This window comes from Pleurodeles waltl, chromosome 1_2 (assembly GCF_031143425.1).
Source record: "Pleurodeles waltl isolate 20211129_DDA chromosome 1_2, aPleWal1.hap1.20221129, whole genome shotgun sequence".
NCBI lineage: Eukaryota > Metazoa > Chordata > Amphibia > Caudata > Salamandridae > Pleurodeles > Pleurodeles waltl.
Window position 1 is genome coordinate 1,027,315,095 of NC_090437.1, and position 144,179 is coordinate 1,027,459,273.

Genomic DNA, 144,179 nt, shown 5'->3' on the forward strand with positions numbered 1-144,179 from the left:
GTTAAAAATCTTGGATTTCCCATCAGCAGTTACACATAGAGCACTGCATAGTCAAGTTTTAGTGCCTGCAGTTTTCGCTTACCTGGTAGAAACTGTCTTCTCGCCTCCTTTGTTCTGCTTTCCCACTTATCTCCTATCGGAGCTTACAGAACCCCTCTGGAATGCACTTCTGAGTTCAAAGAAGACATTTATTGTTATTAATTCCCCACCCACAAGTTCCTGAGAGGCGAAATTAGTAGATTGGAAGCACACATTCAAAAGTAGTCGCAGCAATGAAAGCAAAATATATCACAGTACTTCTCAGTTGCAATGTACACAGCAAATATATATCATAACTGCAAAGCAAAGCATAAAAGTCAAATTCATCACCTTATGGGCAAGGCAGTAGGGCCTAAAGCTTCATCTTTCTGGGGTCTGCAAGTTGATGACTCTGGTCAACTGCGAGAAAGAGATTTTCTACCCAAACGGGAGACTGGCAATTGACGTCTAGCTCCAGCCTGAAGTCAAGCAGATTCAAATCTAACTCACTGTAGCCCAGAGTCATACTTAAAAGCAAACTCAGTGTGAGAGCCGAATAACCTTGGAGAGGGGCCAGTTCTCCTGAGCAAATTCGCTCTCAGACTGGATTGCGAGGTAAACAGAAAATCTACGTGCTCTTATCAGCTAAGGTCTGGTGTGAAGAAAACAGCTTGGTCCATCTTGTGGAAAAACACAGCTTGGAAAAACACAGCTCGTCTGTGATGTCTCAACTGCAATGTCTAACCCCACGTTAAAGCCAATAGGCAGCTAACCTAAATATCAAATGTAATGTCTAATGTCATGTCAAAGCCAATAGGCAGCTGAACTGAATACAGAATGTAATGTCTAATGCCATGTCAAAGCCAATAGGCAGCTAAACTGAATATCAAAAGTAATGTCTAATGTGATGTCAAAGCCAATAGGCAGCTAAACTGAATACAGAATGTAATGGCTAATGCCATGTCAAAGCCAATAGGCAGCTAAACTGAATATCAAAAGTAATGTCTAATGTCATGTCAAAGCCAATAGGCAGCTAAACTGAATACAGAATGTAATGGCTAATGCCATGTCAAAGCCAATAGGCAGCTGAACTGAATACAAAATGTAATGGCTAATGCCATGTAAAGCTAATAGGCGGCAAAACTGAATACAGAATGTAATGGCTAACTCCATGTTAAAGCCAATAGGCAGCTAAGCTGAATACAGAATGTAATGGCTAACTCCATGTTAATGCCAATAGGCAGCTAAACTGAACAAAGCATACAATGTGCTACTGGTGAACATTGAGCAACTAATATGTGCAGGGGTGAAACACAAAGTCATTGGTCAAACACAATTAATAGCATCACATTCCACCCTATGACCAATGAATTTTTGTTTCACATACCTCTTATTTCAAACAAAAAACAAAAACATCAACACAAAAAAAAACATTATCAGCAAATCAGATTTGAATGATAAATGCAATCACTGTAAAGCAATGGAAGTGAATTAACATATTGATCTCATAACCTTTCACATCAGAAAAGACTGAAACTTATATACTCTGACGGAACAGTGTCTCTAAAATAGCAATTTGATGTAGCATGAGTTCTACTCATGTAAAGGTGCACGGTCCACCTGAAAGGTTTGCTGGAAGGTAAGTGAAAGTCAGAGTTCCACACAAAAAAACACAGACAGTTAACTGTTAAGGTTGCTTAGTTCCAGTGGAAGAATGTAACTTGAACTGAAGGCACCAGTTGCGCAAAATGGATCCATGGTGCTTGTACTTTACTCAGTCAGGTTCAGGTTGGGGGTTCGGTCCCTCCCCCGACCCCACACGCACACACCCCAAGGGAGACCACACAGCACACTCAGGGTCAGTGGCGAAACGTGGTAGGATCTGCAATAGAAAAAAGTATGACTATTCTTGCAAATAACATTTGTCATTTGAAATTTACCCTTCCTCTTCCTTTCCCTGTTTTAGAATCAGCAGGACGTTCTCAGGGCCCTTTGTTATAATTTCTGCAGGTTCTGGAGGGTGACTTGGGCATTCAACCCACACCTCAGCACTGAGGTTTTTATCTGCTGCACCACAGCTTCCCTTTTCTTGCACTGTCAGAAGGGCTGGGGCAGACTCCTTCTTTACCAAACCTCCATTCACTGCATTTTTGACAAGTTGGGCCATTCTGTCTCCAATTTGTATGAATGAATCAGATTCTCTTCTAGTTATCAGCATAATTTTAATTTCTCCTTGGTAATCTGTAGCAATCACTCCCCCTAAAACCTGATCAATTTGCCATATCTGTCCTGGTAACTTTCCTCTCTCCAACTGCTCTTTGACTGTTTGTGGGACAGATTGAGCTTGTGGGTGCTGCACAGTTTTTTATCAAATCTAGGGGAATGTGCATCTCTCTCATCTCTGCCCACCTGTAAATGGCTTTTTCTCCCAGCTGTCCACATTTCTGGTGCACCCATTTAGCCATCCCCAGTAAATCAGAATTCTGGGTGGACACTTCAGACTCTGAATTTTTCTCTTTAACATCTGCAAGGGAATTGAACCAGTTATGTACAAGCCATGTGAAAAACCAAACGGTTAAACCATTGGCAGTGAACCAAGAATCAGTGTAAAAATGATACATCTCAAGCAACTCTTGCTTTAAAGTCTGACTCACATTGTACAATGCTGTTCCTTCTCCTGTGCTAGAAAACAAAAGTTCAGTCAATAAATCATTAGTCAAACAAACATGCTTTTTATCCTCAGGGGACACGAATTCAAATGGTGCACTCAATTTCACTGGTGACTCTTTTACCTGTGGTACTCCCTGCACCCTCTCCACATCCTGAAAAGGGGATTGTGGCACCTGTTCATGTAGGGCTGCAGTGACTCTAGCCCTGTCTTGCAGAGGCACTCTTTTCTTCCCCTGTACCTGATTTACATGTAAATCAGTGTTTCCCTCTTGCACTGCGCAGAAACCTAAAGTCTGAATTATTTAATTTGCCAAATCACAAGCGCGCAGCTGCTTATATTTTTTCCTAGTGACTTTATACCAAAGTGTTAAGATTTCACTCAAATGAGGGCTATATTTTTTCCAAAAATTAAACAAGCTAATGAAACTCGGTGTCTCTTGCTTAGTGCAAACAGTAAGAAACTCTAAAATCATTTGTTTTACTTGTGCATTTGCCATGTAATTAATTTTTCTTTGCAGAAGCGGTCCGTAAATAACATTCTGAGCTCTGTTCTCCGTGTTATCAGTTAAGGAATGCACTTCAACTGCCAAAAACTGAGGGGTATCTTGTTCCATGCCCGGTACACATGGAGGCTCAGACTGGCTCACAGCTGTTTTAACCCCCTCATTACTGGAATGGGAAAAGCCAGATTCTTCTAAAACAGAAGTTTTATATATTTCAGCATTATGTTGCATTAATGTGTTCTGGCTAATTTGCTCACGTAAATTCTTATTTTCATGTTCTAACTGCCTACATCTCTCCTGCATTTTTCTGTAAGCAGATAAAAGTATCCAAAAACTTCTGTCAAGAACAAAAGGAACATCATTGCTTTTAAAAGGCACATTTTCTAAATATGCTTTATTACAGCAAGAAAACATGTTTCTCACAGCACCATCAGGCAGTTTAAGTTCACATGCATTTTCAGACATGGTCTGCCGTGCTTCTGTAATTCTCTAAACAACAAAAAACAATTACACTTTGAAATTGTGCACTTAGAAATCTACCAATTTGACTCCCAAAACTGCTGACTAAGCCATAATGTTCTGCTTTCCCACTTATCTCCTATCGGAGCTTACAGAACCTCTCTGGAATGCACTTCTGAGTTCAAAGAAGACATTTATTGTTATTAATTCCCCACCCACAAGTTCCTGAGAGACAAAATTAGTAGATTGGAAGCACACATTCAAATGTAGTCGCAGCAATGAAAGCAAAATATATCACAATACTTCTCAGTTGCAATGTACACAGCAAATATATATCATAACTGCAAAGCAAAGCATAAAAGTCAAATTCATCACCGTATGGGCAAGGCGGTAGGGCCTAAAGCTTCATCTTTCTGGGGTCTGCAAGTTGATGACTCCGGTCAACTGCGAGAAAGAGTCTACCCAAACGGGAGACTGGCAACTGACGTCTAGCTCCAGCCTGAAGTCAAGCAGATTCAAATCTAACTCACTGTAGCCCAGAGTCATCCTTAAAAGCAAACTCAGCGTGAGAGCCGAATAACCTTGGAGAGGGGCCAGTTCTCCTGAGTAAATTCGCTCTCAGACTGGATTGCGAGGTAAACACAAAATCTATGTGCTCTTATCAGCTAAGGTCTGGTGTGAAGAAAACAGCTTTGTCCATCTTGTGGAAAAATACAGCTTGGAAAAACACAGCTCGTCTGCGATGTCTCAACTGCAATGTCTAACCCCACGTTAAAGCCAATAGGCAGCTAACCTAAATATCAAATGTAATGTCTAATGTCATGTCAAAGCCAATAGGCAGCTGAACTGAATACAGAATGTAATGTCTAATGCCATGTCAAAGCTAATAGGCAGCTAAACTGAATATCAAAAGTAATGTCTAATGTGATGTCAAAGCCAATAGGCAGCTAAACTGAATACAGAATGTAATGGCTAATGCCATGTCAAAGCCAATAGGCAGCTAAACTGAATATCAAAAATAATGTCTAATGTCATGTCAAAGCCAATAGGCAGCTAAACTGAATACAGAATGTAATGGCTAATGCCATGTCAAAGCCAATAGGCAGCTGAACTGAATATCAAAAGTAATGTCTAATGTGATGTCAAAGCCAATAGGCAGCTAAACTGAATACAGAATGTAATGGCTAATGCCATGTCAAAGCCAATAGGCAGCTAAACTGAATATCAAAAATAATGTCTAATGTCATGTCAAAGCCAATAGGCAGCTAAACTGAATACAGAATGTAATGGCTAATGCCATGTCAAAGCCAATAGGCAGCTGAACTGAATACAAAATGTAATGGCTAATGCCATGTCAAAGCTAATAGGCGGCTAAACTGAATACAGAATGTAATGGCTAACTCCATGTTAAAGCCAATAGGCGGTTAAGCTGAATACAGAATCTAATGGCTAACTCCATGTTAATGCCAATAGGCAGCTAAACTGAACAAAACATACAATGTGCTACTGGTGAACATTGAGCAACTAATATGCACAGTGGTGAAACACAAAGTCATTGCTCAAACACAATTAATAGCATCACACTCCTGCACATGTGGTGTGAAATCTGGAAAAATAGAGAGTTCAGTACCTTTATATCGAAATGACCATATTTTCCTGGATTGGCGTAACGCTGTATCACGGTCTCTATAGTTTAGCAGTCTTGCAATAATGGGGCAAGGATGGGCTCCTGGCACAAGACGCGGTGCCAAAGAGCGGTGAGCCCACTTTACCACAAATATATCAAAGAAGGTCTCACGTCCTACCAATTCTAGAAGGAGGTGTTCCACAAAAGAATCCATATTGCCAACATCTGTAGACTCCATCAGGCCAACAATTTGTAGAATATTTTGCCAGGAGCGGCTCTTCAAATCCTCATCCTTTGCTTGTAGCACCGACATTGTGTTCTCCAGCTGTTTCTGGGTACCTACTGAGGTGGCTTGCTCATCCTCGACATCCGATACATGCCTCTCCACCATATCAAGATGTTCTGCATGCTTGTCTATGTGTTCCGACAGCTTGCCCATTCTATAGGCGAGAGCATCAATCTTTCCATCGATTTTGGTGAGGTTGGGTTGCGTCGTTGTTAGGATTTGATGCAGTTCACTTTCCATTTCAGATCCCAAAGTGTCTGGGTCAGCTTCAGAAGCCGTCACACCATCCTCACGTGATTTAGATGCTGTATGTTGTTCAAATTGCAGTTTGGATTGATTATTGTCATTGTACTGCTATTGCAGCTAATGCAACACAGTCTGCAACTATAGTCAAAATTGTGAAATGAGCAAAAGGTGGGATCAAGTCAACAGATTAGATGGACAAGGTTTCTGTGGGATGCTCCTGTCACAGATGCCACTCAGGGGATGGAGGAGGGTGCTGCGTAAATCTGAAAGCATCATCCACATGCAGTAACTTGAACGCTTCTGTCCATATGAGGCACCCAGCATAGGCCCACCACAGCCACAATGCACCGCTCTGGCAAGTGCCATCACTGTGTCTGATCCAGGGTGTTATTTATATAAGAAATGCCAACAGGGAGTCCCAACAGTCCCCGTCCCCAATCACAGGTAGCCAAACACTGTAATTTGAGACTCTTATACACAGACAATCCAATCCAATTCTTTGTCTCCTCAAGCTCTATGCTGCAGGCTTCATAGAAAGGGAGCAAAAGAAAAAACACAGTCTCTGTGGTACATGAGATCGAGGAGGAACAGTAAGGAAATCACACCAACAGGACGCCGCTCAGGCCAGTTCATGCCCCAAACACAGTCATGGAGCAGCCCCTTACAGTGAAACAATAATTAAATTCACTATCCTTTATGGGTGTTAATGCCGGCTCCTCTGCAGCAAATGTAACAGTAGACCTGCTGCATGCATCCAGCCCAGCACAGAGCACCATCCCACAGCGGCTGCCTATAACATGGCGAAGGATAAGCAGCCAATCAGGCTCGCCCTCAGCCGCTTAGCTCTCCAGCGCCAGTGGAGTTGATGGGCCCAAAACAGACCACGGCCCACCAGTCAAGCCCTAGTACTGTACCCCAAGCCACAGGCCCTGGCTCATCTCACTCTATGGCTTGGCCCTGGGCTCACGCAAGTGTTCCAACCGCAACAGCCTAATGATGACAGTTGCGATCGCCGGGCCCCCAGTCCTCGGCCTCAGGGCATCATCAGCAACTTGGGGCAGCACGCCTGCACACAGCTCACCACAGGGCAACGTGGGCTCCCCCAACAGCAGCAGATGGCCACAGGAAAAGCCACAACTGGAATAGGCTTCATTAACTCCCCACCACAGAGACAGGGAAGGCTGCACTGGGCCACAGCAATCCCCCGGATGGCGTCTTTTCTCTGGGATCTCAGGCCTAACAGATGCCCTTATGAATAGGGAAGATAGGGTGCAGTGCTGTGATGCTTTTGTAATGCGATGGAGCAGGATAATGAACGATAGTTGAAACGGCTGAAGGAGCTCGCCTAACAGGCGGACAACTTTAGGTCAGGCATGTTCCGCCACCCTGCTTTTAGGGTGGTTGTACACTCATGGCTAAACCATGAGTGACAAGGTCTTTCTCTAAAAGGTTTATTTTAAACTATCCTGCTTGATATGCCACTTCAAATCACCCTAAAATTGCCCAAAATGTTAGTGGGATGATCTATATAGGAGCGGCAACCCAAAAGCTCTTTGCAGTGTGTAGTGACCAGATGATTAAAAAACATATTTGGGTCTAAAGCCCCCCACTTTAAGCACCCCCCCTTGTTTGCCATGTAGGTAACAGAGCACGTACTCTTAGTAGATTTAGATACTGGCCACATCCGTTGAAATTGTAAACATAAGGGATTATGGTCACTGAAGAGAAGTTAAAGTACATCATAATCCATGAGGATTTGGACCAGGTCCCTTGTTAACAATACAAAATCATTTGTAGTGCCCCTGCCTTCACCGGGTGAATGCAGGCAGATTATCTTTGCTGCTCCCTTGAATGTCAGAAGAAAAGTTTAAAATCAATGTTAGGATCAATTTATTAAGTGCATCACCATATGGTGAGTGTATAAAGTGGCCTGTGTTAACATCTTGTACTTATTTCAAGGAAGAGAAATTTTAAGTGCAGAAAAATGTTCCATAGTATGAACATTTTGCAGAACATTTTTCTGCTCTTTCAATTTCTGCCATTTAAGAAAACGGTTGTATGTTTGTGGTATATACATGTATATATAACTGTGACACATATGGTGAAAGGTATGTCCCATGCCTCAAGTACATATGACACAGACTCTCAGTCACTCAAACACATATCTCCCACTCATATGCACAAATGTTCATATTTTCCAATGCTCTCACTGACAGACATGCCAGCCCTTTCCAAGTGCCCTTAGTCAAAGTATTTTGTTCAAACCATAGTATCTGGCTCTATGAACATTAGGCTTATAGTCAATGAAGCTGGGCTTTGGTGTGTCTGGTAACAATGCGCGAGTTGCTAAGCCTTCAGTAGCTCACGACGATTTTCACTGATCAGAAGTAGCTCTTGCTACAGAAAGGGCTGGAGACCCCTCTCCTGAACAAACAAAGAAAACACATTAGCAAAGGGAAAGCAAGTAAACCCAACGGAATGCGAGATGGGGTTGAAAGGGGTAAGGCCAAACAACATCAACAGAATGCTGGAGGGGTGATGGCAGCTGAAAGCAACAATATGGGATGGGAGGTAAGGGAGCGATGGCCTGCATTCGCATGCAACCTTTTGGAATACTACAACAACAATAATGAAAGTATCTCTGCAAGCATGCGGGCTACTAAGGACAGTAATAAAAAAAAATCACTACTTGGGCGGTGCTTCATCAAAAGGATAAATACTCAAAGAGGCAGTGAAGCTGTCACCTGCTGACCAGTGAGAAGCATGGGAATGGGAGTGATGATGAAGCCAACCAATGGTAAGCAATGGGCAGGTGGTAAGCCCCTTTACGTAAACAAAATGTATGGGAAGCAACAACGAATTCGCTGTCTCAGACAAGACCTAGAAAGTGAATCAAAAGGGTGAGGGAATGTGGAAATTAAAGGGGCAACAAGATGAGATAAGCAGTGAAGCAGGGTTGGGACTAAAGGGAGGGGTAAGGAGTACTCAAGGAGAGCTGAGTTAATGTTAGGAGGAATGATAAAGAGGGATAAAGGGAGGTTAGATATGTAAGTATGAAAAAGAGTTGTATAGGGGCAGGGATAGAGGGGAAGGCTGCCGGAAGAGGAAGAAAGTCCTAAGAAAAGGAGAAATGAGCCAGGAGAGAAGCAAGAGGGGGAAGAGGGGACCATAGAGGCTCATGAGATCAAAGATGAGATAAGAGGGACAGAAGAAAAGACATAGGTTGGCTGAGGATGGGTGACTGATCCTCATAGAGTTCAAATAGGTAAATCCCTAGTCTGTTTTAAAGTTTTAGCCAGTCTGTCAAGCATCTTAGGTCATCTGGTGTTCCAAATGGCAGAAGCTGCTTCTGACAAAGAGAGTGTTGCAGATTTGCATGATCCATATTTTTTTATTTCCAGTCTGAGGACTTAAGTGGTTCTTAGATTCTTGTGGGAGCTGTAGATTTTGAGAGACACTGAGATATTGAGGGAACTGGTTGTGTGGGGCCTTAAAAGTGATACATATTAGTTTGAATTTTATTCTTGCTTCTTAAGGAAGCCAATGGAGAGCAGTTTAGAGCATGTGATAAAAGGTCATATTTAACGGATCTAGATATCACCCTGGCCACTGAATGAATAATGACTTTAATGAGTGCTAAAGAGGAACTAGGAATGCCTAAGAAATTGGAGTTACCAAAGTCAATCCGAGATAGGACAACATCTGTCGTCAATACGAGATAGGACAACACATGTACAGCAGCATGGAAGGCTTTTGAATGTATGAGGGGTTTGAGTTTTTTTTTAGCGATTGCAGCAAGGCTCTTGCAACTTTGCATTGTGTGTGATGTGTGCGCAACACCAGACTGGCCGTTTGCTCCATCAGGCATTTCTCTGGGGATGTGCAATTTGAGTTGGGGATAACTTTAGATAGGTGGATACAAATGACTGGTCTAGGTTAAGTCAAATTTTGAGTTGAGAAGGTCACAGTTGCCAATCTTATTTGTTTAAGCAGTGGGCTACTGCTTTTCTGCCTGTGCTACTATCTACTGCAGTGGCTCTTAACCTGTGGTCCAGAGACCCATGGGGCCAGCGACACCTACTCAGAAGATCTGCCACTTAAATAATATCAACAAAAGATTTATGTGGATTATGGGAATGCCATACTCATAGGACTACCTAAAGCCAGCATATCCCCAATGAATGCATCAATAAATGCAGCAGCTAGACTTTTAACAGGCACATGCCAATATGATCTCATTTCCCCATCACTCCAGGCCCTCAACCGGCTCCGAATTGAAGCTAGCATCAAACTGAAGGTGGCTTGCATAATACAGAAAGCTCTCAACAATTCTGGTCCTAAATACTTGGTGAGTAGAATCAAGCTATCAGAAGGCGGCCGGCACTAGAGGAGTTCTAAATCTCTCACACCAGAACCAACCAGATTTACAAAAGTAAAACATGCAGCTGCACTTTTGCAGCATCGGCTCCAAAAACTTGGAAATCCTTGACACCCTCAATGAGATCAATTACTTCTCTCAAGATCTTCAAGAAAGAAGTTAAAGCCTTACTACAAGAAAAAACATGCGTTTTAGGAGAACTCTTTGGAAACTGTAACTCACTCTATTGTATATTTTGTCCTGTTGCATTAGAATCTGCTCTACGAATACTATGTGCAGCATACCGTGAGTCAATGGTGTTTTTTACTGTACCGCAATTATTGTCAGCTCTCTCTTTGTACAGTGCTCTGATACTGCAATGATCATGTTTGCGCTTTACAAAACATTATAAATAAAATAAATAAATAAGGTGTATAAATAAAGAAGCAAATGTAAAACTGTAAATTTAAAAACTTTCTGTAAATGTGAAGGAATTTGAAAACAGCGGCTAAAAATAAAGTTGGTATCCTCAGATTAATTTGTGGAAGCAGTCCTACAGAATGTAGTATGGACGATGGTGGCCTCAATTGAATTTGAAAAAGCTCCAGGCTTTCCATTAAAGTCAAATTTTTCATTTTGTAATATGTCTGTGTATTAAATAAAATATTTCACAATTTGTGTATTTGTCTGATGAATGCTTGTTTCTGTAGTTTTGCGTAATGTTTTGTGGTACAAAGCATCAAAATTGCTTAGGCTCGGGGTCTCTGGATTCCAATATTGACTGATTAGGGATCCGCAGATTGCTGTAACCTTTCATTGGAGGCGAGTAGTGATTAAGTTGGGCGTCCACAGAAGTCAAAAGGTTAAAAACCACTGACCTACTGAATTAATGGGATCATACTATGGCTTTTATGGAGCAGAAGGACAAGCTGTAGCACTTCTTCTTTCCATTCCAGTCTGTCCCTAGATCACCCATTGCCATCATGATGCAGGGTAGCTCTTGTTTGATGTTTTAAAACAAAAAACAAACTTTTCAGAGAAATGTCAAGGCTGACTGGTTTGAGATGGACATTACATCCATTGCCTTATGTCCGTCACTAAAAGGACAGCAGGGATAGTTTTTTTTTAATTTTGAAATTTATAAGGAGCAAACATTTCCCCATTGGGAGTCCAGGGCCTAATGAACAATAATATAAAAAAAAAAAAAAACAGGTGACAGCACAAAATAAACAGTCAGGTGTTCAAGTTTTTTTCTAAAAGTCAAATGATTTGAGTCGAGGTGCAGAGAAAGAAGCAAAGAGTCCTCCTCCCAGATGAATGTGTTTAATTCGCAGAACTTTCATCAAGGGGGACACTGATGATATAAGAGTTAGGCCAGGAATGTATCTCTCTAATTTTGCTTCAGGCAAAGCAGTGGTGGCCCCGCTTGTGAAATAGTTTATATACAATACGCAACGCTTTAAATTTGATGTGGGCTGCAATCGGGAGGCAATGAAGCAGTGGTGAATTGGAGGGGCTCACACACACATACACACAAAACTACACACATAAATACACACAAAACATACACAGACAACATGCAAACATAACATACACACCAATCAAAATATGAACAAAAAAACGTACTCGACCTTCTGCAGCATGTTCCCGTTCTTCTGCAGTATGTCCTCTGAAGGCGAAGCACACAGCCAACTCCCTCATCCAGTTAAGGCGCTGTTTTCATGCTGTTAAGCAGCATGAAAAAAGCGGGAATTAAACTGATTGGCTGGAGCGGGCTGTCTCCACTCTTAAAAAGGCACTGTATTCCTGTGCCTCCTCTTAATCCCAGCTGTCAAACACAGATTGGAGAGGTTTGAATTGCACATGTCGGTTTGGCCGTAGCAAGGTAGCAGGCCAAACCGACATGCACACTTCAAACTGAAGTGGCCACTCCTCAATGCTTCCAGCCATTGGCAGCAGTGATGCACTGGCTCCACCCTGCCCTGACACTCTGTTTACTGGCAGAAAGAGTAAAAAATAAAATGGTAATAAAATCATTTTATAAGCATTTTGTTTTTGATGTGTTCTGTACAGCAGTGCAGGGTAAGAGCGTCACTCCTCCGCTCCCACGGAGGAACCGCTGCTGCAATGAACAGCCAGAGCTTTTAAGGAATGGGCAAAGTGGGCTCTGGCCCAGGGCCCCAACATTTCAGCCCCCCCCCGAGATGGCAGAGAGTCTTGCCCTGATGACCTTGAATATTTCTTAAAAAGATTTTTTCAAATATAATTTTCCTTTAATTTATTTTGAATGGGGGTGATGTGTGAGAGTCTTTAACAGACATTTTGCAGAGAAGTCTTGTGTTTATGCTTCATGTAACATCCATAAAAACCTTTCTTTTCGATCAAAACAGGACCTAACATATGAGAAATGAGAGGGTGTCACAGAGATTATTTACAGTAATATTAGTGAGATGCTGCTTCTTACAGTATTATGAATGCCTGTCCCTATCCCTGAATATTCAATGCAGGGGTGGCTCCTCTGTAATGGCGGAGGGGTGTCGCCCCCCTGGCTAAGAGACTGCAGATGAAAAATAAAACAATAGCTTACTATTGTTTGATTTTTCATCTGCTGGCTCAGCCAGCAGTGCAAGGAGGGGCGGGCTGGGCCATGGGTGGAGGTGGAAGGGAGGAGGAGGAGAGAGTACACCTTAGTGCACATGTGTGTTTGGCTGGCCGTCTTAAGCACACATGCACACTTATGTTTCTCCAATCCGGCTGTCTACACAGCCGGGCTGAAGAAACTGCACAGACCTTACAGTTGTGTCTGAGCGTCAGTCCAAGCTAGCTTTCGCAGGAAAGCAGCACCAGGATTGCTGGGGAGCCTGTGCTGCTGTCCCACTGAATGCTGGGACACCAGACGAGGAGTGAGGTGGCAGCGGCAGGGACGATGAGAATGGTAAGTGTTTTTTTTTTCTTTCTCCAGTCCCCATCGTCGCCTCCGCCGCTGATTCAATATGAACACTTTTAGAATTTAAATGAGTGCGTTGGTGCACTGTCAGTGACCTGGCCAAAGACGGCATCGAAGAGAGAGCATGAACCACCAGAACTTCATTCCTTGAAGAAGATGCATGTTACGGCACATCTGCTGTAGTGGAAGCAGGACGACGAAAGAGCACTGTATTGTTTATCCAAAGTCGGTTTCCTGTCTATGAGGAAACTAAGACTGTTTTCCGAAGGTGCCGGATTCGGTGGACGGCCCATTTCAGAGGCATCTGAGCAGTGGAAACGGGTCAAAATGTGTGAATTTCTGCCTCATCCCAATTAAGCTTACAGGAATTAGACTGCATTCAGTTGGCCAGCTCATAGATTCTCTGCGGCTATTGATTTATCTGTCAATGTCACCACTAATTGCGTGCCATCACCATAGGATACCAAGGTTAGACCAAGATGGCAAATGAGGCTAGCAACTTGTGAAAAATATACACTAAAAAAAGTAAGACTTGGTTAACACCGCAGGGGCCCTCACAGGTGGAATAAACAAATGGTGAGTGTGAGAGTTTGAATACAAACAGTGAGAAAAGAACGTAACCACTTTACAACTGCCTGGCCAGTTCCAATGTCCAGAGCCTTCGTTTCCGCACCGAGTGAGAGATAGCGTTGAAGGCTGCGCTATGATCGAGTAGTACCGGTGCTACACTATGTCCACTCTCAAGTATGGAGCCCATTTCTTCCAAATCAGCCAACAGTGCTGTCTTCATGCTGTGATTGGGCAGAGACCCTATCTGGATAGTGTTTAAGACCTTATTAGCCCTGATAATGGTAGTGAACAGTTCATTCACCTCTCTTCAGAGCACTTTGGCGTAAATGGGAACTGTGAGATTGCTCCACTGTTGTGAGTTGGAGAAAGACTTTTTCTGCAATGGGATGACATATGCTTCCTTCCAAGTTAGCGGGACAGTGGCAAATTTCAGAGAGCCATTGCACAGCCTGTTCACAACTGTCACAAGCTAGCATGCAGCAGTGTAGAAACAAAAGGCACAGTAAGAGTCCAATGGAGAGCCAGACGTTGTTAAGGGGATCAAATTGACTATCATAACTTAAAGAGGTTGTAAATTGGTTAATGTAGCCTCTGCCACATCACTGGAAACGGGTAAAAAAAACCTCCTCCATTGTAATTAGAATCAGAGCAGAAAATTCGAAATGGACTATTAGAACATTAGAATGTTGGGGGCTCCATTGCAGACAATGGAGTGTTCTGGGCTTTTACTAGCAGGTAAAAGCCTGGAGCGTCAACATTCCAATGTTCTTTGTTCACAGCACAGGTTGTGAACAAAGCCTCAAGGAGCCCAAGGGGATTTTAATCCCCTCAGGTTTCGTGAGGAATTTGTTTTATTTGATGGCACATTCTGCCCTCTAGTGGCAGAATGTTCTAATAGCCTTATAACGTGCAGTAGCGGGCTCTAGCGGCCATTAAAGGCACTTTCCCTTGTTAAAGGCCCTTGCCTCGGGTCTTTAGCGCAGGAGTGGGCCTTTAATGGCCGCTAGAGCCTGCCACGGCGGGTTCTAAGGCTATAATATAAAACTGGGGATCCTGATTAGGTCTCGCCTCAGACAGTGTATGTCCTGTCTGTAGCAAGACAGCTGTTAACTTACAGTGGGCTTAGGACCAGCCTATTACTTACTATTAGTTGTCTTCATTCTCATTCTCATTTGTTTGCTTCTAATTCGTTAATGCATCTAGGCTTTACTTCCTGTTCTTAGGTTTGTCCCTCATTACTTGTGTCCTTCCACGTCTCTGTTTTCAGATGCTACTTTTTGTTTAAGCACCATGCATGAAGGCCATGCATGAACGTTGTTGAAGGGACGTGGCCAAGGATGTATCAAGCACTGTAAAATCTCCCATGCATGAAGTGATGCACCTACTTCTGTACTCTCCCAGGCCTCCGTTCTCAGGCTATAGAAAAGATCTGGTTCTTGACTGGCAAAGAAAAAGACATAATGAACACAGAGTGCAAATATATGGCCTACTTGCAGTATGCATTCTGTATTCCAATGATCATACAAGACATGCTCTGTTATGCATAATTTAACGTGTTGTAGATATTAAATCCCATGTAGGTGCATCCAGAGAACTGGGCTTTCCAGTATTCTCCCCATAACCAATGGGAATTAATGCATGCATGGCTGGGCCTCTATTTACATGCTGGCCCAGTTTCCAATTACTGCATGTGAGTTTCCAGTCATTCAGCTGGAAACAAATTCCATATCTCATAAATACATGCATATCGGCATTCTACAAAACCAAACATTAACATTACGGTATCCTTGCACAGAGCAGTGAGCAAACTAATCTTTGTAAATGTCTGAGCCATCTTTCTTAAATCTATAACCTTTTTGCTTCAGGAAGGGAACATGGACAGATATTTAAGAGTGCTGACAACAAGGAGAATTGTTGTGAACATGCCTGCAGGTTGAAATGAGTTGGAAATGAAGATACTGAACCATTAATGAGAGAAGTGCCCCACTGTGGCACTTTTTAAGACTTTACTCCATTTATATTACATACTTAAAATGCCAAAGAAGGCTCTTACTATGGTGCTAGGCATTGGGGTTGCCTGCTCCAAGACTATGTAGATTTGGCTAGCATGTGCTTGCATGTGCTTGCTGTCTAGTCAGTTCAGCTTAGCTTTAGTGCTATTCCAAGCAGATGTGTTCGACCTAATGACGGTCTCATTGCTGATTGGCATGCATTTCTGGACAAACACCAGACCATCTCTAAAAGACTGGTGGACCTGCAATGACCTTGTGAGACAAACCGTCCTCCCCAAACATGATTCTGACAGAGATAAGCAGCCCTAACGAAAACAAGCACAGATGGCCTTCCAATCTTCTAAGAATCAATTGTTGTGTGCTTGGGGAAATATCAATGAACCAAACTATTCTTTATTGAACTTGTAATCTTGATTGCAAATATGCGCTGTGGTGAGCAGAACAATTAATTGTCAATGTTTGTATGTTACTACTCCACTGGAACTACATTGATGAATACATATATGCCACTACATCAACAGCCACAACATCCTAAAGGTAAGATTTCAATACATTTTACCACTACCTTGATTACTACCAAACCCTACAACTACGTTTTTTCAAATAATTTTTAATTGCAATCAATTTATATTTAAATATATTATTGAATGTACCTAGTAATGACATGGAATGTAACATTCCTTTTTAAAAAAAAGTAATGTAATTATATTTAAACAAATGCTATTAGAACATTTACTGTAACCCTTATGCCACACCAATGCTACCCCTAAATTAATTAAGATTCAATCGTAATAGATTACTTAATTAATCCTAACATAATCACATGCTAGAATTATTTTAACTGTCATTATACTAAAATAAACATGTTCCTCAGCCTAACCCTGAAACTTATCTTAACCCTTAAATAATTTACAATAGATTGAATAATTGTATTACATTAAATGATGATAAGCATCAACCAACTGCTTAAATTGAATAACATAATTATCCTTAACGGAAGTCTAATATTCAGCCTAACTAAATAAATTACATTTAATTAAAGTAAATTATTTTCCTTAAACAAACTCTAATACGACTAACAGCCCTAACCTTGAAATGATTTTAATTAATTTTTCTTAAACTAATCCCAATAACAATCTTGACCATTAAATAATTTACATTAAAATTAAATAAATAATGAAATTAAATAAGTATCTTTAAAGTATCCTTAATAGTAGCCCTAACACTCAATTAAAATAATTGCAATGTTAGATTTTAAAAAATAATCGCAAAATAACCTCTACAATCAATCACATGAGTAACCCAGCACTAAATATTGTTGTACTTAGCTACATTCATGCAGTGGGAATTTCTGTGGTATCGATCTAATTTCTGCAGATGCTACATTGATAGTGGCATTGAGGTAGTGGACAAATAACAATACCTTACAGCTTGCCTAATTTGGTCATTAATCTCCGAATGGAGCCAGCTATGCCATCTCCTGCAGAATCGTAATCTAAACATGGATATTTTTGATCTGCAATCCCATGCTTTGGATATTGCACTTAAAGTGTTGGCCATGGCCTTCGTGCCTGTAATAATGGGAAAAAACCCTCAGGGTTGGCACTAACATTACTTCGTAAAAAAGATAACAAGTCTTGATAATTAATTTGAACTCCCCATCAACTAAGTTATCAACATCCCATAATAAGTCCACAACTATCTCACACTGAAAATTCAGGATTGAAGAATTAGATTCCTTCAGCACACCAAGATTTGCTTACTCATTCTCAGAGAGTGAATTGTGGAAAGTAAGGTAGGAAGCCTATATTCTCTAATCATCAGTTGAGGAGAGGAGGATAACACCTGAGAATAATGCTGTATTTGCCACCAGAAATTTATCAGTTAGTTAAAAGTGAATGGTGTCACAATAGATCTTTAAACCACAGATAACATCATCAAACAATAGGAACATTCTAGAAATTCCATTGTTGCTCATTGTTAGAGGTGTGAAACGGGGCAAAGAGAACTATTTTTTCTCTGCACTAAATGGCTCCTTTAAAGCACCTAGGTCCCACAGAAATTTGTGAGGTCATCCCAAATTATAAGCTGTTTAACACAACCAGTGTGACTACTATTCCTGTAGTCTTTAAATTTAGACCGTTTACAATAAACTCTTCAACAATGTTATCTGCCTCTCTACATTTTGTGTAATGTTTTTAACATAGTTGGTGCTCACGAAAGAAGCAGCCTCAGCATAGGTAATAGCTGCAACTTGTTACTTGTCTTAATTGAAATTATTAAATCTCTAATTTGCACCTTCACCTTCTTTCCTTTATGCCACACAGTAAAAGCAAATACAACATAAATAAAGGCAGCATACTCAAAGACAGCAAATCAAAAGCAACAATAGGTTAATAATCTAGAAAAATATTAAACAGTCAGATATTGTGACAGACGTAAAGAAAACAGTAAAATAAAGAGGTCTTTTGGATCTGTTTCTTTTTATAAAGTCCCTTGTAATGCAAAAACATAAAGTGCCAATATGTTTCACAGAGCAGTCTATCAAAACAATACAAAACAAAACATTGGCAAATGCTGCCAAACTTTGTAACTACTGCCTTTAAAAATGTATAACTTCAATGCAGATTAATATTAATGTAATCCACCATGAACGTTTAAAACATTTATTGTTCTTCCATGTGCAAACAACAATAATGGAATTGCCATTCTTATTTTTAGTATTCTGTGCTATAGTTCTTCAGTTCTTAAAAGTATTCCCATAACAGTTATGTAAAATGCTGAATTTGACTCAGTGAAATCCACAGACTAAAAGTTCATCAAGGGTCGTGATTCGGGTGGCACATATTTTCTTTCTTTTTTACCCCTATTTAGGTCTGGGCTTTGACAGCATAGCTTTTAAATGGACCTATTGCTTACAGTATACATAGAGTAGTCTTTGGGTCCAGCGTTTTCGACCATTCGCGTTGTTCAAACAGCCTCCTTCAGCCATTTGCTTCACACTTTATCAATCATACCTTGGCTCAGCTCAGTGGAGTATTCCTCTCAAATGTAATGCGCTTTTTGGGTGTTTCCTTCTGCTTCCGCTCAAGGGCTTTTATTGAACTGCATGGGGGACTACTTTACAACTATAGCCCTCTTTATTTGAACTAGAAATAAAAACTGGGCTGGATTGGGGGCAATGGAGCCTTCAACACAGTCCTCCTTTTGTTTCTTGTCTAATTTTAATGCACTGTCAGGTCTCTTCTCTTGCATCTGCAAAATCTGGGTGTAGGAACACTGGGCTACCAATGAGTAAATGGAGCAGTAACCCACTCCTTTCAGCTTGTAATTAGGGCCCAAATAATGTACGTTTTTGATAACATCATAATACTTCCGGTTTCTTGGCGTTGGTCAGTAAGTACATTACCTTATCCAGTCTATTGACTATTGACCAATATATGTTGCAGCCTGTTGGGTCTTTACCAGTGTTGGACCTAGCCCTTTCTGCAGGGTCATCCCCAAACATTTTGCCTTTTCCCTCCACTTTTTGCTGAATTCATTTTGTTGGATTTTGGACTCTGGGCACTTAACCACTGCTATCCAGTGCTAAAGTGCATGTGCTCTCTGCTTGAAATATGGTAACGTTGGCTTATCTACATTTGGCATATTTAATTTACTCTACCTGTGCCCAGGCCCTGTAAATTAAATGATACTAGTGGACTTGCAGAACTGATGGTGCCAACCACTGCAGTAGCCCTGGCAGTGGCACTTTCAGAAAGCGATGACACATCACCTCCATCGCTAAGAGTTCACTGACTATGCAACCCTGACTGTGCTGATCAGAAGCCTCCTCTGCTCCTCACAGCAGGACTTCAAGTTGACACACACTCCACCCTCCAGGTATTGGCAGACTCATTAAATAATCTTTGCTAAAGCCCCTCATCTTTGGTCATTTTTTTTAGCTATACTGCTAACTGGTATAGAAAGCAAACAATTTTCCAATTTTCTCTGTTAGTATTTTGACCCTCAATGCCTTCCTGGTTGCTGTAAAGGCCTTACTCTCATTGCTCATGGCTAACACCTTGTCTGCTTTGTTCTTTTTTCATCAATAAATAGCTTCTGTTTCAAAAAGTAGACTTATGTAATAGTTACACTTAAAAGGTTAAGATAGCTTCCAGTTTTAGTAATTTGCCTTAGTCTTTGACCTGTAGGTTGTTTTTAATTATTTTATAGATTTTTTTTTATTTCATCTAATTCTTTGACTAATTGGCTGTCTTCTAGAGTCCTCTCTCTTTTAACCCTTGCAAGTAGTGCAACTAATCTCCTTTGCCAGGAACACTGTACTCCATCCTTCAATCGGACCTGCAGCTGCTTACCTGGTTCATCTTTTTTTTTGAGAGGGACCAATGTTATGATCCAGAGGGCACTCGTATGGCACTTGTGGGGTCCTTGCTTGCTAAGCTTATCCACTTTCCTCCTCCAGGCATTGTAGTTCAAACAGTGGACCACTCCCCACACACCAGGCATGTCCCTATGACTGTTTCTTCCCTAAGTGGTCACCAGTCTGGCAGGAAGCCCGCATTATTTTTTTTAATGCCTCATGGCAGCTGACGTGGTGATACTCAAGGTTGGCTGTCCTGCTTCTTTGTAAGTTGACTGGCTATGTTTTTTTATAGTGAAGTTCATCTTAGGCCTGATCGTTTAGCTGACCAGAGTTTCATATACTTCTTTTATCAGCCTTGGAAGCTACCCTAGATGTCCAACCTGGCAGACCTCCTCCTCAGAAGAAAAGCAGTCAGTAGAACTCTCAGGACCCATTCATAGTGGGACCATCATATGTCACGCATCTACCTGGTTCCAACCGTGGAGACAGTGCTGGACCTCTTATCCTCCCTGGGGCTTCGAATAAAACAAGTAACCAAAACCTTAATCCACACACCGCCCCTGAGGAGAAGGGGGGGTTGGGATAAAATAAGAAAAGATAGACTTGTGGCACTGAGTCTACTCTACTGCATTGCAACACTGCGTAAGAGGGTCTGCACTCCCTGGACCTTCTGGTATTGGTACGTGTGCGGTACACTAGAAAACAACAAGAAGAATAGTTTACTGACAATTCTCAGTTTATAGTGATTAAGTAGTTATTTACATAGTATACACTTACAGGCTTCATCACAAATTCTGCATGAAAGGAGGTACAATTCAAAAGTAAAGCTGGAGTTTCTGGCACTCCCAAGAATCGCTCAGCATACAGTTTTTAGTTCAAGCTTGGATACATGTATTGTGCACTCCAAAGTCCTCTCTTGTTCTTATTACAACACTGGTCAAGAAATGCTGACATGAGGATCTTCAGTTCTGATGCAATGAAAGTTCTAAGCGCCTACTTTGTAAATGTGGCCAAAGTACTAGGTCTATCTAAACACTGAGAACAAAATAATGTCTGATTTCCAAAAAATACGTTTTCACTTTCAAAGAACTCGGTCTTGTCTTTAGTCTTAAGCTCAATTTACAGATCAGTGCACACTAACCTGATGATCAAGTACTTAGCCTTGCCTTTAATCCTTCGACTGGAATCTGGTGGAAGACCTGTTGCTATTGTGCGCGGAGCCAAAGAAGAAGAGGAATCGTACCAGAAGATACGAATACCATGAAGACGTTAGACATTGATGGCATCAGGATGATGGGAGCAGCAGGAAGGCTTCAGCTAAGGAAGACTAGAGTGCTGGAGGATTCCGGGTGACTCAGAAAGTGAGTGCGGGGAAGATGCTTGCGCAGGACAGGAATAAGGCCAAGCCCCGATTCAGGTTTTCACGTGGTTTTTGTAATTGATGGGAGTGGCTGATTCCTGAAAGACACGAGGCTCACAAAGGAGACAGGAAAGTTACAAACGAACCTTGGGAGAGAGAACACATTCTAGAATACAATTTTTTACCTTTACTGAAGGCAGATGTAAATGACGGTTGGAGCCAAATGACCATGCCAGGCAGAACCAATTAGTAGTTGGAGTCTATAGGACATGGCAGTTGGAGCCAATAAACCATCGCAATAAGCATTAACAGTTGGAGTCAATAGGTCATGGCGGTGGGAACCAATAAACCTGGAAACACGTGGTTCTCTTTCACAGGTGTGCAAACTGAACAAACTGAGTGAACAACGGTAAGTGAGATTCAGTGGGTCCATGAGCTCTGGGAGGGGACCTGCAAAGGGGTTCAGTAGAGAGAGACCATGGGCCCTGGGGAATATATGTCCTTGGGTTGCAGAAGGCCATGAGGTGCCACAGGGGAAATGCAACTTGGGCCCTGTGCGCCAAACCCACAGTACAGAGGGCACAAGAGGGGGCAGTGACATCATACAGATTAAAAACCAGAAAGATGATAAAGGAAGAGATTGCAAGTGCCAGAGTTTCAGACAGGATCAGATTAGGACCGTTAATAGGCCCAGACTCCAAAATAAAAGTGGCCCATGGTAGTAAATTAGCTGACAAACAAGCATTCCCAAAGCCAATATGTTTGCCTACATGAAAGCTATTGGCTTTTCCAGTGTCTTTTAGTCATGTTGTACAGTAGCATGGCTGCTATTCAGCATGGCTAAAAGTTAGTGGTGTGGTGTACAGTAGAGAGGAATAGAAAAGAATGGCATAAAGGAGAGTGGAGTTGAGTGGAGTAGCGTAGAGTGGGATACACTGAAATAGCGTACAGTAGCTGAGAGTGGAGTGGCTTAGAGTGGAGTGGCTTAGAGTAGAGTGGCGTAGAGTAGAATGGTGTGGAGTGGCATAGGGTGGACTGATCTAGGGTAGAGCGGCATAGAGTAGAGTGGAGTAACTTACAATAGAGTGTCATATAGTAGAGTGGCATAGAGTAGAATGGAGTAGAGTAGGCTGGCATAGACAGGAGTGGCGTAAAGTACACTGGATTGGAGTAGAGTAGCATATGGTGGAGTGGTGTAGAGAAGAGTGGTGTAGTGTGATCTTGAGTAGAGTGCGACTGTATGGAGTGGACTGACAGAGCGGTGTGGAGTAGAGTGGAATGGAGTAGAGTGGTGTGGTGTGGAGTGGGAAGGAGAGGTGTAGAATGGCATAGAGTGGAGTGGTATGGCTAGGCCTGGTGCACATGGGAGTGGGGTAGAGTAGAGCAGCATAGAGTAGTGTAGAGTTGAGTGGCAAAAAGTGGAGTGCTGTGGAGTGACATAAGGTGGAGTGTAGAGTGGGGAGGTGTAGAGTAGAGTGGAATGTAGTGGCATAGAGTAGAGTGGAGTGTCATAGAATGGAGTAGTGTAGAGTAGAGTAGGGTGGAGTAGAGTAGTGTTGTATAGAGTGGCATGGAGTGGTGTAGAGTAGAGTGGAGTAGGGTAGAGTACAGTGGCATAGAGTGGAGTGGCGTGGCAGAGAATGGTTTAGAGTAGAGTGGCATAGAGTAGAGTAGTGTGGAGTGTAGTAGAGTGGCATTGTGTGGAGTGGCATAGAGTGACATAGAGTAGAGAGGTGTACAGTAGCATGGAGAGGCTTAGAGTAGAGTTGCATAGATTGGAGTGGACTGGCATAGAGGGATGTGGGGTAAAGTGCCATGGAGAGGCGTAGAGTAGAGTTGAGAAGTGTAAAGCAGACTGGTGTAGAGTGGAGTGGCATAGAGAAGAGTGGCATAGAGTAGAGTGGTGTAGAGTGAAGCGGCATAGAGTACCATTGAGGGGTGGAGTGGCATAGAGTAAAATAGAATAGAGTGGCATAGATTTGAATAACATAGATTGGAGTGGCACAGAGTAGAGTGGAGAAGCTTGGTGTAGAATGGGGTAGAGTAGAGTGGTGTAAAGTAGAGTGGCATAGAACACTGTGGAGTGGAGTAGAGTCATTTGGAGTAGAGTGGTGTAGAGTAGAGTGGCATGGAGTCACATAGAGTAGAGTGGAGTGGAGTATAGTAATGACGTGGAGTGGAGTGGAGTGACGTAGAGGGGTTTAGAGTAGAATGGCATGGAGTTGGGTAGAGTCCCTCAAAGTGGCATTGTATGGAGAGGTGTGGAGTAGAGTGGTGTGGAGTAGAGTGGTGTAGAGTAGAGTCGAGTAGTGTACAGTGGAGTAAAGTGGAATGAAGTGGCATAGTTTGGAGTGGCATGGAGTAAGTGGTGTAGAGTGGAGTGGCATAAAGAGGTGTGAAGTAAAGTAGCATGGAGTGGTGTAGAGTAGAGTGGCATGGAGTGGCATAGAGTAGGGTGGTGTATAGTACAGTGGAGGTGAGTGGAGTGGGGTAGAGTGGAGCGGAGTGGAGTATAGTGGTGTGAAGTACAGTGGCATGGAGTGGTATAGAATAGAGTGGCATATAGTAGAGTGGAGGTGAGTGGAGTGGGGTAGAGTGGCATTGAGTGGCATAAAGTGGCACAGAGTGAAGTGGGGTAGAGTGGCATAAAGTGGAGTTGGGTAGGGTGGCATGGAGTGGCATACATTAGAGTGGAGTGGCACAGAGTGGAGTGGCATAGAGTAGAGTGGAGTAGAGCTTAGGGACATAGAGAAAAGTGGCATGGAATAGAGTGGCGTAGAATGGATTGGCATAAAGTGCCATTGTGTGGAGTGGCGTAGAGTGAAGTGAAACAGAGTGACATAGAGTGGTGTAGAGTGGAGTACAGTTGAAAGGGGTAGCGTAGACTGGCACAGAATAGAGTGGAGTGGCATAGAGTGGAGTGGCACAGAGTATAGTGAAGTAGAGAGGCATAGAGTAGAGTGGCATAGAGTATAATGGTGTGGAGTGATGTAGAGTAAAGTGGCACAGAGTAGAATGGTATGAAGTAGAGTAGGGTGGAGTAGAGTGGTGTAGAGTGAAGTGAGATAGAGTGGCATAGAGTGAAGTGGAGTAGAGTGGCATAGAGTGAAGTGGAGTAGAGTGGCATGGAGTGGTGCAGAGAAGAGTGGAGTGGCATACAGTGGACTGGTGTAGAGTAATGTGGCATAGCACAGAGTGGTGTAGAGTATAGTGGAGTGGCGTCAAGCAGAGTGGCATAGAGGAGAGAATCATAAAGTTGAATGGAGTAGAGTGGAGTGGTGTAAAGCACCATTGTGTGGAGTGGAGTGGCAGAGAGTAGAGTGGAATAGTGTGGTGTAGAGTGAAGCAGTGAAGAGTAGAGTGGAGTGGTGTAGAGTAGAGTGGCATAGAGTAGAGTGGAGTGGAGTAGAGTGGTATAGAGTAGAGTGGCTTGGAGTTGTGTGGAGTGGCATAGAGTAAAATGGCATAGAGTGGAGTGAAGTGGAGTGGTTTAGAGTAGGGTGGCATGGTACAGTGTAGGGTCCCCTAGAGTGGCATTGTGTGGAGTGGAATAGATTAGAGAGGAGTGGCATACAGTAGAGTGGCATGGAGCAGAGTAGCGTAGAGTAAACTTGAGTGGCATTGAGCACAGTGGCATAGAGAAAAGTGGCATAGAGTGGATTGGTGCAAACCATACTCTGAAACTGATAAAGTAATATATAAAAAAGCTTTAAAGGTCATTCACAAAAATTGTTGTATTTCAAGAACAGCCTTCTTCTCACAAAAAATCACTTAGGATCAAAACTGCCCCAAACCCCTTCATCAAGTGGTTAAAAACGTATCAGATCCCACCAATATATATATATCAGTCATTCTGCCTTACTCACAATGGATGAACTAGCCTGCTTTTTTGTGGGAAAAGTGGCTGACATTTAGGCCCCCTTTACTTCAGTAACCACTGCAGACTGTTTTCTGGATGCTACAAGAGCAGTTACTGCCCTGAATATTTCTGGTTACCATTGGATGCAGAATAGAGAAATAGAGGAGACTCCCCTATTTGCCCTACCCTTCCCTTTTTCCTGACTTTGCATCTTTGGACCTCGCTGCGTTCACAGAATTCCTCAATTCTATTAAATTGGGCTCTCCTTTAGACCTGCTTCCTCCCTCATTTCTGGGTAAGCTGGGCCCACAGGTTTTAGAATGTCTACTGCTGGATCTGAATGTTTCTCTATTGGAATGATATGTTCTGAAGGTGTGGAAACATGCTATGGTCAGGCCGCTGCTAAAAAATCCAAACTTAGACACCTCAACTAGTCGAATTACAGATCTATTTCTCTTCTCCCAATATTGACTATGATCCTGGAAAAACATGTAAATAAACAGCTCACAACATTTATTGACTCAACTGACCTCTTACAACCGCCCCAATCAGGCTTTAGAGCTAGCCAAAGTACAGAGGCAGCCTTACGTGACATCACAGAAAATCTTACATCTTAGTTAAACAAAGGTGGCACCTATGCCCTTATTTTATTGGACCTAAGTGCTGTGCTTGATACGGTTAATCACAACCTCCAGTTGCAAAGTCTAGAAGAAATAAGTGTGTGTGGCATTGCTTTGTGATGGTTTGTCTTTTCTGCAAGATTGCTCCTTTCAAGTACATACAAAACAGATCTATCCATTATCATATGGTGTACCACATGGGTCCACCCTCACCCCAACTCTGTTTAATACCTATGTACATCTACTGGCTGATAGAGCTTTGGTCTCAGTCTTTTCTCATACATCAACAATACCCAGATTGTCGTCTCTTTGTCAGCTTAGGAAAACCAGAATGCTGGTGCCTCAAACATCTGCATGTCAAAAATGTCGGCCTGGATGAACATTAGGCACCTCAAATTGAACGGTAATACGATCGAGTTTTTGTTGGTGGGTAACCAGACCCATCTCTCGGGCCTCATTTGTGTCCTAAGATTCTTGGGACATGTCCTACTCCAGTGCTGGCTGTTAGGAATCTAGGTGTCTGGCTAGATATGCTTTCAATGAACACCTAGATCACTAAGGTAGCGGCTACCTGCTTTAGAATGCTCAGATGGTTAAGAAAGATTCTTGGTTACCTTCCAGCTTCAGCGCAAAGGACAGTGATACAGACAATGATCATCTCATAATTGGATTATCACAGCATTCTCTATCAAGGTGTTTTTTAAGCGACTGCAGTTAGACAAAAATACTGCCTCCTGGCTTCTTCTACAGCTGCCCAGACTTACCTCCACATCCAAGCTCTTGCAAAAGCTCCACTGGCTACCTGTCGAGAAATTAATTAATTTTAACGCATTATGCTATATGCACAAACTATTGTCAAATATGAGTCCTCTGTATCTCAGATTCTTGGTATCACCTTATAAAGCATGTCGTACCTTATGTTCTAGCAGTTCCAACATTTCCTCAGTTCCCAGAGTAGGAAGAGCCTGATACAGAGGCCGTGCATTCTCCTTCCCAAACTGTGGACCTCAATTCCACTGTCGCTGAGATCTTATCAGCTCTCTCTACTTTTCGTAACCGGCTACAAACCTAGCTGTTCTGAACAAGCGTCTCATTACTGCTCTGAGGAGGTAACATGAGGGACGTAGCACTGGGAAGCCCATTGTGAGTAGATACGCGCTCTATAAAACGCTAAAAGAATAATAATAGTGTGGAGCAGAGTGCCGTAGATTAAAGTGGTGTGGAGTACATTGGTGTGCGTACAGTACAATGCTGTAGAGCAGAATGGAGTAGTTTAGAGTAGATTAGCATAGAGTGGCATGGAGTAGTGTAGCATACCATAGAGTGGTACTGTGTGAAGTGGAGTAGAATAGAGTGGAGTGGAATGAAGTGAAATAGATTAGAGTGACGTGAAATAGAGTGGCATAGAGTGGAGTTGCATACAGTGAAGTGGAGTACAGGGTCATGGAGTGGCTTAGACTACAGTGGCGTACAGTGGGGTGGAGTGGAGTAGGGACGAGTGGAGTAGAGTGGAGTTGGTAGAGTGACATGGAGTGGCATAGAGTAGAGTGGAGTGTCATACAGCAGACTGGCACAGAGAAGAATGCCATAGAGTGTTGTAAAGTGGAGTGGAGTAATGTGCCATTATCTGAGGTGGATTGGCAGAGTGTAGAGTTGAATAGAGTGGCATGGAGTGGTGTATAGTGGAGTGGCATAGAGTAGAGTGGTGTAGAGTACAGTGTAGAAGCGTAGAGTGGCATAATGTAGAGTGAAGTAGAGTGCAGTGGCATAGAGAGGAGTAGCGTAGAGTGGCATAGAATAGAACAGTTGTCGGTGTAATAATTAGAGTGGAATGGTGTAGACCAGAGTGGAACAGAGAAAAATTGCATAGAGTGGATTGGCGTAGAGGGCCATTGTGTGGGTTGGAGTGGCCTAGAGTAGAGTGGGGTAGACTGGTATAGAGTGGAGTGGCGTAGAGTGAAGTAGAGTAAACGGGTAGGGTACAGTGGTGTGCAGTGGAGTGGTGAAGATTGGTTTGGAGTAAAGGTACATAGAACATAGTGGCTTGGAACAGCATAGAGTGCATTGTGTGGAGTGGCGTAGACTAGCGTGACATAGAGTAGAGTGGTGTAGAGTAGAGTGGCAAAGTGTGAAGTAGAGTGAGATAATTGGGATGAAGGGGTGTAGGGGTGTAGAGTAGAGTGGCATGGAGTAGAGTGGCATACATTAAAGTAGAGTGACATAATTGGAATGAAGTGGTGTAGAGTAAAGTAGCATGGAGTCGAGTGGTATATAGTAGAGTAGAGTGGTGTGGAGTAGAGCGGTGTAGAGTCCAATGGTATATAGTGCCATTGTGTGGAATGGCATAGAGTAGACTGCAACAGAGTAACATAGAGTGGAGAAGCAAATAGTGGAGTACATTAAAATGGCGTACTGTAAAATGGCATTGAATGGATTGGAGTGGTTTAGAGAAGAGTAGCATAGTGTGGCAGGGAGTAAGGTAGAGTTCCATAGAAAAGGATTAAGGGAAGTGAAGTAAAGTAGAGAGAAGTGGCATAGAGTAGAATGGCGTCGAGCAGAGTGGTGCAGTGTAGAGTGGAGTGGCATAGGGCAGAGGGGCATAGAGAAAAGTGGCATAGAGTAGAGTGGCATATAGTGGATTGGCGTAGAGTGCCATTGTGTGGAGTGGAGTGGCATAGAGCAAAGTGTAATAGAGTGACGTGGAGTGGCATACAATGAAGTAGAGTGGGAAAACATTGAGTAGAAAGGCATAGAGTAGAGTGGAATGGAGTAGTGTGAGGTAGAGTGGCATAGAGTGGAATGGCATAGAATAAAGAGAGTCCAATCAAAAAAACAGATGGTTGCTAAGATTAGGGGGGATCAGCTATCTTTAGGTTGAGGAGTCATGCACATACACAACGTTTGCGAGTTGCCTCTCATGTTGGAGTTTTTAGCTGTTCAGGAATTCAGTCCCTTTATTAAGGATCAAGCAGTGAAATTCCGCACAGACAACCATTTGGCCAGAGCTTATGTTAACAGCAAGGGGGGTTGAGAGTTCCACGTTTGGCTGGGTTAGCTCAGGGGATGAGAGCCTGGGTAGAGTTCAATATCTTTCACTGAAAGCGATTCATCTTCGGGGTAAAGCGAATTCGCAAATGAACCGACTGTACACAATATTCTTGCCTAAAATGGTTTCATCTTTTCATTTATGTAAATAGATTATATTCCCACTTTTGTACTTCACTCACTCCAGAGGAAGAAAAAAGAATGCATCTTTAAGGCTTGTGTAGGGCTCTGTCGATATTTGTGATTAGAACGCAGACTACAGAAAGGCCCAGTTTTTGTTTGTGATATTTGGTACTCCAGGAAAGGGTTTAAGACAGTCAATCTTGACAATGAATAGACGGGGAAGCAGACGTCTACTTGGCATATGAGCTGAGTGACTCCTCTATTTTTGGAGTAGTTTGTGGGAATTCCCCTAGAGGAATGTCAGTGTGTTCCGCAGAATTTGAAGGAATTTGTTTAGTAGTCATTTGCAGTGCATCAATTTGAACATCTCTAATAACTTTGCTACTCATTTCAGGCTGCAAGTAGGAGGACCAGATACAATATCTTGTGGTACCAGGGTACTTTCTGCTATAAATGCTTACGTTTGTTTTTGTCTTGAAATTATAACAAGCACTGATTGTTGCATTATGATTGTTGCATTATGATCATATGTAAAGTAATAAAGATCACTTGTTAGTAATCCGAGCATTCAGCAGTGTCGGAGGAGGGCTCCTAAGAAAGATTTTGGGCCCCTTTAACAAGTTAGGCACTGGCCCCATGACTTAAGGTGGCCTGGTTCACGATCAGCAGGTTCCAGTCCGAGACTTTTATCTTCGACTTTACCTTTGTAAATGTGGACTATGAATGAGAAAAAGGTGACGTAAGAACGGAAAGCCCCTACACGGCGCAGCCAAAACCACGGCCCCGGTACTTTCACTCTGAGTGCGACACACAGAAGGCTTCTTGTGTTCAGTGGAGCGGCGTGGAACCTGGCAGACTGGTTTGCCGCACAAATTTAGCACTTCCTGTTGGCTGTGCCTCAAACCGGAAACCGGGCTCTGAAAATCCCACAAACGCTGCCTTAAATGTGAAACCTCGGTTTTATAGCCTCAGACTGTTCTTTTTAAATCTACGATTCTCAGTGCAGTTCACGTCCGTCCTGTGAGTGTTCAAACGTCCTGCTTCAGAAAAAGTGAGTCGGTCGCCTGCAGCACGGAGCTTGCTTGTCTTACTGTGATGCTGTTTTGCGGGTGTAGTTGGCAGTATCTTCTATTTATTTGTTGCTTCTCTGTTTTACTTGCAGCTATTTTATTGGTTAGCGCTGTCTAAGTCACCTTTAAATTCGCCATGACGAGATGTGATCGCAACATTCTGCTTAAGAAGATTGCTCTAGACTGTTATTTTGCAACTTTCTAAAACATTTAAAAAACAAGACCGATGTTTAGCATCAGATCGGTTAACGAAGGGCCGCGCGCGTTGTGTATTTTTACACCGCTCTTTGATCCCGTTTAATCACTTCCAGGGGCGCGGGGCTCGTTAGCATTGCACGGCTACACCTGCATCTGCGAAGGAGATTGTACGGGCAAGTCCGTGTTTACCTTTAGATACCGGAAGAGGCACAGTATTTATATGGATTGGGAACGAGTAAGCAGCGCTGTTGGTACTCGAATTCGGAAAATGGGGTGGTCGTGGTGGGGGGCAGAGGTGAGTCAGCCTATAGGAAATCCAGAACTTTTGCATCAGTTTCGCAAAATCTTTCCCAAAGAAACTGACAACAAGGATAAATTCTCGAGCAACGCTGTCCTTCCTTACTTAACACATTTTGAGATACCTACCAGTGTTAAAGCACCTGCTGCAGAGATGTATTTGTAACCAGCAAGTCGTGGGCTACAACAGGTGCGCTAGCTTAGCTGGTAGGGTGCTTGCTGTAGAGATCAGTGCGTAATCTGCTGGGCTCGGGTGTGTTTCCACTGCCAGTAACCTGCAGGTCTCCTTATCCTTATGTAGTAGGATGGATCCTTGTATAACTTGAAAGGTTTTTGTTCCTACCCTGGTAAAATAAATCAGTTGTTTACACACCCATTACAAACAGCTGTATGTAGCCTGCAAGGCAAAGTTTGGCTTTCTTACAAGCCTTTTCTCAATCTTTCACTCTTCTAAGGTTGATAAACGTGTGTCATTGAATTGGATAGTAATAAATATCTATTAGGTGCTAAAACAATTAAATTAGTATTTTGTGCTACCTTAATGTTGGATATCAAGGTGATTACCCACATATATATCATACCTCGCTTACATACATGACAGTGATAGATGCATGTGTTCAAATATGAAGCTTGAAATAGTATATGCTTTTATATCTCAGTTTATCTATTGAATATCATGTGAAGTGCCTGGGTGTAGCACAGGCACCTGCAGCCTCTGCGGTGCAGGGGCCCCTAACCTTCAGGTGGGGAGGTGTGTGTGTGTGGGGGGTGGACATTCAGCCCAAGGCCAGTTAATATGGAAGACTCAAGGGCCCCTCATCTCCTTCTGCTAAGGAGGGGGGGGGGGGGGGGGTCATTTTGCGTTATACCGCTGGTAAAATGACAAGTACGGTGGTGTTTTGTGATCATCGTCATTGATAGACTCAGGGCCCTGGAAGCAAGGCAGAGACCAGCTGTGTTGCCGTTGCTTGCTGACACCTACCCCCGGTCAGAACACAAAAACAAGCGTTGGAAAAGTCAATTGGTCTGGCCTTGGCAGGATGGTGCAATGCTTATTTTTTTAATTAAAATAATATTCCACAAAAATAACGACATGAAGAAAACAAACTATAGTGTCACCTAAACTGGTTGCCTCATGCTTGCAATAAAAAATATCAAGTGCAGCTTTTTAACTAGTGATGTTTTTTACACAGCAAGCGATTTATTATTTGTGAAGGGGATACGAGTAAAATACCCCCTAACCAAGCATGCAAATGTCAGGCAGCTACAACGTGACTTATAATATAAACTTTAAAAAGGAATGCATACAAAATAACTTGATGATATTTAAAGTTCATGTACAAATAAACATAAGAAAGAAATTAAATAAACAAGCGCAATCTGCACCTGCTTGCAACTGCAGAGAAATTAACTCTTTCACAGCGGATGTGAATAATGTGTACATGTGTTGTTCGTACATTAAAAGTGACGGGGGCTAATTGGAAAAGGAGTTGCCTGGGAGAACAGGGACACACAATTAAGGTAAAGTCAGGGTTTAACATTTAGTCATTATGAGTTGGGAAGTATTTCTCGTGCTTTATTTCTGCTCCTTCAGTAATATTTTCTCCCTGTTTCATCTGATTTTTTTGTCATTTATTTTTTGTCCACATCATATTGGCAAAGATGGCAACTTTTTCTAATAAGATTCTCGAGCCAGCTACAAATTGTCCCATGTGATAACCATAGGATCTAGAAGTAATCTTATACCGTTAGTGCTATTATAGTAGTTGTTATTGTAGATTACATATTTATCACACATTAACCAGGTGTATCCAGAATATCTCTACCATGTTCCCTTTTCGTTACTTTTTTCCCAACTTTATTTATAAAGTCTTAATTTTCGGCACAATTTTACAGTCACAAGGTAAATGAAGTCCTATATTTGTCATATTGCGTGCTTTCATTGTCAGAACATGGAAGCATTTGATTGGCCCATCCCCCCAGGAAAGCACGATTTTAAAGTAACCTCCAGTATACATTCTTAGTTATCATTAGACTTAAAGAACCATATCCTCACATGACCCATCTTGCTCTCTGTCCTCTGGTGTTGGGGACATGTTTCGCAAATTGGTTCACTTCTCATACTATTGGCATATATAGTGTTAAGTTTCCATCTAAATCCTGTCTGTTCACTTATGTGTGGAACAAAGCCCCCATTCTTTCAAATGTATCCAACCTATCATGAATAATTGCTGCAAGTATCTCTCCTAGCTTATATTGACCATGTTTTAGTACAACAAGGATTTGATGTTGAGGCCTCTAATGATTTCCGAAATTGGGTTCTTAATGACTTGGATGCAAGTAAGAAATGTATAGTAAGTTTTCCCATAATCGTTGTCAGTGGAGAGGAGCCATTACCTCCTCTGTCCTTTCATCAAACGCCTCTGGATTGACACAAGCACCATTTTGGAAGTTCGTCTCTAGATTGAATACAAACTTGTTTTTCTCCTACGAAGATGTAGCTTTCTCCCATGTAGATGTGTGCACAGCCATAAAGCAACCTCCTGTTTTTCAGCCCACCATGTAGCATAGACATCTAAGACTCACCAGACTATAGGCGGTTTACTGTAAATTAGAGTACTTTGGTGAGTACATAATGCTATTATCTACTATATTGAACACGAATATTCAAACGTACTTTACTTCTTCACCAGCATTTTCTTCTAAGGGCTCGGTATGACTTAACCCCAGGGGACGCCAAGAGTGGGATCCCTTCTTATTTGTGACACAAACAGCGCTGAATGGTTTCCTAAAAAGGTGAAGACCCACTTCATATGCTAAGTGTGGATGTGATGCGCTGCTTAGAATCTCAGAAGCTATTCTTATAAGAAAGGAGTGAAGTGATTGGAGAAGTTGCACTTGCTGTGACATCTCAAACAATTGTGTACCTGTAATATGCACAGCTTTTGGAAACTGAGCGATTGTGAAAAAGAGTGTAGTGGTAAATAAAACACATCAATTCCTTAACAGTAGCATGCCACAAGCTAAACTGAACCTCTGCTACTGCAGTGTTGGAGTTGGAACTACTGCAGAAAGTGATATGCACCAAATATGCTAATCTAGTCTTCATAAAATCAGTAAATGTGAGTGTGTTGTACACACACATCAGCCTTTCATTGCCATGACTCTATTTAATGGAGTGATTTAAATATAGGATCTGTGGCAACTTTTTCGGGGGTGGTGGCCCACAGGTTACTGGGCACTGGGGCACTGGTGTTATTGTGGCGGTTGAACTTGTTTGCAACTGGGGTCCTGAGGTCTGTCCTGCCACGGCTTTGCAAACTGGGTCAACTCTTACTCCATTTATCTTTCAAGGCAGTTTTGGCAAACAGCTATGGATTCTCATGGAAGTTGTACAGAGGTGCAAAACCTCAGAACTCACTCAGCAATCAAACAATAGACACAGGGGGTCATTCTGACCCTGGCGGCCGGTGACCGCCAGGGTCACCGACCACGGGAGCACCGCCAACAGGCTGGCGGTGCTCCCTCGAGCATTCTGACCGCGGCGGTTCAGCCGCGGTCAGAAACGGAAAGTCGGCGGTCTCCCGCCGACTTTCCGCTGCTCGGGGGAATCCTCCATGGCGGCGGAGCGCGCTCCGCCGCCATGGGGATTCTGACACCCCCTACCGCCATCCTGTTCCTGGCGGGTCTCCCGCCAGGAACAGGATGGCGGTAGGGGGTGCCGCGGGGCCGTAAGAGGGCCCCGCAAAGTATTTCAGTGTCTGCAAAGCAGACACTGAAATACGCGACGGGTGCAACTGCACCCGTCGCACCTTCCCACTACGCCGGCTCAATTCTGAGCCGGCGTCCTAGTGGGAAGGTTGATTTGCCTTGGGCTGGCGGGCGGCCTTTTGGCGGCCGCCCGCCAGCCCAGGGCAAATCCCAAAATACCCTCAGCGGTCTTGCGACCGGTGAGTGGTATTTTGGAGGGGGAACATTGGCGGGCGGCCTCCGCCGCCCGCCAATGTTAGAATGACCCCCACAATGTTAATTTCCAGCCCCGGGCTTGTCTTTTAAGCAAAGAAAGTAGCTTTGATAACACAACATTACTAAATACTGCACAGTTCAACTTCATTTACAACTCGCGGCCTTGCTAACAAAACCCCGCATGGTAGTTCTAAAGGTTGCACTACCTCCATCTTCCTCACCTCTGTGTCTGGATCTTCACCCTCCAGCAATGCAGCAAAAACGTCCACGGTCTGCGGAAGCTGTATTTATCCTCCATCTTGTGCCCTGCCAAGACAGAGGAATTAAAAATAAATCCCACTGGCTTCAGTACCTCAGGTTCACTGTCACAGAAAGCCATACTTCTTACATATGCTGCACACACTACATGCACACACACATGTAACAACAGAACTTTACACAAAAGGGCCTGGTAGGCCTTGCTCTGATTGATGCATATAAAAAGGCCTCATCATACTATAATCATCCAAAAGAGGGCATGTTTCCACCAGCACTTTATGTGTTGTACTCAGCATAGGAACAGTAGTCCTTTGTACACAATGAAGAAAAATTTGGTGACCACTTTCAAGGCACTAGACAGGTTCAGGACCTCAGATAGTCAGGATTAGGTCTACGCCTCTGAAAAAACATTAGATTTATGTGACAACAGGGCCAAAATAAGAATCAAAATACAAGCTATGCGTACAGTCGGGCACTCACAGCAAGGGCATACACACTTACAGCCAGCGCTTAATTTGTGGTGTTCACAGGCACTCATTTTTGGGGACCAGCACTTACTTAGTCTTACGCATCAGAGGGCAAGAGATGGAATACACACAAACCAGAAAGACTGAGGAAGAGAAAGGTGCAAAAACTGTCACGCTAGGGGAATGCAGGAACCTGCAAGACAGATAAACAGACATGCAGTGTCTGCTAGTGAATTAAAGGGGTACAAGGCGGATGTAGGACAACACAGCCTTGGTGTTTGGTATGCCAACATTCAATTGCAACAGCTGCTGATTTCTGAGCAAAGTCTTGGGCACAAGTTGGGTACAAGTTAAGCACTACATATACCAATCAGGATACCTTCCTGTCCTAATATATACCCCATTCAACTCTGGCAATCCGGATCCTATCCACTGTCAAAGAAATCGGTCAGAGTATCAGCAAATCCAGTCAGAAAATTCATCTACGTGCCCATGATTCATTCTGGCTTTGTACTCCACTGTGAAAGTGAGGCCTTGTACTGAGATATACCACCTCAACTACTTGGGATTCTCACCCTTAATTTACATCAACCACTTGGGTGGTTTGTGCTCTGTCTGGAACACAAACGTCAGCTACTGGATCACAAAACTCCTGCCACAGAAATGTAGACAATGCACTTCCACTGGCTAGGGAGTCTGGCCTCATTCTTCATGGTGTGCCATTCCAAACCACGGGTATCCAAAGTGGCTCCCAGTGGCTTTAGTACTTGGGCTCACTCGCACACTTAACCCGACTACTGTACATGTCCTACACACTATACAAGCTCAATGTACACACTGGATGCCAGTGTAAGGTTCTTGGAATAAAAGAGACACAGATTAAAATACACAGATAAAAATGTCTGGTCACACTATTAATCTTCCAAAGCACAGAATGCTAGTAACATTACTTTATGCGCAGTATCCACAATGGGGACAGTAGCCCTCTCTCCAAAATGAGGGCATACTTGGTGCACTCCGCATGGTCACTGAACAGGTTTTGGAACTCACATCGGCAAAGACAGACCGTGGCATCAGTGCAAAGGCTTAGATTAGCATGATGCCAGGACCAATGTAAAAGGCAAGGTAGCAGATATGCATGCAGCTGGCCTCTTAGGGTAGGGGAGCGTGGCGACATACTATGCAGTGGACATTGCTGTCTCAACAGTCTCTCCACTACAACCGCTCTACAATCACTTCCAGCTCAGATCCAGTGGACCTAGTTGACTTTTCAGTCCAGATTCAGTGGCTACAGTGGTCGATTCTGCCCCTTGGAAGAATTATACTGGGCTGAATGAGGTATTAATGTCCAAAGCGTTTGTAATGTACATCAGTTAGTTGCTTTGACATGGCTTGCCTGCACTGTTTTAGGCAACTGAGGAAAGAGCAGAATCTTCAGTGTCAAAAGTTTGTCGAGGTTTATGGTGGCATTTCCATTGTCCCCAGACAACAAGTACACCTCAGGGACAAACAATCTGATGCAAACTAAAATCTGATGGAGGGACGGTGACCTTCCAAGGTGATGCTGTTTCTGGAACTTTTCAGAGGTTGAGTCCATACGGTATTCAGGAAAAAAAGAAGCACTTTCCCGCTTTCCGAAAGCAGTACCAGTTATATTTGTCCTCCGTACTGGAGTACTTAGTACAGACGTTTTGCAGACAGCATCCTTCCATCAAGAACGGTGAAGGTTTAATTACAGGTTACCAGGCTTCTAAGATGTTTGTTTCTATCCTTTCCTTAAGGGGCAACAGTCCTGTTTATACTTGGAATGACTAAGAATTAACAGCTGGTGGTTAGCTGCTGTTTTTTTAAGTGCCCATGGATAGTATGCACCCCAGATCTATAGACTATGGGCACCATTCACAGCAGATATTTCATCAAGCTGCTGCCCTTCACTTCACAATCAGGAGCTATGGTTACTCTATGGCTGTACCCTCAGGCAAAGACAACAACCATATTTTTGATGACCCACAGTCTTTAGTCCAAGAATAACCATCAGGGCAGCGTTTACCATAATATTTCTAAATCTGCACTTCAGAACAATCCTAAAACTCAAACACCTCTTCCCAGACCATCACCCATTAAAGATGGGGACCCTCCAGAACAGAATGATTCTGTTTATCTCTGTGACCGATTGCATAGTTTCACTGGTTTTGATTGTTGCATACCGCCATATGACCTTCAGTTGTAACTGAGATATGTGTTCAATGGTGAGTATTTCCAGCACTCTCTACCTCCTTGTGGTTTGAAGCTAGCAGTGTTTCCCCAAGGCTGAGAATCCAGTTGTCCCTCTGCTAAAGTAATGGCTGTTCCCTAATGAAAGAAAAAGAGGAAATGCGCAGATGTCTCGTAATGCTTTTCAGCAGCATAGTTGCCTGGTCAAAAAGAGGACATCCTATATGACCACTTCCCAGGAGTTGGTATTTCTCAGGACAAGGCTCTGTACCAATATAGGCTCAGTTTTCCCTACTGAATGATGAGGTATTTCTACTCAGGATGCGTGAAATTTCCTAAGGCAACGGCTCAGGGTTCATTGCCTCACGGTGGCGTGTGCTTTGTAATTCCATGGACACATCTACTTTGATACCCTCACTTAGCCAGTTTGGCACAGGAGATCAGATGTCGAGATTCGAGGGCCCCAAATTCATGTTGACTCTATAGGAAAAGATAAGGTAATACCCTAAATGGTAGTTACCCAGTATTTCATGTGTCAGTAAGGATTATCATACCAGCTGCACTAAATGAGAAGCAACATTTGGGTCATAGGACGTGCAAGGTGAAAACTATAGGAGAGTTTTGCATCAGTCAATTTATGAGCCAGATGAACAGAGATCAAAAGAAAGGGTCTCTGTCCTGGGCACCATCTGAGCTGCCATGTCATTGGGGTTATCAAAAGAAGATAACCTGTTGTTAAGCCTTTTCTATTAGTAGAACGGTAATACACAGTATATTTCCTTCACCCCATGAGATGATTTTCTGTACCAGCCTTTTCAACAAATATGTCAGATGTGTAAAGATCTTCATATTGATCTGTTTGCATCACCTTGCAACGTGTGTCAGCAGCTCCTCATGTGTTTTTTACAAAGTTCCCAGATCCCGAGGCTCTTGGTGTAGGTTCCATGTTGTTGGAATATCCAAGTGGTGCTTTGTGTGTGTTTCTGCATTCTCTGCATTCCTTTGATTGGTGTTCAGATCAGCGAGGAGATCTCGGTCCCAATTCCCTCTGTTCTATTTTGACCCTGCAGATGATGGCGTCTCCTTTTCTTCTAGGCAGTTCCATTCCCAGGCATCCTGGAGGCAGCAAGCTAACCTAAACAAAGAGGGGTGGGTGGCATAGCTTCAGCAGCAGAGTTTTCTTAAGGTGATAGCTTTAACAATGCAACATCATAGAGTGTCTTCTTCTGTAATGGCTTTTGAAAGACACCAGGAAATCCTTTGTTTTCAGGGTGATTTTTCCCTGTGGCAGTCATTAATTTTCAATCTAAGACATTTTCTGCTTTTCCTTGAGTTTGTTTGTCTTTTTTTCTACTTACCCAGTCAGCAAAGGGGTCTCTGTGGCAATTACTGAATATGAGAAGGAAAGTGTTCATCTATTAGAATAGCTCAGCCTCTTTCAAAAAGTCAGAAAGCTTGCGCTTTTCCTTTGTCATGTGACAGTGGCACGAAACATCGGGAACCTTTGTTCATTGTTACCTTCAATTTGAGGACATAAGCAAAGCCTGTATCAGGTTTGGTGATGTTCAGGTAGTTATGAAATTAAGTTTTATTAATTGATGAGTGGCGTAAAGATTTGTGCATTTGCTGGAATATTTAATTCCGTGTGACTACAAATTAGCCTTTGATTTTTAAAATCAACACAACAAACCACAATGCAAATTGAATAATCTAAAGAGTTCTGGCTTGATTTGAGTCAAGTATGCTGTCAACTGATTCTGACGATATCCTTTAATATATATACACCCAGTTATGTGCATAACACTTTACCTATTTATTTATTGTCTGATCACTTGAATAACTGCGTTAGTTTATGAATTTTATGTATTTTCTGATAGATTTTCCACTTTTTTTCAGATAGGAATTATTATTATATAAATATACACAATGCAATGAGTTTTATCACTTTCCTATTGTTAGTTAATAAGTTATGTTATGTTAAGTGGCATTTCTACCATTTGTATGCTCCACACTCTACACCCTCTGTACCTCAACCCCTATCTCTGTATCTAACCTCTCTGTTTCTCTCTCACATTGCTGTATCTCTCTTTCCTTCACGTTGTCTCTCTCTCAACCATGCCACTATGCCTTACCTCTTTCTTTCTCCATCTCTCTATTCCTCACTTCACTCTCTCTCATCCCTCTACCTCACCACTCTCTACTGCACTTCTCTCCTTACCTCATTTCTCTTTCTTCCTCTGCTCTCTCTTACTACTTTATCTCTCTCTCTACACTACTGCTGGTTGTCTCACTACCAAACCTCTCAATTTTCTCCATCATTCATTCAGTGCCTTGTCTCTCTTCCTCCCTTTGCTCTTTTTCTGATGTTCCACGTGCTGCCTCATGTGTCTCACTACCTTACTCCTGGCTATATCTACCTCTTTTTCTATGTCACTACCTCACGCTCTAATCTCTCTGTAAAACCCTAATTAAAACTCACCCCCTCTATCTCACCTCTCTCTCCCTCTCTCTATATATTTAGGCACTTCATCTCTCTGTTACTACCTTAACACTTTCTACACCTCATGACTCCTCTAATACTGTATCAACCTCACTTCTCTATACCTACTTCCCATATGTAGCTCTGTCACCCCTTTACTTTTAACATCACGTTTCTCTTTTTACCCTTCACTGTCTTTACATTTCTCATTGCTTGCTACTCTCTTTACCTGACCTGTTTTTCTATACCTCAGTTCTTCTATTTTTTCCTTCTCATTGCACCTCACTGCCATCTCTCTAAACCATGTATCCCTCTGTATACTTTTCTCATTACCTCACCTCTCAGTCTGCCTCTGCCTCTCTTCAACCCGGTCTTCGATATACCTCATTCCTCTCCCCTTCTCTACATTTCCTTTTCCCTATCTCCAGCTCTGGCTACCACTCTGCCTTACTGTAAAAACTTAGTTACCCCTCTATCTTTTTTTCTCTATTTACCTCTCTGTATCTTGCTTTCTGGATATCTTACCCTTCTCTCTTTACCTTATGTCTTTCCTTATCCTACCTAATTCTCTGCCACATCTCTAGCTCATCCTCCACCTCACTTCAACCTTTATTTTACCTTTCTTCCCTAAACCATTCTTTTACCTCTCTTCCCTTTTCTTTTCTACTGCATTCCCAAGGTTCTCTTATTCGGCAGTGCTAGAGGTTATTGCCTAGTCAGAGACATGTACACATAGACAGGAGTGAGGAGGGTCAAGGTAGAGCAAGATAATTAATGAGACAATTATCAGATTTCACCTAATGAAATTGTACAAATCCTTGGTAAAGTGCGCTGTAAGGGGATTTATTTTTGATTACAGCTATCTGGTAATTAAAACTATAATTTCAAGATCTATGTTCTTGAGGACGATGTGGGGTGTGGTTTGGCCGCCGACCTGAATGGCCACCTGAGCACAGAGCTCCGTGTTCCTGACGGGAGCCTCCCCCACTGTCCTGGGGATTCCTGGAGACGCGCCGGATCCGGGGGGACGAGGTGCCCCGCAACGTACAGCAGCCGCAGTGGCCTCCCGCAGTGTCTGGCCGGGCGCAGCCCAGTGAGGCATGCTGAGCCACGGCCTCGATTTCTGCAGTAGGGGAGAACATCGGCATTGGAGCAGGAGGTAAGGACCGCCTCCCGCGGACCGCGCAAGCCCCCTTCCACCAGCTTATTCTGTGGAGACCAGAATACCTCAGAAGTACAGCATCCATTTTAGGACATCCTCATTCCTCACTCCTCATCCCTACTTCTCATCCCTGCTTCTCATCCATTTTAGGACATCCTCATTCCTCACTCCTCATCCCTACTTCTCATCCCTGCTTCTCACCCATCATCCCTACTTCTCATCCATCATCCCTACTTCTCATCCATCATATATTATCCCTACTTCTCATCCAGCATCCCTACTTCTCTTTCATCATCCCTACTTCTCATCCCTGCTCCTTATCCATCATCCCTACTTCTCATCCATCATCCCTGCTTCTCTTCCATCATCCCTATTTTTTTCCCATCATCCCTACTTCTCATCCATCATATATCATCCCTACTTCTCATCCATCATCCCTACTTCTCATCCATCATACATCATCCCTACTTCTCATCCATCACCCCTACTTCTAATCCATCATCCCTGCTTCTCTTCCATCATCCCTGCTTCTCATCCATCATCCCTACTCCTCATCCTTCATCCCTGCTTCTCATCCATCATCCATCATCCCTACTTCTCATCCATCATCCCTACTTCTCATCCATCATCCCTACTTCTCATCCATCATCCCTGCTTCTCATCCATCATACATCATCCCTACTTCTCATCCATCATCCCTGCTTCCCTTCCATCATCCCTACGCCTCATCCTTGCTTCTCATCCCTACTTCTCTTCCATCATCCCTGCTTCTCATCCCTACTTCTCATCCATCATCCCTACTTCTCATGCCTCAGCCATCATCCCTACTCCTCATCCATCATCCCTACTCCTCATTCCTCAGTCATACAAACACATTTTCAGTTTTGTGAAACACACCTTCACACTGATTGGTTAGGAACAGCCAATCAGAGTTATGAGAGAGAGTTACATTCTTACAGCTCTGCTGGTTTGTGAAATACAAGGAGCCCACAGCTAGGGCCATAAATCAGCTCTTGGAGAAAGGGTTACACAGTTCATCTACAGTTCATCCAAAATCTTTCTGGTTTCAGAAAAGAAAAAAAAAACAGCTCTGAGAGATAAAAGCAGCCTCAGATGTAAACATGTTATTTGTTACAAATAAAAAGCAGGCTCAGATTTAAATGTTTTATTTGTTACAAATAAAAATGAAACCAGAAAAGATTTGGGTGAATTGGATTGCACTGTCACCAGAGTTGATTTTAAACATGTTCTTTCTACATATGAAATTGTAACCAGAAAGGTTTTCAGTTGAACTGCAGATGACCTCTATAACCCTTTCTCCAAGAGCTGATTTATGGCCCAGGCTGTGGGCTCCTTGTATTTCCCAAACCAGCACAGCTTTCTGCAGAGGCCTGTGCAAACAGAAAAACACTTAGTTAAATAAAATGAAATATTGTGCAGCCTTGAATTCACTGTAAACAAGCACACAGTTGCATTTCCTCTCCTCTTTCTTCACCCACCATGTGCAATGAGGAGGCTGTTTTTCATTGAAATGGAATGCATCTCTCTCTCTTAACTCTGATTGGCTGTTCCCCACTAATCTGTGTGAAGTTGTGTTTCACAAAACTGAAAATGTGTTGGTATGACTGAGGGATGAGGAATGAGGAGTAGGGATGATGGATGAGAAGTAGGGATGATGGCTGAGGCATGAGAAGTAGGAATGATGGATGAGAAGTAGGGATGAGAAGCAGGGATGAGGGATGAGAAGTAGGGATGATGGATGAGACGCAGGGATGAGAAGTAGGGACGATGGAAGAGAAGTAGGGATGATGGATAAGAAGTAGGGATGATGGATGAGAAGCAGGGATGAGAAGTAGGGATGAGGAGTGAGGAATGAGGATGTCCTAAAATGGATGCTGTACAGAAGAGCGAGGTGAAGGGTGAATGCCCTTCCCCTTCTGACAAATAAATTAACTTTTGGTGGCCTGGGATGCCGCAGTAGTGCCCCAACACACCAGAGGACCCCCCTGGCAGCCCTGAGTTGCGCTAAACAGGCTCCGACAACCACATCCTGTACAGCAAGACATACTGGGGCTCCCCCACCGACAATTGGCCCTAACAGTCCTATATTAAGGGCCCATCCTGGTGCCTGGAGGGGGTGCAGAACGGGAAGTGTGCGAGAGGGAGCAGCATCACTCTACTCCGCCTAGAGCTTCTTCGGGAGTAGGTGCCAGGTGGGGGAACCCCTGTCCTTGTGGAGTAGCTGGGCCCCTTGGGGAGCATCTCGCAGGGCGGGGACCATTGGCCTGTTTACAATGCTGCAGTGACAGGGACCCCATAAATCAGACCCACCAGGCCTCATCAGCACAGTCATCATTCCTCTGCCCTCTACTCTTGCACCCCGGTACCAGTCTGGTGAGCAGAGTTGGGCCTGGCAGTGACTAGGATCGAATTCAGGGGTTTTGAAGGCAGGGTCCATCACCTCTCAAACTGACTGTCGGAGAGGGGGGGGAACGAAAAAAGGGCACAGCCCAATGCTTTGCACCTTTCATACAATAGTATGATCCTTGCACCGAAATTATCACCTCTCCCGGGCTCGCCCTGTTTGTTTAATACCTCCTACCGACTACAAGCATCAGCCTTCCTACAGGCCACATCACTGACAAGGTTCACTACTCATGTCTCTGCTAAGTACTTCCTCTCCAGAATCTCCGCCACCCTGGGGCAACACTCCCGCCAACTGTTGTTTTCTGAGGCCCTGGCACAACCAAAACTATGACTGTGCCCTCACCTGCTGCTTCCCCCCATTGGAAGCGGCGGACTGCATACTGCAGGAGATTGCTGCGGTTGGGCAGCGGCTAGAAACAATGGACTCGAGGATCTCTGAACTGACTATAGCCTCCTCCTCCATTCGGGCTGACATAGCTAGCTTTCGAGAGACAGTGAATAACTTAGATCAACGCCTCACGATTATGGAAGACCACGTAGTGGCACTACCTGGCCAGGAGGCTGAGTTGCGGTTCCTACGAGCAAAGGTCATCAACTTGGAGGACAGGAGTTGTAGAGACAACGTACGCCTTTTTGGTATCCCGGAACACAAGGAGGGCTCCGATGTAAAAACTTTCTTCAAAAATCTCTTGCCTGAGCTTACGGGCTTGGAGTACTCACCACCATTAGAGTTCCAAAGAGTGCATATGATCGGTCCCCTCCATAAAGCGACCTCCGACAAGCAACGTCCCATCATTGCATGCTTTCTGCGACTTGAACAGGCTCATCAGACCATCTCTGCAGCCAAATTTCAAGGACAATCCTCCATAGAGGGACATGAGATCATGGTGGTGGCAGATTTCTCCAGGCCAACAAATGAAAAGCGGAAGGCATTCCTGGCCCTTCATCCCCAACTCAGTAACTTAGATATCAAATATGGTCTCTTTGAGCCAGCGCGCATGTGGGTCACTTACAATGGCAAATCCAGGGATTTCACTGAACCAGCGGACCTCAGCGCCTTTCTGAGCGGCCTGGCTCAACACCCTATGGACACCACCACCGCGCATTCAGACCTGGACAATTTCACCCCTGAGGATCTACCTGCAGTCTCATCTCCGCTTTCTCAACCCCAACGTCTTGTCCCGCAAAAGAGAGGCAGGATCTACGACCGCTCACCTAAATCTCAGGAGGGTCGCGACCATGCCCTCCGAGCGGTGATTGATCCTACTCAGGACCAGGGCAGAGACAAGTCCTGCTCCCCCTTGAAACCAACTCTTGAAGAGCACCCTTAATGCTGGGCCTAGGGGAGTTCAGAGATCTTCCCACTTCTTACTCAGCAACAAGTTCCTCCTCTTCGGACAGCTGAGTGCCAGATTAGACTATCACTGTCTGTCAAAGCCCAGCTCACCTGAGTTCTTGTTCAGTTCTGATGGAGGTTGAAGACAATCCGACCCCACCCTGAACTGCTTGTTCCAGCACACTAGTTTTTAAAACAGTGCACTAAGAACAGAAGCTCAAGGGAAGGGGGGAAGTGGATAAAATAAAAAAGAGAGACAACACTGTTCTTGCGTTTCCACTGTTGAAGTGCTGCACAAATCTGCGGCCCTTTCTGACTTCTGTAGAAACTGGTGCCTAATGAAACATAAACACAGAACAGATAAGTGCAACCTATTCCTAAATGGGTTTCTGACTATCCCTTTATTTACTAGAAATTCTCTTCTAAAAGTACCTCTTGGATCCTGGTCTCTAGTTTCCATGTTTGGAATGTGTTACTGCTCTGGGATGTGTTTTCTATTACTGTATAGCTTCTAAAACATTAAACAAATACCGTTATCAGAATTACCAATATCAAACATCCATCATAATATAACTAAAGCCTAAATTCCCAATAGCAGACTCACTTTTCCCATATTTCCAGAATCTTTTATAAAACAAATACTGTACTTTTACATCAAAATACAGCATGTAATTTGTGCAAGTCCTTGATTTACTGTTTGCCTTGCTGTTAATGGTTTCCACTGTTCGATTCTTAAAAGTTCCATGAGAAAAAACAATGTTTGCTTCACAAAGTTCTGCAAAATATTCTTGTAACAAAGAGCTTGAATCACAATGTTTGTGGAAGGTATTTCGTTTCAAATTGTCTATACACAAATCCAGAAATTGTTGTCAAAGTTCGTTCAGGTAATAAAGTTTTGCACTTACTTGTTGCTGGCAAGAGATACTGATCAGTCTAACCTTGTCTTCTTTCTCTTTTGCAGGTTACTCATAGGAGAGAGGCTGAAGCAAGGAGGAACCGGAAACCAGAAGAAGGAAGAGCCAGAAGCTGCGCCCATTGAAGTCAATGAAAGTCTGTAAAGAGCAGGAGTGCCAGCGCCGAGGGATCTGTTCTCAGGTAAGCGGGAGGTAGACGAGCACAAGCACTGGGTGAGGCTCGGGGGATGCCTTTTATAGACAGGGCTGGGTGTGGTTTGAAGGGCTGGGTGTGGTCCTCACATGCTGCACATGTTCTTGGAAGGTGTGCAGAGCTGGGTGTGGTTTGAAGAGCTGGGTGTGGTCCTCACATGCTGCACATGTTCTTGAAAGGTGTGCAGAGTTTCAGTTATTATGCAAATGAGTTGGATTAACACATGGCCTAGGGAGGAGTGTTTTAAAGAAGCCTTGGTAAAAGCAAGGCCCAATGTGTAAACAAAACAGCACATTAAACAACATACACAGAAGCCTAGGGGGGGGGGAAGGTGAGATAACAAGAAAGGCTTTCAATAGTAAGTTTAAAAGGGAGCTATTACAGAACCCACTAGTGCAGTGAGAGGGGACATGCTCTTTGCTGTGTACAAACCCTAACAGTTGCCCCCCTCAAAGGCCCTCCTACAGGACGGGGTTTTCCTGGATTTTTTAAATAAAACCGTCTAATCAGCTGTGGGGCATGTACATATGATGCTGGTTCCCATCAATTCTCAGATTCATCATATCCTTTCCATTCTACTAAATAAAACAGACGTCCACTAATTATTTTTGAGTCTTTTATGCTTTTCACTTCATATTCCAGATTTCCCTTAATTGGTATGGGTGGAGGTGGTGGTTCAGGTCGGGTTTTTGAGTTGTACGGCTTAAGCAAGGACACATGGAATGTAGTATGTACTGGATATTCTTTTGGTAAATCTAATTTTACTGTTACCGGGTTTACTATGGCAGTTATACTAAAGGGTCCAATGAAACGTGGTTGCAGCTTTCGGGATCCCTCTATGTTTAGGTTCTTTGTGGAGAGCCATACCTTGTCACCAATTTTATACATTGGGGCCTCAGACCTGTGTTTGTCTGCTTGTCATTTCATGCTTTCCTTGTACTTTAATAAATGTTTCCTGGCTTTGTCTTGTATGTCACCTAACCTCGTTAGTCTATCCGTTACTGTAGGCAACAGGGAATCTTCTAACAAAATGGGTGTTGGCATTGGTATTAACAAGCCGTCAGGAGCCTTATGAGAAGATTTATGTCTTGCACAAATTGGACAGGTAGTGACAAATTGCTTAATGTCCTTTCTTATAGTGTCCCACCAAAAGTGTTTTTGCACATTTTCCAGGGTTTTTACCCAACCAGGATGACCTGCCAATGGTGAGGCGTGATGCCAAATTATCACCTGTGTTTGTAATTCAGAGGTGGGCACTAACAGCATGTTGTCGTGATACAATAAACCTCGTTGTATTGTGTTATGGGAATCCTTTAACCAATCCTGAGGTGCTATTTGCATGTGTGCATTATATAGATCTGTGATGAAATCCTTCTGTTTTACTGGTGCCAACAACTTTTGGGGAGGAATAATGGGTTCTCCTATTTTATCTTGTTTCATGTCTGAGGTATGTCCGTATCTAGATAACACATCAGATTGAATTTGTTGTGCACCTGGTCTATAGGTTATAACAAAGTCAAATGTGCTAAAAAAAATTAACCAGCGCATCTGACGTGGTGTTAGTGCTTTAAATGATCCAAAAAACTGTAGGTTCTTATGGTCAGAAAAGATTGTAACTGGGTACTTGGCTCCCATTAAATGGTGCCTCCATTCTGAAAAGGCTACTTTGATAGCTAGTAGTTCCCTTTCAGCCACAGTGTAATTTTGTTCAGCTGGCAATAACTTTTTGGAATAGAAGGCTATAGGATGTAACTGGCCATCTACTACATCTCGTTGAGAGAGAACTCCTCCTAAAGCTACTTGTGAAGCATCCGCTTCAACAAAAAAGGGCAAGTCAGGATCAGGATGTTTCAGAATTGGGGCTGAAGTGAACTTTTGTTTTAGGAGTTGAAAGGCGTGTGCCGCCTCATCAGTCCAAAGAAATCGTTGCCCTTTCCGCAACAAGGTAGTTATTGGGGCCGCAATGTCTGCAAAATGTGCAATAAACCTCCTATAAAAATTGGCGAAACCCAGAAATTTCTGAATATCTTTTACAGAGGATGGTTCTGGCCAATCAGCAATAGCACTGATTTTCTTTACATCCATAGTTATTCCTTGAGGTGACAGGCAGTATCCTAAAAAGTCCACCTTGTTGACATTAAAAGTACACTTTTCTAACTTAGCAAAAAGATGATTTTCTTTTAACTTTGATAATACTGCACGAACATGTTGGGTATGTTCTTCTGAGTTCTTAGAGTAAATGAGGATGTCGTCTATGTATACTATGACACAAACGTCCAGGAATTCGTGTAGGACCTCATTTATAAAGAACTGAAAGGCCGCAGGGGCATTACATAACCCAAAGGGCATTACTGTGTACTCAAATAAACCAAACTTTGTCTTGAAAGCTGTCTTCCACTCATCCCCCTCTTTTACTCGGACCAGGTGGTAAGCTCCCCGCAGATCTAGTTTAGTGTATACAGTAGAATGTCTTAATTGATCCAACAACACAGGTATTAGAGGAAGAGGATATTTATTCTTTATTGTAGCCTTATTTAGTCCTCTATAATCGATACACGCGCGCAGGGATTTATCCGGCTTCGGGATAAAAAAGAGTGGAGATGACACCGGAGATGTGGAATGACGGATGAACCCAGACTGTAGTAGGTCATCTAGGTAGGTTCTTAAGTGTTTGGTTTCTTCGTCAGTCAAAGCATATACTCTGTTATTAGGTAAAGGGGCCCCTGGGATAAGATCTATACGGCAGTCATAAGACCGATGTGGGGGCAGCACACTAGCCTTTACTGGATCAAAGACGTCTTTAAAGTCCGAATATTCAGGAGGGAGACTTGGTTCATCTTGTGTAACACTAGCACAGTGTAATACTGTGCTCTGTTCTGTACCTGCTTCTTGATAGCAATTGGTTCTACAGAAAGAGGAATCCAAAGTAACAGTTCTATTCACCCAATCAATTTTTGGGTTATGAGTTGTTAACCAGGGTACCCCGAGAATCAAACCAAAATTAGGAGTATCTATCAGATCAAAGCTAATCACCTCTGTGTGCCCGTTCTGACAGACCATAACAAGTGGACTTGTTTGTTTTGTGATTAATCCAGAGGTCAATTCTGACCCATCCACTGCACATACTGCTTCTGGACAAGGCTTTAGGCACATAGGAAGTCCTAAGATTTCAGCTAACTTATTATCCACAAAATTTCCTGTCGCGCCTGAGTCCAGTAGGACAGGGAGAGAATGCCTCACTTGGGTAGTAACAATTAAAACGACCTGAATTATGAAATGTCTAGGTATGTGCGGTACCCTGAAGGCTGCAGCATTAGAGGTTTGATTAAGATGTTTTCTCGAACAAGTAACCTCTCCCCTTGTCGAGCTTAATCGTTTCCCGATTCAGTTGAGGAGGTGGAGGAAACAGCACCCTTTCGGGGAGTTTTAGGTTTTACTGGACATTCTCTGGCAAAGTGACCTGCCCTGCCACAATATAAACATAATTGAAATTTTCTCCTTCTTTCTTTTTCCTCTGATGTGAGTGGACCTCTGAGTGTCCCTATTTGCATAGGCTCTGGTTCAGGGAGTTTATTATCTGTGTCTTTCTTCTTGTGTCTAATAAAAGTTAACCGTGATTCCAGTTTGTATTTATCTCCCTTTCTTTCTCCTAGTCTATGTTCTAATTTCACAACTAAATCTACAAAGTCCGAATAGTCTTTTGGCAAATCAACGATATGAGCCAGCGCGTCTTTTAACTCGTCTCTCAAACCTTTATAAAAAAGGGAGACACGCTTTTCTTCTGGCCACTGTGTCTCGGTGAGTAAACGATGAAAACTAGTGAGATAGGTCAATAAATCCTTGTTACCTTGTTTAAGATTTAAAAGCTCATTATCACTTGCCTGCATGAAAGTGTGTTTTGCAAAAGGCAGGTCATGGTACGTTTAAATTGATTCCAATTATGGAGGATGGGATCATCTCTATCCACGAAAGGAATTGACCAATTGGCTGCTGTGCCACCCAAATAAGACAAGACGAATGCCACTTTCGTATCATCAGTAGGGAACTGTTGTGGCTTACAAATTAAGTGTAATTGACATTGATTGATAAAAACATGGAATTTGTTACTATCTCCATGAAAACGTTCAGGTGCTGCTAAGGGCACAACATTAGGAACATTAACAGTAACCTCAACTGGGGAAGGCAAAGTTGTATGTTTTGATGGCGCCCCTGTCTCTGAGGAGGTTTTAAACAAAGGCGTAGAAGCTGTGTTCCACTGAGATCCCCTAAATTTATACCTGCTTAAATCCTGTTTTAAAGAGGTATTCTCCATCTTTAATTTCTCTATTTCCTCTTGCATATGTTGCAAGATGCCAGACACTGATTCATTATGAGCCAAGTCCTCATTTAGGGCCTGCGCCATATCCGTGACGTCAATGCCCTCTATTTCTTCCCCGGTATTCATCGTCCACCAGAACTGAAATTTTTTAAGGCTTGTGCTTCTGTCAAAGCCCAGCTCACCTGAGTTCTTGTTCAGTTCTGATGGAGGTTGAAGACAATCCGACCCCACCCTGAACTGCTTGTTCCAGCACACTAGTTTTTAAAACAGTGCACTAAGAACAGAAGCTCAAGGGAAGGGGGGAAGTGGATAAAATAAAAAAGAGAGACAACACCGTTCTTGCGTTTCCACTGTTTAAGTGCTGCACAAATCTGCGGCCCTTTCTGACTTCTGTAGAAACTGGTGCCTAATGAAACATAAACAAAGAACAGATAAGTGCAACCTATTCCTAAGTGGGTTCCTGACTATCCCTTTATTTACTAGAAATTCTCTTCTAAAAGTACCTCTTGGATCCTGGTCTCTAGTTTCCAGGTTTGGAATGTGTTACTGCTCTGGGATGTGTTTTCTATTACTGTAAAGCTTCTAAAACATTAAACAAATACCGTTATCAGAATTACCAATATCAAACATTCATCATAATATAACTAAAGCCTAAATTCCCAGTAGCAGACTCACTTTTCCCATATTTCCAGAATCTTTTATAAAACAAATACTGTACTTTTACATCAAAATACAGCATGTAATTTGTGCAAGTCCTTGATTTACTGTTTGCCTTGCTGTTAATGGTTTCCACTGTTCGATTCTTAAAAGTTCCATGAGAAAAAACAATGTTTGCTTCACAAAGTTCTGCAAAATATTCTTGTAACAAAGAGTTTGAATCACAATGTTTGTGGAAGGTATTTCGTTTCAAATTGTCTATACACGAATCCAGAAATTGTTGTCAAAGTTCTTTCAGGTAATAAAAAGTTTTGCACTTACTTGTTGCTGGCAAGAGATACTGATCAGTCTAACCTTGTCTTCTTTCTCTTTTGCAGGTTACTCATAGGAGAGAGGCTGAAGCAAGGAGGACCCGGAAACCGGAAGAAGGAAGAGCCAGAAGCTGCGCCCATTGAAGTTAATGAAAGTCTGTAAAGAGCAGGAGTGCCAGCGCCGAGGGATCTGTTCTCAGGTAAGCGGGAGGTAGACGAGCACAAGCACTGGGTGAGGCTCGGGGGATGCCTTTTATAGACAGGGCTGGGTGTGGTTTGAAGGGCTGGGTGTGGTCCTCACATGCTGCACATGTTCTTGGAAGGTGTGCAGAGCTGGGTGTGGTTTGAAGAGCTGGGTGTGGTCCTCACATGCTGCACATGTTCTTGAAAGGTGTGCAGAGTTTCAGTTATTATGCAAATGAGTTGGATTAACACATGGCCTAGGGAGGAGTGTTTTAAAGAAGCCTTGGTAAAAGCAAGGCCCAATGTGTAAACAAAACAGCACATTAAACAACATACACAGAAGCCTAGGGGGGGGGAAGGTGAGATAACAAGAAAGGCTTTCAATAGTAAGTTTAAAAGGGAGCTATTACAGAACCCACTAGTGCAGTGAGAGGGGACATGCTCTTTGCTGTGTACAAACCCTAACACTGTCATTGTCTTCTTTCCTGGTTGGGAGGGGTCTGGGCTGGCGCTTTGTCCTCACGCACATGCTGTATCTGCTGTGATTTATCCCTGCTCATGGGCCGGCTGTGTGGCCAATCCTCTTTCGAATGTCATACCACCTTGAGGATTGGCTTATAGTCCATATCTTGGAGCAACAACGGATGTACCATTTTGCTCACTCAATATCTCATATGTTTTCTGATGTTGCTAGTTGAAAGTTCGTTATTTTTCGCCTATGCTTTTTGTATGATATTGATTATGCTGCATGTGTCATATGCTGGGCCTCAGGGTATTGATTGGGATCATGCTATTAGACACTGCTGATTCCCTCTTTCCCCTCCCTGTCCCGCTCATTTCCACCCACTACCCTGAGGGAATACCCAGACGGCATAGGTTACGGGACTTTTGCCCCCACGCCGGGCCTTCCGAGGATCATGTTAACGTTTTTGGGCACCCACTGGGCCACGTTGTTTCAAATGCCCCCTTCTCTCACTTCTGGGGCCCATACCCTGCCCTCCCCTCGAAGCCTGTGGAGGAGGCAGCCATGCCTTCCGTGACCCCAGTGAATTATTCCGTTGGCACTACTGATTCTGGTGTGAAGTGGCTTGGACTCCATTTTTCTCTATTACTGTGGTTGGCTACCCCTTTACGACTACCTATCTGGTTGGTCGGCTGGAGTGTATTCCTCTCTTCTCCATTTTATAGAACAGTCTACTCCCATAATTATATGTTGCTCTCTGTCGCCCTTCCACGCTTTGACCTTATTGCACAATCTGCACTACCGCATGGCGCTACCTGTAGGGGAGGCCCTCTGGAAATCATATCAGTTAGCATAACGATTCCCTTGTCCCCCTCCCGATCCCCCCCGATGACCGCCCGGAGTGCTGGTTTTCCAGGTTTCGACCCGCAGTTTAACAGGGCTTTCGGTGACAAGATATTTCTCGATCACTGTAGTTATCCCCCCTCTTCTTCCCCATAGATTTGGTTCTTTTATTCTTTCTTTTTCTTTCTTTCCCTTTTGCTTCTCACACAATCCCTCTCTTTCTTTTGCTCCCCCATCTGTACACACTTTCTTTCTATTTGGGTGAGTATCATTTCTATCTATCCATCTCTCTCTCATTCCCTTCTTCTCTCGCTTCTTTTTCTTGGGGGTTCCCCCCCTTTTTTTCCCCTCTTCTTCTTTCTTTCCCGTGAGCGAGGGGTTTTCTCCACATCCCCCCTTCACCTCATTTAATTGCCCCACTCCAGAACACAAGTGCGCGGAGCTCCGCTGTATCTAGCTCCTTCGTACATCCATTGTATCACCGGTCACAAAGCTCCCAATTCCCCATAGATTGCGCTCCTATTCTACTTCATAATGGGGTCGACGACCCCGCTTACAGTTCTATCTTGGAACGTACATGGTATGACACACTATATCAAGTGTCAGAAGATCCTCTCTGGTCAAAAAATACTGACATTGCTCTTTTACAGGAAACTCACCTCACCCCATCTGAGTCAGAAAAACTCCGTAGAGACTGGGTGGGCAAGGTGCTTTTTAGCGGAGTGCCAGCTGTGCATAGCGAGATACAGGGCTCGGGGAGGAAATGCGGGGTTTGCGATACTTATTCGTCGATCCTTCTAGTTCAGGCTTCTTAGGACATGGAACGATCCGGAAGGGCGTTATGTACTGGCCAAGCTTACCCTCGGCTCTTCTATAGTTTGTATTGGCTCTATTTACGCTCCCATTGGCTCCAAATGTTCTTTTTTCCTCTCTCCTAACAGACTTCTGACAGAGATTGGTGCCTCCCAAATACCTGTTGAGTGGGGACTGGAACTTAGTACAGGATGTCATCTTGGACTGTCCAAGTGGCCTAGATACGGGCAATAATGCGGACTGGGCCCTTTTCCGTGACGTTCTGTCGGACCATGGTCTGTTGGACCATTGGCGCCTCTTTCATCCATCCGACCGAGAATATACTTTCGTTTCCACAGTACATGGGAGTCAATCTCGGCTAGACTACTTTCCAATCAACCACAGGTTATTACAGTTGATTAGAATATCTGAAATTCTTCCTGCTGCACTGTCCGATCACTCTCCGATTTTATTAGCTTTAGAGCTAGGGATGGCCTCACCGGGTCATAAGCCTTGGCGTCTCCCAAACTCTATATATCGATTCCCAAAGGGAAAAGTACAACTCAGGTCTCACATTGCCACATATCTCCAGAATAATAAGGGCTCTGTCTCCTCACCACAGTTATTGTGGGCGGCGGTGAAGGCGACCATCAGAGGACAACTTATGATAGATGCGGCCATCTCCAATGCTCAAAAGAGGGCCCAACAGAGTGAACTGGAAGCTTGTATTGCCCAGAACACCCGGCAATACACCCGAACGCCCACTCCAACCATTCGTCGACGCCTGGAACTAGCCAAAATGGAGCTCAACTCTCTCTATACGTCACAAGTGGAATATGCCTTACAACGGCTGAAAGGTCATCATTATGAGCACGGCGAGAAAGCAGGTAATCTGTTAGCCGCTCTACTCCGTCAGAGGGAGGCGGCGCTGGCCATACCAGCTTTACGCAGCCCCGACGGCTCGTTTATCACGCATCCACAGGCAATTGCAGAGGAGTTTGGTAGTTTTTATCAAACCTTATATACACCTGAAACAACTAAAGACATCGGGCGATTGGAGGACTTCCTTGATAGGGCAAACATATCATGTCTTTCAGATGAAGGTAGAGCACTCCTGGAGGGTGACATTAGCAAGGAGGAGATACAGCAGGCGATAGCCAACCTTTCCTACCATAAGGCACCCGGGGAAGATGGGTTCACGCCAGAGTTCTATAAATGGACGGGAGCAGATACCATAGATGCATTATATGAGGCATTTTGAGGGGCCGACCAGGCGGGCTCATTACATCCTCTTTCCAACAAAGCCTCTATCGTAGTTCTCCCCAAGCTGGGTAAAGATCCTCTTCTCTGCGGTAGCTATCATCCCATATCTCTTCTTAATGGAGATATCAAGATCCTGGCAGTGATTCTGGCATCTCGCCTCAGGAAGGTCGTCCCTTCTTTGATCCATCATACCCAAGTGGGTTTTGTTCCGGGCCACTCATCGAGAAATAGAGCTGTTCTAGCGGAATTTGAGCATCTTTCAGGCTACCGGATCAACTGGGATAAAAGTGAGGCGCTACCATTGTCTCCAGTAACTGTTCGTGCTTCAGTCCAGGGATTTTCAGTTAAATGGAAACAGTCACGTCTTCGCCATTTGGGCATTGATGTTAACAGAGGTTTGGATAACATGGTGGCATACAACCTGGATCCTTTAATTTGTAGTATGAAACGGGATTTTGAGGAATTGACTCATTTGGGCCACTCTATGTGGAGTAGAGTTCAGGCGGTGCGAATGGTGACCATGCCACGCTTCTTATACGTTTTAGGTATGCTACCCCTGCGAATGCCCTTGTCTCTCCTCCGAGAGATAAATCATCATATCTTGACTTTAGTCTGGGGATCCATACGTCCGCGGCTGCCTAGAACCACTTTGCTTGCCAGACGTGAGTACGGGGGTTTGAGTCTTCCCTCAGTGGAACATTATACCTTGGCACTACATCTTTCGCAGATGGTCTTTTTACTCCTGTACTCTCGGGTACGAGATCCGCCACATTGGGTGGAAATAGAACAAACGCTTTTGCGTTCCGGATCAGGACTCCAGGTTCTATATAATGCAGGCCCGATATCCCAAGGAATTAACAACTCCATGATTGGAGCCATGCAAAATGCATGGCGGCAAGCACACCGCTTATTGAACATAGATGCCCACATACATGACAGGGCAACCATATGGGGCAATAAAGGTTTTCACATTGGGGGAAAGACCATTTTTTGGAAGGACTGGTGCTTGAAAGGCCTCACACGGGTGGATCAGTTCCTCAAAGGGGACAGATGGAAGTCGTTCCCGGAACTTAAGGAGGAATTTGGTGTCCCCGAACATCACTCATGGCGCTTTACACAGCTCAGACATTGTCTGATGAGCTGTCTTGGGAACCCCCTTGGCGACTCACTCAATCCCAGATACTTCGTTACTTGGAAACCTGGGGGCAATTAAGGGGGGCTGTATCAGGCCTACAAGCTTTGTTGAAACGACATCTCTTCTCATTCCCCCTCCTGGTTTCCCTCAAGAATAAGTGGGAGGCACACCTGCAGGTCGAATACGATTTGGAGGATTGGGCAGATATAATCGAGGCCAGAGACCGCGGAGCATGAGAGGCCTGCTTGAAATTTAAAACGTTACATGACTGGTATTGGACTCATGCATGCTGTGACTTGCCTCATATTTTACACGACTTCCCGGCCATACAGCCTTTTTGGCGATCAGTGGGGGCTACCCTTAGAGAAACACTACCCATACCACCCTCCCTCACCCCTCGCCTTCTTTTGCTACATGACACTGGAGAGCTCTCTGAGCTCTCCAGGCCACAACGTCGCTTATTATACACCGCACTAGCCACGGCCAAGATATGTATTCTCAGATATTGGCGAGCGGCAATCGTACTCTCTCACGGGGAATGGATTTCTGCAATGTTTCAGGCAGCTTCCCACAAGCGTCTCATTTATGACTTACAGGATAAGGCAGACGTGTTTTTACAGACATGGTCACCCTTTCTCTCGGGGCCGGTGAACTGATTATCCCTCACGGGGATACGTCGCGGATCCTCTAGTGGCGCTGCGCCTTTCCGATAACTTTATCTTTATACCCCAGTACGAGTTGGTTATTAATACCCTTTTTTATTTTATGTCGGACCCCACCGAGTGCACACACACATTTTCTTCAATCCCTACTCGGTCCTCCCAAGACAATACCAACCATTTACCTCCATCTCTCTCCCCTTTCTTTCTACACGTTGGTCTCTCATAGACGTATCTTCTGTTCTCCTCCCTCCTCCCCTCTGGGTCAATTGTCCCCCCCTTGGTCACTATCATTATCACTATCACTATTACTATCATTATCATTCGCATTATCGTTATCCCTCTCATTATCATGCTAATTCTTTTCTACACCCTATCCCTGTTTCTGTCCTCTCTATTTGTCTCTGTACTTTCCCTCTTGCTTATGTCTTTCCAGTTTCTTTCTTTGATATTCTCTTCCTCCCCTTCCCCTCTCGCTATCATTTTTATTATCTTTTCATAGTTCTGTCTTTCTTTATTTGTCTTTTTAATTCTGTATTCACCCTTTTTGCCAGATACCCCTTCTTTAAATGAGACTTTATCCATGTCACTGCATACCGTTACTCAGAGACACCCACTCCTCTTCTCACGTGGCTCTCACTGGGGCACTCATTTACCTCAATTTCCCTCCTTTTATGGCTCCTTTCGGTTCTTTCCTTCTTTAGTCCACGGGAGGAATATCACTCCCCCCGCAAGCCCCATAGACCATCATGCCCCGTCTTTAGTCAGAAGTTCTCACTTTAGAGGTTCTACAATGTTATATGATGTCCATCCTCCGTTATTTGTCTGCAGCATTCTGACACTCCTTATCATCTCCTCCCCCACTCAGATGAGGGTTATTGCAGCTTTGGGACTTTTGGTGATGGGGTAGGTTGGAGAAGGCAGGTTTGTTAACCCTGTTAGGAATACATGTATTTGTGCCCTTTCCTTGGGCCTGAGATGAGGTAGAGGGGAAGTATAATTGCATAATTGCAAAATGGTGGCACTGACTTGTTCCTATAAAAATATGTTATTATATTATATTTTTGCATCACTCTATTGAGGTCTGGTATTATTATGGTATTGTATTATTTTGTTATTGTATTATGGACATTCCATGTAGTACATTCTAGTGGACGTTGTATGTTTTGGAAATCATTATTAGGTAGCAGATACCTTCAAGATGTTTTTCTAACATTGATTGTCTTTATTTTTCACCTGTTTGATATTTTACTGGTGTGGCTCTATTAGATTTTCAGATACATTATATTTGTGGATTTTGGAGGCTTCTTGTTTGCTTTTTGTATACTGTATATTGTTTTGAAATATGACAATAAAAATATACCACAAAAAAATAAAAACTATGTTCTCATATCTTATTTTAATAATATATAGTAGTCCACTGATTATCCACCAAGTCACCTGTACTGTGTCTTTTCTACAGTGGGAGGAACAGGCTGGGTAGCCACTGCATTTCAAAATGACAGCTTTCTGCTGTCTTTGTATGTCCCCTTCATGAAAATGTAATGTGTAATTGAACATTGTTTGGCATAGTGAGGGGGCAAATGAGCTGAAAATAGTTAATGTAACTTTTCTGAATAAGGGTCTCCAAAATGTGGTCTGCCCAAGGCCCCAAAAATCCTTAAAATGGCACTACATGGCTTACAGGTACATCAAATAGACTAAATTGTCAAAACATTTTAATAGCACCATTGTATGACCAGGACACATGTACAGTGGCTCGAATTGCAGTGCACAGAGTCACAAGACCAGAAACAATATGATCCAGAAAAAGGTGAAAAATCCAGAGAAGCCATGCAGAAAAGGTGACTCTCCTACACTTGCCTATTTTAAGGCTGCTTCGTTGACATTCCATGGCTGTTGACTTCAGAGTTGAGGATCTCAGTGATAAGCCAGGCTATTTGTGGCACCAGCTAATCCTATCTGAAGTTTAAGCTGATTATCTTTCATCCCAGTTACCTGCTGTATCTAACCATTACTTGTCTTTTGATGCTGATTTGAATGTAACAGGGTAGGCAATGAGGTCAAGCTTTTTTTGAGAAGTCTTCCAAAGCACTGGAACTCAATCGATTAATCTTTAAGTTTTAATAAGACTTGCTTTGTTTCAGTAAAAATAACAGAAAAACAGTTGTTCTCATCTCAGCATTTTCTGCATTGTTTTTCTGTTCGATTTGGGGCCCAGCAACTGTTTTTTATAGTACAAATTCTCAGAATGTTTCTCATTCAGAAGCTGCAACTCCAGAAAACTTTATGATTAGCAAAGCAACATTAAAACATAACATAGAAAATGGGAGATTTATCTAGGAATGTTGTCTAACACTGTAAACTGACAGGTGTCCATAGTCACAGAGGCTCATGATACCTAGTTATGTGAAATAAGCTGGGGTAAGCTATCCCTAGGTCCCGCACTGGTCACACACCTGAGTTGCCAATTGGCAGACATACATAGTTGGACTAGTGAATGTGAAGCCTGGGCTCTACGTAAAAACCTTCAGTCAGAGGATTCATGCTAGAATCATTGATGCATTCCAATTAAGTTGTTCTTGTACTGAGGTACGACTTGTGCCTGTTGAGCCAATGACAGACCTTGCTCCATGAATGTCATTTGTAATATTTTCAACAGGGCTTCATTGTCCAGACAAAAAAACGCAGAACAATTTGGACAACCTTGCTTTGTTCACCTCTGTGTTTTCCATTGATTACAAATTACGGGGCTCTTTTGAAACACCATCACTGACTTTGCGTAGAGTAATTTTACCAATTTCAACATGCTTGGGCTGAAGTTTTACACCTTTAATTTTTAACAGGTTGTCTCATTCAAAGGAATGTAATGGTTTCTTCACAACTAAGCTGACTATTGCCAGGGATTTGCTGAATGTCCTGAGGCTCATTGGCTGCCTGTGAAACTGCAATTCTCTGGTTTGACCAGAAGGGTCACTCTCTTCCGCAGCCTTTAGGTCACAACAGCTCTCTGTATGCTCCCACAAGTGTTTATTTTGGATAGGTATCTCTATAAAGGTCTATGACTATCATCTCCATCTGTTTTGTATAAGGTCATGATGATCACATGTCACTTTATGAACACCAAAAAATCTTGCTGAATCATTCCAGTCAAGAGCACACATAGGGGGTCATTCTAACCCTGGCGGTAAAAACCGCCAGGGCGAATGACCGCGGTCGCACTGCCAACAGGCTGGCGGTGCACCGCTGGGCATTCTGACCGCGGCGGTTCAGCCGCGGCCAAAAACGTAAAGTCGGCGGTGTACCGCCGACTTTCCGCTGCCCTGCAGAATCCTCCATGGCGGCGGAGCGCGCTCCGCCGCCATGGGGATTCTGACACCCCCTACCGCCATCCTGTTCCTGGCGGGTCTCCCGCCAGGAACAGGATGGCGGTAGGGGGTGCTGCGGGGCCCCTGGGGGCCCAAAAAAGAATTTCAGTGTCTGCCTAGCAGACACTGAAATTCGCGACGGGTGCTACTGCACCCGTCGCACTCCAGCAACTCCGCCGGCTCCATTCGGAGCCGGCTTCATCGTTGCTGGGTCTTTCCCGCTGTGCTGGCGGGCGGCCTTTTGGCGGTCGCCCGCCAGCACAGCGGGAAAGCCAGAATGGCCGCCGCGGTCTTGTGACCGCGGTGCGGTCATTTGGCGGTAACCGCATGGCGGGCGGCGACCGCCGCCCGCCGCGGTTAGAATCACCGCCATAGAGTCAGATCTAACATATCCTGGAAGATTATGTTTAATTAAAGAGGGATGCTATTTAGATCCTGGTGTCACAGCTTTATTTGATCCATCTGTCTTTGGATGTCTCTCCACTCAGTTATGTTTGTGCCACCCCTTTCGAATAGTCTTTCATGTGATTCTTTTTGGGCAGTGTGACCAATGTTATAACTGCCTGAAGAAGGCCAAAAATGCGCAATTAATAGACTGTTGCTCAAATGTCATCTGGTCATTGCCATTGGTTATGGCTGCTATTTGTTTCAAGACTTGTTTCTAGAGCAGCAAGCATGGCAGATTAACAGGTTTACCCCCATCCTTGTGTTGTCAACGAAGACATTAATGGTAGTCTTATTTATCAAGTTCTGCTCTGTCCTACAGTATGCCAATATAGTCAAGTCCTGCTTTGTAGAGATCTATGTATCAAGTTGCACACCACTGGTTTGATTAAGATTGCAGACTAACGAGGGTGGCATTCATAGTAACAATCAAGAGCAATATCACTGAAGATTTTAAAGTGAAGAGATACCACTACAAAGCTATGATGTATGGTAAAAACGCAATACAGAAAAATGAAAGATGCCAAAAGCTGTTTGCAAAGGTGAGAGCCAAGGATCAATAGTCCTTTTCGCATATGTCGCTAATGGCAGAAAAACACCATTAAAATACCAGGATTACACACCACAGAAGATCACTGGTAATCATATTTCAATCTACTTCATCACAGACATGTCACTCAGCCCTATGGTATTAATAAATGTGCCAAGTATTTTGAGCCCTTTTTACTGAAGGAAATCATGCTTGCTAAAAAGAGACAAAAAAGAGGAAGGAACCTGTTCTGGTCAAAATGCTGCCAATCTGTACAAATTAAATCCTATGTTATGGGGCTGCTATATCATCTTTCTGGCGTAATGCAATACTAAATGGAGAACCTATTCACACATCTTGGCTAAGAGCAGAACTGTTTCCTTTATATATGATAGGTGATAGAAGTGATCCAGCGAGCTATCGTTCGATTAGCCCTTTACGTACCATCCTGTGTTTTTTGTTTGTGCTTTACTGTATAGAATAGAGAAGTGGTCCCAATACCAGAGGATTTTGTTATAGTTTCTTGTAGACATTAGGAAAAAAATACTAGTACATTTGACCAGGCTTTCAGGTTTCATATTTTATTACTGAACTATGTACTGTTGGGAAAATCGACATTCTGTGTGATATTTGTGGATTTACGCTGTACCTTACCCAGGTAAATGGTGCCTAGGTAAATTCTATGGCCCTCCTTGCTGGATCAGGGCATTTTGTCTGGTCTCTTGCAGTATTGATCAGGCTCCATAAGGACAATTTTGCGAGAATACCTGCAGGAGAAACTACCAGTTAAAAAGTTGTCCAGCAGGGTTGTTTATTAGAACAAATATTATTTTTCTTGTACATAGTAGAGGCCATTGAATCCTGCACAAATTATGTCTCCAACTTTGGAGGAGTCACGAGCACAACACTCTTGTTTACCATCAATGCCATTTTGGTCTCTAAGACACTAGAAGGCATACTGAATTTATTAGACATATTTGGTGAGTTTCGCTCTATTAAAGGCCTGACCATCAATACATCCAAAGCAAAAGTGAATATGTTTTGCCCATACAAAGGTGTTAAGAACAATTTCAGTTTAAGTTTAAACATTTCACCTATTGAGCAGGTTCACAAATTTGCGTACCTGGACATAGATTTTACCCATGAAAATATAAACCCCATATAAGAAGATCTAAAAGCCTTCTGGCAAAGCGATCAGGAGCCTCCTTGCATTTTACTGGAGATGGGTAGAATATTGATTCCACCGGCTATGACAATATAAAGGGCACAAGGTCAGAGTGCTGCACTTTAATGCACAAAAATATAGTGATACTTTTTACTTGCCAGACCTGTCAAGTTGGAACAAGGGATTTCTTAAACCAGTGGTTTCCAACCTGTGGTCTGGGGACTCCTGGGGGACCACAAAGCCTCCTCAAGGGGTCCCCGACGGCTTAGAAAATTAAATAATATTAACAGATAATTATATAAATAAAGTGGCTAAATGTGGCATGTAAAATTTTAAAACAACTTTATATGTCAAGGAATAAAAAGATACAAATTTAGATAAAAATTTAATTACTATCCTCAGATTGATTTGTGGGAGCAGTGCAAGTGCATCAAACAGAATAAAGTATGGATGATGGGTGGCTTCAATTGAATTTGGAAAAGCTCAAACCTTCCTAATAAAATTATATATATATTTTTTTTATTTATAGTTGTTTGCAAATTAAATAAAATGTGGTATAATTTGTGTATGTGTTTGATGAATGCTTATTTTTGTGTATTGTTTTGGCGTTCAGATCATTGACAATGTTTAGACTGGGATCCCGGCTTCCAGTAATGACTCAGTGAGTGGGAGGGGTTTGTCCCTGGATTCCAATAATGATTAATTGGGGGTCCCCGGGTTGCAGTAATGACATAGTGGGGGACCTCAGAAGTGTTAAGGTTGGGAACAACCGTCTTAAACATTTACAGAGATTACCTGTTAGAAACCCCCTATTACCTCTGCTCCTTGTGCTTGGGATCATGGACATCAAAGCTGTTGACAAACTAAGATCTGTTTTAAGATTCTTGGGAACACCTAAACTAAGCCATAATAGGGAGTCACTGCAAGAAATCCTAGGCCCAATGGGAAGTCAGTCATAGGGCTGGTTCAGGCATCCAGGAGTTACTAGTAACATTACCCAAGTTCTGAACCTCCTCCGAATTTATTGCTCCGGCATTGGAACCAGAGGTCAAATTGGTATATAGAAAACTGACTCCGGGGGTTGACAGATGTAAACCCACCCAATGGAAGCCTAGCCAAGGATTTCCTCACTGGAAGGTTTGCACCCAATTTTGAGCATTACCTGGATTAAATCAAACATATAGCGCCCAAAGTCTTGTACTTAAAATGTATCATAAGCTATTTTGCATATAGTTGGGGCACTCCTAGTTTGAAATTAAAATCTTGCCATGTCTGCTGTTTATGAACAATGCATGTTAGTGCTAAGTCAATATGGTTTAAGAAATTGCTGAATAATAAGAATATTCAGGGGAAGCATCTCTACAGTGGATCTATTCAAAACTGATTCTTCGTGCCCAGTGGAGTTTGTGATCTGTTGACCACTTCGAAACTCAGGGAATGTTCGACCACTGGTCAAAAGTGACTTGCACACCTTTCACATGAAACACTTAATGGATTCTTGTAGTATCACATAAAGAGATATGATGGTGGTTATTATCTTTCAGACGATTGATGTCTGCTGTATTTTTATGAAGTTTTATGGCACTGACCCGAAATATACTGTTGTCTAACCTACTGAGTCACTGTGATGTAGCGTGGAGCTGTTGACCAGTTCCATGAACTCTGGTTCATGATGCTCTTGTGCCCGTTGAGCACATTTTTGATGGTTAATATCATGTTGATCAGACCAATAGTTTTTTTATTAAAAAATGAATGTGTTCTATATTCATTGTAAGTGATCATCAATGTCCATTACTATAAATTAAAGAAGCTCCTCCATGTATTACTGTGACATAATAGGGTGTGAAAATAGATGTCAAATGTAAAAAGGATCACAAATTCAAAAGGGTGGTAACCTATGCACTGATCTGGAAGCTATTACTTCCTAGATTGTAAATTGTACGTACATTGTAATAATACCCCTGTTTGTTATGAACTGGTATTAATAATTTGAATATTTGTTACCAGTAAATGGATCAAGGTTTCTATAATGTTTGATATTCATTTATTAGAATCCTTTAAACTATACGCTCAACAATGTTTTTAAATATTTTGGTGTAGTACTGCCATTGCTTTAAAATAATTCAACTTTTACTTTGGATTGCCTGATCTAATCTTGACATCTAGTCCTATCCTGTGTCTCATCTGACAATTGAAAAAAAATGGCACTGGGCAGCTGCCAATTGTCTGACTCCTCCTACATGATCATAAGAGTGCTGGTATAGGAGGTCTAGGGCAGATGATTGCTCTCCAGGTAACAAAATAATAATGCAGCCATGCCTTTGGAGAAGGCTTGATCAATCGTAAGTGTCTCAAATTAGGTCTACGGTCCTTAACATCCTAAGTGCAAACTGTTGGGTCTTTGTAGAATGTAATGATGTAAGTACATTGTTATGACAAATAGTTGAGAATGTTCATGTTAGATAGGAATGTTAGCATATAAATTGTATCGAAGAAGTTCCTGTGTTCCTCCTTCCCTGGTAGTTGTGTATCTGAATGTTTATGTTGAATGAACTACTTACCTTAAACTAAGTATCTTGTCATTTTTTTCTTTGGTGATGAGTGACTGTCAGTGTTTTTGTTTACCTCTATTTGTTTATTTCTTTCAGCCATTCTCATCTGGTCCATGCACTTTGGAATTTCAAAGTTAGAGTTCCGTTACAGAATATGAATCACACCCTTTTTATAGTGCAATGGAGTGTTCTCTGTCTTTGTTCCACCTCCTGGTAGAGGTTTAATTTCTGGAGAAGACCTTGCTTACACCGATATTGCTTGCTCAAATGCAACTCCATAAAGCCATTTGTGTTGCCCAGGTTGCATTCTTGCAGCCTTATTTGTTCTGAAGAGACTCCATCAGATTATCTTTGCTGTCATCTGATCTGTCAGAGTTTGGGGTGGCTCCACCAAGGATCACCAGCCCATCAAAGAATCTCTTTGGCAATCCTCCATGCCAGCAGAGTCTATCTGTAGTGGCTCATCAGAGGATCATCAATGCAGCCCAAACCCACTGCCCTGCTCACTCTAAGGCCACTTTTCACTCCAAGGCAGCTCCATTGTAGGCTGCTACCAAATCCATCAGATATTCTTTGGCAGTCTTGGCCATTAGTGTATTCTGCCTGAGGAGGCCCCACTGAGGATATTCAGTGCACTCAGAAGCCCATATTAAGGTAGCAGGGTGCTTGTCCTATCAACAGGGTTGTGCCTATTTTGTACCTTTGTCTCTTCTGCTCTGAGCATATCTAATATTGTTCTGGCTGCATAGGGAGGCAGTCAGTGTGAGTTTTCTTTTTACCACCACTGTGACTTTTCTCACATCTGCAGTGTCAGTACAAATGTATTATATTTTTAATGTAGGTTACACAATCGGTGATAGGCACCCCTCATTAGTTATTTTGTGTGTTTTATATCTTTTGGTGGTGCACATACCTTACACAAATCTGTGCACGCCTACACTAATATGTCCTTTTAATCTACCAGTGACACGCACACTTTGATAAACCTGCTCCCCCGCCCCCTCCCCTTCTTATTGGTGGCCACGCGTAGCGGGTGCGCCAAAGGTGCATCAAAGGCAAGCCCATCTGCGCCTGTCCGCGCCCGGACCACACCTACAGCCAGGACCGCTGGATCGTCATTAAACCACCCCCTGGACTGCCTCTGTTAGGACTCCGAAACCCTCCTCTGCTTCAACACCGGACATCTCAACAACTGCTGCACCACCTCTCCCAAGGACACCACCTGCAGGAACTGCAACTTCAGCGCCAACCTCAACAAACCGAAGGTACTCTACGCACAGAAAGATACCTACAACCTCCACAACCCCATCAACTGCCTGCTCCTGATCATCCGCTCCCTCCATAAACACGCCACTGAACTCTGGGAGCTGATCGACACCACCTGGACATCGCCTTCCTCACCAAGACCTGGACCAACCCCACCTAGGGTCCAGACATCGCCATTGCCATTCCTGACGGATATAGCATCATAAGGAGAGACCGGGTGGCGGACTCGCCATTGTATGCAAGTCCTCACTATCGGGGTTATTCCAACTTTGGAGGAGGTGGTAATCTGTCCCAAATGTGACGGATTTACCACCAGCCGTATTACGAGTTCCATAGGATTTAATGGACTCGTAATACGGCTGGTGGTATATCCGTCACTTTACCGTCACTTTTGGGACGGATTACCACTTCCTCCAAAGTTGGAATAACCCCCTATGTGTCAAGGCCGCCCAAGAAGAACACTGCACCACCATGGAACACCCATACTTCCTGGTCCACTCCAACCACAACTCCTCCATCCATGGCACCCTGGTGTACATGCCACCCGGTCCCTGCCCAGCATTCATAGACCACGTCGTAGACATCGCCATCCCCCAGGCCCTGGCGTCAGTTGGCTACCTCCTCTTCAGTGACCTGAACTTCCACCTCAAGGACCGAACTGACCCAAACACCACCGCCCTACTCGCCAACCTCACCACCCTCGGCCTCAGACAGCTGGTCTCCACACACATCGCAGGACACACACTGGACCCCATCTTCACCTCAAGCGACCGGATCACCATCGAGACCATCACCACCCCAGACTGGACCGACCACCGCTGCATACACTTGAGTCACCTCACCCAGCAGTTGCACCCGCATTTCCAGGACCCCCCAAAGGAAATGGAACGAAATCACCAACAAGCAACTCACCTCATCACTCACCAAAAACCCCCTCCCCTTGACGACGGCAACACAGCAGCGCGCAATCTCGACGCATGGATCACTGAAAGCGCAAACACTTTAGCCCCTCTCCGACTGACATCCCCAAACACGTACCTAAGAAGGCCAGCTGGTTCACCACGACCTCCAAGAATCAAAGCATACCCGCAGACGTTTAGAGAAAGAATGAAGGAGCAGCCAATCCAGCGAAGACCTTACCTCATTCTGAGCCGCAACCGCCGCCCACAGACGAAAAAATCAAGAACGCAAGGAAAGACGCACTCCGGGAGCGCATCAACTCCTCCACACACAACTCGAAGGAACTCTTCTCAGTCACCGAGTTCACAGATCCCCCCACCGAAGCCACCAAATCCTCCATCACAAGACCTCTGCAACAAACGCGCCTCCTTTTTCCACCACAAGATCAAGGACATCTATGACAGCTTCCAGTCACCTGGCACCGGAACCTGTGACCGACCCACCCCCACAGAACCCGCACAGATCATCCACGTCCACACTGTTCAACGTATACACGGCTCCTCTTGCTGCCATCGTCAGAAGCCACGTTGTGAACATCGTGTCATATGCCGATGACACACAACTCATCATTTCCCTCACCGAAGACCCGGACACGGCCAAACAGAACTTTCATGCAGGAATGGAAGCCATCGCCATACAGCTTGGGACGACTCCTGGTGGCCCACATCCCTCAGCACCTCCCCGCCTGCACTGACTGAGCACGCCTGCAACTTAGGAATCATCCTCGACTCCTCGCTATCCATAAAGCACCAGGTAAACTCTGTTGCCTCCTCCTGCTGGCACACACTCTGCATACTCCGGAAGATCATCAGATGGATCCCAGTAGACTGTCGCAGGACAATCACCCATGCCTTAGTCACGAGCAAGCTCGACTACGGCAACGCCCTCTACGCTGGCACCTCAACTAGGAACATCAAAAACTTCAACTCATCCAGAACGCTGCCACCAGACTCATTCTGGACCTCCCTCACCGAGATCACATCTCTCAACACCTGAGGACCCTCCACTGGCTACCGGACGAGAAGCAAATCACCTTCAAGCTTCTCACCCACACGTACAAAGCCATACACAAGGCAGGACCAGCCTACCTGAACCACTGCGTCTCCTTCCACACCCCGCCAGATCCCACCGCTCCGCCCAGATGGCCCTGGCCACCATCCCTTGCATCCGCAAACCCACAGCAGGAGGATGATCTTTCACCTACACTGCAGCAAAGAGCTGGAACAACCTCCCCCTGCACCTCAGACAAAGCCTGTCGCTCACCATCTTCAGGAAGAACCTCAAGATGTGGCTCTTCAGGAGAGGCCCCTCCCCTCCCTCCCAGCACCTTGAGGCCCTTACGGATGAGTAACCATGCTTTACAAATGCTGATTGATTGAAACCTGAAGACTAGTATTTAAACAAATATTCTCAAGCTCATATTGTCAGGTATTGCATTGGATCCTTTTCACTTGGCGATGTACATAAGTTCTTTCATCATTATGGTGGTCATTACGACCCTGGCGGATTACGTCTGCCAGGGCCGCGGGACGCGGTGGCACCGCCGACAAGCCGGCGGTGCCCCGCGGGGCATTCTGACCGCGGCGGCTTAGCCGCGGTCAGAGAAGGGAAACCGGCGGTCTCCCGCCGGTTTCCCGCCGGTTTCCCGCTGCCCCCAAGGAATCCACCAAGCCGGCGCAGCTTGCTGCGCCGGCTTGGGGATTCAGACTCCCCCTCCCGCCATCCAGTTCCTGGCGGTTCTCCCACCGGGAACCGGATGGCGGGAGGGGGAGTCGCGGGGCCCCTGGGGGCCCCTGCAGTGCCCATGCCAACGGCATGGGCACTGCAGGGGCCCCCGTAAGAGGGCCCCAAAATGTATTTCACTGTCTGCCTTGCAGACAGTGAAATACGCGACGGGTGCAACAGCACCCGTCGCACCTTCCCACTCCGCCGGCTCTATTACGAGCCGGCATCCTCGTGGGAAGGGAGTTTTTCCCTGGGCTGGCGGGCGGTCTTTTGGAGACCGCCCGCCAGCCCAGGGAAAAACTCATAATACCCTCCGCGGTCTTCTGACCGCGGAGCGGTATTATGGAGGGCGGAATTCTGGCGGGCAGCCTCCGCCGCCCGCCGGAATCGTAATGAGGGCCAATATGTGTGTTTTAGTATCTATTGTGATTTATTAAATTGCCATGGTGTTGTTTCAAAGCAGACATCTACAATTATGCAGCAAAACATTGTCCCTTCACATTTCTTTTTACCAAGTCTTAGTCATACCAGTGTAGATTAGGAACATTGAAAGAAAGTTTTTGAGCTTTACGTCAATGCTATTGATGAAACATTTACTCATAAGAAGAAATATGCCTTACTAAGACATTGTTTAGATCCTGAGGGAAGGAACATTCTTAAACATTTACATCATCAGTCATTGAGGGGAGAAGGAGATGCAGAAGATGAATATACATCAGCAGTAAAGATGTTATATGCAAGATTCAAGCCTCACAAAAATGTAATATCAGAGAGACAAACATTCTATAGGCGGCACCAACTTCTTGGGGAACACATAGAAAGTTTTGTTGGTACATTACGGACTTTAGCCGTAATAGGCATCCATTGCCCTATGTGACTCAAATATTGACACTGAATAAGGGTGTCAAAAATATTTTCCACTCTCGACATGCCTTTGCATGCTATCAGATTGTCCCACCATTTAACTTATTTTGTCACTCCTGAAGGGGCTTTTCATTTTAAATGGATGACCTTTAATTTTGCCTCCGCGACTGCTGTTTTTTAGCAGCATTTGATGGATATGATATTTTAATATGTTGAATTGTTATATGTTTCCAGGATGACTTGTTAATATATACTGAGGGGAAGCAAAGCCATAACAGAGGATTGGCACATGTATTAACTACACTGGAGGAAAAGTGTGTCACCATAAAGGGAGAAAAATGTAAGATTGGAGTAGAATGTGTTCATTATTTGTGGCACAGATTATCATATGTGGGATTGAACCCAAGGAGAATCTTCTAAGGGCCATTGTGAATGCACCAATACCACTGTGAAAGGATCACTTAAGGCTGTTCATCAGTTTAGTGGAATTCTGTTCTCATTTTATACCAGAGAGTGCTGGGAGAACCCATTAAATGCTCCTTTTGCTTAAAAAAAAGGCAGGGGGGTTAGTTAGGAGTCGCATCATTCAGCGGTAATTATCCTCATATTATGGTCACTGATGCTAGCAGTATAGGCTTGGAGCTGTGTTATTGCAAAGAAGTGATTGAAAAAAACATTGCTTTCACCAGCTGCACTGCCACATGAAAAGGCTGGCAGAGAACAGGTGCAGGGGGATACAGGGGGGCCCCTGCACTGCCTATACCCATGGCATGGGCAGTGCAGGGGTCCACCTGCCAAGTACCCTCGAAATGCGCACTGTCTGTTGTGCTGACAGTGCGCATTTTGAGGGTGCTGGTGCCCCTGTGTGTGGCACCACTAACTCCAGCTCTATTATGAGCCGCAATATTGCTGCTGCACCTTTCCCACTGGGCTGACCGGCAGAAACCTTGGTTTCCACCAGTCAGCCCAGAGTGAAAGTCGTAATGGGGCCGGCGGGGTGATCACCAGCACCGCGGCGACCTTCCCGTCTGAAGTTTGGCAGATGGGTGTTTCTGCCTGTCAAACCCATAATGATCCCCTGTGTGTTTGGGACCAAGGGCCAGATGTACAAAACCTTTTGCATGTCGCAAACAGCAATTTTTGCTGTTTGCGACGTGCAAAAAGCACATCGCGATACCCAAACCCAGTTTAGCGATTCAGTAACCCGGTTACCGAATCGCAAAACGGGACTGCGAGTCGCAATTAGGAAGGGGTGTTCCCTTCCTAATTGCGAGTCGCAGCTCGATGTAGGATTGTTTTGTGACCGCTAACCCATATGCAAAAGGGAAGGGCTCCCCATGGGACCCCTTCCCTTTTGTGAATGGCATTAAAAACATTTTTCCAGAGCAGGCAGTGGTCCTATGGACCACTGCCTGCTCTGAAAAAAATGAAACAAAAACGTTTCATTTTTCGTTTTTGTAATGCATCTCGTTTTCCTTTAAGGAAAACGGACTGCATTACAAAAAAAAAAAAAAACTGCTTTATTAAAAAAGCAGTCACAGACATGGTGGTCTGCTGTCCGCAGCAGGCCACCATCCCTGTGAATGCCGCCACTCGCAAGGGGGTCGCAAATTGCGACCCACCTCATTAATATTAATATCAGAATCTACCTACATCTGGCCCCAAGTGCCAGATGTACAAAAATGCAATTTTGCATTTCTTAAATAGCAACTTCATAGAAATCGCTGTTTAAGAAATGCAAAATGCTATGTAAAAAGATACCGATTTCCTAACAGCGATTCCTACAAAGTAGGAATCACTATTAGGAAATCAGCATTAAGAAATCCCATTGCATTTTAGTCAACGGGCTGGTTTTGCATTTCCTAAATAGCGATTTCGTATTAAGCAAAATAGGGGTGTACCTGTAGAGCACACATATGCCTATGGGGCATGTGTGAGCGCTATTGCAATTAAAAAAGAGCACTTTGGGGTGCTTTTTTAAAAATTGCACTTGGTTACCACCGACTTTAAGTCGGTGGTAATTAATTGCATCTCCAAATTGCCCAAATCGCATTTTCAAAATGCATGGTACATCAGAATAGGAAATGCAAATAGGAATTCCCTATTTGCATTTCCTAATCTGGGAATTGTAAATTGCGATTTCTACATGGTAGAAATCGTGATTTGCGATTCCTTAAAAGGCTTTATACATTAGAAAACCCAGTTTGCATTTCTTAACGGTCCGAATCAGTATGCAGACAGGCTTCCTACATCTGGCCCTATGTAAATCCTCATCTGATACTAACAAATTGTGTAAGTTTGTTTCCTGATATTAAAACTTGTTATCCGTTTGTTTTATATAGGGGGAAGATGTGTTGTCTTTACTTTATATAACATGATGATGTAAGTATAGTGTTATGACAGGTAGCTAGGAATGTTCATGTTAGATAGTAATGTTAGTATTTGAATTGTGAGGGAATAGTTACTATGCTTCTGCTTCCCAGTCAGTTGAGTATTTGCATGTTTAAGGAAAGAAGATTAGTTTTCTTAAACCATGGATCCTAGCATTTTGTTTTTACATACTTGGTTACAAGTACCTGAAGAGATTAAAGAGAATAAAGGAAATTTAGGTGGAAGTGCCGAACTACACTACTCTCACAAGTGTGGAGCTTTTCAGCAGTTTATTTTTTATCTCTACTGGTGTTACCAAACATCACAAGGGATTACCCAAAAAACCCAAAAAGGGAAACACATTTTAGGATTGTTTTAACACTGTTAGTGGTTTGTGGGTAAGAGGATGCCCCAAAGCTTAAATGCTGAAGTTTTTTTGTTAAATCTGTAGGGGGTGACACGCACCCATAGATTTATTCTTAGGTGAGGCTCATTACTACTTGTGGCAATTGTTCTTCATTCTTGACTGGGGCATTGAAATTTACTACTGCCTAGTTCCAGTGATGGTCATTACTGTGTGGAGATATTGATTGTAATTACTGCCTGTGTCCACTAGTGAGTTTTATTGTCAGATGGATAGCATGTTTAGTAATGTCTGGGGCCATTGATGCTAATTGATACATAACACAACTACAAATCCTTAGTGGCTCATTAATGGTTATAATAATGCACGGGGCCATTGATGTTCCTGACTGCTTAGGCCCATTGATATTCATCAGTGATGGGGCCAATATTAATGCTTGTTACTCACTGGAACTAATAAGGCTCCTTACTGTGACAGTGGCCAATGTAATTACAGGTGGTCCACAGATGCTCATTACTGCCTGGGGACTATATTTGTGCTTTTACTGCCTGGGGCCATTGAGCTTCTTCTATGATACATGTCACTGAATAAGGTCTCAGTCCTTGCACACTATGGGATGGGGGGTTTCAATAAAAAAACAACATATTAATTCACTGAAATTAACTTTAGTATAGTATGGTTAAGGTAGATTGGTGCCAATGCTATTCCCAACACAGGACCCCCCAAAAAATTGAGAAGTTATAGAAGCAACATAAATAGTTTTCTACTTATTTTGTTGATCTTGTGTATCCGGACTTGCTATACCCCCTTCTGTAATGTGCAGCACAACACACATGCCATGTTCTCCGGTTGCTGTTGGCCTAACAACTGCCCAAAAAAGTTCTCAAGCTCCTATCGTGTAATGCTGGTGTGTTTTAGAGAGGCATAATGCAGGAAGGATTTATAGCAGGTCTGTCATATCTTGTGTTGCAGATAATTGTGGTGCAAAATACACCAATTTGTTGGCAGGTTTAACACTTCTAGTCTGACGTATGCACACCAGTGATCAGCAGCATTTGTTGCATGTTTCAACATTTTGGAATGCACTGGTCTACCAACAATATTTACCCAGTGAATTATTTTCAGTCCATTTTCTTACGCCCATACATCGATATATACTGCTGTGCAAGTAGAAATGTTTGCTTCCTTTGGAGAACCAGGTACTTGGTGTAATTTGTTAGCATGGTAACAAAATTGAGGAATAAGTAGAATTGATGCATTAATGCCCTTATTAAGGCTACCCTTGGGACTAATTTCTACCACTGCAGAAGCCTGAATAAGTGGCTCTGCTTTTAGCCGTAATTGTCTCTGAATAACTGAAACATAATTACTGCATTACAGATAATAATTCAGTGTTTATCAACACCTATAAGGGAGCAAAAGCAGGGTCGGATGATTGCAGACCTTACACTAAGCTAGGTGATAGGTCAAGGTAAATACCGGGCTACTTAAAGTATAAATAAATGTAGTCACAGAACTACAGAGGACAGATGTTAGAAATGGGGTCTCTAGTTGGCAAGGGAATGCACCCAGTCCTAGTAGGAACCATCACTCTAGTCAGGGTAAGTCACATACACACTAAAATATAACCTGTGCTCACTCTCTGGTAGCTTGGCACAGAGCAGTCAGGCTTATCTCAATGTGTAAAGTATTTGTGCAACACAGACAGACACACACACAGAGTACCACAATGACAACACCACAAAAAGACTCCACACCAGGTTAGAAAAATAGATTATCAATGTATAAATAATTTAAGACCAAAATGACGAAATCCAATCAGTAGAAGTTGAGATATGAGTTTTAGAAGAATAAAAATGTTCTAGCGCTTTGAAGCAAATAACAGTTCAAGCCGACTGCAGTGGAGCGTGAGCCGGGTAGAGGATCCACGCAGGCCCAGTGAACAGAGTCCCTTGATCTGGGTTGATACAGCGAGATGCATAGCACAGGAGAGTGATGCGTTGGAGGATGCGTTGATGTCGGGCCGCAGTAGAAGTGGTGGTGATGCATTGGTTTCCAAACATGAGCGTCGAAGGAGCAATGCTTTTGTTAGCTGATGTGCCAGGTTTCTCCACACTGTCAATGACATGAGTCGATCTTCCTTCAGCTACGGCAGTGAAGCGGTGGTTTCATGTCTGCGTTGATGCGCCGAGAGCCGCTTCCAGAAGAGCAGGGGATGGGTCAGGTGATTCAGCGGTTCTGAAAGTGCTGCTAAGTCCACAAGTGCGATGTACCGGTATTACTCCCGCAACTGGGTTGATGCATCTTCAGCTGCTTCCTGCAGGCAGGAAATACATCTGCTTCACTGGTGCAAGTATCTAGGTCTACTTCCAGGAGGCACAGAAGCAGGGAGTAGAGACTTTGATATCCCTGAGTCTGTAGCAACAGGAGGCAAGCCAACAAGCCTTTGGAGATCACTTTGGGATGCAAGGCAGAGTCCAGCTTTCCCAAGGTCGGAGAGTAGCAGGCAGCAGGGCAACACAGCATAAAAGCAGTCCTTCCAGGTCAGCAGTCCAGCAGAGTGACAGTCCTTGATGCAGCACAGCAGTTCTTTTGATATAGTCCAGTTGTAAGTCCAGAAGTGTCTGCTTTGGTGGGGTCAGAGACCCAGTACTTATACCCAAATGTGTCTTTCAAATGGGAGTGACTTTAAAAAAGGGTCTTTGAAGTGCACAAGTATCCGTTCTACCTCAGCCATGGCTCCAGACTATCAGTAGAGGGCAAATTACCCTTTACGTGGGGACAGGCACTGCCTATTCAGGGTTAAGTGTCAGCTCCCCTCCTCTCTTCCTGCCCAGGAAGTGCCGTCAGAATGTATATGAATGCAAATGAGCACTCAGGCACACCTAACCTTTCTGTGTTTGTGACTGCTTAGAGGCTGTGCACAAACTGTAGCTGACACCCACCCCAGATGTGTATTGGAGACAGGCTGCCGGCACACAGAGCTCGAAGAGCAGAGAAATGCCCTTTCATGTATCGGTCTTAGGGAATAGACAGTTGTTATATATATCCAGAGAGACAAAGGCCCTCCTTACGACTTCGGCGGTCTTTTCACAAGACCGCCAAAGCTGCAGGTGCCAAAAGACCGCCAGTGCTGGTGGTCTTCCGCCCACCATATCACGAGTACTTAAGGATTTCCGCTACATTTTGGGCAGAAATCCTCCAGTATGATGCTGGTGGTCGGAGGCAAAAAGGCCTACAATACGACCTGTCGGTGTCCTGATGGCGGGGCTCTACCAGCAGTGGAAGCGCCCATTTCCTGCTGGATGACCTCCTCACCGGACAAGTTAAGTCGATCGTCCGACAGGGGAGGGGTGTTGGAGGGTGGGGGTGTTGTGTGTGTGAATGGGTGTTGTCTGCGTGTGTGCATGGGTGTGTGTATGCGCGTGTGTATGCATGGTTGAATGCGTATATGAATGTTGAAGTGAGTGCGTGTATGGATGCATGTGAGTGAATGCGTGTATGGATGCTTGTGAGTAAATGCGTGTATGTCAGTGTTGGTAAATGAGTGTATGCGGGGTGCGTGAATGAGTGTATGCAGGGTGCGTGTGGGTGTCTGTGGGGAGGGGGTGCTGTACTAGGAGGGGCGTGGCGGCGCTGTACTAGGAGGGGGGTTGAGGGGTGCTGTTCTGGTGGGGGGTTGGGAAAGGGGGATGCTGTAATAGAAAGGGCGGTAGGGGGAGTGGGGTTCTGGTATGGAGGGGGGTATTGGGCTTGCAGGGGGTATGGGGGAGTCGTCTACTGGTGACAGGAAAGAAATCTCCTGTCACCGGTAGCCTTTCCGCTAGGGTTTTCGTGGTGGTGCTACCGCCACGGAAACCCTGGTGGAAAGCCAACTCCTAATACCACCAGTGGACTTTTTTGGACTGCCGGGTAGGAGATGCTAATCTCCACCCTGGCGGGTCCAACCGTCCTGGCGGTACAGGCGGGGATGTGGCGGGTTGGCAGAGGCCAACTCGCCACCCTCGTAATGTGGCGGTCTTCATGCCAGCCCGTTGGTGGTGAAACTACCACCGTGGCCCTGGCAGTCAGAAGACCGCCAGGGTCGTAATGAGGGCCAAAGTGCGGTTTTAGTGGTATATTTTACTGTCTGGCAATTTGAAGAGTAATAGTTTTCAGATTGTAGGACAACTTTCCCAGAAATAATCTTCTCTTTATCTTTCCTTCGATATAGATCCTGTGCCTGGAGTCCTCCCACCAGTACCCTTGGAATAAGGAAACTAAGGCAGGTAAGTCAGCTATTCTATTTTGTTTTTTCAGCATGGTGCCTGTTTCCCTCTGCTCATTGTTAAGGAGTGAGGTGGGTTGGAGAATAGTGCTAAAAAATGGTTCACTTATACCCTTTTCAATCCCAGATATAGGTGCAAGAAAGTAAACAACATAGAAGGGGTCCGTATTCATACACAAAAACTGCTTTTAGCCACCAAGTGCACAGAGCTGAAACTTAAAAGTGACAATTTGGTCGTTAACACTATTGACTCTTAGGTTTGCCCCTCCTGAGGTTTTCTCCCTCCACCCCAAGCCCGAATCCTGTCACACACCTGCAATAGCCACGCTCCTCTGGGACCATGGGAAGGACGAGTAACACCACAGCGGGTCCCTCCTTCTTCGGGCGCAATGAGTGAAATTGTGTCTTCTCCCAGGGGCTGGATGGCTTCTTCTCCATGTGGAGATGGTTGAGCGTCCTTTGGGATTCTCTCAGGAGGCATGTCCGTCAGACATTCCTCTCTCGACCGATCAGCGTCTTCCGGCTTTTCTCCTCCCCGCTATGGTAGTCCGTCCTCCAGGTCCATGGGTGTAGTCCTGCCACCTTCGACTCCAGGAAAAGATGTTTAAAGGTATGGGAACTCATGTTGGCCTGTGGATAAGCGAGAAGTTCTGGCTTTTGATTCCAAGTCATAAGGAGCGGACTGCAACAAAGTTCCTAGTGAATCCTCGTCCATGTTACATGCCCACTTTCTAAAAGAGGATTCATATTTACCATTCCAATGATATAAAATATGACATAGCCACTCCTTCTCAATCAGGAATTACAACTTAAAAGTGTAATATTGAATTCCCAATGTTAACCTATGAGATGGGTAGGCCTCACAGTAGTGAAAACGACATTTGGAGTTTTTACACTACCAGCACATGTAAAACATAAAAGTACAAGTCCCAACTTTTAGTCATATAGCACCCTGCCCTATGGGTTACCTACGGCCTACCTTAGGGGTGACTTTTCTGTATTAAAAGGCGAGTTTAAGGTTTAAGGCTTGGCAAGGGGATTTAAATGTCAAGTTGAAGTGGCAGTGAAACTGCATACACATACTCTGCAGTAGTAGACCTGAGACAACATGTTTACAGGGCTACTTAAGGGGGTGGCACAATCAGCGGTGCAGGCACACTAAGTAGCATTTAACTTACAGACCCTGGGTATATGAGATACCACTTTACAAGCAACTTACAAATAAATTAAATATTTTCCAATTTTGTATACACCAATGTTACCATGTTTAGGGGAGAAGCACATGCACTTTAGCAAATGGATAGCAGTGGTAAAGTTCTCAGAGCCCTAACACCAAAAAGAATCCACCAAAATATGAGGCAAGCAGGCAAAAAGTTTGGAGGAAGACCACCCTGAGGCTGACAGGTCTAACAACAGAAGACAGACAAGGACAAGGTTTAATAAAAATAAGGGATGTACTGGTGTGTGATAATAAGGGGATCATTATGACCCCGGCGGTCGGTGTAAATGTGGTGGTAGTACTGCCAACAGGTTGGCGGTACAAACCGCCACATCATGGCATTGGCGAGTTGGCTGAAGCCAACCCACCAATATAACACACCAACCGCCATGGCGATAGCAGCCGCTGGGACGGAGATAACAATCACCAACTCGCCGGCCGCTACTGTACCGCCGGCGGCATTTTAACCCTGCCCACCACTATGGTTTCCATGGCAGTAGACCCTACCAGTTACAGGGAATTCCTTCCCTGTCACTGGTAGGAGGCCCACCCACCCCCCTTACACTCACCAGACGCCCCCCCACTCACCCCTCCATCCACGCTCCTCCCCTTCCAGTCCCCCCATACACGCACACTCGCAGGCACACCCCATGCATTCACACACTCACTCAAACAGGCATATACGCATTCATACACGCATGCATCCATTCATTCACGCACGCACACACATTCATACTGACACGAAGACACGCATTCACATTACCATTCATACACGCATTCTCACACATACACACACGCAAACAACACTACAAACACATTTGCATACACGCACACACTCACACATTCATGCACACACCCCCATACGGTTATATCTCGAAACCACGAGTGCTTCAAGCACCCATGGCTCAACAACGAGTTCGGAACAATGAACTCGGTATCACTAATGCCTTTACCACGAATGCTTTTACATCGATTTTTCGTTGTAAACGCATTCCTGGTAAAGGCATTAGTGATCAATATGCACAGTTCCAGCGTGCTTCCCCCCTAGCCCCCACCCCCAAAAATTACCGTGATCCCCCCCCCCCAAAATTACCACAACCCCAACCCCCCTCCCCCAAAACCTAAACCACCCAATCCACCCCTTAAACCTAAACCCTGACCTTCCTCTCCCCCAAACCCTAATCACCCCAAGCCCCCCACCCCAAAAACTAAAAATACCCCAAGTCCCCACCCCGCCCCAAAAAACTAAAAATACCCAGAGTCCCCACCCGCCCCAAAAACCTAAACCCCCCCAACCCCCCAACCCACCCCTAAAACCTAAACCCTGCCCCCCTCCCCTCTAAACCCTAATCACCCCGAGCCCCCACCCCACCCCCCCAAAAAAACAGCCCCAGTCCCAGCCCAACTTACCTCTTCCTTCACCGCGTCGACTCCGACTCCCTTCTTCTGTGCCTTAACCATGCATGTACGTGGTTCAGACATGCGTGGTTAGGGTACGAAAACCAGGAAGTCGTGGAAAACGAAACCGTTGTTTCGCTTTCGTTTTCCACGACTTTGTGGTTTCGGAGTCGTTGTTCCAGGTGTTCCCCCCCCCAATACACACACATACACACAACAGCCCCCACCCCACCTCCTCTGTCGGAAGCTCAACTTACCTGCATCCGGGTGTTCTTCTGTCTGGGAAAAGGACGGGGAGCTGCTACCGCCAGCAGCGCCCACCAGCAGAACACCGCCAGGCCCTATTAATTGTCATAATACGGCTGGCGGTGGTCTGACGGAAGTGCACCTGGATGCAGGTAAGTCGGGCTTCCAACATCGTCCGCCAGTATGGCCACACTGTCCGCCAGTATGCTAGAGCCAGATTTCCGCCCTTCTTGTGGCGGAAATCTGGCTGTGGTCATATTTTGGCGAACGGATGGCACATACCGCCAATCTTATAATGTGCCCCTAAGTCTTTTAGTAGCTTAGGAAACCCCCTTAGGAGTGACAACAGCAGATTTCTCTTAACAACAGTCATACAGTGCAGTCATAGGTGGGCCTGCTATTATAGAGATTGCAAGGAGGACCAAGACTGACACCAACACTGAGACTTGTAAAACTTCATTGGACCTTGGTGCAACAACAGAAGTGTTTCCCTTACCTGATTGAAGCAGAGACCAAACCAGACTGTAAATGGATATGGACTGCAACGGACAGTGGACCGAATTTGGAATGGAACAGAAGACGAGACTGGCAAGAGTTACTAGAATACCAGAATAAGGTGGCAAGCCAAGGCAAGGAGTTACAAACAGGGTTTCAGAAATCAAAAGGGGAATCCAGGAATCCAGAGCAGGCTGTATCCAGCAGGCACTGGCACTAATAATGTTCTATTAGTATAGGGAAACTGGAACTAGGATTTTGAACAATGAACCTGAGGATGCACCCAACAGCCACTTGAAAAAGTAATCCCCTGTTGGGACATGGAAACTGGGAGAGGATTCAGCACAAGGAATTAAAACGTGTACCCAACAAGCACTGGAACAAGTAATGCCCCGCATTGGAGTAAATACCGTAATTCTGAACAAGGCTATACCTGTAAATCAGAACAAGAAAACAAAGGGAACCACTGCTAACTCAGTGAATAGATTGTCAGAAGCCCAACAGGGAAAACACAGAAATCAGAATATCAGGTTACAAAGGGTAGGCAGAAAGAAAGGTAAGACTGTGAAGTAAGGAAAACACAAAAAGCACAGTGCTACATAGGGCGGCCACAGGAATGCAGGATACTGCAAAAGCAGATGCAGAAATCAGTGCTCTTCTCAGAATTTCAAGGATTCAGCAGTGCATATAAGTGAAACAAGCAGGAGCTCCAAGTAACTGCAGTTATAGCACAAATTCTGAATGCAAAATTCAGGCTCAAATCCCTTCTCCAGCTCACAGCCACACAGAGTGATTGGAACTAAGAACAGGTGTGAGCTAGGTGCAGCACAGTGCAGATGATTGCTGTAAAAGCCCCTCCTCTAGCTCTCTGTCTGACGGAGTGCATTGAAGTTCCAGGAAACAACCAGTCAGCAGAACGGACCTCCGGAGTGGGACAAGGATAGGACTGTGTTTCAGGACATGGCAGGAATTCATGCAAGGGAGCACGTGGGCTTACTGGAAACAGTGAGACTGACTTCCAAGTATAATAAGATTTACCACAAGGCTCCTCTGCAGCTTTCAGACTTGGATAAGGCATACAAGTCCCATACTACTTTAGTGTTTGATATGTTAAACTTGTAATGGATCCTGGAATAGATTTGATTTCCAAAAGGAGCTGTTAAGTCTTTGAAGGAACAATAAAGTTCAACACAGGTTCCAAATTAGTGTTCATGATGGCAGTATGCTCAAAGAAGGCCATAATCCCCAGGTCCCTCCTGTCCTCGTCCCATTCGTCACTAATTGGAGATAACTATCTCCATGACAGAAAAAAAGAACATGAGGAATGCTGGGATACCCCCTCTCCACCCCCCTCCCTTTGGTAGTACATAAGCTGTACTTACTCAGCATTCTGCCTTTTCTTTTTTCTGTCTTCCGATGGAGTGTGGACTTGAGGATGTCGTCCCTGCTGGGCTTGGGCGACTGTTGTTCCAGGTGCGCTACCTCCAGTCTGCTGGGCTTACTGGGGTAACAACGCTGTTGGGCTCTTGAGGGCCCTTGTTTGCAGGTGTAGTGGTCCTTTGTAGCTCCCTGCTGCAGTCTGGGTCCTCCTTCTGTGTCGTGGAGCTCACGTCTCAGTGGCATGGTCCTGTTACAGGGCCCTTCCTTGGTGGCTGCTGGTTCGGTTACTGGATCACCGGTAGCAGTTTCCTGTTTCCATCTCCTGGCGGGCTGGCAGCCAGGAGCTGTGCGTATGGTACAGTTAGCGTGGGACTTGCCTGACTTCCTCCTTCGGTCGCTGTGGTGGCTGCGCATGTGCGGTTGGTGTGCTTCCGGCTTCCTGGCTGGCTGCTCCTTGGGCGAGTGCCGCTTGGCGGTTCCTTTGTTTTTTTTCCTGTATTCACAACTTATGTTTACATCTCTGTGGTTCTATGTCAGGACCGGAGGCTCAGATTATGCTTCTCTTTCTATGCTCTTTATTAATCAGCAGCCAATCAAAACTATTAAAACCAAAAAACTACATATCCCAAGAGTGGATATGTCATGTGACAACCATAGAGGAGGACGTCTATAAAGTGTTGCCTCACACCAAGCAACTCCTCTTTCTTTGAAGCTTCGCAGCTAGTTAAGTGCATTGATTTTACATTGTATGGTGTTATACTGTAGGTTATTTGCTTGTTTGGGAGCGGTTTTGCCCTCCCTGGAGCAACCGATCGGCTTGCTTCCATATCCTGTGGAGTGGGAGCAGGGGAGCGAGGACGCACGCGTCTCCACGCAGTCCTCTTTTTATGGCCGGTTGCAGTTTCAGTTTCCCCAGGATTAGAGCCTCGCTTCTCCGAGCGTTCGGCTGGCTGTCCCGGGGGATCGCGTGTAGCTATTTATAGCACACTGTTGCCGGAGCTTATTTTCAGCTCCCGGGGTCCTAATTCTACACTCGTAAATCGGAGCGTTTTCTGTTTTCAGGCCACATTTCTTCACGCTCGTAGCTCAGAGCGTCATTTCTCAGAACTCTATGAGTTCAAAGAAGAGTTTGACACGCTTTCATCGAGGTGTGTACTGATTTTAACTTGAAGAGTTCACAGCATTACACGCTCATAATAGGAGCGTTGTGGAGTAATATTACATCTATTAGAGACGGTAATTTTTTACGTCTCCTGACCGGCCCAAGCTCCCCATTTACACCCCAGTGCTTGTACACTGGGGTTGCAAAAAATTTCTATTCAGGCTGGGCCTGCATTTACTGTGTCTGCTTCCAGGGCAGCTCCCTCCACTTTCTAAAAAAGGATTTTTATTGCCCTGCGTTCTATATTTACTACTGCTCCTTTGGAGCCCCTCTGCTCTGTCACAGCATGGTTGGCTATGAAGACCAAGCCGATGATGGTTATTATCTTGATGAACCGGCTGGTTCTTTTGAACAGGATTTGGTATACACCCTGGATGCAGGGGTGCGTCACACAGTTAATCAAGCCTTGGCGCAGGCTATCAAACTGTCAGAGTCACCAGATCCTCGGAGTCTGTGCACGTTCCCAACACTTCCATCACAAGACATCTCCAATACTCTGATTAGAATTGTCACAGAGTCTAAGAGAGTCTAAGTGGGTAAAAGGGGATTAGGAAGGGAACAGCTGGGAAGCAGACCTGTAGGAAGCAAAAAGGTTCAAACACACAATATCACGATTTTATCATATTAATCAACACTAGACTATGACTCTAAACATTGTCATTCTGAAAACCTGGACAACCTAAGCATAGACTTAAAATGACTAGACTTCAAGATGACTGGGTACCTGTGAGGGAATCAAGAAAGGTTAAATGCAACTTTCAAATTCAAGTACCATCCTTTGCCTGAGGATCAGGAAACAATCTGAATGATTTCTAAACCATCGTATGAATCAGGTTTTTAGAAAACATGTTAGGAACACACAACATTACATCTTGAACTCTGACTTTTTGTTCCCTCAAATTGCCGGAACATGAATTGCGCACATTACAGATTTTCACATAGGAAGAAAATACCATTGAATGATTTGTGCACCGTGAATAACACAAATTAAAACTCGGGAAATAAATCACGCGACTTGCCAACTCGAAAACCACCAAGTAAATGCCTTAGAATGGTAGCGCATAATGAACACCGTGATTTTTTAACACAGAAAAGGAATCGCGCTGCTTGCCGATTCGAAGGCCACCAAACGAATGTCAGGAAATGGTAGCGTACAACGAATAACATAAATTACACACAGGGAAAGAATCGCGCGTCTTGCCGATTCGAGTACCACCATATAAATGCTTAGGAATGGTAGCGCATAATGAATATCAAAAGTTAAAACACAAGAAAACGAATCGCGCGTCTTGCCGATTCGAAAGCCACCATGTAACTGCCATGGAATGGTAGAGCACAATGAACATCAAGAGTTAAAGCACAAGAAAACAAATTGCGTGTCTTGCCGATTCGAAGGCCACCATGTAACTGCCAAGGAATGGTAGCGCACAATGAATAACATGAATTAAGCACGAGAAAAGAATTGCGCGTCTTGCCGATTTGAATGCCACCACGTAACTGCCTTAGGAATGGTAGCGCACAATGAATATCAAGGGTTGAAGTACAAGTAAACGAATTGCGCGTCTTGCCAATTCGAATGCCACCATGTAACTGCCAAGGAATGGTAGCGCGCAATGAATAACATGAATTAAGCACGAGAAATTAATCGCACATCTTGCCGATTCGAGTATCCACATGTAAATGCCAGGAAACGACCAAGCGCACATTCACACGCACAAGAGTCAAATCGCTTAGCATGCAAAGATTAGGCCCAAGAACTCGAGCGTCATTGATAACGGAGTCGGGGGCCCAGCCCGACCTCCATCTTACCGCCCTGATCTAGGATCACCAAATGAAGTGAAAAAAGGGTGAGGCCTGGAGGATCAAAGTAGGCCGCCGGAACAGGAGCTCAGGAAGTTGCTGTTGCTCTGCACCGGGACCTCTGAATAGTGAGCACGTGGAGCTGGGCTGGCTCCCTTATATAGAGTCTTGGCCCAGCCCACAAACCACACCCAGGCATGCTGCTGGGAAAGCTTCTAGAAGGCCCTGGAAGGATACCACACCCTGACACAGTCTGAAAGCCTGTAGCAGTATATCACATGTGAACATTATTTATATGTATGCTGAACATAAGTCTTCAAGATTAAACTCTGCAATGCAAAAGGTTAAACTACATCATATCAGCACAATGCATAAATTATGTTAGCTTGAAACTGTTAGGTTTTTGCATTCTAGTCGCCCGTAGAGCGTGTACTGCCCTGATGTTGACAGTACTCCCCTCTCCCAGATGCGCTCTAGGGCCTGGTTTGTCTAGATTGAGACGATGAAAACGCCTCACAAGTACTGGAGCATGGATATCAGATGCGGAAACCCATGAGTTACTTTCAGGGCCATAACCTTTCCATGAGATTAAGTACCATAGGTTACGCCCTCTCAGTTTAGAATCCAACACTTTCTTGACTTCGTATTCTTCTTCCCCCGGTACTAGAACTGGAGCTGGATGAGGGCGGACCTTCTGGACTGCCTTTTTCAAGAGGGAAGTGTGGAACACTGGATGAATCCGTAATGATCTTGGCAATTGCAGTTTATAGGTCACTGGATTGATTTGCTGAAGGACAGTGTAAGGACCTATGAATTTGGGGTTGAACATGTGCTTCTTCTTGAAGTCTATATGTTTTGTGGAAAGCCACACTTTATCACTTGGTTGATACTGCGGTCCCTGACAATGTTTCTTGTCATAATGCTTTTGTATTTTTGTTTAGCCTTTTCTAAATGCTGTTGAATCAATTTCTGGGTTTTATGCAAATGTTGAACGGTTTCTGACACAGCTGGAGTAATTGAACTTTCTTGAGGGATTGTGATGGGCAAGGTGTCAGGATGATAGCCAAACAAGCCAAAAAAAAAAGCCAGTAGAAGTGTGGAATGAGTTATTGTAGGCTAACTGAGCTAACCAGAGCATTGATGTCCAAGAATGAAGTGCCTTTTCAGCGTAAGCACGTTGGTATTGCTTCAAAGTCTGATTTAGTCTCTCCGTTTGACCATCTGTTTGAGGATGGTGGCTAGTAGATAGTGTAGATGTCACTTGGAGTGTTTTACACCATGTCTTCCAGAAATTGGAAGCAAATTGTGACCCCCGATCGGAGAGGATCATCTTTGGCAGTCCATGATAACGAACCACTCTGTTCAGTAAAATAGTTGCTAGTTCGCTAGAGGTGGACAATTTCTTACAGGCAATGAAATGTCCATATTTCGTGAGACTATCTACTACCACCAGAATTACTGAATGCTGTTGAACCACAGGTAGACCGGTAATAAAGTCTAAGGAAATGTGCTCCCACGGATGACTTGGAGTTGGAAGTGGATGCAACTACCCTTTCGGTTTTGAATGACTTGTTTTAGTGCGAGCACAGACTTCGCAGTAGTTTACCATTGCTTTTACATCTTTTGTTAGGGTAGGCCACCAGAAATAGCGTTGGATTAATTCAAGAGTTTTTGGAGTAACTGGATGACCTGCCGTAGGTATAACATGCAACCAATGAAACAAAATCTTGCGAAGTTTGGTAGTGGGCACGAACAAACAAGCGTCATGAAAATGTAAACCTTGCTTGATTGATCTTTTGGGATCTGCTTGGGCCCATGTCTGCCATTTCTCGACAGTGAAAGAGTTGCGGATGTCTTCAAAGAAATCTTCAGTTTTGATGATACATAGGACTTTGTCGGGAGCAATGATAGCTCTGGAGATTTGAACTGCAGGCAACGTGGTAGACTCTTGGCGGGACAAGGCGTCAGCTTTGCGATTGTCTTTACCAGGCCGGAAGGTTACCACAAAATCAAATTCAGCAAAAAACAACATCCAGCGTAATTGCTGAGGAGTCAAAAGTCTAGAGGAACTCATGAACTGAAGCTTGCGATGAACAGTATATACCGTGACAGTGTATTTGGCACCCAACAAATGATGTCTCCATTCTTTAAAGGCGTTACAAATCGCCAGAAACTCCTTTTCAGCAATGACATAGTTCTGTTCGGCTTCATTCAACTTCCGAGACATGTAAGCTACAGGATGAAGTTGACCAGTGTCCTTGTTTCGTTGCAACAAGACTGCTTCTATTGCCACATCTGAAGCATCATCTTCCATTATGAAGGGTCGATCCGTGTCAGGATGAGTCAAGACTGGGGCAGTGGAGAAAGCTTCTTTCAAAGTTGAAAAGGCTTGTTCAGCTTCTGGGGACCATACACATTTCTCCTTCTTTCTTAATAACTTAGTGATTGGAGCCACTGTCTGGGAGAAATGATTTATGAACCTCCGGTAAAATTTGCAAACCCCAGGAAACACTGTACATCACGAACAGTCTTTGGGGTGGGCCAATCGGATACAGCCTTTACTTTCTTTTCTGCCATCACCATACCTTGAGAGGTAAGGATAACCCACAAAAACTCAACTGTGGTAACATGAAACTCACACTTGGTTAGTTTGCAATATAAATGGTGCTTTCGAAGGGCTGCAAGGATTTTCTTGACATGTTGGATATGTTCATCTTCATTGTCTGAGTAGATCAAAATGTCATCGACGTAGACTATGGCAAATATGTCAAGGTACTCTCTAAGAACGTCATTCGAGAAAAATTGAAATGCTGGAGCATTACACAGACCAAAAGGCATGACGGTGTATTCAAAATGGCCATATCTTGTCTTGAACGCTGTTTTCCATTCGTCACCCTCTCTCATTCTGACCAAATGATAAGCACCTCAGAGATCAAGCTTCGTGTAGATTTTTGCTTTCTTTACTTGCTCCAGTAAGACCGGAATCAGGGGCAAAGGATATTTATTCTTGATGGTGACTTTGTTCAGTCCTCTATAGTCGATACAAGTTCGAATCTCTCCATTCGCCTTCGGAACAAAAAACAAAGGAGAAGCTGCAGGAGACTTAGAAGGGCGAATGAAACCATTCTCCAAGAATTGATCTAAATATTTTCGTACATGTTGATTTTCATGTTCTGACAGGGCATATACACGACAATTGGGAAGTATCGCACCTGGGACTAGATCAATTTGACAGTCATAAGATCTATGAGGAGGTAGGTTCTCTGCTTCTTTTTCATCAAATACATCCTCGTAAGATGAATACTGTTTGGGCAGTTGAATTTCTTTCTCCGCAGCAGTAGCTATGAAAGAGTTGCAAAATTTTGATACTGGAATCTTTTGGAGGCATTGTTCTTTACATAGCGCAGATGAGAACACGACCTTTCGTTCTGCCCAATTAATTTCTGGATTGCGATGAGTTAACCATGGTAAGCCAAGGATTATTCCATATTGGGGAGCATGGATCACGTCAAGGATAAGTTTCTCTTTATGTTTCTTTCTTTGATTCTGATCCTCACAAATCACCAACAAGGGGACAGTCTGAAGAGTTACTGGACCTCCAGTCAAGAGTTTTCCATCGACTGCCTGGATGATTTCTGGGGTCTTCTTTTCAATACATGGGATCCCCCATGCACGAACCAATTGGGCATCAACAAAGTTCCCGGTAGCCCCAGAATCAACTAGAGCCTTCTTGAAATAGGTCTTTTTCTTAACCTGAACTCTTATTCCCAGTTTCAGATGTCTAGATTGTGAAGGGTCCACAGTGACACCCAAGAGCAACCCTTCTTTGCATCTTGGGTGCTTTAGTTTTTCCGACTCGACTTGTGCATTGGCTGCAACCTTCTGAACTGGACCTCGTTTGCTCTTTGGTTTGATTGGACAATCTTTGGCAAAATGACCCTTGCGTCCACAATAGAGACATTGTCCATTCTTTCTACGTAGGTCTTTTTCATCTTTGGTCAACGGTCTCCTGATGGTTCCAATTTCCATCGGTTCCGGCGTTCTTTCTTTCGGAGTTCTTGAGTCTGTATTATCGTGAACACGCCAGAAATATTTTTCAGTCTTTTTGCGTGTTCCTTTTCGTTCTGATAAACGATGATCAAGCCTCAACACAAGGTTTATCAATTCTTGACAGTCTATAGGTTGCGGGTCGATTTGAGCTAGGATATCTTTCAGCTCCTCTTTGAGTCCCTTATAGAACAAGGCCGCTTGTTTTTCTTCAGGCCAGGATGTCTCAGCGACCAGCAGATTAAAGTTGGCTAAATATGACACTAAGGGGGTCATTCTGACCCTGGCGGTCATTGACCGCCAGGGTCAACGACCGCGAGAGCACCGCCAACAGGCTGGCGGTGCTCTGAAGGGCATTCTGACCGTGGCGGTTTGGCCGCGGTCAGAAAGGGAAAACCGGCGGTCTCCCGCCGGTTTTTCGCTGCCCTCAGGAATCCTCCATGGCGGCGCAGCTTGCTGCGCCGCCATGGGGATTCCGACACCCCATACCGCCATCCTGTTCCTGGCGGTTCGCCCGCCAGGAACAGGATGGCGGTATGGGGTGTCATGGGGCCCCTGGGGGCCCCTGCAGTGCCCATGCCAATGGCATGGGCACTGCAGGGGCCCCCGTAAGAGGGCCCCACAAAGAATTTCAGTGTCTGCTTAGCAGACACTGAAATTCGCGACGGGTGCAACTGCACCCGTCGCACCTTCCCACTCCGCCGGCTCCATTCGGAGCCGGCTTCCTCGTGGGAAGGGGTTTCCCGCTGGGCTGGCGGGCGGCCTTCTGGCGGTCGCCCGCCAGCCCAGCGGGAAAGCCAGAATGGCCTCAGCGGCCATATGGCGGTTCCCGCCAGGCGGCCGGCGACCGCCGCCCGCCGGCCTCAGAATGAGGCCCTAAGTCCTGATTCCCTTGGCGTAAGTCTAATTCACGATCTACTGACAGTGTTACAGTTCTACGATCAAAACTCACTCAAACTCTCGAACAATATTTCTCCAGTTGTACAACAGAGGAGTATCTTTACGCTCAAGAGGAATAGCCCAGGTAGCTGCATCTCCCGACAGATATGATAACAAGAAAGCTACTTTGGACTGGGCATCGGGGAAAGTATGTGGTCTGCAGGTGAAATGTAATTCCACTTGAACTAGGAAAGATTGCGCTTTCAAGGGGTCACCTGAGAAACGTTCTGTGGGAGCTAAAGGAATGGCTGAAGGAACATTTAAGGAAATGTTTGTCGGATTACCTCCAGAAGTCTGAGAAGAAGGACCTGGCCAAGACACACCTGGGGCATTTTGTTCCTTCTTTTCTAACTTATCTTGTAACTGACTCACTCTCTCAGCTAGGCTAGTTGCCAAATCTTTTGATGATACCACCTCTGCTTGGAGCTGAGTGATAGCCTTGACTAGCTCGTCCAGAGTGGCCATGTTGAGAACATACACAAACCAGGAGGATAATAATTCGTGGGCTCACTATTCTGTCAGAGTCACCAGATCCTTGGGGTCTGTGCACGTTCCCAACACTTCCACCACAAGACAGCTCCAATACTCTGATTAGAATTGTCACAGAGTCTAAGAGAGTCCAAGTGGGGAAAAAGGGGATTAGGAAGGGAACAGCTGGGAAGGAGACCTGTAGGAAGCAAAAAGGTTAAAACACACAATATCACGATTTTATCATATGAATCAATACTAGACTATGGGGGTCAATCCTACATTCGCCCGCCAAGCGGGAACCGCCGAATGACCGCACCGCGGTCAAAAGACCGCGGCGGCCATTCTGGCTTTCCCGCTGGGCCGGCGGGCGACCGCCAGAAGGCCGCCCGCCGGCCCAGCGGGAAACCCCCTTCTACGAGGATGCTGGCTCCGAATGGAGCCGGCGGAGTCGAAGGGGTGCGACGGGTGCAGTGGCACCCGTCGCGATTTTCAGTGTCTGCAAAGCAGACACTGAAAATCTTTATGGGGCCCTGTTAGGGGGCCCTGCACTGCCCATGCCAGTGGCATGGGCAGTGCAGGGGCCCCCAGGGGCCCCACGACACCCGTTACCGCCATCCTGTTCCTGGCAGTGAAAACCGCCAGGAACAGGATGGCGGTAAGGGGGTCGGAATCCCCATGGCATGGAGGATTCCCTGGGCCAGGGGTAAACCGGCGGGGAACCGCCGGTGGCCCTTTTTTGACCGCGGCGGTGCCCAGGAAGCACCGCCAGCCTGTTGGCGGTGCTTCCGTCATTTTAGCCCTTGCGGTCGCCGACCGCCAGAGTTAGAATGACCCCCTATGACTCTAAACATTGTCATTCTGAAAACATGGACAACCTAAGCGTAGACTTAAAATGACTAGGCTTCAAGATGACTGGGTACCTGTGAGGTAATCAAGAAAGGTTAAATGCAACTTTCAAATTCAAGTACCATCCTTTGCCTGAGGATCAGGAAACAATCTGAATGATTTCTAAACCATCTTATGAATCAGGTTTTGAGAAAACATGTTAGGAACACACAACATTACATCTTGAACTCTGACTTTTTGTTCCCTCAAATTGCCGGAACATGAATTGCGCACATTACAGATTTTCACATAGGTAGGAAATACCATTGAATGATTTGTGCACCGTGAATAACACAAAGTAAAACTCGGGAAATAAATCACGTGACTTGCCAACTCGAAAACCACCAAGTAAATGCCTTAGAATGGTAGCGCATAATGAACACCGTGATTTTTTAACACAGAAAAGGAATCGCGCTGCTTGCCGATTCGAATGCCACCATGTAACTGCCTTAGGAATGGTAGCGCACAATGAATATCAAGGGTTGAAGTACAAGAAAACGAATTGCGCGTCTTGCCGATTTGAATGCCACCATGTAACTGCCAGGGAATGGTAGCGTGCAATGAATAACATGAATTAAGCACGAGAAATGAATTGCAAGTCTTGCTGATTCAAATATCCACATGTAAATGCCATGAAACGACCAAGCGCACATTCACACGCACAAGAGTCAAATCACTTATCATGCAAAGATTAGGCCCAAGAATTCGAGCGTCATTGATAACGGAGTCGGGGGCCCAGCCCGACCTTCGTCTTACCGCCCTGATCTACGATCACCAAATGAAGTGAAAAAAGGGCGAGGCCTGGAGGATCAAAGTAGGCCGCCAGAACAGGAGCTCAGGAAGTTGGTGTTGCTCTGCACTGGGACCTCTGAATAGTGAGCACGTGGAGCTGGGCTGGCTCCTTTATATAGAGTCTTGGCCCAGCCCACAAACCACACCAAGGCATGCTGCAGGGAAAGCTTCCAGAAGGCCCTGGAAGGGGACCACACCCTGACACAGTCTGAAAGCCTGCAGCAGTACATCACATGTGAACAGTATTTATATGCATGCTGAACATCAGTCTTCAAGATTAAACTCTGCAATGCAAAAGGTTAAGCAACATCATATCAGCTCAATGCATAAATTATGTTAGCTTGAAACTGTTAGGTTTTTGCATTCTAGTCGTCCGTAGAGTGCGTACTGCCCTGATGTTGACACAAACCCATTAAGCACCACCTTTTGGGTTTTACGGAACAAGGTCTGGGTAGCCCATCTGGCATTCAGTCCATTATGGAACCTTCACTATCTGCGGACACCCAAGCCGCGAAGCAGAGTAATAATCCGCATTCTGCGGACTTTGAAAGCCTTATCAGGAATATGGCCAGAGAACATGATTACAATTCAGGGTCGCAAAAGAAAGCTACTAGTGACCCAGCTTCTTCTGCTTCCTCTGATCATTCTTCGGAGCTGGGAGATGACCCCCCTCGGAAACGCAAGAAGAAGGCTCATCACTAGGAAGCTCCTACTCCTAGAGTCCTGACCTTTGAGCCAGAAGACATTGTCCATCACAGGTCTTCTCTGTGGCTGCCACCTCCTGAAGTAGCTGATTATGTGGAATCCCACATCAGGCATAGCTTTGATAAGGAGGTTCGCTCCAGGCTGCGGTCTGAATGCCCCAGATGGATTTCCCCTCTAAGGTGACAGAGACCCCGAATTGGATCCTACCTTGGTCACTTTTCTCCAAAAATCTGCCAAGGACCCAAAGAAGGGTATAGATCGAGCCTGGCGTGGGTGTCAGGATAAACTACTAGATGTTTCCGGCCCGCTAACAAAGATTTTGGAGTTGGCTTTGCAAGCCAAGGAATCAGGAGAGGCTATTAACCCTGATATTCTGGTAGGATGGGCTCAAAGAGCGCTCTGCTTCCTGGGCAATGCCAATTGCGCCATATCTTCGGGGCGCCATCACTCCGTTCTGATGAAGTTGGACCCCAGGTTGGCTGATTTGGCTTCCTCTGAATCAGGCCCTATGGCTCAGGGTTTACTGTTTGGTTCTCCCTTTATAAAAGAGCTTTCAAAATTTGTTGCAACCTATGCGAGTTTGGACAAGGTACAAGGTTCAATCAGACGGGTACTGTATCCACTTTTTCGAGGGGCCGGACGCTACAGAGGGCGTGCCTTCGTTCGCTTCAACCACCAAGGCCCTCAACGTGGTTACTACCATCAAGGAAGAGGTGGTTTTCAGGAATATGACTCCTCCTCTTCAACCTTCTACCCATCACAACCAAGATCTGGTCGTTCCAGGTTCCGCAGAGGGAGATCCAAAGGCCACCAATCTTTCTCCCAGGAGTCAGGAACCACAGGTGAGATTGATTGCAAGTTCAAATGTAATGTTGGGGGGCAGAACTCAGAATTTTCTACAGGCATAGGGTCTAATTACTTCGGATGCTTGGGTCTTAGAGACTGTGCAGGGGTTCAAACTAGAATTTTACGAGTCCCCTTTTTAACAGTGCCCGCCTCGCCCAACATATTTTTCCCTTCAAGAGCGCAGTTTCATTTCTGCAGAGGTTTCTGCGCTGATAGCAAAAGGCGCCATTGTCAAGGTTCCCAAACACCCTTCCGGTTTTATCAGTCCTGTGTTTCTAGTGGACAAAAAAGGGGGTGGTTCACGCCTGGTCCTGAACTTAAAAGACTTAAACGGTTTCTTAATGTACCGTCATTTCAAGATGGAGGGCATTCAGTTGCGTTCCTTTCCCTTTCTTGCGGTGGTTCTTGGTGTTGATCCCTTCCTTTTGTTGGTCGTGGTTCCCGTTCCTCCCTCGTTGTTGCGCTGCTCTCTCTGGGGCGAGTGTTCAGATGTCTTGGTGTGTCTGCCCTCCTTTCCCTCCGGCTGTTCAGACACTGTTTCTCCTTCCTGCACCTGGTTGTCAGATACTGGCATGTCAGGGGTTTGCTTTCCTTGCCGTTTGCGGTGGCGTCCCTTGGGTGCTCCCATTTCCTGGCCCTCCCTCTGTAGTATGTGGGTTCCGTTCCACGTTTGTATATAGCCATTCCTTTCTTTTGCTTGGCCGCTGCCTTTCCCTTGCGGGCTTGTGTGGTACTCCATTTGTTTCCGGCCCCCAGTGTTGCGGTTGTGCTTTCTTGATTCCTCATGGTGCTGTGTGGGGGTTCCGTTCCGCCCATCTCTGCACATCTTTGCCTCCTTTTCTTCTGGTTTTTGGGGTTTCCCTGTGGCATCTTGCTCTGTGCCCATGTTCCTCGCCATTGTGGTGTAGGTTTTTTCCTTGGCGTCATCTTGGGGTCTTGGTCTCTGCCTCTCATGCCATGAGGGTGTCTTCCACTCTGGGTGCGGCAGTCGCTGATTCTGGCTCTTGTTCCAGTTCACTTTCTCTTCGTCTCCTTTTTTGGTGCTTTTGGCTGCTGTGGGGGCTCTTGTTGGTGCCCTCAGCAGGGCCTCCTGGGCTGCTCTGGGTGCAGTCTGTGCTGCGCACCTGGGGTGGGTCAGGCCTGGTTTTGCAGGTTTGGGTGGCCTCCCCTGCTTGCCTTGGGCTGTTGGTTTCCCACTGCATTTAATTGGGGTCCTTCCTGTTGCCTGTTGGTCTCTATCCCAGCCTATTCTGCTGTGTGTGGTGGGCTCTTCTCAGGTGTCTCTTTGGGCATTTTCCTCTTTTTGTGGCTTTGCCCAGTCTCTTTCTTGTACCATCCCTTCTCCTGGCACAGGGGGCTCTGTGGGTATGGTGTGCTCCCTCTTAATTTTCCTTTTTTGGCCTGCTCTGTGATGGCCTGTCTAGTGTAGCATTCTTCTGGGTCTTCTAGTGGTACGGACCTTTGTCTGTGGTCTCTCGCTCCTCTGTCTACTTCCTGTGTGGCACTGGCAGTGTACTCTGAGCCTGTGTCCTGTTCTCTGGGATGGTTTATTTTCGCTATCGTGCCTACCATGGTGTGGCGTCCTGCCCCGCTGTGGGAGTGCTGAGGGTGATAGGATGTCCTGGGTGGTTCACCAGCCTGGCCATGTTGTTTTCTTTATTTGGTTATCAGGGTCCTGTGGCCTTCTGCCGCATCTGTGGTGCCTCATTTCCTTGCTGGTCCTTCAGGGCTCGTTGCTGCCCTACCGCGTGGTATTCTTCTCTTCACTGGTCTCCTGCTGTTGGGGTGGTACCCGCTTTGGTTTGGGGTGTGGTGTTGGCTCCCTTCTCCTAATGGGTTGACCTTTCTGTTTTGTTTTGCCTATTGTGCAGTTTGATGGCTCTCGGCTTGTTTTTCAGCTGTCTTCCTGTGGCTTCCACTTGTTCTTCCCTGGGTGCTGTGAGGCTCTTCTAGGTGCAGTGGCTTAGCGGGATATCCCTGTGTCAGTCTCCGGTCTCTGACGCATTTGTTCCTGAGGGTAGTGGGTCCCCTGGTGGTGCTCCTCCTTCTCCGGCAGGTCTCTTGTGTCTTTATTTGGTCCCTTGGCTCCTTTGGGTGTGGCTTCTTGGCCTGGTACCTGTTGGTCTCTGTTTCCAGCTTGGCCTTTGGTTGGGGCCGGCAGTACTGTGGTTCCTCACTCATGGTTGGTGCCTCCTTTTTGGGCTCCGGCTCAGGGGTTTCTTGGCCTAGGCCCTCTTCCTCCAGCTGTTGGCAGGTTTTCACACCCTTGTGGGTTCTTTGGTTGTCTCAGCTGGAGGCATTTTTTGCATTTGGTTTCTGGTTTGTCCGGCACCTTTGCAGCTCTTGTGGTGCTGTCACACACCATGGTCCTGTCGGTTGGCCTTCTCTTGGATGCCGTTGGTGCCGCGGCTTATGCTTGCGGGCTGGTTTTGTACCGCTCTGGTGGGTTCGCTCGGGTGGTGCACCCTTGGTGGTGAGCTCAGCCTCCCGGGTGTCAGTCTTTTTTGAGGTCCGGGTGTCAGTCTTCTTTGAGTCTTGCAGGGGCTATTCATTTCCTGTTCCCTCTCCTCTTCTTCCTCTGTTCATTGGAGCAGGGGGGTGAGGTTACTGTTGTTTCTTGTATCCAGGGTCTGCCTCCCCTCTTGTGCCTGTTGTCCATGGGGGTTCCATGGGGGGTAGAGGGCCCTGTCGGTGCCTTGGCCCTGGTATCGGTGGTGCTTCTTGCCTCCGGTGGCATTGTTGCCCTGTTTCTGCTTTGCTCTTGGCTTGTGCTCTGGTTGGAGCTTGCTTGTTCCTGGTTCACTCCTGTGGTAGTGGTTTGGTGTTCCCATGTCGGTTGCCTGTGGTGCGCTCTTGGCTGCGTCCCTTTCCTTTTTTGCGATGGTTCTGTGGCAGCTCTCTGTCTTGTCATTGTATGGTGTGGGCTGCGAAGCTGTGGCCTTTCACCGACTTTTGGCAGTGGCTGTGCGTTGTTTTGGTCTGCTGCCTGTTGGTTTCAGCTCCTGTGTGTCTCTGGCGGTGGCTCCTATGCCGCTTTCTCCTTTTCTGGGTTCCCTTGGTTGGCGCAACTGTGGGCAGGGGTGCCCTTCTTGTCTTTTTTCTGGCTTTTGTTGGGGCGGCTTCTGGGTTTTGTATTGTCTGTTCCCCTTCTTGTGCCTTGCTGCGCTGCTGGCAGGGCTTCCTTTGCTCCTGTGGTCTGGCTCTGTTGCTTCCTTTCTGGTTTGCGCTCTGCTTCAGCTGTGCCTAGGTTTTCGCAGGTGGGTCTGTTTGGTTTCTCCCTCTCTAGTTGTTTGGGGTACTGTGTTGTTTGTTCATATCCCTTATTGTGTTTTTTTGTTGAATCTGTTTGGTTCTCAGAAGGCTGACTTTTGCCTTCTTGGGTATTCTCCAATTAGTGCTGAATGGGACGAGGACAGGAGGGACCTGGGGGGTAATGTACTATTACTTACTGGTAATCTTCATTTCTCCTAGTCCTGTTGTCCTAGTCCCATTCATCACACCCCTCCCGTGCTTCCGGCCTTCTGTTGGGGCTTGGTAGTGCAGGCGGAATGCTGGGTAATTACAGCTTCTGTACTACCGATGGGAGGGGGTGGAGAGCGGGTATCTCCTTATGTTCTTTTTTCTGTTGTGGAGATAGTTATCTCGAATTAGTGATGAATGGGACGAGGACAACAGGACCAGGAGTAATGAAGATTACCAGTAAGTAATAGAACAATAAGCAGCACCATCCGATGGGAGGATTGAAGGATCCTGATGCTAACTGATTAGTAGACTGAGAACCATTTTTCCTGGCTGAGTTTTGCCTTTATAATTCAGGAATTTCTACCAATGAGAGTGTGATATTATGGGCATTGAAAGTAAAAGCTGAAGAATTCCATCTAGCCATTAAAACTTCCTTTCCCCATATGTGTTGTAGCACCTCTGTGGACCTTCTTAATCCCCACTTTACACAAACTAAGATTGCTCCTTACTAGCCTGATCTGGGTCCATTGCCCTGGCTCCTCTTCATGCAATATTCATGCTTCCAAATATCATTGCAGGGATATTGTGATGTCAAAAATATTGTGGAGATAAATATTGAATGTAAATATACGGTTTTCCGCTTGACTTTTAATATAGTTGTAAAATATATTGTTTGATAAAATATTGCTGTACAGCTGTACATAACAACATTACATTATATTTTAATGTTGTGTTTTGGATATTTTTGCTAATTAGTTGTGATAGTTGTGAATTTTTGTGTTATGTGCTTAATTTTTAAATAGTTTGATGTTATATATTTATAGTAAAAAGTGTGTTTTAGAATTATTCATTGTATTTAATTTTAAAATGTATTTTTTCCCTACATTTTTTAAAATATTATGTTTAATACATTTTAATAGTGGGATGTAAGTTTTATAGAGAAGAAAAGGATTCTTTTTTTTAAGTGTGTGTGTGAGAATGTTTTTTATTTTAATTTGTTGAAAAAAATCATTAGTATTTTGGAATTTTAACATTTTAAATATATATTAAATGTAAAATATTTTTTTGTTTTTTTTATAATGTTTGAATTGTAATCATCTTTTACATTTTAATTATAAATTTATGTTAATTTCTTTACTTCTAAAATGTACAAAATGTCGTTATCTATTTAATTCTTTGTTTATGTTATTTTATGTATATTTTGAGTTCATGATAAATTAAAGGGGACATATTTAAAAGATGTATTATTATACTATTTATTACAGTAGTATTTAAAATATTTAAAATTATAAATGTTCTTTCATTTTGTTAAATAAGGTTTAACAAAAAATGGTTAATAAAGTTTTTATTAGTGGGATTTGGGGTTTGCGGTGGCATAGGCTGGGGAGAATTTTGATGTATTTTTTATTATATTTATATTTTACTTAATGTTTTACCACTTAAGTATTGTATTTGTAATTTGTTTTGAAAAAAAGTACATTTGAAATGGGGGATAGTTTAAGTATTGTTTGTATCATTGTTCAAAGTCAATTATCATTTTATGTGGAGAGTAGTTATTAGTTTTTGCTTTGATATGGTTTAAATGTCCATGTTAAGTTTGTTAGGCGGCAGTGCATAAATGAGAGTTATGTTAGTGTTATGATATTCACCATGTATGGTGTATATCTGGGTGACTAGTGGAGGGCACATTTTAAAAGTTTAATCCATCATCCATGTTTCATATTGACTCAGTTTTAAGACATTATTTAGTGTTACAAATATAATAATTATTCTGTCATTATTGTGGTTGTCATGTAGGAGGAAGGGTTCTTCATTATGTGTAGTGGTTAGGTGTTCTGGATTTTGTATGCCTTAGAATCTTCTAGGGGAAGTCAGGGTTTAACTTGTGGCTTTTTTTAGTAGGTGATAATTTTCATTTTGTCATTGATATTTGTGCTAGTTTTGGTTAACTATGGGATGGCGATATTTTTATAATCAATATTTTTTGTCATGTTTTGGTGAGTCAATATTTTTTTTCCACTGTATTCTGTCATGGAACCAATCTAGAGCTAACCTACACGAGGCTCCTTTAAAAACATATCAAAGGACCACATGTGCAGTGGTCATGTTGCAGTCAAGTCTGTGTTTTTGGCACACCACTGCTTTGCAACATACCCTTCATTTTGTGATGCAGCTGATGTGGAGATCACTCACACCACAAAATGCACATTTTTAAGAGACTGGAAAACCTCCTGGCTGTTTAATGTGCATGAGGCAGGAGTCCTCTTCCAAACGCTGGGGAAAGCTATTGTCTGCGAGAGTGATCAGAATAACATTCCTGTATTTGCAATTCCTGCATGTCAGTTTTTTTAAACTGTTCATGTCCCCCAAAGCCTGCTGGCTTCCTGGAGTGGGCATGTTAGGGAAACCAAGGAAGATTGATCAGTTTTCTCAACAAATCATGGGGACCCAGACTGTGCAAATAACTCATGAATGCACCACTAAGCTCAAGTGATTGGATCCAACATTGCGCTGCCAGGAGCTTTTATCTTGGATGCAATAGGAATGTTGGGATAATGTATGCACCACAACCTCAGCTTCTCCTCTTTACCATCCCCTTTTAGGCAATCAGTATTCACCATATTCCTCTTTAGCTAAACAAGCTGTTCTGATGTCCCTGTGTACATTTGGAGTCTCAAGGCCAAGTTGTAAAGGACACCTCAACTCAACTTAAGGTGCTCTCTCTTTTACATCCACAAATGAAACTCAGCCTTGTCCAATGACCCATGGCAGGGCAGTGGCATAACAATAAAAGATGCAGAAAAGGTACAATGCTGTGTGCAATGAGTGTCCACTACCACAGGAATGCATCAGTGAACAAAGCCCAAAAGAGGGAATAATTGGAGCTTAGTTCAGTGAGGCCTACAGGACAAAGGGGGATCCCCAAACTCAACCACTAACTCACAAATACCAGCACTCACACCTTCATTCATACATAAATATAACCACTTACAGATACTGGAAGACATAATCAGTGATGTCATCGGTGATGTCATCAGTGATGTCACTGACTATGTTATGAGTGATGTAATATGTGATGACAGAGGTGCAAGTTATATTTAGCTCAGGTAACTATAACTTCTGAATTTCTCTGGGTTTGTGGAAGGAAATTCAGGACCTAACTATAACATCTCTAAAACCGTTGAATTTTTTCATTGAATTTCTAAGGTTTTTTAATTCTATTTCCTAACTATGACATCCCTGTAACCTTTGTTTTTTTTCAGTGAATTTCTATAGTTTTTTTTACAGTCTATTGGCTAGCTATAACGTACCTGTAAGCTTTGTTTTTTTTTCAGTGAATTTCTATGTTATTTTTAATGTATAGTAATTTTCATTCCTATACGTTAATCCAACTACTGCTGTGCACAGCCAAAGGGATTTGGCCGCATCCTATCTCTCTGGGTGTGAGAATAGGTGTAAGAGGGTGTATTTGGGGTGAGGGTGGCTGTGAGAGTCTCTGTCTGAGTGTGAGAGAGCGTGCATTAGTGTCTTAGTGGGTGCGTCAGTATCTGAGTGGGTCTGTGAGTGGGTGCATGAGGCTCTGAGTGGTCTGTGAGTAGGTGTATGAGTGTCTCAGTGGGTCTGTGTGTGGGTGCATCCATGTCTTACTGGGTCTGTGAGTGGGTGCATCAGTGTCTGCGTGCATGAGGGTCTCAAAGGGTCTGTGAGTGGGTGCATGAAGGTCTGAGTGGATTTGTGAGTGGGTGCGTGAGGGTCTGAGTGGGTGCATCACTATCTGAGTGGGTCTGTGAGTGGAAGTGTCTGTGTGTGTCTGTGAATGGGTGTGTGAGGGTCTGAGTGGGTCTGTAACTGGGTGAGACAGTGTCTGAGTGGGTCTGTGAGTGTGTGCATGAGGGTCTGAGTGGATTTGTGAGTGGGTGCGCAAGGGTCTGAATGGGTCTGTGAGTGGGTGCATGATGAGGGTCTGAGTGGGTCTGTGAGTGGGTACATGAGGGTCTGAGTGGGTCTGTGAGTGGATGTGTCAGTGTCTGTGTGGGTCTGTGACTGGGTGCATGAGAGTGAGTGAATTTGTGAGTGGGTGCGTGAGGGTCTCAATGGGTCTGTGGCTGGGTGCATGAGGGACTGTGTGGGTCTGTGAGTGGGTGCATCAATGTCTTACTGGGTCTGTGAGTGGGTGCATCAGTGACTGAGTGGGTCTGTGAGAGGCTGTGCCAGTGTCTGTGTGGGCATGTGAGTGGATGTGTCACCTTCTGAGTGGGTCGGTGAGTGGGTGCATCAGTGTCGAAAGTGGGTCTGTGAGTGGGTGTGTGAGGGTTGGAGTGGGTCTGTGAGTGGGTGTTTGAGATTCTGAGTGGGCTGGTGAGTGGGTGCGTCAGTGTCTCGCTGGGGCTGTCAGTGGGTGCATCAGTGTTGAAGTGGGTCTGTGAGTGGGTCCATGAGGGTCTCAGTGGGTCTGTGGGTGGGTGGGTCAGTCAGTGTCTAAGTGGGTCGGTGAGTGGATGTGTGAGTGTGTCAGTGGGTCTGTGAGTGGCTGTGTGAGGTTCAGTGTTCTGTGAGTGGGTGGGTCTGTGAGTGGGTGCATCAGTGTCTCACTGGGTCTGTGAGTAGGTGCATGAGGGTCTTAATAGGTCTGTGAGTGGGTGCATGAAGGTCTGAGTGGATTTGTGAGTGGGTGCGTGAAGGTCTGAATGGGTCTGTGAGTGGGTGCATCAGTGTCTGAGTGGGTGTGTGAATGTCTGTGTGGGTCTGTGAATGTGTGTATGAGGGTCTGAGCTGGTCTGTGAGTGGGTGTGACAGTGTCTGAGTGGATCTCTGAGTGGGTGCGTGAGGGTCTTAATAGGTCTGTGAGTGGGTGCATGAAGGTCTGAGTGGATTTGTGAGTGGGTGCGTGAAGGTCTGAATGGGTCTGTGAGTGGGTGCATCAGTGTCTGAGTGGGTGTGTGAATGTCTGTGTGGGTCTGTGAATGTGTGTATGAGGGTCTGAGCTGGTCTGTGAGTGGGTGTGACAGTGTCTGAGTGGATCTCTGAGTGGGTGCGTGAGGGTCTGAATGGGTCTGTGAGTGGGTGCATGAGGATCTGAGTGGGTCTGTGAATAGATGTAACATTGTGGGTCTGTAACGGTGCATGAGTGATTGTGTGGGTCAGTGAGTGTGTGTGTGATAGTGTCTGGGTCTGTGAGTGGATGTATCACTGTCTGAGTGGGTCAGTGAGTGGGTGTGTCAAAGTCTGAGTGGGTCTGTGAGTGGGAGCTTGAGTGTCTGAGTGGGTCTGACTAGGTGTGTGAGGATCGGAGTGGGTCCGTGAATGGGTGTGCAAGGGTCTGAGTCGGTTGGTGAGTGGGTGCGTCAGTGTCTGAGTGGGTGTGTGAATGTCTGTGTGGGTCTGTGAATGTGTGTATGAGGGTCTGAGCTGGTCTGTGAGTGGGTGTGACAGTGTCTGAGTGGATCTCTGAGTGGGTGCGTGAGGGTCTGAATGGGTCTGTGAGTGGGTGCATGAGGATCTGAGTGGGTCTGTGAATAGATGTAACATTGTGGGTCTGTAACGGTGCATGAGTGATTGTGTGGGTCAGTGAGTGTGTGTGTGATAGTGTCTGGGTCTGTGAGTGGATGTATCACTGTCTGAGTGGGTCAGTGAGTGGGTGTGTCAAAGTCTGAGTGGGTCTGTGAGTGGGAGCTTGAGTGTCTGAGTGGGTCTGACTAGGTGTGTGAGGATCGGAGTGGGTCCGTGAATGGGTGTGCAAGGGTCTGAGTCGGTTGGTGAGTGGGTGCGTCAGTGTCTGAGTGGGTCTGTGAGTGGGTGCATGAGTGGGGCATGAGTGGTCTGTGAGTGGGTGTATGAGTGTCTCAGTGGGTCTGTGTGTAGGTGCATCAGTGTCTCGCTGGGGCTGTGAGTGGGCGCATCAGTGTTGAAGTGGGTCTTTGAGTGGGTCCATGAGGGTCTCAGTGGGTCTGGGAGTGGGTGGGTCAGTGTCCAAGTGGGTCCGTGAGTGGATGTGTGAGTGTGTCAGTGGGTCTGTGAGTGGCTGTGTGAGGTTCAGTGTTCTCTGAGTGGGTGGGTCTGTGAGTGTGTGCATCAGTGTCTCACTGGGTCTGTGAGTGGGTGCATGAGGGTCTCAATGGGTCTGTGAGTGGGTGCATCAGTATCTGAGTGGGTCTGTGAGTGGAAGTGTCGGTGTCTGTGTGGGTCTGTGAATGGGTGTGTGAAGGTCTGAGTGGGTGAGACAGTGTCTGAGTGGGTCTGTGAGTGGGTGCATGAGGGTTTGAGTGGGTCTGTGAGTGGATGTGTCAGTGTCTGTGTGGGTCTGTGACTGGGTGCATGAGAGTCTGAGTGGATTTGTGAGTAGGCGCATGAGGGTCTCAATGGGCCTGTGAGTGGGTGCATCAGTGACTAAGTGGGTCTGTGAGTGGCTGTGTCAGTGTCTGTGTGGGTCTGTGAGTTGATGTGTTACTGAGTGGGTCAGTGGGTGGGTGTCTCTCTCTAAGGTGGGTCTTTGAGTGGTAGGTTGAGTGTCTGAGTGTGTGTGTGAGGGGTTGTGTGAGAATCTCAGTGGGTTGGTGAGTGGGTGCGTGGGTGTCTGTGTGGGTCTGTCAGTGGGTGCATTAGGGTCTGAGTGGTGTGTGAGTGGATATATGAGTGTCTGAGTGGGTCTGTGAGTGGGTGCATGAGGTTCTCAATGGGTCTGTGAGTGGGTGCATGAGGGTCTGAGTGGATTTGTGAGTGGGTGTGTGATGGTCTGAATGGGTCTGTCAGTGGGTGCATCAGTGTCTGAGTGGGTCTGTGAGTGGATATATCGATGTCTGTGTGGGTCTGTGAATGGGTGTGTGAAGGTCTGAGCTGGTCGGTGAGTGGGTGTTAGTGTCTGAGTGGGTCTGTGAGTGGGTGCATGAGGTTCTGAGTGGATGCAGGGGGGTTTGAATGGGTCTGTGGGTGGGTGAGGATCTGAGTGAGTGTGAGTGGATGTGTCAGTGTCTGGGTCTGTGACTGTGCATGAGGGACTGTGTGGGTCAGTGAGTGGGTGCGCGGGTGTCTGAGTGGGTCTGTGAGTGGATGTGTCACTGTCTGAGTGGGTCGGTGGGTGTGTCAGAGTCTGAGTGGGTCTGTGAGTGGGAGCGTGAGTATGTGAGTGGGTGCATGAGGCTCTGAGTGGCCTGTAAGTACGTGTATGAGTGTCGCAGTGGGTCTGTGTGTGGGTGCATCAGTGTCTCACTGGGGCTGTGAGTGGGTGCAACAGTGTCAGAGTGGGTCTGTGAGTGGGGGCTTAAGGATCTGAGTGGGTCTGTGAGTGGGTGCGTCAGTGTCTAAGTGGGTCTATGAGTGGATGTGTGAGTGTTTTAGTGGGTCTGTGAGTGGCTGTGTAAGGCTCAGTGTTCTGTAAGTGGGTGTATGAGTGTCTCAGTCGTTCTGTGTGGGTGCATCAGTGTCTGAGTGGGTCTGTGAGTGGGTGCATCAGTGTCTGAGTAGGTCTGTGAGTGGGTGCAGGAGGGTCTCAATGGGTCTGTGAGAGTGGGTGCCTGAGGGACTGTGTGGGTCAGTGAGTGGGTGCGTCAGTGTCCGAGTGGGTGTGTCAGAATCTGAGTGGGTCTGTGAGTGCCTGAGTGGGTCTGTGAGTGGGTCAGTGAGTGGGTGTGTCAGTGTCTGAGTGGGACTGTGAGTGGGTACATGAGGTTCTGAGTGGTCTGTGAGTGGGTGTACCAGTGTCTCAGTGGGTCTCTGAGTGGGTGCATCAGTGTCTCACTGGGGCTGTGAGTGGGTGCATCACTGTCTCACTGGGGCTGTGAGTGGGTGGATGGGGGTCTGAGTGGGTCTGTGAATGGGTGCGTCAGTGTTTAAGTGGGTCTGTGAGTGGCTGAGTGAGTCTCAGTGTTCTGTGAGTGGGTGTATGAGTGTCTCAGTGGGTCTGTGTGTGGTGCATCAGTGCCTCACTAGGTCTGTGAGTGGGTGTATGAGGGTCTGAGTGGGTGCATACGTGTCTCAATGGGTGTGGGGGTGGGCATATGAGTCTCTGGGTGCATGTATAAGTGAATGAAATAGTGTATGAATCAGTCTGTGGTTCCTCTTCCAAATGTTTTCATTTTCGCTATTATTTTGCGAATATCCCCCATGGTGACACAAAATTATTTTAAACCCACAATTTGCCCATAAAACACATCTATATCACACCCCTGGGATCAGGGTACCTCCACCTTGACCCTTTATGCCACTTTTAATTAGGATTTTCACTCCTGGGGACCGTGTCCTGTGAAATAAAATGGCAGCCGCAACTTTCTAGTCAGGTTGCGGTCAGCCAGTTACAGCGCTTCTTTTCGCATGTGCATTTGCGAAAAATCACGAATATTCGCAAATTATTCACGAGCCCAGATATACAAATTTGTATTTCCTTGTATATCTCAAAAACAACTGAATGGATTTACACCAAGTACGCAAAAGCATAATCTGTGTACCAAAAGCTGGCTTTCTGACAAATTTGGTGTAATTTCATCCAGTGGGTCGGGCTGTTGTCGTGTCTAAAAGTCCTATGAGAATTAACCTAGGAAACCCAACTTTTTTGACCCCTCCACTTTTTCTCAGCATCCACTTGATGGATCACCCCCAAACTTTCCATGCACAACCAGAATCACTGCGACACTTGTTTTGGAAAATTTGTGAAAAATCATCAAATGGTGCCAAAGATATAGGCAAGTCAAAAAACACTTTTTCTACAGCCTGAACCGCTGGACAAAATTACACCAAATTTGCCAGAAAGCTAGATTTTGTTCCGCAGATTGTGCTTTTTGTTATTTGGTGTAAATTTGTTCAGTAGTTTTCAAGATAATAAAGGGAAAAGAAATGTGTACATCGGGGTGGAGCCTAATCATAGATCTCATGGTGAGATCTGATTGGTTGTCAGCATTTCAACCAGAAACTGATGGCAGCCATCTTGGGACCAACATGCATGATAGCGCCCAATTGAAATACATTGTAGTGAATAGCAGGCTTTGAGGGTCACAAAAAGGAGAACATATAAAGGGTGAGAACAAATTTTAGTTACAATATAAATCATTTATTGATGGTACCATGCTAATTTTAGTGGTATGTTCTAAGGTGATTTTACCCTGCTGGGATTTCTGGAATCATGTTTGAGAGAGAACTGTTTTCTCATGACTTCCCCATTGAGGTTTTGGGAGATGCTTCAGAAGCTAAAATGAGCCTATTTTGTGTAAATTCACACTGTCTTTCTCAGCCATATTAGAATGAAGTCTGATATTCTCATTAAAACATTAACTTCCAACAGGAGAAGCCTGTCAGTTGATTCCCCTGTGTTCTACTGCAGCCTCCCCGAGTGTCCTGGAGAACAACTAGAGAGCTAACAGTCTTAATTAGGACAAAAGTATGGCACACCTGAAGCCATCTTGATTGAATCAAAATGGTAAAACTTTAAACATTTAATTTAGAAAGGAACAAAATGCGGGGTCCGCTTTCTCATAGAAATTATGGTTAGTGCTGTAAAAAGAAAAATTAGTACACGTTTTAAGAGAGTTCTAAAATATCTTCCTGTTCTACTTCCAACAGGAGCAATGTGTCAGATGACTCCCTTGAGTTCTACTGCAGCCTCCCAGAGTGTTCTAATTGACAATTTATGGCAAAAGTTTGGCACACCTGAAGCCATCTTGATTGAATCAAACTGGTAAAACGTAAAACATTTAACTTGGAAACAAATTGAGGGGGTTAATTTTGTATGGTTAGTGCTGTAGAAAGGACAATTTGCACATGTTTTAAGTGAGGTCTCAAATATCTTGCTCTTCTATTTCATCAAAACATTCTGGCATGCGTACTGAAACGTGCACTTTCAACACCAGCAGCAGACTGCCAGTTAACTCCCTGGTGACCAGCAGGTTACAATATTCTAATGAGCAACTAAACATTCTGAATTTATGCCAGAAGTATGGCACATTTGAATGCCAGCTTGATGAAATTGAAGTGAAAAACTGAAAGCATTACCTACTGAGGATACTGCAGTAAATAAGAAAATTAGGTAGCCAGGCACTGCATCCAACCCCGTGCATTGTGATGGGCATCTTACTTAACGTTCAAAAACCCTAGGAATTCACTAAAAAACAAAAGGTTACAGGGACGTTCTAGTTAGGAAATAGAATTCAAAAATACCTTAGAAATTCACTAAAAGAACAAAGGTTACAGAGACCTTTTAGTTAGGTTCAGATTTTGCACAACACCATAGAAATTCAGCTGTTAGAGTTATTTCAAGTAACTATAACTCATGCCCTAAGGTAGCTCTAGCTCGTGCCCTCGCCATGCACTTCTAATTAGCTGAAATTTTACATCATTCATGACTTCTTCTTTGACATCATAATATCACTGTAACATTTGCAGTAAAATTATTGACGAGAAACCTGTGCATGGCAAGGGCGCGAGTTACAGTTACCTGAGGGCATGAATTATAGTTACTTTAATTTCCATGGTTTCGTGCCTAACCTAACTATAAGGTCCCTGCAACTTTTTAATTTAGACGTGTGTGTGTATATATATATATATATATATATATATATATTTATATTCATATTCATAAATATGTTTTCTGTTGTCATAAGTAGTAATTTTCTTAGCTTGTATGAATATATACACGTTTATTACAACAGTTTATAGTTTTATTGTTGATATATTATATGTATGTGTACATATGTTTCTCTGTAGTTATACCCTAGTGAATATTGTTACTCAAAAACAAGGAGAAGAGAGATAGGTGCTACCAAAGGAAACAGTCTCCCTAGCATAAGAAGCAATAACATATAATTACCTCAGTGTCTAATGTGATGCTGAAGATCCATAGAACAACTAAATTGGTATAGGGACCTTCACAAAAAGAAACTGTTGTAAGCATGGTTAGTCATGAAAAACGTAGACTGACCTTAACACATCAACCCAGAAGTCATACTTCATCATAGGGTTGTCTACATCCACCAGACGGTTTAGTAGATGGGCTCAATCGACCTAACTGAAAGCGCTTTATTGGTCGTTTTGTATCTGACGTGTTGGTGAGGTTAGTAGGGAACAGTGCGCACAATGAATGAGAGCATATTTGTGTGCCAGTGTTATCACGATAACCACAAGTATGTTCAACTTCTCTTAACTTGCAAGTGCTTTGTTTTGCAGTATCACATAAACATAAGCACAAGTGCAGCATGGATTGATAAGATTAATTGTTCTCCTGTTTGCCTAAGAGCTATGGACCATATGTACAAAGGTGAGGCTTTGCGATTCCCAAATATTGAATTTGTAGAAATTGCTTTTAGGGAATCGCAAACTGAGATGTATGTATGAGTACATTCCTCTAGTAGAGATTCCTACAAATTCACAGTCGCAATTCGAAAATCTCAATTTTGGAAATCGCATAATTGTGATTTCCTAATAAGAAATCACAATTTAGGAAAAGTTGCATTCTGGATGAACAATGATGATGTGAAACCAGGAAGTTAAGAAATACAAGGTGTAGCCACAACCCACAACCCAGAAGCCTAGGAAGGTGCTGGAAGATAGGAGCGCACCTGTCTCACCACTGGCAGTGGAATACCTATTCTTGACATACACCATATCCACAGATGATGGGGACAATGGTTCTGGCAGCTGGAAGCGCAAAGACAAATTCTCAGAAAAGGAGTTAGAGGTGCTAACCCAAAGAATGTGTGGCACATATGGATCAGCTCTTTGGGAAGGCATAATTCACTGTTCCTGAGGGCCAGAAGAGCAAAATATTGAACAGCATCCTGTAGAAGGTGAACTCAGTTGGTGTCACCCAGAGGACCATACCAGATATCAGGAAACGCTGGTATGATTTAAGATCCCGCATGGCTGAGGGTCGTGGCACAATTGGTGGACCCTCCAAACAGCCCCCTCCCATGATATCATTGATCGAGGGGACACTGAAACCAGAAAGTGTGGCGGGAGTGTCAGACTTTGACACCTTCAACCCTGCAGGCTTCAGACAGGGTAAGTCCTCTCCCCTTTAATTACATAATGTAACATATATGTAATTACGCCAATACAACATCGCAACAAACAAAACTCCATTGAGATTTTTCCTGTAACTTTGCAATGCATCATGGAAGTTGTAGTACATCTAAGTTACATGCTGTACTGTGTGCTGATGACTACACAATGTATATCTGTACATTATATACATGTCACAAACACATGAATTACAGTTTCAACAATATTGTGAACAATCATCGACCATTTATTTACACTAACGATATACATATATTTCCACAGATCACACCCAGAACATGACAGAAACAACTGAGGCAGAAGCAGCTACTAGCAAACATGTGGAAATGGAGGACAGCACAGTTGCAACTCCTATGCCCATTAACCCAACTTCAAATACTAGGAGAGCCATCATTGCACCACTACCAGGATTTGTGGAAGGTGATGAGGAGCAGCCTCAAAATAGGACTACAACCACATTTGTGGGGAGGACACAGACACTGTAGAGTCCAACTAGCAACAGCCCACAATGACAGTATGTCAGATGACATGGCAGATAGTTCTCCTTTGTTTGATGACCTGGAGAAATCCATCAGTACAGCGCATGCAAGCCAAACAAATAAAGACTGTTAATAGCATCTGCAAAGCATGTCAAGATCAATTCTGCAATCTCTGAAAGACTGTTGAATTGCTGCTATGGAGAAGGAGTAATGTCTGCGAAGATGCAGGCACAGGCAGCAGATGGCATGCTTTGATGTACTCACTTGATCAATAAATCGATTGGCAGTAGCCACGACCATTCTTGCATGGAGAACTGTCAACATAGAAAATGACATGGGGCACTGCTGTCAGGATGTTGTACGTGGGCATACCAATATACAACCTATCTGTCCCCAACATTTAGCCATCACCTGAGAGTAAAGACAGCTGTAGCATCAGTGCAACATCTGTGCAAGAAGGATGCTGTACCAGGTGCACACGCCAAAACACATCAAGATCTGACATGTCCCCTCTTTCACAGGCTAGTCTTGCTGAGAAGGCAACCAACCCCAGAGGCCATAAAAAGTGAATCTATTGTACACTCAGAGTGATTAGGCTACTTTGTTTTCTTGGTTTTGTCATGCTTTGTTGGCACAATAGTACAAGCTCTATGGATACAGTTGATTAAAGAGAGATACATTGTCACACCCTGAATAAAAGGTGATCTTTAAGTTATGCATGAAGCATTATCATCATGTGTGATGTCTATTTCGTAGATGTGGTGCCCATTCTTACATCAGAAATAGTTGTTGGTGATCTCTGTGCATCAAGCACAACCCCCTGCTGCACGTGTCCCATTCTGCTGAACGGTAATGGTGGTAGTTTCTCATCTGCAGCTGATTCGGGCTCATGCTGATGTTGTGCAGACCATTCCTCCTTGCAATGTTGTGTATAGTGGCACATGTGACAATGATTTTACAACATGTCTTGGGTCTGTAAAGCAGTGCTCTACCAGTTTTGTGGAGGCATCGGTATCTGGACTTCAATATGCCAAAGGTACGCTCAGTGATTGGCCGTGTTGTCTTATGTGCCCTGTTGTACTGCCTTGCATTTCTGGTTCTTGGAGTATAGTATGATGTCAGTATTCAGTGACACAAGGCATATGTGCTGTTTCCTTTAGGAGCATGAGAAGAATAAACCATTAGGTCACACAAACAATGGAGTCAGCAATCCCCTTACCAAGTAAAAAGCCATCACCAAATTCACCCTGAGACTATCGGTTATGTATCCCATTGTTGCGGAACATGGAGTTATGTGTGGTGCCTGGGAATATGACCACAATGTATGTTATAATAATAAATGAAGCATCACTGACTACTTGTACATTGAGTGAGTGTGAGCTTTTCCTATTTCTATCGATAAATTAATTTGCTGAGGGTGGATATATCAACACAGCCAATTACATTCGGGAACTGTCATACCCGGAAAAGCATTAATTTGGTCTGCTGCCAATAGTGGGACATATTTGGAAAACACATGTATTGGATGCTTTAGCTAACCATAATATCCAGAAACTTGTGTGAGATCCTGGAAAATCCACTTTGACACTTAACTGGCCATTGCTATGACTCTCTGGTAACTGCCAGAAGCTAAAAGGTGTAGACAGTACAACACCTGCATATGTGGAGGGATTGTATTGCTTCTGGGTGTTGGGGTCTGTAGCTGAGGTTGTAACTCAGCAATTAATTCCAGGTTTACTTCACTGCTGAGCCTGTACTTCTCATATATCTCCTCCTCAGTCTGTTGAAACAGTAACCCTCACCCTAAATATCCTTTCCTGTCTCCTCCGCCTTCTCTGTCTGCCAGCCAAAATCCTCATCCTCCTCGCCAAAAAAATACAGCCATTCTGAAAGAGCCAGATGCATTTTGGGTGCCTTTTTTAGTTTGCACCTGGTTACAGCCTGACACAGATTAATAGTATTTACATTTCATAAATGGCTATTTTGCAACTATTTGCTATCAGGAAATCTTTTGGTGTTAGCAGTTTGCTATTTGGAAATCCCTATTTGCAATTTCATATTTAGCGATTTCCAAATTGCGATTTCTACTGGATAGAAATCGCATTTTACTCCACCTAAAACGCCTTTAGTACATTCTAAAATGAGATTTTGCATTTCCTAACAGCCTGAAATTGCATTTCACACCATTAGGAAATGCAAAATGCCTTTGTACATATGGGTCTATGGTATTCTTCAGTACATAGCCATGAGTTGTCATAAGCATTACTCCATCAACCAACTAACTACTAATATATATATTTTTGTGTTTCTTGTTCTTAATTTTCACCCACATGTACTATCTTTACCTGACAATGTTACATCTAGCTAGAGTACCATGACTGTATACTATAAAGAGGATGATTGGTTGCATGAGTGTGAGAGTCGTATGCCCGAGGTATCACAGTTCTCTGGAAGTCAACAGATCCATGTGGGCCCAGAAAGAATCATGAAACGTGTTGACATGGAGTATTTGGGAAAATATCCCTCATTCTTGTTTGTGATATCCAATAGAATTTGACCCAAGAAGAAAGCTTATATCACTGTAGGGATTTTTGTTTGCACGTTGATCCCCACTGACTTCACCAACAGATGAGATATAAAATGGCCACTGAAGTGTTCTCAACTAGATTGATTAAGCACGTGCCCCTCATACTAAACTGTTGGGCGATGTAGTCAACACTATGGTGAAGCATGACACTTAGGTTGGTGTGTCAGGGTTAGTCTAAATTTTACATGATTAACCAGCCCTACACTGGTTTCTTTTGTGATGGACTCCCATGCCAAATCAATTGCCCCTATGATCCTCAGCATCACATGTTAGACAACCAAGGTAATAAGATGAATATTGTTATACTTGGTTACCTTTTAAAAAATCAATAAAAATGTATTAAGTCTAAAAAAAGGAATGGTATTCAAAAAACATTGTTAGAACCTGATTTGTCATGACACACTTAAGTTTACACCAATCTTTGTGAAACAGGTCCTATATCTTTAAACTTGTCCTAGCGCAAGGCCCTTATCTCATGCTCCTTTGCAGCATTAGAATGCTTATCTGTAACTAACCTTGACAAATTAGTTAAGATCTTGCTCTGTGCGGGTTGGTTGCTAGAAGGATCCTGAATAAAGAGTTATTTTGCCATTTCTGTGTCATTCCAGGAAAACCAAGAGTGGACAAATGTAATGTTTATTTTATTGGCTCGCTGGACACATTTTGAAAATATATATATATTTAAGGCTGAACCCTGACTAACAACTAATTCTTTCACACTACAGTATAATTATCAGAAAAGAATGCTTTATTGATGCACGGAAATATGGTCAAATAATGTGACAAATTATTCTGCCCTTGCAGATACATTGTTTCAGTGAAATGAAAATCAAGCAAATATACTTTGCAGTGTAACAAACCCAATATGTCTCTTTTATTATATTTTTTCTGGATAGGAAATTGAAACCTGCAAAGACGTGAATAGAAGAAGTGCCACACACATCTTCAAAGTACTGGCCTGAAAATATGACAGGAATCCTCCTAAGATCCTTTGTGTTATTCTCCACCTTTGTTTTCTCCATGTCCAACACCTTGCATCTACCTCCAAACACAGACTATATTGCGAATTTCTCACATAGTTCTCTCCTGAATGTTCCCAAAAACTTGCCACTGCAGACAACAATCCTGGATTTACAAGCAAATAATATATCCATACTTGTGATGTCAGACTTCAGCTATTTATCGAAACTAAAAGTCCTAAACATGTCAAACAATAAATTGAATGAGTTGGACTGCAGTATTTTTACGCTCAACAAAGAGATGGTATACCTGGATCTGTCTCATAATCGGCTGGATATTATTTATGGTCAGTTTAAAGAAGGGTTTCAATACTTGGATCTTTCATTTAATCATTTCAAATCTTTGTCCATGTGTGAAGGATTTAAAAATATGATACATTTGAAATATTTGGGGCTTGGTGCTGCAGTGGTGCAAAAATCTGATTTAGAAGGTTTGCAAAGTTTGAGGCTACACACTGTACTTCTGGAATTAGAGAGCCTCTCTCATTATGAACCCGGTAGCCTACAAATGTTAAACACTCTGAAGCTTCGGCTTGTGCTCCCAAAAAAGGACATGGACCCCTATTCTCTTCTGACTGATGCAGTCAACAGTGCACAAACTTTAGAACTCTCAAATATAAATTATGCAACAACACTCATAGATGCAGAAAGCCTAAAACATTCAAGGGTTTCTGATATAACTATGATCAATATGACTTTGAGCTGGAGTAATATTGTTAAGCTGCTTCAGGCCTTCTGGAAATCATCTGTTAAATTCCTAAAAATGGAGCAAATTACAATAGTGGGGGCAATTGAACATGAATATTTTGATTACAGTGCAACTTTAATACAAGAGATGATGTTCGAAAATGTTACCATTACTGATTATAGATTTTCACAAGACGTTGTATACAGATTTGTTTCTGAAATGAATATTCTTCGTTTGACAGTAAATCATGCCAATATTATATATATGCTTTGCCCATCCAAACCTAGCATATTTAGGAGTTTAAACTTTGCACACAACGCATTGACAGATGATATTTATCAAGACTGCAGCAATTTAGCTAATTTAGAATCACTAATATTACCGTGGAATAAATTAAAGAAGTTATCTTCAGTAAGCTCTATGACAACCCATATGATTTCTTTGCAGCATTTGGATGTGAGCCACAATTCTTTGCAGTATGAGACTGATGAATATTGTCATTGGTCAGAAAGCATTATTAATTTAGACTTGTCTGAAAATGAATTGACTGACTCTGTTTTCATATGTTTGCCGATAACTGTCAAAAAGCTTGATCTGCACAGTAATCAAATTGACCACATCTCCTTGGAAATTAGACAGTTTGCCGCTCTAGAAGAGCTGAATCTTGCATCCAATCGACTAAAGGATCTTCCTGATTGCCGTCCTTTCGGAAATCTTGTAGTAATAAACGTGGCAATGAATTCCATTCAGACACCATCCCCTCAGTCTCTTTATAGCTGCCCAACTGTAAAGACAATACAGGCAGAACACAATCCATTTCAGTGTAATTGTGACTTAAGGGAGTTTGTTTATCGAGAAAAACAGTCATCTGCACGGTTGTCAAAGTGGCCTGAGTCTTACCGATGCGCGTATCCTGAAACCCTTAAGGGAACATTCCTGCAGGACTTTCGAATTTCTGAATTATCCTGCAATAGATCACTTTTGATTGTCTTGATTTTCATTACTGTTACCATCTTAACATTGTGTTTGTTTTGTCTGTGCAAATACCTGGACATTCCTTGGTATATGAGGATGATATGGCAGTGGACACAAACAAGGCGCAGGACTAAAAACAGCAGGAACGCGCAGCACAACCTGCAACAGAACTTTGATTTCCATGCCTTTGTCTCCTATAGTGAGCATGACTCACCATGGGTGAAGGAATGCCTTTTGCCAAATTTGGAGAGGGAAGATGGGTCTATACAGATCTGTCAACATGAGAGGAACTTTGTTGCAGGAAAGAGTATTGTTGAAAATATTATTAACTGTATAGATAGAAGCTTCAAATCCATCTTCGTTCTGTCTCCTAATTTTATCCAGAGTGAGTGGTGCCATTATGAGCTCTACTTTGCCCAACACAAAGTGTTTACTGAGAACTCTGATGACTTAATACTTATTTTATTAGAACCCATCCCCAAGTACCTAATTCCTGCCAGATACCACAAGCTGAAGGCTCTCATGGCTCGTAGAACCTACTTAGAGTGGCCAAAAGAAAAAGGAAAGCAACGGCTTTTTTGGGCCAACCTAAGGGCAGCAATTACCATTAACCTGGCAGAGTCAGACGAAGAGTTGATCACATAGGGCACAAATGACAGAGTCTAGAATTAATTGGTACCTCTGTTCTCCGTCAGCCATTCCCTCTGAAGTACACATACCACAGTGTGTGGTTGGAGCACCAAATATTGGTGCTATTAACATTGTAGCACTGATCTGCAGCCTAGCTTCCAGATCTGAGGAAATGTGCACCTCTTCTGACTACCATTTATAACAAGTGAGTAAGTGCTTGCATACGGATGCACAAGAAAGCGTCAAGGTAATTTGAGTGACCTATAAGATGTGTTGAAACCACTATTACTTTGCAACAACAGTTGGTAAGCTGCTTTACCTTGATGCTTACATTTGATTGAGGGGTGAAAGCCCCATCCAGTGACACTGGTAGAATGGGATTCCTAACCATGTGCGAAGGTCTAAAGATACAGTCGCCACATGTGAGTGGAGCTAAAGCCTCAGTAACTCAATGTGGGCAGTTTTAAAAAACAGTAACTGACTTTGAGAATAGCTTACTGTCGGCCAGGCTCTATGTTGTACTACTTCCAGAAAGGCAATGGAAAATTATTTAAAAAATCAGTGGTGTTCACTTTTATAACAAAAGTGGTCATTGCACAGTGTGCTCCACAAATGGAGTTCTGCCTTGCTGTTTAACAAGTAGATGCCATTACAGTGTCGGTTCAATCTAATGCCTCAAATGCGTTGTGTCAATTACTGAACCTGACTGATGTTTTGTATTAGAAAACTCCTACACAGATTACAAAATAACCCAACTGATACATTGACTCTCTGGCCTCCTTGATAACACATCAAAAATGTAGTATGACAGTGTCTCATATTACAAAGAAGGGCCAGATCATGAACAATGGGAAACTGTGCAAAATATTTTTTGCCTACACTTGCACCTGTGTTTAAACAGTACATCTGCATTTCTGTATATGCACAGCTAATCACAAGTTTGCACACAGGCCCTCTGTTGTGATTAACACGTGCACCTATTGAACTTGTTTTCGAATAGTGCACAAACTGCACTATAAAAGTGTCCCTTGGCACTGTTTCACTTAGAATTGAATATTCAGTTATGTAATGTGACAGTAATTTACATTAACAAATATGACCTTTTTTTGAGTCTCACTGGACAATTAATTGTGAGCTCTTTGGAGAATCACTTTACAGCACACTGTCATTAAAAATGAGATGATCCTTTCCCATTCCCAATGTGACAGCCATACTCTGCTGTTTGCAGGAGGAACATCTTAAGAGTTGGAAATGCATCAGCACGGACAACCCCCTTGTGTATTGTGGTGTTCGTTGACTGTTGCAGCTACAATGAACCAAGAATGCCTGCAAACCCATTCTGAACCTACACTTTGTGAATGAAAAAAATCCAGCATAGTGGCACAGTTTCCGGATGCGGAGATGCCCTTTGCAAGAGTAAATTTGAGCCAGCCTCATTCTCGGAATCACAATATGCAATGTTTTTTTTCTTTGTGCTCATCTATCCTTTACTTATGTCTGCAAAACATTTGAGAAATTGTGATCATTGGATCCTGGTTGTTTATTAAGAGTGATGAATTAGACGCAGAAATACTACTGTTAAGCACTTTTATTGAAAAAAAAAACCTTAAACAGTTTTGTTTGTTTAGAATCTCTTTATTAAGTTTAATTATTGCAAACAATGCTGTGTGCTGAGGACAATGTGTCTTACTCCAATTCGTGGGAGTCAAGTAAGTTCTATGAATAATATGAAATTGTGCAAGTGTAAAGAGGGCATTCCTCTGCATGTAACTTAGTATTAGGCTCCAGTCCACTTCTTTTGTTAGCCCATGTCTTCACCCTATTTTTCCCAAAAGCCCACCAGGGAAGCCTTCGCCCCCTCTAGTTTTCTCAATGTAATAGAGTTCCTGCTTTCCCACCTTTACTCAATGTACATAGCAATTGAAGAACTTTGGGGGAGGGTAGTTCTGTTTCCTGTTCCCTCCAGATTAGTTTTAGAGTTCTAATCATAGACCAATATGTAAATAAAATATTCCCGCTGGGATATCATGATCTCAAAAGAGGCCTTGAAATGGTCTAATAGTACCCCAATAAAAACACTGTCTCGCCATACTAATAGCTCTTTTCACTCATACTATTAATTGTCAGGTTCTATTTGCTTTCTGGAGGCTAAGTACACCCTCAAGCAGAAAATTGGGGATACATGCTGCAGTCAAATGGGTCTTTTTAAAGTTCTTGTACAAGAGGAAACTGACACTGGCGCATTGGTGGTGTGCTGCCTCTCCCTTTTAATGTGTTCGATCACTATGCACTGTACTGCAGCACATAATGCTCCTTTTTTCAAGAAGCGTGTATATTTTTTAATATGTCAAATTATTTTAATTCCTTTTTTACGAATGCCGTCATTTTTGACAATCGTTAATTCTGCTGTTACAAGTTTATTTTTGCATTGTGCTAATTTCAGTTCATTTGTTATGAACAGCACAGTGTTCCTTTTTCAGGAAAGATGTGAATGAGGGTGATTATATTGTAAAATGTATGTGAAAGGTATTGTTTCTTTCATTAGGCAATCTGCCACTTTTGGTTCATTATGTGTTCAACAGTTACCCATTTTAGGCACTGAACACTTTAGAATGAATTCATATTGTACCTAATGACATGAGAAGAGGTACGATTAAGGAGGTATCTCTCAGTCGATTAATTTTACATGTGTCTAAGGTAAAGTTGTATTTACAACCTCAGAATATTTTTTACAAGTAGTTTTTTTCCAAGTTTGCCCATGTTATGCAGCATATTCAATAGATATTGTGGTCTGAAAATGTATCTTTTTTACTTGTGGGAAAAATATAATAATTTTTCTAATGCCACTCAGCGTCTTTATAGATTCATAAAGAGCAGTTTTCCAACGTTGGAACACATAAACTGCCAAATTAGAGATCTTTGTGCTTATCCAGAAGACCAATATTTGAATCTAGTGATGCTTCCTGTGAGACAGTATATCAACTGTTTTTCTCTCACTTCTTAAAACTACAGGTAAATAACAGTAAATGATCATGAAAACACAGAAGTTTTTTCCATTCACGCGAAAATTACATTTCCGTTCTTCTCCACGTCTGTCCCTCAACCCCTGCCACAACTGTTGCCACTTGCTTTCACTTCCGGATCAAATAGATCAGCAAATAGGCAAATAGACACGCCCGATTTCCAGTAGCATGAACACTGTATGAATATCCGAGCCGCATCGCCATATGGGAGCAAGCTTCCTGCTTAAATCTTTAAAAGGTTTTAGCAAAAGAATCAGCGAGCACTCCAAGTGTGTTGCAAACTGCATTCATCAGTGGCCAATCCTTGAAAATAGCAGACTTGTTTGGGTCCTACTCAAAACAAAACACCCCTGTTATCCTCTTCCTACAGCAGGGTTACAACTCTGGCAGTGCTTAATGTGTTAAAAAAAGAAGAAGAAAAGTGCAGGGGCTCAAAGTTTTTTTTTTCTGAAGCCTACAGATGGTGTTCCTGAATAACGGGGTTGCCCAGCACCAAGGCTGTCTAGTCTAGATTCCACCCCCTGTCTCTTTTATACAAAACCATACCATCCCTCTCAATTTAATTAATTATTTTCTTCTTTTGGTTTCTCTCTCTCATTTCTACTTTTTTCTCTCTTGTTCGGAGTTATAGTCTGATGAATAAAAATAATTCCCAGTACCCAAAAATGAGTACAGTTGAGACCCACCTGTAATCACCAGCACAAAGTTAACACTGGCTGAGTAATCAATCTTCCAAAAGGCACTTCATGACACAGCGTTTCCATTTCAAAGCATGGCAAGAAGCCTGTTTTTAAAGAACCATGTGAAATGTGCTTCTAACACATTAGCATTGTACAGGTTCTAGGCAGCTGCATCATAGTTTTGTCAAGTGACTTGCTCCGTGTAAGAAGAGGGCAGCTAGGAATCTGTAATTGCTATTGTCAGGATTAGAGTGGGCATTTTAACTGCAGAATTTTACTTGCATGTGTTGACAGGCATGAAAAATCTCCTGTTTTATGGAAGTGTAGACGTTTTATACATTCATAAAATTGTACATTATTAATATTGTGTAAAATGTGATTTTACACTCGAAGTTCCATGTGTATAGTTTGATGCTATTGCCTTTGAAATGAAGTCATAATGACATGTTAAAGTGTCTTTTTCTGGCTCATGTTCACTAACTCTGAGTTAAGTCTCAACACCATCTTGTTTAAAATGACTTCTCGCTGTGCACATTCACTGTATTATTTCTGTAGCACTCAGTCTAACAGAATCATATTTTTTCATCTTCACTGATGCTGTTCTTACTGTACTCGAACAACAATATCTATATAGGCTCAGTTATGTTATAAAAATCCCAAAGTCCCCTCTGCCAGCTCACTGTACTGTATTAATTCACAATAGTTTACTGTTGTTTTGTAACTAGTTTGCCCTGCCAGTTCCAGATAAGTTAGCATACATACATAAAGGGACTGAGTCAATATTCATGTAGTGGGATAGTGATTAGATGATAAGGCAAAATTATTTTTAATAGAACTGTGCTCTGATTTGCTGAAATGATAACTGTTTTGCTCACTCCATGATGATTTAGCATTTTCAATGTTAGGCTATGAGAAGATTTCCTATATAAACCCTCGATAATTGGGGGTGAGCCTGAACCTTCCTGAAACTTTTCCGATGTTACAAGTGATGCTGTCGTATTTTCTGTTGATTTTGCTGCTCATTTGAGACAGAATATTTCTGAGTTTTACTTTTTATTATGTATTGTCAAATCACTGAGGCTTTATGGCACTGGCTTTATGCATTTGTGTTAACAAACTTCATGTACTGCACTTCTGAATTTGTGTAATAAAGTTTTATAACATTTTCTAATTCTGCTCCAGCACTCTGTTATTGAGCCTGTCTTTAATTAATTATATGTATAGTAGATATGCTGTGTGAAACCCTGACACTTAACACCTTGTGTCATTAATTGTTTTGTAGGTTTTTATTTACGTTTTTGCTATCACACAACATGTACCACTATGCAATAATCATCTGCAGTGCTTAAATTAAACAATCATAGCAGTCTCCCTCCAACAGCATGAATTTGTCATGTGATAAATTCTTGAAAATAGCAGACTTGTTTGGGTTCCTACTCACAACAAAACACACTTGTTATCCTATCCCTACAGCAGTGTTAGAAATCTGGCAGTGCTTAATGTGCTTAAAAAAAGTGCAGGGGCTCAAAGTTATTTTTCCTGAAGCCTACAGATGTGTTCCTGAATAACGGGGTTGCTCAGCACCAAGGCTGTCTAGTCTAGATTCCACCTCCTGTCTCTCTTATACAAAACCATACCATCCCTCTCATTTTAATTCATTATTTTCAGCAATAGGATGCTATCCTATTTTCTGTTGATTTTGCTGCTCATTTGAGACAGAATATTTCTGAGTTTTACTTTTTTTTATGTATTGTCAAATCACTGAGGCTTTATGGCACTGGCTTTATGCATTTGTGTAATCAGATTTCATGTACTGCACTTCTGAATTTGTGTAATAAAGTTTTATAACATTTTCTGTTTTTGCTATCCAACAACATGTAACACTATGTAATAATGATCTACAGTGCTTAAACAATCATAGCAGTCTCCCTCCAGCAGCATTATATGTTGTCATGTGATCTGCTAACGTGGCGGGTATTTCATGTTGGAGCCTTATATATACTCAACTCTCACTTATCTCTCATCTCAATCCCCTTGTGCAGCAACAGAGAAGATGCTGTGTGGTAGCTCAATACCCATGGTGTGCAGAGATCACAAAGGGAGCACATATGTCTTTGGGTTGTTTTTTCTCCGGCATTAGCTCTCAGTATACACACACAGCTTAGTGAAAGGAGGAATAACTGATGTTCCTACAGGGAGTGCAGAATTATTAGGCAAGTTGTATTTTTGAGGATTAATTTTATTATTGAACAACAACCATGTTCTCAATGAACCCAAAAAACTCATTAATATCAAAGCTGAATATTTTTGGAAGTAGTTTTTAGTTTGTTTTTAGTTTTAGCTATGTTAGGGGGATATCTGTGTGTGCAGGTGACTATTACTGTGCATAATTATTAGGCAACTTAACAAAAAAAAAATATATACCCATTTCAATTATTTATTATTACCAGTGAAACCAATATAACATCTCAACATTCACAAATATACATTTCTGACATTCAAAAACAAAACAAAAACAAATCAGTGACCAATATAGCCACCTTTCTTTGCAAGGACACTCAAAAGCCTGCCATCCATGGATTCTGTCAGTGTTTTGATCTGTTCACCATCAACATTGCGTGCAGCAGCAACCACAGCCTCCCAGACACTGTTCAGAGAGGTGTACTGTTTTCCCTCCTTGTAAATCTCCCATTTGATGATGGACCACAGGTTCTCAATGGGGTTCAGATCAGGTGAACAAGGAGGCCATGTCATTAGATTTCCTTCTTTTATACCCTTTCTTGCCAGCCACACTGTGGAGTACTTGGACGCGTGTGATGGAGCATTGCCCTGCATGAAAATCATGTTTTTCTTGAAGGATGCAGACTTCTTCCTGTACCACTGCTTGAAGAAGGTGTCTTCCAGAAACTGGCAGTAGGACTGGGAGTTGAGCTTGACTCCATCCTCAACCCGAAAAGGCCCCACAAGCTCATCTTTGATGATACCAGCCCAAACCAGTACTCCACCTCCACCTTGCTGGCGTCTGAGTCGGACTGGAGCTCTCTGCCCTTTACCAATCCAGCCACGGGCCCATCCATCTGGCCCATCAAGACTCACTCTCATTTCATCAGTCCATAAAACCTTAGAAAAATCAGTCTTGAAATATTTCTTGACCCAGTCTTGACGTTTCAGCTTGTGTGTCTTGTTCAGTGGTGGTCGTCTTTCAGCCTTTCTTACCTTGGCCATGTCTCTGAGTATTGCACACCTTGTGCTTTTGGGCACTCCAGTGATGTTGCAGCTCTGAAATATGGCCAAACTGGTGGCAAGTGGCATCGTGGCAGCTGCACGCTTGACTTTTCTCAGTTCATGGGCAGTTATTTTGCGCCTTGGTTTTTCCACACGCTTCTTGCGACCCTGTTGACTATTTTGAATGAAACGCTTGATTGTTCGATGATCACGCTTCAGAAGCTTTGCAATTTTAAGAGTGCTGCATCCCTCTGCAAGATATCTCACTATTTTTGACTTTTCTGAGCCTGTCAAGTCCTTCTTTTGACCCATTTTGCCAAAGGAAAGGAAGTTGCCTAATAATTATGCACACCTGATATAGGGTGTTGATGTCATTAGACCACACCCCTTCTCATTACAGAGATGCACATCACCTAATATGCTTAATTGGTAGTAGGCTTTCGAGCCTATACAGCTTGGAGTAAGACAACATGCATTAAGAGGATGATGTGGTCAAAATACTCATTTGCCTAATAATTCTGCACTCCCTGTATAAACTCCAGGACACCATCCGATAGGAAACAACACAAGGTTCTTAAAAATTGCCCTCACCCACTAGTCGTGGCATGCTTCATCATTGGCCTCCCAGTATTCTTCCAGGCATTGAAGAAGGCTGTTTTGAGCAGGCAGGTCATACCCAGTGCATGGCTATCCTCCGCTTAACCAGCAGAGGCAGCATGACCGTTAGTTGGGGTGTACCAGCCAGAATATCTTTGACATAGCCAAGAAGAGGAACCAGGGTGGTCCGTGGCAAAGAGTGATCATCAGTTTCTCCTAAGCAGGTTTATACAGTACTCAAGGAGCCTGCCATCCCAGAACAGCACCAAGCTAACTGCAGAACGTTGGCATCTCCACAGCCACAAGGCCATTCTGTGCATCCCTATCAAGGTGCAGTAGTTCCGATGAAGGTATTTGACATGCAACAGGCAAAGGTGGTGGTTAGGTGAGAGCATGCGTATTGAGTTATAAACAGTATTTCCATTTCTCCTCTATGAGGTCTTCTCCATTGTCCCCACATGACCATTCATATGCCTGGGGCATGACCATAGGAGCCTTCTCTTGTATGATTACATACAGTCTGGGTATTAGTTTATTAGGGGATGGGGTATTCATTTTCTAGTGCTTGTAGGGCCTCGGGCTGTCAAGGGAATGTGGGGTGAGCTGCTCCACAGCCATTCCTTGGCCTGAAATAGAAGTAAATATCTAGCAACATGCAGCAGAAGAGTGTCAGCACCTCATGTAAGGGCAGGAACACACCGGTGAGGTTCAGATCTCCCAATGTGTCCAGTCCTAAAAAATGTTGTTGCCATGGTGTCATCTTTTCTCAAGTGTTTGGGGGTGGGGAGTGCAGGGTTATTCATGACTCTCAGATCAGCAGACTAGAGACAGGTCAGTTGTGACCTTTGTCTCAGCCAGTTTTTTGCCCATGTCGTGCATCTGACCATGTCAACTTCTGTAGTGGGTCTTATCAGTGACCCTCAAACATTGCCAGTAAGTGTAGGGCCAGAAGATCAGCGTATTCGTTGTAAACTTGAGCAGTCAGGCTATCTAACCTAGGAGCTTTGTCTCTGACCATACTGTGTATAGCTGAAATTACATCTTCCTTTGCAAACAGTACTTCGACGTATTGTAAATATGCACTCTCCAGCCATAGAAATTGAATGGAGTCGAAGTAGGTACTGAGCCTATCTAGCGGGATATCGGCGGTGGACTACAGAGGGCATTGTAATATTGTAGCATTACTTGAGGGATGTTAGCTGAAGGATAGCAGGGGTCCCTTCTGTGCTTAAGAATTACATTTTATTGGAATTGCTACAGCTTCTTTTTAGAAGGGATGATGCTAAGTTAATTCCCACTCTGTCTCCCTTGCCAAATCCATAAGCAGTAGTCTCCTCATGTAGGAGTCTGGTTTCACCATTGGTGGTGTTCTAATATCTGAACATTTTGTCCTGTATCTGTGCAAGGTATTGCATGACTGGTGGCTCGAAAACATGGAGCTCCAGATTGCAAATCTCACATTACAGTGTCTGCAGCCGCCTGCAGAGGTCTCAGAGGGCTCCAGAGGTTTTGATATACAGATACCTCGAAAGAAGCCTTTGAATGCCTCCCAAAGGAGGCTGGGTGGGTGTAAAGAATTGGACTGGGGCACCAGGTTTTTTGGCCCCACAAAGTGGGATCTCCCAGAGTGTGTGATGACAACCTCCAGGTGAAGGCACGACTAGGCGTGCCCAGCAAGGTCCGTGAGATGGCTACTGATGTGTGGTCAGAAAGCATGTGTGGCAAGTGTTCTACACTCTTAGTATAGCCAGATACCTTCTTGGTAATCAGTCAGTGTGTGACTACGAGCCGCAGGAGGTAGTTACACAGGTGCCTTCAATGGCAAGTGGGTGTCAGGCTCACCAGATGTCAAACAGAGCTTGGTCGGTCAGAAGGGACAGCAGATATGCAGCAGCATGGGGATGCGATCAGACATTAGAAGGTGATTTGTCTAGGTATGGGTCCAGCATCACTTGGAAATCCCCTTCCCAGGTCATTGTAGCATGGACCAGGGCTGTGATCTGACCCCCTAGTGCAACAAAGAATTCAGGAGAGTCCACCTTTGGGCCATAGATGTATGCCAGGGTGATGTTAACATTCGGCAGTAGTCCATGGGCAAGCACCTAGGGTCCGTCATGTCACACAGCACTTTCTGCACCTGTCATTGAATCCCTTTGTGTATAAAAATCTCTGTTCCTCGCCCATAGGCCGAGTAGGGGGACCCCATCCATCCCACTCACAGTTGGGGTCGGACGCCCTACGTGAGGTGAAGTTCTTGCTGTATGACAGTAGCCCCAGCATATCAGCAGAGGTATGCAACTATTTGCCGCATTTTACAGGAGTCGTTCATGCTAAGTACATTCCAAGAGATGTGAGTAATGTTTCTTACTGTGGTTGTGTCAGAGGCAGGGCCTGAACGTCCGATCTTACCGGACTCTCCAGTTCGTGTGTGTAGCCCGAGAAAGCCTGGTGAACATGTGCCAGGTGAGACCAGAGCTGTAGACTTAAGAGAGAAGGAGGATTTGGCATCCCAAATCTCTTGTGTTACTATCGGGTGACACAGCTCAGGCCTCATTCCCCTCCTCATTGACGCACATTATATGCAATGCTGACTTCACTCCTGGCTTACTCTCCTTCACCAGCTATGCACTGATTACGCATTGCCAGAATTGGAGAGAATGCACTACATCCAGGTCTGACACTGGCTTATGCACCAGATGATACACCTGGGAGCACAACGACCCCTAATGGCTTTCGAGAAGTTACTGGTGATGAAAACCTCAGGTAAGCATCTTGTCACAGAACTATACAACATTCTACACCAGACCCCATCAACTAACACAGTGGGACAGAACAGATGTGAATTAGAACTGGGGAGAAAGTTAACACAGGAGGAGTCTGAGGAGGTGTATTATAGAGCGTGATAGAGCGGTCCGTAGTAATAATTTACCTGTGTTCGGACGCTCTTTAGGCCGATGAATCTTTTGACTAAGTGGGAACTCTCTATACTCTTAATCAATCAATTTCCTGAAATCGATAATCAATGACGAACATAAGCAATACCTTGATCAACATAACACTTAACAATTAATCCAGAATACATTTCGGCGAACCCTGACCTTTCAGTCAGGAATAACCACACCAGTTTATTGCAAAGTTAGTGAATTTATTTCCCTATATTAACAAAGCTAGCACAATATATATGTGTCTCAACACCAAATGATAAACATAAATGAACATTAATAGCTGTCCATAACGTCGAAACAAATGTAATCTATGTAGCATTTGAATCACAAGGCATTCGATAATGGCAATGCAAAGCACTAATACGATAATCTGTAATGAACTAATTGCATACATTTAGTCAGCATAACAAGATCTCAAATTGCATCGTGCGACATATGGAATCCTCATCTAACCTCAAATTAGCATCGGCATGTGGGACTTCATGCAAAAACAATTTAGCAACATTAATTTAGAAAAACTCCTAGCTAGGGCTCTTATCAAAATCAGCAGTTGGTTACCTAAAAGAAACACAATGCAATTTTACAATTTCCTTTCATATTTACCAATTATGATCAGCATACAAGGAAGTCTTCGTCTCACAGGTACCGTTGCTCGATCAGCATGGGACGGGGCAAAGGGGCAGGGGTGAACGGGGCAATTGCCTCACAGCGGCAAGGTAAAACTACTACTTCATGCAAAGGGACAAATCAAAGTTAAAGTCTCTAGGGACAGAATCATTTAAAGTCTCTTTCTCTCGATTAGAGAAAGCATCAAAGTCTCTCAAAATGGCGTCGCAGCAAAGTGGGCCATAATAGCTACGAAGTCTACAAAATGGCGTAGTGTCCGGGTAATGGCCGCGATGATCTCTCGTGCACCTGGTTTTTATAGACAACAGTTCGAATCCAGTAGGGTCTCCATTGGAGGGTTCATAGGTTAGCTTCAAATTGTCCAATCAAAAACGACAGTTCTCAAGCTTTTACTTAAGCATACATTATCCTTGGAGATGGGTACGCAAGTTGCAACATTGTCTACCAATTAGCTCACTTTCAGAGCCTCCATTGTCCGCACCTGCAAGTCGACCTTGAAGTAAAGAGAAAATATGCCAGGCTGGCACGAAACTTTAAGATAAGCATGTGAACAGTTTCTGTGGAAAAGTACAGCTTCAAGCAGAAATACACGTTTAATAGCACATTGGAAAAATACGAGCATCTAAACCGTGAGACCAGGCCACTAGGCCAAAGCCTCCGCTAAAGTAATGCTAAGCTAACGCATTTCAAACAAGCAAATCGTAGCACACGTTTATGATTATGTCGGATTAGTGCAATTCTAATACACCACGTTATATAAAGCACGCTTCTAAATGTTGGCAAACTACTCTGAGGGCACATTTTGTCCCCGTACAATCTTTATTAGTTCGGTTAAAGCACACATGATTATTTCACACTACGTTTACGCGTTAATAAATGTAAAACCTTCATTTTCTGCTTCATCAATCCCTCCTCTGATGACTACTTGTCATCACACAAATTAAACCCACAAATTGTATTCCATTAAAATTCTGTCAGTTCTCTTTTCCTTTTAGTTCCCCTAGTTTGCGCTTTGTATTCTTCTGCCATTCTTTTCATAATTTTCTCCTCCTTTCTTCTTTTAATTCTTTCCATAATCATTATTATTCCCCTTTTTATTCCCCAAATTCCAAATACACAAATTATCACTATTAAAATTCCCTCTATTATTTTCAACAATATTCCATTCCAAATTCCCCCAATCCAATGTCCCACTGAAGCAAGTCCTTTTCCAACCTTCTCCCACACTCCTGGTTCTTTCAGTTCCTTCAAATCTGCACTTTCTTTTGTTAGATTAGCAAGCATAGTTTTAATTTTCACACTATTGTCAGGTATATAGGTACAACAGTGTCGTGCACCAAGCATTTTGCAAACGCCGCCATCCTTTGCTAAAAGAATATCTAAAGCAAGCCTATTTTGAAGAGTCATAGCTCTTTCCACTGCAAGTTCAGCATCTATCAGGATTATAGCACCTGAAAACTTTGTCAACATGTTATCCACTATAGTGGACAACTTTCTTATTTTGATGGAATTCTGCACAACTCCCAACGAAGGAATCATTGCTCCAAATATATCACCTACCACAGCAGCTGCGGTCTCTCTTTTCTGGATACGATGGGATCCAGATGTCTTTTGAATCATCGATAGGTCATCCAGTTGATAAACCTTTGGGAACACTATACCCAAATAGCATCTCCCCCACCATCCCTTTGGAAGACGATAATAGGCATTATACCCACAAATGTAATATACACCTGGAATGAAAGGGTCAAGTCCGTCCATCATGAATGTCCATTTGGCCTTAAAGATAAACGTGTGTTTACACTCACTCGCTCCTACAAAAATGTTGTCATAATAAGATTCACCTCGATATATACAAAACTTCCCTACATGCCAAGCATCTAAAGCTATTTTCCCTTGTGTCTTTATTGCAGCAAAATCATAATTATCTACTGAAGTCCTCTTATGTAGCTCTTTTTCTAATTTCGCCTTCATTTGAGCCCTTCTATCATCTGTGCGATCTAAAAAGCTTATCTCTACTGCAGAGAGCGAGCAGGTAAGATTTTCCCTATGAGCGTGAGCCGTTTCAAAAGGTTGCATTGGCTCGAAAAATTCCCTCATTATCTTAGCATCCCAATCTTTAGCAATCTGGCTTAGCTGCGCTATTATAGGAACATAAGCAAAGGTAACATCATAATTTGAGTAAAAATACTGTATGTTAGTTTGACCATAAAATCTAGACATTACTATACTACATGTAATCTCGTATGTAAGAGGCATGTGGTGATATGTCACCCCTTCCTTCACTGATGTCGGTATCTGTGTACACACATAACAATCTTTCGCATCCATTGTCTCAACATATTCTGTTAGTAAGCGATAGAAAACATTATACGAAAGCTCTTTCCTATCATGCAAGAGTCTCTCATCCAGTGCTAGCCTTTTCAATGCGGTTAGTTCAGTGACAGTAACAGGAGCAAAAGTAGAAGCATCAATTCTCTCATTCTCAGTCTTACCATGTACTCCAAGTACAATTGCCATTACTATTAGTACACATGTAATTACCAAGCCTATACACACATATTTACAATATTTCTTTCTATTGTTTTGCGTCATGATCTGTATAGAATCAGAGAGCTAGAAGCACTTATAAATGAAACTTATTTAGCAATTCAGTTACAAAGCTGAGCGAGCGCAATGTTCACACCGTCTTCTCCAAAGGCCAAGTCACTTATCGGTTAGCAGCATTTGTCTCAATTCGGCAATAACTCAGCCTTTATCTGTTTAGCAAATGTCTCATCCGGTTTAGCAATGTCTCAGCTGGTTGTTTGTCTCACGTTAGATTGTAGCAAGCAATCTCATTTATCACCCTTTCAATCAACACTGTCCATAAAACTTTTCTTTTCTATTGGTATCTCTTCCTCTTCTTCGTTCTCGATGCTTAGAGATACAAACTCGTCAGTCCAATCGTCATTGACTGCATATGCCCATTCTGGACCGGAATACCTTCTGTTCGGTATCCTTTTCCTTTTCAATTTTGCTTCTCTTTTCGATTCTGCCTCGCTGGTACTTTCCTCTTTTGTCAAGTCTTTTTCTTCACTCGAGGTTGGTACCACGACAGACACTTCTTTTCTTTTCTTTTCTCTTTCACTTTTGGCCTTTCTCCGTCGTTCAAACCTTCTCCAGACCTTTGTTTTACTGGTGATATACTTAGGGCCTAATTCTGAGTCTGACGGGCGGCGGAGGCCGCCCGCCAGACTTCCCCCCTCCGAAATACCGCTCCGCGGTCGAAAGACCACGGAGGGTATTCCGAGTTTTCCCCTGGGCTGGCGGGCGGTCTTCGCAAGACCGCCCGCCAGCCCAGGGGAAAACTCCCTTCCCACGATGACGCCGGCTCGTAATAGAGCCGGCGGAGTGGGAAGGTGCGACGGGTGCAGTTGCACCCGTCGCGTATTTCAGTGTCTGCTTTGCAGACACTGAAATACTTTTAGGGGCCCTCTTACGGGGGCCCCTGCCGTGCCCATGCCATAGGCATGGGCACGGCAGGGGCCCCCAGGGGCCCCGTGACTCCCCCTCCCGCCATCCGGTTCCCGGCAGGAGAACCGCCAGGAACTGGATGGCGGGAGGGGGAGTCGGAATCCTCCATGGCTGCGGAGCGCGCTCCGCAGCCATGGAGGATTCCTACGAGCGGCGGAAAGTCAGCGGGAGACCGCTGGCTTTCCGCGTCTGACCGCGGCTAAACCGCCGCGGTCAGAATGCTCGTAGGAGCACCGCCAGCCTGTTGGCGGTGCTCCCGTGGTCGGTGGCCCTGGCGGCCACCGACCGCCAGGGTCGGAATGACCCGCTTAGTCTCCTCTTTGCACCATGTCCATTTGATGGACCTGCGACCTTTTCTGTAGAGGTTTGAACTTTTTGGTTCTGCTCTGCCTTGTCCCCTCCTTCAGGGGAATCGATCACGTTCTCTTTTTCTTTTTCTGTATCGTCTGTTTCTGGGAAAGCCCTCCTCTGATCAGGCTCTCCTGCTTTTTCACCTTTTTCGAGCCCTTCGTCACCGTTACTTTCGCCAGGCTCTGTATCACTTTCAGCTTCTTCAGGTTCTTTGTCACCTTCAGCTGCTTCAGGCTTTTTGCTACCCTCAGCTGCTTCAGGTTCTTTGTCACCTGTAGCTTCTTCGTCGCTGTCTGAACTTTCTCCTTGGTCTTCCCCAAGTGAGTCGGACTCTTCGTTCTCCAATAATATCTCTCTCTCTCCTGCTTCTGCCTGTTCGCTTTCAGTTCGGTTTTGTTCTGTCTCAGCACTCAGCACTGTTTTATCAGGCACTGGCAGTTTCAGCGCTTCAACTTCCTCATCTGTGGGACACAACACCTTCTTTGTGTGACTGGCATGAATCCAGTTGGGAACCCCCGCACACTTCACAGCGGTAGTTGTCGTCAGGATCACTTGGAAAGGGCCTTTCCAAGGGGATTCCAGACACTACTTCCTCACGTGCTTCTTCACCACGACCCAGTCACCCGCTTTCAGTGCGTGTCCTGGACCTTGGATCGGTGGCAAGGTGGTCGCTTCCACCTGGTGAGAGAAAGAGCGAACCACGTCAGCCAGTCCTTTGCAGTAGTCTAACACCATATCATCTGTAATATTCAAAAGCGCGTTTGCGGGAACTGCAGGAAGTCTCATAGCCCTGCCCATGAGAATTTCGTGCGGAGACAATCCAGTCTTTCTATCAGGGGTGTTTCTCATTGGCATTAGCACTAAGGGTAATGCGTCAGGCCATTTCAAATTTGTCGATGCACATATTTTCGCCATTCTTGATTTCAGTGTACCATTCATCTGCTCCACCAGTCCTGATGCTTCAGGGCGATAGCTACAATGCAGTTTCTGCTCAATGTTCAGCGCTTCGCAAAGTAACTTTATCACCTCGTTATTGAAGTGACTTCCCCTATCTGATTCTAAAGAGATCGGGAATCCGAAACGTGGTATTAACTCCCTCAACAATAGCTTGGCAACTGTAAGGCTGTCATTTCTACGTGTTGGGTATGCCTCTATCCAGTGACTAAAAATGCACACAATCACCAACACATATTTCAGACCTCCATGCACAGGCATCTCAATGAAGTCCATCTGCATTCGACTAAAAGGCCCGCTTGCCCTACCAATGTGACTCGCGTTCACAACCGTTCCCTTTCCTGGGTTCATCTGCTGGCAAGTGACACATCGATGGCAAACTGCTTCTGCAGCTTGACGAAATCTGGGGTTAAACCAATCAATTTTGAACAATCTTATCATGGCATCTCTCCCTAGTTGAGCTTGCCCATGATAGAACCGCGCAAGCTGTGATAAGAGACTATTTGGCAAAACAAATTTTCCCTCATGTGAAACCCATAACTCATCTGGTCTTTTTATACATTGTGATTTAATCCAGGAATCTCTTTCATCCTCCCTGACATTATTCTGTAATGCTTTTAGTTCATCTATTGTATCTACGACCTTCAAGGCAAATGCTTCAGCTGGTTCGAGTTCTGGCTCACTTATTGAATTCCATTCATCTCTGAGTAATATACAGTTCAGGGCACAAAATCTTGCGACCTGATCCGCATATGCATTTCCCAGAGAAACATAGTCCTGTCCTTTCGTGTGAGCACTGCACTTTACCACTGCAACTTCGGCTGGTACTTGAATGGCGTGTAACAATTCCCTTATCCTTTCCCCGTTCTTCACTGGGGATCCTGAAGAAGTCAGGAAACCTCTCTGTGACCATAGTTGTCCAAAGTCATGCACAATCCCAAACCCATATTGACTATCAGTGTAAATGGTGACTTTCATCAATGCAGACAGTTGACATGCTCTGGTAAGGGCTACAAGTTCTGCTACTTGTGCAGAATAGACTCCTTGAAGCCATCCCGCTTCCAAGACCCCTGTTACAGTGCATACAGCGTATCCTGCTTTCAAAATCCCCATCCCGTCTCTTAGACATGAACCATCAACAAAAAGAATTTGGTAATTTTCATCAAGTTTAGTATCCTTAATGTCCGGTCGAGGTTTTGTGCAAAATTCAGTCACCTGAAGGCAGTCATGCTCGACGTCTTCAGCATTCTCAATTTCAGCATTTTCTCCAGGAAGCAAGGTTGCTGGATTCAACGTAGTGCACCTTTTCAGCTGCACATTCGGTGAGCCCAGAATAATCGTTTCATACCTTGTGAGTCTTGCTCCAGTCATGTGTTGCATTCGGGAGCGGGTCAAAAGTATCTCAACTGAGTGAGGGACCATTACTGTTACTGGGTGTCCCATCACTATTCCTTCACTCTGAGTGAGGCTGATACCAACTGCTGCTACGGCGCGCAAACACCCTGGGAGTGCTGCTGCGACCGGATCCAAAGTAGCTGAAAAATACGCTACTGGTCTGTTTACGCCACCATGGGCTTGAGTCAAGACAGACAAAGAACATGCATCACGTTCATGGCAAAACAATGTGAAAGGCTTTGTGTAGTCAGGCATACCTAAAGCTGGAGCCCTGCACATGCATTCTTTCAGTTCAACAAAAGCATCCATCTCGTCTCCTTTCAGCTCAATTTGATCCAAGGCATCCTTCTGGGTCAGCTTCAGTAAAGGCTTTGCTAGAGTCGAGAAGTTGGGAATCCACTGGCGACAGTAGCCCACCATTCCCAAAAACTTCCTCACTTCCTTTCTCGTCTTGGGCGGACTCATTTGAAGTACACTTGTTATTCTTTCCTTCATTATTCTCCGTGATCCCTTCTCTATCTGGTGACCCAAGTATTTCACTTTCTTCTGACAGAACTGCAATTTGGAAGGAGACACCTTGGGCCTGATTACAACTTTGGAGGACGGTGTTAAACCGTCCCAAAAGTGACGGATATACCACCTACCGTATTACGAGTTCCATAGGATATAATGGACTCGTAATACGGTAGGTGGTATATCCGCCACTTTTGGGACGGTTTAACACCGTCCTCCAAAGTTGTAATCAGGCCCCTTGTGTCCATTCCTTCCCAAATGGTTCAACAGAGCAATGGTATCGGCCGTGCAGTCGCTTTCTGTCTTTGATGCAACCAGTAAGTCGTCAATGTACTGTACTAGGGTTGACTCGAATGGCAATTCTAACTCTTCCAAGTCTTTCTTTAGAATCTGATTGAATATTGACGGTGACTCAGAAAACCCTTGAGGAATTCGACACCAACTGTACACTCTGTCTAGGAATTTGAAACAAAAGAGAAATTGGCTGTCCTCATGAAGAGGCACAGAAAAGAATGCTTGTGACAAATCGATGACCGAGAACCATTCGGCATCGCAAGGGATTTGAAACATTATCACAGCTGGATTCGGTACTACTGGGCAGCATTTGACTATGATGTCATTTATTTTCCTCAAGTCTTGCACAAGTCGGACCTTTCCACTCGGCTTTATTAGTCCCATTATTGGTGAATTACATGGACTACTTAACACTTCTTTCAGTACCCCCTGTTTTACAAATTCGTCAATGAGTTGGGCAACTTTCATGAGGGTGTCTTGTGCCATGTGGTATTGTGGGGTCTGGGGAAAGATTGCATTGGACTTTACAGTCACTTTCACTGGTTCCACTCCTTTCATCAATCCCACCTCTTTCCCTGTCATGTCCCACACTTCCTTTCCGACTGTCTCCCGTAATTCAGCTGGAATATCTTCTTCAGTTATCATCGGGAAAAGGCAAATCAGAGGATACTCTTCATCGACAGTTTCCATCTCATCAACCTCTACACTGTCCTCTTCTTCCCCATCACTGCTCGTCTGGATTGTTATTCCTTCGTTCGAACACATGATCGAACAACCCAATTTGCACAATAGGTCTCTTCCTAACAGTGCTATCGGGCTTGAGTCACATATCACAAACTGATGCACCCCTTGATAGTTACCGATGCTGACTGGTACCGGATCTGTTATTGGGTTCGTCAGGTGCCTGTTTGCTACTCCCACCACTTGAACTGTCCTCCCTGAGAGTGGTAAATTTGGTACTTCACTGCTCTTAACAGTCGAACGTGTGGCTCCCGTGTCCACCAAGAATGAAACATGATGACCCATTACTCTTCCCTCTACGTACGGACCCTTTTGATCAACTTCCAAGGATGCTGCAAGCACACAATCTCCTTCTTCTTCTGAGCTCTCACTCTCCCATACATTGTTTATTCCACTCTCACTGTGTAATGGGAACTGTTGTACGGTGCCATTTGTACTCATTACCTGACCCGAGACCTGTGGAGGAACCATCACTTGCTGCTGACTCATTGGTGCCAAAGGTATTTGCATTTGCTGATTAGGTACCATAGGTAACTGCTGTTGCATTGGCTGCATTTGCGTCATCTGCATACGAGGCATCTGCATCTGCTGCGGCTGCATAGGTTGTAATCCCTGCAATTGATTTACGGTCTGAAAATTTGGATTTGGACCTCTCATTTTCGGTCCCCTCATTGTCTGAAATGCATTGACATCATTGTTTTGCTGACCAACACCTACACCTCCACCTGCGCCTTCCTGCACCACCATCGGGCACTCGCGTTTCCAATGACCGACAATTCCGCACACGTGACACGGCATCACCTTCTTCATTGCCTGCACACCCGTCACAACAGTGTTTAAATCCGGACCATTATTCACAAAACCTCCTCTGCCTCTGCCTCTGGCCTGTGGCTGAAACGACATGTTTCCCTGCAACTGCGGCTGCGGTTGCGGTACCTGCTGTTGGAACACTTGCATCCCTTGCAAACCTTGCAGACCTGTCTGAGCTGCTTTAAGTTGCATCATCATCACCTTCTCTTTCAGCTTTTTCTGTTTCACCTCAATCTCGTCGCTACAGTATTTCGCATAATTCAAGACCTCATCAATCGGTTTCGACTGCCAGCAAATCAAATGCGACTTTATCATCTGACTTATCTCTGGTCTCAACCCTTCCACAAATCTGAACACAAAATGAAGCATATCCTTCGCCTCGATTGTTTCCGTGCCACTGTAGTTCTTAAACGCCTTTAACAACCTCTCATAGTAACTATGAATCGACTCTTTAGCCTCTTGGGCCGTTCGATCGATCTTCTGCCAATCCACATTTTTCGCGGCGACCTTCGTCTTCAAATGCTCAATCACCTTGTAGTACAAGCTCATCACCATAGGTGATGGTGCACCCGTCTCCCTGTCTCTTTCTGGTTCACTCGTCGGCCAACCTACAGCTCTTTTGCAATCCTCCCACAAATCTGTCGGAACCACAATCTCAAAGAGAGTGTTCAGATCTTCCCAAAGACATTTTGCAAGTTTCACAAACCTATCAGTCTGTTGATACCATTCAATCGGTTTCTCTCTCAATTTGGGAAAATCATCCGTAAAAGACTGAATGTCACTTCTGTGCCATGGTACATGTATTAATTTTCCCCCTGCTGTCTCCCTCATTGGTAACATTGTTACTGTCTCGCTGCTTTGTGGTCTTTTCTCATTATGCTCTGTAGCACTGTCCCTCCTCTTTTCCTTCCTCTTTACCCATCTGCTTTCCCACTTGTCTAAGCACCTCCACACTTGTGCACTCTGTAGCAATTCTCTAAGGTGTGTCTTCATGCCTGCTGACCTCATGTGTTCAAAATCTGTGGTGCCAAAATCCAACCTGTAGCTTCTGCTCAAGTGTTTCATCTTGTCTATGTCAACCCCGTTTCTGTCAGCTGCTTCCTGCAAGCTCTTATGTACCTTGTTCACTTCCTTCGTAATCCTGGGACATAGATACCTCAGCTCTTCTTCCGTGTAGGACTCTAACCTATTTACACCCATAGTCCCTTCCACCAATTCTTGTGCTTCCATGTTCAACCTGACCCTATTCATATAGTCTTCTCCTTTCCCACTGGCTGAACTTTGTGTGGAATTTAAACTGTTGAACCACTGTGTCAGCTGTTGCGCATTCACCCCCATCAGTGTAGCATTCACATCGACTGCCATTGATGGTTGCGGCAACTTTTCAGTATTCGATGTTAAAGGTATTATCAGTGGGGGACTCGACCTCACCAGTGTAGACTGAGCACATATGGGACTAAACTCCATCAAGGATCCGGGTCCAGTTGGCTGAGCCGCTATCGGCGTTATCCCTGGAGTGTTCTCTATGCACCTCCTTTCTGTCCCATTCTGCAGTATTGATCCCTGACCGCTCATACCTAAGTTAGGCTGACTGTACAGAGGTACCGGTGGACCTACAGTAATGGGTAGTGATATCGCGTCTGGGCTCTGTCCATTTCCCATGTTCTGAGGCATGTTCATTCCCATACTATGGGTCATCATTGCCGGCATGCCCATCTGACTCCCTGTCATCTGATCATATGCGTTTCCCCCCTGCATCTGCTTCTGAGGCATCATAAACTGAGTTGATTCAGCCTGTGTCATTGTTGGATTGTGACCATTCTGTACTCCCCTTACGGTTTGTTCTAGAACCATTCCTCCACTATTGTCACTGCTGTAGTACCCTGGCATCTGCGGTTGATAATTTTCTGCTGATTTCAACATGGGCACATCTGGATATATTCTCCTAACCTGCGGTATCTGCGGGGTAAACAGTAAACTCGGGTCCTTAGATCCCGATGACGCCCCCGAACTCTGGGTTTCACTGTTCCGTACCGATGCCGGAGGGGCAGAACTGGTACTTGGACCTTGTCCATTCTCCGCATAAGGTGGTGGACGGTCGTTCAGCAATTGCATTATTAACTCCTCATCCTCTAACTCCTCTTCTCTTCTCAATTTTTCCTCGTCCTCTCTATCCTTGGAACACTTCCTGTCTGTCTTACAGGTAGCTTTCTTACCTGTCTCCTCTTCTTCCTTAGAAATTGCGGGAAACAATTTTATCCCCTGCAATACATCTGACCTCCACACCTTCTGCGCATTATCCCACCTAGCATCCGCTAGTGTCTTTTCTACCTTCCTCATCCTTGTTTCAAACTTATTTTTCTGTTGCTGTCTAGCCATTAATTCCCAGATCGCTAGAGCCTCAAACTGGGCTGGCCTTGGAGGCACCTTCATGTCATACATCGTGAATCTCAAATTCTCTAGGATCCTTATATTGAATGTCCCATGTATCGGGAACGCTACGCTCCCATGTTTCTCTGTCAGTTTGTGCCATTGCTTTAGCCAAAGACACGGAGCTACCCCTTTTTCCTCCATTACAATGTAAGCAGGTGTGCCCTCGGGCGGCGTCTCCTCTCCTACGCTCGCTTTGATGTAAGACTCCCCCTTCATCGCACTCCTAAATGCTTTAAGGAATTTCATTTTCTTCGTCTTTTATTTCACAAAGTTTATAATCAATAGGTCACTTTTATTCCACAAAATTTGTAATCAATAGGTGACTTTAATTCCCGGAATACTCTTCGCCTGCCTTTCCCCTTGCAATCGAGCCCCACGGACTGCGTCCAATCCGTGCGCGACCCTTCTCTCCAACCAACCTATCCCAGCGCGGCTCCTAGTGACGTCACACACACACACACTGCGGTTGACAAAGCCTCGCGGCTAGTCTTCCTTCACTCAGCTCCTCTCGTAACAACTTCTTGCATGTATCGCGAGCTACCAAAAACTAAAACAGATCTGTCGGTTTACTACAGGAAGGGTAACACAATCGCTTCAGGACCTTAGGGACCTTTCACTAGCCTCAGCCGCTATTCCGTCTTTCTCAGTCCCCACGTTCGCAAGCAAATCTGACCCGCAGACCTACTCTCAACTTGTCAATGATCTATTCTAGTGCACTTAGAATCTTGTCAAAGCCCGAAGTCGAAGTTTCTTTCACTCCCTAACAAACGTACCGACTCGTTGACCACGCCCGATCAACCTACTAAACCGCCCAGACCACAACATGGATCAACATACTCCGGAGTCTCTTGACCTCGCAGGGCCCGTCTCAACAACAACAACCATGTGGACCTTTTTATGCACAAAGCGCCACACGCACATGAAGTTCGACGACTTCCCTACTCTCACACTCGGAGCCGCACCTCCGCTATCTCTATGAAGTTCGACGACTTCTCTACTTCTACACTCGGAGTCGCACCTCCGCTATCCTTTAAAAGAAAAAAATCCCTCGCACCCTTTTTCACACACCCTGCGGCAATAAGCTGTGCAAGCGCAAAACCCTAACTTCACTCATACCATCACTAGTACCGCCAACGCCGAATCCACACCTCCATTCTCTCCATTCGCAAGCTCCGAGATCCCGGGAAAGTCGCGGTGGACCTAGCCCATCATCATTCTGTCAATCTATTTTATCCAAGAAAAATCTAATTCAACTTCTCGAGTGGGGTCTCAAAATGCGTAACCGTTAATTCAACACCATGTACTTTAAGAGTACAGGGTCCCAAAAGACGAAACCGTCCTCTGCTACCATCTACTGATAGAGCGGTCCGTAGTAATAATTTACCTGTGTTCGGACGCTCTTTAGGCCGATGAATCTTTTGACTAAGTGGGAACTCTCTGTACTCTTAATCAATCAATTTCCTGAAATCGATAATCAATAACGAACATAAGCAATACCTTGATCAACATAACACTTAACAATTAATCCAGAATACATTTCGGCGAACCCTGACCTTTCAGTCAGGAATAACCACACCAGTTTATTGCAAAGTTAGTGAATTTATTTCCCTATATTAACAAAGCTAGCACAATATATATGTGTCTCAACACCAAATGATAAACATAAATGAACATTAATAGCTGTCCATAACGTCGAAACAAATGTAATCTATGTAGCATTTGAATCACAAGGCATTCGATAATGGCAATGCAAAGCACTAATACGATAATCTGTAATGAACTAATTTCATACATTTAGTCAGCATAACAAGATCTCAAATTGCATCGTGCGACATATGGAATCCTCATCTAACCTCAAATTAGCATCGGCATGTGGGACTTCATGCAAAAACAATTTAGCAACATTAATTTAGAAAAACTCCTAGCTAGGGCTCTTATCAAAATCAGCAGTTGGTTACCTAAAAGAAACACAATGCAATTTTACAATTTCCTTTCATATTTACCAATTACGATCAGCATACAAGGAAGTCTTCGTCTCACAGGTACCGTTGCTCGATCAGCATGGGACGGGGCAAAGGGGCAGGGGTGAACGGGGCAATTGCCTCACGGCGGCAAGGTAAAACTACTACTTCATGCAAAGGGACAAATCAAAGTTAAAGTCTCTAGGGACAGAATCATTTAAAGTCTCTTTCTCTCGATTAGAGAAAGCATCAAAGTCTCTCAAAATGGCGTCGCAGCAAAGTGGGCCATAATAGCTACGAAGTCTACAAAATGGCGTAGTGTCCGGGTAATGGCCGCGATGATCTCTCGTGCACCTGGTTTTTATAGACAACAGTTCGAATCCAGTAGGGTTTCCATTGGAGGGTTCATAGGTTAGCTTCAAATTGTCCAATCAAAAACGACAGTTCTCAAGCTTTTACTTAAGCATACATTATCCTTGGAGATGGGTACGCAAGTTGCAACATTGTCTACCAATTAGCTCACTTTCAGAGCCTCCATTGTCCGCACCTGCAAGTCGACCTTGAAGTAAAGAGAAAATATGCCAGGCTGGCACGAAACTTTAAGATAAGCATGTGAACAGTTTCTGTGGAAAAGTACAGCTTCAAGCAGAAATACACGTTTAATAGCACATTGGAAAAATACGAGCATCTAAACCGTGAGACCAGGCCACTAGGCCAAAGCCTCCGCTAAAGTAATGCTAAGCTAACGCATTTCAAACAAGCAAATCGTAGCACACGTTTATGATTATGTCAGATTAGTGCAATTCTAATACACCACGTTATATAAAGCACGCTTATAAATGTTGGCAAACTACTCTGAGGGCACATTTTGTCCCCGTACAATCTTTATTAGTTCGGTTAAAGCACACATGATTATTTGACACTACGTTTACGCGTTAATAAATGTAAAACCTTCATTTTCTGCTTCATCAAGCGCTTCACATGACCCGCAACGCAGCCAGCATTGACACTGTCACTAAGATAGTCACGTGTTGGCACCTCGTGCCAGTGCGCCTACATAGAGGCAACCCTGCATGGAGTGCCGATTGCTGGAGAGGCTGTGGGTCCCCTAGGACATTGCTCCACTTGCTATGGAATTGCCCTAAACTCACAAAATACTGGGGCACGATTCTAAATGACATTGATACACACCAGAATACACAAATACCTTGCTTCCCTGTCTATGTTATTCTGGGGCTCCCGAACAAGCTCACTTTCCTGCTAAAATCCCACAGGGGAGACAGATAGGACTGACTTTTGGGGCAGCTCTTCAGAATATCTTAACACATTGGGGCATGGGACACATCCCAACACATCAGGCTGCACCACAAATGGCATATCGTGGAAATAGAGAAGCTTACCCTTACTATCATCGCACAGAGTGGCTCCTGTGAGGAGCTCTGGCGCTCATACATTGCTTTACTTTCAGCAGAATTTAAGGAATTAACGTGTCCCAAATATATAGGACTCTTGAAAGGTGCATGGCTCACATGAGAGGCAGGAAGGTCCCAACAGGCCCAGGGCATGAACACCTTTCAGCCTAATGGTTTTGACATTTAATGCAAACAGGTGCAATTAATTAATACTAGCAAGTGAAGTCAATAAGTCATGGCAGTTCGAACCAATAAATATAAGCAGATGGAATCAGTTATATTAGCTGGTGGAGTCAAAACTCATGGCAGTTGGAACAAATAAACAGAAAACATGCCTATTCCTGCAAGTGTGAATACGGAAAAACTAATTGAACAACAGCACCATAATGTTCAAATGTTCCAGGAAGGGGCCTGCCCAAGGGTTAAGTGTTGTGAGACCATGGGGCCTGAGGGGTGTTTATCCTGGTGTCACACGAGGCCATGAAGTGCCACAGGTTAAATACAACAAGAGACCTGTGCGCCGGACCCAAACATGGCTAAAATACCTATACAACAGTACAGAGGGCGCAAGAGGGGGTCGTGACACTTATGGGCTATAAGGAGTACCATGTTACGGTCTCTGTAGTATAATCTGTAGTATAAAAGGTGAGAAATAATAAGTCGAGCCGGCAACCCTGGCAGAAGATGGGGTCTAGGGCCTGGTGGGTACCCTACATGGAGAATATGGGGTTTAGAAGGTCCCTGAAAAAAGGTGCATAGTAAGGTCTCCACAAAATCATTGATGGTGGTCATAGCTGTGGATTCAGGTAAAACCAATATGCAGATGTTGTTTCTCCCCAAGTGTACCTCTACACGCTGCCCTATCCTAAATCTGACACCCGCTGTTCCAGCTGGGAAAGCCTGTCTTCGGTGCTTATCAAGTTGGGTGCCCATGGGATCCAGCCTGTTAGTAAGTGCGTCAATTTTGGCATTAATCATTTTTAAGCTGTTGAGGGTGTCAGTTAGGAGATCCTTAATGGCCCCACCATCATCACTGTAGTCCCAGACCCCAGTCCTATGAGTTCCTCATCAACATGTTTGTCACTTTTGTTCGGTGTCTGTTCTCCCCATTCCAGATATGTCACCAGGCAATGGGTGTAGAGGCACTCAGCACTGTTGCTGATTCTCTACAGTGAGCGGCCCTTGCCAGGTGAGGTAAGGCCTCGCCTCACCCTGGTCCCCTGGGGGTACGAACAGAAGAAGGGCAGGTAGCAGTGCAGAGGCTCACCGACACAGGGCGACCTGCCAGTTGCCCCTGGTCCCGCTGTGTGCCAATACAGTCCGGTTATAAGAAGGACATGCCTAAGGTCCTCGGTGCCAGGCAATGTAAAGGCAGTGGCCTGAGGCCTGAAATTCTTCAGCCTGAGCCCCTGGCTCAAGCCACAAGACAGGCATAGTAGGCTGGTCCAAGTCCAACAGTGACCCTGCAGGCCTGGTGCCCAGCTTCACGTCAGCCCGGGGAGATGCTTCAAGAGGGTGCCGCTAGCAGCAGCACAAGCACCACCCCAAGGCTGTTGCAAGGAGGACATACTGCAGCTCTCTCTTGAGGCCCCCAGGCTGTCCCACGCTGGGCCACAGGCATACTGCAGCCTCTCAAGCCAGGCCACAATCTCCCCAGGATCTAGGAGGCTGCTGCTCCTCACACTCGGCAGACAGGAGCAGCTGCAGCATGCATCAGAGCCTGTGTCCCAGGAGCTATTCAGAAAGGCTGCTGCCACAACAGCTACAAGTTTCTCCTCTTCTGGACACCCTGCTTGTTGATCTCCCAAGTCACAGCAGGCCTAGGATGACACCACGTTACAGCAGTCCACTGTGACTCACTTCAAGGCTCCTATAATGCTGCAAGTGTTCACTAGTGTTACTCTGGAACTCTGTCATTTAGTGCCCATCTATTTGCCACCTCAGTGACAGCCTCGTCAGGCATATTCTGATTTATAGTGCACTGGGACAGTGGAGTCTTGCAGAGTGGTGGCCATCTTGCAGCTCAGCTCACTAGTGCCCCCTGAAATTGAGGTTTGACACCATCCCCGACCCATCCCCCCATTGGCATGCTATTGAGAAATATTTTAGGGTATGCATATTTAGGGATTCCCCATGCCCACAGAAGCATGGAGTTTGTAAACAAGAACGAAATCAATTTTGTAGGGTGGTTGCCATCAAGCCAGAGACCAAATGAAGGGCAAGCTAGTGGATATGATGTACTTATACAGGGCCATCTTTTTTTGTGGGCCACATCGATGGCAGATCGATTAAGCATAGTTTGATGGTCATTATGCCAGGTGGGCAGAGCCTCACAGAGTGATCGCCATCTTGCAGACAGCCTGGCTCACCAGCACCCCTCCGAAATTCAGGTTTAACAACATCCCCGATCCGTCCACACATAGGCATGCTATTGAGGAATGTTATAGGATGTGCAAATTTAAAGATTCCTTACGCCCAGAGAACCACTGAGGGTAGTTTGCAAACAAGAAAAAAGAACAAACTTGTAGGGCGGTTACCACCCAGGCAGGGACAAAAAGAAGGGCAAGTTAGTGTTTATAATGTACTTATGGAGGTACATCATTTTTTTGGGAAGAGCATAAGGCAAATCTCAAAGAGATTTTATGTATTTGTCTGTGCCAGATCACTTGAGAGAAGAACACCTTCCAGACGTTTGACTTTTGGCAGCACTGACTCCACAATGCAAATTTCTTAGAGCATTTTCAAAATATGCATAATGTGCCCAAGTGTTGTGTGAAAATTATTTTTGAATAGTTAGAGGTTTAATGCTGCAGACAGTCATAACTGATAAGCTAATGATGTTGTACCTGAAATGAGTTACCTACTTCACTTAGAAGTGTAAATAATGCTATGAACAGTTTTAGGACATTTTTATGTAATACACCATTATTTTCTTAAATGGATGCAGTTTTTGGTGTTCTGTTCAGCTTTCTCCCGCTCTTTCCTGCTCCCAACTAGGGTTTCGCTGCAAAGCCATCTCTGCCCTTGTTTCTGTGGGGCATCAAATGAATGACGTAAATGCATCAGCAGATTATAACATTATTAGAAAACGTATTCTGAATGAAGCTTCCATCATGTACCCAAAGTATAATTTTCAAATGTTTCCACTGCAAGTTACGCTGAAGACGTGTTGTTGCTAATTCTATGAGCCGTTGTTTAAAAAATGTTTCATTTATGTTGTACATCTCTGGAGTGCAGTTGCTGTGGAAGTAAGCAGAATATTTCTATTACTTTAAGACGTGGGTTAGTGCTAAATAATTGTATAGTTTCTGATTTGCCAAATGTGACCCTATGATCATACCATGCTGAATTTGCAGAATCTGTTAATAGCTTGTGTGATTTGTCTATAAAACTTTTGGGGGTCTGTTGTTCGTGGGATTCTTTTTACCAATATATTATATATGGGTGACATGCTATCAGTGCTCTTTATGAATATGACACTTTGAATTTTTGCCTAGATTTTGCTTATCTAGGGACTATACTGTTTCATGATCTTGCATTCATTTGTTGCTTCTGTATTAGGTCCTTCGTGGCAATTCATGCCTTTGTTATCAGTACCACATTTTGACTATTCTGTGATAAATACCCTTTTTGCTCTATTTTTGGTCTAGCGCTCAGTTATTCACACTTTTAATGTTTTATTCTATTTAGCTCTGCTAAATTGGGTTTTCCTTATGAGGAATGTTCTCTGTAGCCACTAGATCAATTTGAGACTCTGGAGCTGTATTATTTTAGTGAAAAGTTTTGGGCGATAAAATATTAGGGGTCAGGTGATTATTGGGGTTTGGTTCCCACATATTTGCACGGAGACAGAAGCTCAAGAGTGGCCAAATGAGGGGAAGGAGTTTGGGAAAGAATGATGCAGGGATACAGTACTGGAACAAGAAAGCA

The 144,179-nt window shown here is 44.2% G+C and overlaps 1 protein-coding gene across 6 annotated transcripts; it reads left to right on the top strand.

The window, feature by feature from the left end:
• The first annotated feature begins 29,973 nt into the window (after positions 1-29,973).
• LOC138247518 (toll-like receptor 6) lies at positions 29,974-119,646 on the top strand. Of its 6 annotated transcripts, none has more exons than XM_069202099.1 (5): positions 29,985-30,119; positions 45,904-46,037; positions 51,402-51,535; positions 76,494-76,548; positions 112,357-119,646. In XM_069202099.1, the coding sequence occupies exon 5, from the start codon at positions 112,427-112,429 to the stop codon at positions 114,785-114,787; it is 2,361 nt and encodes a 786-aa protein (XP_069058200.1). In that variant the 5' UTR covers positions 29,985-30,119; positions 45,904-46,037; positions 51,402-51,535; positions 76,494-76,548; positions 112,357-112,426; the 3' UTR covers positions 114,788-119,646. The 6 variants fall into 6 exon arrangements, 5 of the variants coding, with proteins under 5 accessions (XP_069058203.1, XP_069058200.1, XP_069058204.1 ...); XM_069202103.1 differs by lacking the exon at positions 112,357-119,646 and adding an exon at positions 108,659-110,242; XM_069202100.1 differs by lacking the exon at positions 45,904-46,037.
• Positions 119,647-144,179: the final 24,533 nt, after the last annotated feature.

Coding starts and splice junctions, on each gene's coding strand:
- LOC138247518 (XM_069202102.1), top strand. CDS start 112,427: ATGACAGGAATCCTCCTAAGATCCTTTGTGTTATTCTCCACCTTTGTT.